Below are 143,612 nucleotides of genomic sequence, written 5' to 3' on the forward strand. Positions count from 1 at the left end.
CAACAGCGGGAGGGCGAGTTCTGGCCCTGCTGTTGGACCTCCTGATGGCACCTGGGTTTTGGCCACTGTGTGACACAGTATTGGACTGGATGGGCCATTGGCCTGATCCAACATGGCTTCTGTATCGATCTTATGGTCTGTTCAGTGTAAGGCAGTTTAATGTGTCCAAGACAGCTTCCTTTTTATTTATGCTCTGCTTTTCTCTTCAATGGTGACCCAAACCACCTGAAAAAACAATTCTCCTTCCCAGGGTTTTGTTTTGTTTTTTTGTAGCAGGAGCTCCTTTGCATATTAGGCCACACACCCCTGATGTAGCCAATCCTCCGAGAGCTGTTTGTTCAGGACCTACTGTAAGCTCCAGGAGGATTGGTTACATCATGGGGGTGTGGCCTAATATGCAAAGAAGTTCCTGCTACTAAAAAACCCTGCTCCTTCCGCCTCCATTTTATCTCCACGACAGTGGTCTCTGGACTTGCCCTCATGGTTGGAAGCTGTGGCAATCATCCCTCGAAGTCCCTCCTCTCTTTCATGACTCTGAACCAATCCTCAGGGAAATCGGAGCAGATGTCAGCCAATCAGAGCCCATGAAGCTTCTCCGGATGGGAGGGGGAGAACAATCCTCAGTTTAAAAGGGGGAGGGAAAAAAACGTCTTTCATTGGATAGTGACTTGAAGGCTCTAATTAAGAGTGTTAGATTAGCCAGGAAGATGCTCAGTGTGTGCCAGTCTGCCCTGCCTACTCTGTGGTTACTTGCTTCTGGAGTTCTGAGGCACCAGGTACTGCCAACAATGTAAGAGTTGCCATCCTCCAGGTGGGGCCTGGAGTTTTCCTGGAATTCCAGCTGATCTCCATATTACACAGGTCAGTTCCCAGCGGGGGAAATGGCAGGCTCTGGGGGTCCAGAGGAAGGCAACGAAGATGGTAAGGTGTCTGGAGATCAAGTCCTATGAAGAAAGGTTGAAGGAGCTGGGCATGTTTAGCCTGGAGAGGAGGTGGCTGAGAGGTGATCTGATCACTGTCTTCAAGTACTTGAAGGGCTGTCATATAGAGGAAGGTGTGGAATTGTTTTCTGTGGCCCCAGAAGGTAGGACCAGAACCAATGGGTTGAAATTAAATCAAAAGAGTTTCCGGCTCAACATTAGGAAGAACTTCCTGACCGTTAGAGCGGTTCCTCAGTGGAACAGGCTTCCTTGGGAGGTGGTGGGCTCTCCTTCCTTGGAGGTTTTTAAACAGAGGCTAGATGGCCATCTGACAGCAATGAAGATCCTGTGAATTTAGGGGGAGGTGTTTGTGAGTTTAGAGCGGTTCCTCAGTGGAACAGGCTTCCTCGGGAGGTGATGGGCTCTCCTTCCTTGGAGGTTTTTAAACAGAGGCTAGATGGCCATCTGATAGCAATAAAGATCCTGTGAATTTAGGGGGAGGTGTTTGTGAGTTTCCTGCATTGTACAGGGGGTTGGACTAGATGGCCCTGGAGGTCCCTTCCAACTCTATGATTCTAATTCATATCCCCCTTGACCTCCCTCCGCTCACTTTGCCTTCTCCAAGTCCCTTCCTCAAATCTCCAGGAACTTCCCAGCCTGGAGTTGGCAATGTCCGTGATATATTGCTAAACTGCAATTTTTGTCATCTTACATCCCCACGCCTGTTTAAGCACGAACTCTCAAAACCGGCTTCAGATTTCTCTTTAGGTGAACTTTGGAGAGATCTTAGGGGATTTGCAGAACCTTTTAAATTTTCCCCCTAGTCTTATCAAAACTCCTTAGGTTAGGCTGGCCAACCTCCAGGAAGGGTTTGGAGGTTTCCCAGAATTACAACTCATCTCCGGACTACGGAGGTCAGTTCCCCTGGAGAAAATGGCTCCTTTGCATGGTGGACTTGGTGGCGTTATACTCTGGCAAGTCCCGCATCTCTCCAGGCTCCATCCCCAAATCTCCAGGAATTTTACAGCCCCAGAAGGCAACCTTACTCTTAGGGTTTCCAGGTGGGGGCAGGAGATCCCTCAGTTTGGAGGCCCTCCGCCCCTTCAGGGTCATCAGAAAACAGGCAATGGGGGGAGGAAAATGTCTGCTGGGCACTCCATTATTCCCTAAAGAGACCAATTTGCATCGTGTATAATGGAGAATTGATCTGTGGGTATCTGGGGCTCTGGGGGGGCTGTTTTTTGAAGTAAAGGCACCAAATTTGCAGCATAGTATCCCAAAATACCCTCCAAGTTTCAAAAGGATTGGAGCAGGGGGTCCAGTTCTCTGAGCCCCCAAAGAAGGTGCCTCTGTCCTTCATTATTTCCAATGGAGGGAAGGCATTTAAAAAGTGTGCAGTCCCTTTAAGTGTGATGGCCAAAACGCACTTTGGAGTTCAGTTATGCTTGTCACAACATTGCTCCTGGCTCCACCCCCAAAGTCTCCTGGCTCCACCCTCAAAGTCTCCTGGCTCCACCCGCAAAGTCCCCAGATATTTCTTGAATTGGACTTGGCAACCCTACTTACTCTAGATCAGGGGTGGCCAAACTGTGGCTCAGGAGCCACATGCGGCTCTTTCATACATATTGTGTAGCTTTTGAAGCCCCCACTGCCCCATTGGCCAGCTTGGAGAAGGCATTTCTCTTTTTAAATCACTTCTCCAAGCCAAACCAGCTGGCAGCTTGGAGGCTGCATTTAAAGTTAAAGTTGCTTTCTTTCTACCTCTACCTCCCCCATCTATTTACTTCCCTCCCTCCCTCTCTTCCTTCCTATCTTGTGGCTCTCATGCATCTGACATTCATTTCCTGTGGCTCTCAGACATCCGATGTTCATGCCTTGCGGCTCTCAGACATCTGACATTTATTCGATGTGGCTCTTACATTAAGAAGAAGAACTGAATTGCAGATTTATACCCTGCCCTTCTCCCTGAATCAGAGACTCAGAGCGGCTTACAATCTCCTATGTCTTCATCCCCTGCAACAGGCACCCTGTGAGGTAGGTGGGGCTGAGAGGGCTCTCATAGCGGCTGCCCTTTCAAGGACAACCTCTGCCAGAGCTATAGCTGACCCAAGGCCATTTCAGCAGCTGCAAGTGGAGGAGTGGGGAATCAAACCCGGTTCTCCCAGATAAGAGTCTGCATACTTCACCACTACACCAAACAGGCCACCCCTGCTCTAGATACATTTGTAGAGGCAGCCATTCCAAATGGGCTTCCAATGGCATTTTCGATGAAATTTCTATAGCAAAACTCCCATCCTTCTCCCACCCTCTCCTTCTTACTGATCTCGTGGCCCAGCCAAGCGGTAATCAATTCTTCAAACCACCACACAACATTCCTGCCGCAGCTTTTTACCATAAACGTCGAAAGCCAGTGGCTCACGTGAGGCCCGTTTATGGCTGGATGTGTCTTCCAGGTGAAGACAGGTCACTGTTTCGTCTCGGAAAGCTGGCTTCCACGCTTTCGCTCCATCAGACCTTCAGCTGGTTCTAACAAATGCACGAGACTTGCCGATGCAGCAAGGGGAAAGATTTGACTCGGGAGAGAAAACCTCTTTGCAATCCATGCACTTTTGAAGGTTGCAAGTGCAGCAGTCTTGGATGCCTACCTTGACTGCTTTTCCTGCCAGCGGAATGACAAGGTGGTGGCTGGAGACCTTTTATGCAGTGGGGGCGAACAGGAAAACTTGAAATTTGGTCTTGGAGTCCCTCAACCAGAGCAAAAAGTCCGGTGGAAGGGTCACTCCATTCATGCAACACTACGAAAGAGAGCTGGGGTTGCGTTGGGATCATTAACATGTAGAAATAATAACAAAGCAATTGCTTCATGAACTAAAGACACACAGCAGGTGTAACAACAATGGTTTGGATTCATCCCTTGTCACGTAGCATATAAGGAGGAGGAGAAGTTGGTTTTATACCCCACCCTTCACTTGGAATCTCAAAGGGGAATTCCGGCAACAGACACCTTGTGAGGTAGGTGGGGCTGAGAGAGCTCTGACAGAACTGTGACTAACCCAAGGTCACCCAGCTGGCTGCATGTGGAGGAGGGAATTAAACCTGGTTCTCCAGATTATCCAAAAAGAAAGAAGAAATTGAGTTGAAGAAGAAGAAGGGAAGAAGAAGAAAGAAAGAAGGGAAGAAGAATAAGAAGGGAAGAGAAGAAGGGAAGAAGAATAAGAAGGAAAGATGAAGAAAGGAAGAAGAATAAGAAGGAAAGATGAAGAGAAGAAGAAGGGATGAAAAAGAAAGGAAGGAAGAAAAAGAAGAGGGAAGGAGAAGAAGAAGAAGATGATGATATTGGACATATCCTGTTAAGTAGTGAGTTCAGCCAGCATAATGATTCAGTATCTTTATTAAGTGACTATAAAACTACAACCTAGCAGTCAGAACATGCAGCCATATATCCAGTTGGGGCAGGGGGAACCCAGCCCCCACGAAGCAGAAACCGCCTTGTGATTGCACCCTTTTTGGATCCTTCATTAGAATATGCATCCTCATTGGCAGATCCCAGGATCCTCTGATACTGCCCCCCGATTGGCCAGTTTGAACTATGCAGCCAATCGGGATGCAGATCTTTGGATCCTCTCAGTGTGGTGTGACCTGGGGTCAGTCACAAGTTCTCTCAGAGTTATTCTTTCAAGAGCAGTCCTCTCCAAGCTCTCTCAGCCCCTCCTACCCTCACAGGGGATCTGTTCTGGGGAGAGGAAGGGAAGGAGATTATAACCCATTCTGAGACTCTTAAGTGAAGTGCAGGGTATAAATCCAGTCTCCTCTTCCTCCTCCTCCTCCTCCTTTGTAAGTCTGAGGTGCATAAATCTTAACCTTTTTTTTACAGTCAACTTAAATATTGATGCTTGAAACAGCAGGGCAAAATAAAAATCCCTAAAACACATGGCTACTCCAGATCTTAATTAACACCAGGTTTTTTTTGTAGCAGGAACTCTTTTGCATATTAGGACACACCCCCCCAATGCAGCCAATCCCCCAAGAGCTTTCAAGGCTCTTCTTACAGGGCCTACTGTAAGCTCTGGGAAGATTGGCTACATCAGAGGGTGTGGCCCAATATGCAAAGGAGTTCCTGCTACAAAAAAAGCCCAGATTAACGCTAAGAGCTTTCTACAATGCAAACAGCCTCTTGTCAATTACAACTAACAAGAATTTTCTTGTAGCAGGAATTCCTTTGCATATTAGGCCACACCCTCAGCTGTAGCCAATCCTCCAAGAGCTTCCAGGGTTCTTTGTACAGGGCCTACTGTAAGCTCCAGGAGGATTGGCTACATCAGGGGTACGTGGCCTAATAGGCAAAGGAGTTCCTGCTTCAAAAATAGCCCTGAGTGGTGAATCTCTCTCTCGGCTTGGCTTCGCGAACGAAGATTTAAGAAGGGTGCAATAGTCCACGTTTGCTGCAGGCTCGCTGGTGGCTGACAAGACCAATGTGGGACAGGCAGGTCCGGCCACAGCGGCTGCAGGGAAAAGTCTGATTTAGGGTTGGTCCTGTAGCAGTGCGATTCTTCCTCAATCTCCTTTTGTCCTCAAGACCAGCTATGCGTGTGTTCTCAAAGGAAGAGACAGCCTGGTGGATGGTGTGCCTCCATGCTTTGCGATCTGAGGCTAGGTCAGACCACTGGTGATGGTTGATGTGACAGGTGCTAAGGGATTTCTTCAAGGAATGTGAATCTACAGTCTACAGTAGAATGTGAATCTACAGTGAATCTTCAAGGTGAATCTACAGTCCACTTTTTAAACCAGAACTTGTGTGTTGCTTCCATTGTCACTGTTTATCAGCTCAGCTGCCTACCACGTAATCTGACAAGCAAGGACAGCAAATGCAGTTTGTTGTCCTTGATAACAGCCTGCAATAAAAAAAACTTTTAAAGCACAAGGATTTTAAAACAATCGAAGAAGAAGAAGATGATACTGGATTTATATCCCGCCCTCCACTCACAATTTCAGAGTCTCAGAGCGGCTCAAAAATCTCCTTTCCCTTCCTCCCTCTCTCAGGGTGGGGCTGAGAGCGTTCTAACAGAAGCTGCCCTTTCAAGCACAACTCAGTGAGAGCTCTGGCTGACCCAAGGCCATTCCAGCAGCTGCAAGTGGAGGAGTGGGGAATCAAACCCGGTTCTCCCAAATAAGAGTCCGCGCACTTAACCACTACACCAAACTGGCTCTCTTATCGTGTAAATTAATTAGTCGATTACTATACTTTGTCTAACATGCATTATCCAGGGGCATGGGTGGCCTGCTGAAAGGCTCATAAAAGAGCAGAGAAATTAGCATGGTACACGTTCCATTGTGCTAAAGAATAAATATGCTTCAAAAGAAAAGGAGACTGCAGTCAGGAGACTGAGACAAGGAATGGCAGGGCAGTCATGCAGTAGCTAGAAAAGATTCTGAACCAGATTCTTAACCATAAGAATGCGTCACTGGTGGCCAAGACAATCCATACTATAATACAGGGGTGGCCAGAGTGAGTGGCCCCACTTCTCCACTTGCACCTGCTGGAATGGCCTTTGGTCAGCCATAGCTCTCGCAGAGTTGTCCTGGAAAGGGCAGCTGCTGTCTGAGCTCTCTCAGCCCCACCCACCTCACAGGGTGTCTGTTGTGGGGGGAGAAGATACAGGAGATTTTAAGTCTCTGATTCAGAGAGAAGGGCAGGGTATAAATCTGCAGTCTTCTTCTTCATACCAGACAGAAAAATAGAATTGCATTTTCTGTGGATGAATAAGGTGAATAACAGCGACACCTGGTGTCACCTTTATGCATTGGCACGAAAGCTTCTCATTCGGAAGAATGGGGGGGTCCAAAGGGAATTTTAAAGTCTTGATCTATCACTGCTTTAGTAGGGTTGCCAACTGCCTGGAGGGGGAAAAGTCCCACCCCTTTAACAGAGGCTTAATGGGGCATTGTTTATCAGATTATGCTATTTTCCTCCCTGCTAAAGGGAGCCTCCGTTATGTATCTGATTGATTTATTTGTGTTCTTTGTGTTCTTTGTACTCCACCTTTCTCACAGGACTCAAGGCGGACCACACAGAGTGAGTTAATACAATCCTATGCAGCAGGATTAGGCTTGTAGAACCAACCAGAAGATTAAAATCAGAACTGAATAAAAGCCTAAGTGTCAACATGGCACATTAAATCAGGGGTGGCCAAACTTGCTTAAAGTAAGAGCCACGCAGAATAAATGTCAGATGTCTGAGAGCCACAAGACACGAACGTCAGCTGTAGGTAGGTAGGTAGGTAGGTAGGTAGGAAGAAAGAAAGAAAGAAAGAAAGAAAGAAAGAAAGAAAGAAAGAAAGAAAGAAAGAAAGAAAGAAAGAAAGAAAGAAAGAAAGAAGGAATGGGAGGGAGAGATAGAAAGAAGGCAACTTTAACTTCAAATGCATTCTCCAAGCTGCCAGCTAGCTTGGCTTGGAGAAGTGATTTAAAGAGACAAATGCCTTCTCCATGCCATCCAATGGGGCATCGGGGGCTTTTGAGAGCCACACAATATGCGTGAAAGAGCCACATGTGGCTCTGGAGCTGCAGTTTGGCCACCCCTGCATTAAATGATGCAAAATTCCATAGTAGACTCCTAGTTTCGGCAAGTATTCTCAGAAGTACAAACCACAGTTCCTACTAAATTTGTCCAAGTGATTCGGTGAATCATTTTGTCCAGAGCTACCCCCGTTGCCTGCATGGAAAAGCCCTCTTGGAAAAATTCATTGGGATTGGAGCCACCAGAAAGAAACAGAAGGATAGCATAAGAGGTACAGTAGAAAACAGCAAGAGTCCAGTGGCACTTTCAGTACCCTGAAGACGACAGCAGTGAGTCACGAAAGCCCCCCCCCCACAAATGTTTTTAGCAGGGTTTTTTTTATAGCAGGACTTCCTTTGCATATTAGGCCACACACCCCTGATGCAGCCAATCCTCCTGGAGCTTCCAGTAGGCCCTGTATGGAGAGCCCTGTAAGGAATTCTAGCAGGACCTCCTTTGCATATTAGGCCACACACCCCTGATGTAGCCAATCCTCCTGGAGCTTCCAGTAGGCCCTGTACTGAGAGCCCTGTAAGGAATTCTAGCAGGACCTCCTTTGCCTATTAGGCCACACCCCCTGATGTAGCCAATCTTCCTGGAGCTTACAGTAGGCCCTGTACTGAGAGCCCTGTAAGGAATTCTAGCAGGACCTCCTTTGCATATTAGGCCACACCCCCTGATGTAGCCAATCTTCCTGGAGCTTACAGTAGGCCCTGTACTAAGAGCCCTGTAAGGAATTCTAGCAGGACCTCCTTTGCATATTAGGCCACACCTCCTGATGTAGCCAATCCTTCAAGAGCTTCCAGTAGGCCCTGTACTGAGAGCCCTGTAAGGAATTCCAGCAGGACCTCCTTTGCATATTAGGCCACACCCCCTGATGTAGCCAATCTTCCTGGAGCTTACAGTAGGCCCTGTACTAAGAGCCCTGGTAAGCTCTTGGAGGATTGGCTACATCAGGGGCGTGTGGCCTAATATGCAGAGGAGTTCCTGTTCCAAAAAAGCCCTTGTTTTTAGTCTTTAAGGTGCTCCTGGACTCCTGCTCTTTTCTACTGCTACAGACAGACCAACACAGCTACCCATCTTGATTAAACGGTACAGAAATGACATAAATAGGATCCCACTCGTAATATGTGGAACACAGCAGTATCGACCACAAGTCCCAGACATTTATTCTAGTCAGTTTGTGAACCATTTTGTGTACTTCAACCCTATGCCTTGCACAGAAAAACCATCTCGAAGAGGTCAGCTTTGCATATTAAAGGAACAGTATCCCCCCCTCCATCAAATGTAGCCCTGCAGTCCAATCCTACCTATGCTTACTCAGAAACAGGGGTGGCGAAACTTGCTTAATATAAGAGCCATGCAGTACAAATGTCAGATATTTGAGAGCCGGAAGGAAGGAAAATAGATGGGGGAGGGAGGAGAGGAGAGGTGGAAAGAAAGCAACGTTGACTTTATATCCATTCTGCAAGCTGCCAGCTGGCTTGGCAAAATGATTTAAAGAGAGAAATGCCTTCCTTAAGCTGGCCAATAGGGCAGTGGGGGCTTCAAGAGCCACACAATATGTGTGAAAGAGCCACAGTTTGGCCACCCCTCCTCAGAAATAAGTCATAAGTCCCACAGCCTGAGTCCAGTGGCACTTTTAAGACCCACCTGGCTCTATCCCCAAATAAGTGTGTACAAAGCTTTGAAAACCCCCCATACGGACATTCATATTGTTATTAATAGGTCACTGGTATAACTTGTATATGCTGTGCTTATTTGAATAGGTTGCATACTCTTTCCTTTGTTGGAAAGACTATTTTACTCTTGATGTATCATAATTTTAATTATTCTGCATTACTGCAGTTCTTACAATAAACTAACATTTCTAAAGAAACAACCCCCCCCCCAAAAAAACCCCACTTCCTTAAAATCAGCAAGACTTACTTTAAAACCTTGAACTAGTAGTGGTGGGAAGAGTCTCTGGCTGTGATCATGCCCGCTAAATAATGCACTTTCAATCCACATCCAGTGCACTTTTCAACTGGATTTTACTGTGTGAATTGGCAGATTTTGCTCGGTTACGGTACTTTATGATATTTGAATGTAGATTGTAGAATGCAGAATTTTGTATACTAATACATTTAATCTGGGAAAAAAATCTGGCAGTTGGAAAGTGCATTGAAAGTGGATTGAAATTGAGTTTGCATTATTTAATGTATGTGATCACAGCCTCTACCTGACCAATTACACCTGTCAGTTCATAGTGACGCACCTTCCCCCGCCCTCCCCCGAAAAACCCTGGCAAAACCTATCAGGAAAGATGGAATGAATGAAAACTTCCGCCCTCCCCGTTCCAGCGCTTCCCCTCTGCGCAGAACCGGCGTCACGTGCCACACCACCGGGTTCTAATCGACGCTCATTGGCTGTTCTTCGGCCAGGGGCGCGGCCGGGAAGGTTTCCTAGGCGACGGCGTCTACACACACAGCCTGGCCTCGCTTGGTTCGATAGACTCCAGGTGGGTGAGTGGACTCCAGGGAGGAGGGGCTACCTGCCGTTGCCTAGCAACTGACTCCAGTTTCCCCCCCTTGCATATCTGGTACCCTTCAGCATCCCGACTCCTGTTTCAGGGGGAGAATAAACCCGCTGCGCGTTGACACTGCTTAAAAGAGGAGTGCTTCCTTTTGCAGGATCCCTGGGGCGGGTGCTGTGCATTCGAAAAGCCCTTCGTCCCTCTTTCGGAAAGGTGGGCAGTTTATTTTCATTTATTTCAGAGTTATATCTTTCTTCCCCATGGGGACGGGAGATGGCTTGCATCACTCGGCTCTCCTCCGTTTTATCCCCACGACAATTTAGCGTTGCCAATCCCCAGGTGGGTCGATACAAACAGGAAGCCACAGCGTGTACATATGAACCTATGAAGCTGCCTTCTACTGAATCAGACCCTGGGTCCATCAAAGTCAGTATTGTCTTCTCAGACTGGCAGCGGCTCTCCAGGGTCTTGAGCTGAGGTTTTTCACACCTATTTGCCTGGACCCTTTTTTGGAGATGCCGGGGATTGAACCTGGGACCTTCTGCTTCCCAAGCAGATGCTCTGCTACTGAGCCACCATCCCTCCCCTGCTCTCCAGGGTCTCAAGCTGAGTTTTTTCACACCTATTTGCCTGGACCCTTTTTTGGAGATGCCGGGGATTGAACCTGGGACCTTCTGCTTCCCAAGCAGATGCTCTGCTACTGAGCCACCGCCCCTCCCCTGCTCTCCAGGGTCTCAAGCTGAGGTTTTTCACACCTATTTGCCTGGACCCTTTTTTGGAGATGCCGGGGATTGAACCTGGGACCTTCTGCTTCCCAAGCAGATGCTCTACCACTGAGCCACCGTCCCTCCCCTAGATGACTATCAACAGCAATAACGCTGCACAGAAGCATTACAGACGATTATGCTGTGTTCATGAATAGATGTATAACTTCCACATATTTAGATTTCAATATCTTTTAGTCACTTCCAATATTTTAAAGTCCACAGTTCATAAACATAAATTGATATCAATTCTGATGCAGCTTTCTGTGCAGCATTATTGTTGTTGATAATAACCCCCAGGTTGGGGCAGGGGATGCCCCGGTTTGGAGGCCCTCCCTTAGCGTCAGAGTCATCAGAAGGGGGGGGGGATGTCTGCTGGGCACTCCATTATTCCCTATGGAGACCGATTCCCATGGGTATAATGGAGAACTGATCCGTGGGGCTCTGAGAGGAATGGTTTTTTTTTTTTTTTAGATAGAGGCACCAATTTTTCCAGCATAGCACCCAGTGCCTCTCCCCAAAACACCCTTCAGGTTTCAATAAGATTGGACCAGGGGGTCCAATTCTGTGAGCTCCCAAAGAAGGTGCCCCGATCCTTCATTATTTCCAATAGAGGGAAGGCATTTAAAAGGTGTCAAGTCCCTTTAAATGTGATGGCCAGAACTCCCTTTGGAGTCCTGTTATGCTTTTCACAACCTTGTTCCGGGCTCCACCCCCAAAGTCCCCAGATATTTATTGAATTTAACTAGGCAACCCTAACCCTGTGAGATAGGCAGGGGTGAGAGCCTATGACTGGCCCAAGGGGACATGGTAGAGAAGGGGATTCGAACCTGTGCATCACAGGCAGTGCAGTGATGGTCTATCTTCTTGGTGCTTGTGGGGGACAAGAGTGGGAGGGTTTCTGGAGTTTTGGCTCTGCTGTTGGACCTCCTGATGGCTCCTGGGTTTTGGCCACTGTGTGACACAGAGGGTTGGACTGGATGGGCCATTGGCCTGATCCAACATGGCTTGTCTTATGTTCTTATGTCTGAGGCGGTGATGCTGTGTCTTCTTGGTGCTTTGGGGGCAACAGCAGGAGGACTTCTGGAGTTCTGGCTCCACTGGTAGTCCTTTTAATGGCCCTTGCGTTTTGGCTACTGTGTGACATAGAGCAGGGGTGGCCAGCGGTAGCTCTCCAGATGTCTTTTTCCTACAACTCCCATCAGCCCCAGCCATTGGCCATGCTGGCTGGGGCTGATGGGAGTTGTAGGCAAAAAAAACACCTGGAGAGCTACCGTTGGGCACCCCTGACATAGAGTGTTGGACTGGACAAGCCATTGGCCTGATCCAACATGGCTTCTTTGATGTTCTTACGTTCTTAACACTCTAACCACTACACCATCCTGCCTAAAGGGTGCACATTCTAGATCACTTAGCTTGGATTAGTTAACTCACATTAGCTGCCGGTTTTGCATTTGAGATTTGGGGTAATAGGAGTTGGCTTGGGGTATATGTTTATGTATGTATGTAGGCACACACACACATAGGATTGACTTAGCATGTGTAGATGCACACTATACACTTGCTAAGTATATATACTACACACGCACACACACACTGTCTGGTTCCAGAATATATTATTATGATGTGCCTATGAGCCTGGACATAGGGAGAACAGATATAAATGTAATAAATCAAATTAACAAGTCTGTCTGTCTGACTTTAATTTGGTACTTGCTCTCAGCTGCTAGGACATTGTATGCGCAGCTGTGGAAACAAGGAAAAATACCAGAAAAATGGGATTGGATTGTGAAAGTTTTATCATGGAGTGAGATGGATAAATTAACTAGAACTTTAAGAGACTATGATTTGGATATATTCAAAAAGGAGTGGAAGAAATTTAAAGGATATATGGAGAAAGAGTGGAATGTAAAAAGACATTGGACAATTTTTTAGTATTAATGAAAAAAAAATATTGAACTTTGATTGGTTAGCGGTACCTTTAGTATTGAATTTAAACTTATAACTTCGGGGAAGTCAGATATTGGAAGGAGGGGGGTTGAAATATCATATGGGTTAGTATAGAAAATTTGCAATTAAGTTTTGTAACCATATGTTATCAATAAATTGTTAAAACACGAACAAGTCTGTCTGTCTATCTATCTAATCCAGGGGTGTCAAACTCATTTGTTTGACCATATCTGACATAAATGAGACCTTGGCTGATTCCTCATTCACTTTTCTCTGGGGCAGGCTTCCGTTTCTGGGCAGAGCAGACTGGCGATTTTGCACCAGATGCTCCGCGTCGGCATTTTGCGCAGGGCAAACCTGCTATTTGCTCCGCCGCAGTGTAAACCTGTTTTTTAAGGTTTACACTGCAGCGCGGCAAATCGTGAGTTTGCCCCATGCAAGATGCCAGTGTGGAGCAACTGGTGCGAAATCGCCAGTTTGCTCTGCCCAGAAATGGAAGCCTGCCCCGGAGAAAGGTGAGTGCGGAATCAGCCCTTGTCGGGTCGGGCCATGTTTGTACCTGTTTAAGATTAGGTAGCAGATATATAAACTTCATAAAGATTTTATTTGAAAAAAACTTAAAACATGCTTAAAACATTAGCACTTGTTGGTCTTAAAGGTACTTCCTTTGTATCTCTCCCATGTCATCCAGGGAACTGGGCAGAGGAAGTTCTGGCTCTTTCCTTTCTTCCCCAGGGAACCAGGAGGGGGAGGAACCTTAGCCAATGGAAAAAAATAAAGGTTTTGCTCTGTAGCTCCTGTGCAGTTGAGCAAGCCTGGCAAAGGGAGCTGTTATGCAGAAGGAAGTAAGAGAGAGGGAAATGGAAGCAGATAACCAGTTGCTCAGGGGCCTGATAGAAGCCCTCTGGGGGCCTGATTTGGCCCCCGGCTTCCATGTTTGACACCCCTGCACTATAATATGTGTTTATGCTTCCGTTCCATTTTAAATCTTCTTTTCTACAGCTGGGTTCCCAAACTAGAAGCAAAACCTGACTAGGAGAAAGTCAAGGGGTGATTTGCTAAGGAAAACTGGGCTATGTTTTATGTAGAAGTTTGTGGCTCGGATCATGCGAATGCATCCTAATGTATGCGAGATAGGCTCTGTCGCAGACACACAGAATGCTTTGTCCGCCATGAATTTGTGCAGGGGCCGCTGAAAGCCATGGGTTATGTGCGAACCAAAGTTTTAGCAGAAGACGAAGTGTGCTGTGTGACAGATAATGTTGGAGGCATACAGAACTCGTTCCTTGGATCCAGGCCATGGTTTTTAGAGTTCTTTTACCAGTTGATTCCAAGAGTGGTGATTAAAAAAAAAACAAAAAATGGTGTCGCTGGTTGCTTACCAGATTTCTTCTCTCTTTCTTCGCTCCTCTTTAGGTCTTCTGCTATGAGTGGTAGGCTGAAATGCTGAGAAAATGACCCAGGGTGATATCCAAAACCAGGTTGCTTCAGAGGAAATAATTAAAGAGCTGGTAAGGTTGGAAATGCCAGATGTTTTGCGTTTGATAGCTCAACGACTGAGTGATTTATACCAGAGAGCCATTTGGCTTTTTTGCATTATCATTTTCCTCAGACTTCATTTGGGGCAGGAGCTCAACAGGAGCGATACTCTGGAACCTCTAAATTTTATTGCGCTCTTTCTTTCCCTCCTAAATTGCTAGAGCATCCAGGAAAAACATAGAGTTTTCCCGGAAATGCCTAGAGCGGCTGGTGTGTGATGTCGCCGGCGCAATGACATTAAGTGCGGGGGCCGTCATTGTGCTGGAAATGTAGGGGGAGGTTCCCCTCGCTGGCCCAGGGAGAACCCCCGCCCAGACCGGGGGCTTGATAGCCCTATTTCTATCCCATCCCCCTTCTTGCTTCTGGGCTCCATTGTTCAAACCCCCTGTGAGAGTTTCGCTGAACTTTAAGATTTGACAGAAGAATAGATGCTTTTGAAAATAGATACTTTTGGCAGAAGAATAGATGCTTTTGAGAATAGATACTTTTGACAGAAGAATAGATGCTTTTGAGCTGTGGTGCTGGAGAAGACTCTTGAGAGTCCCCTTAGATTGCAAGAAGATCAAATCAGTCAGTCCTAAGGGAAATCAACCCAGACTGCTCCCTGGAAGGTCAGATGCTGAAGCTAAAACTCAGGTACCTTGGCCACCAAATGAGAAGGGAGCACTCACTGGAGAAGATCCTGATGCTGGGAAAGACAGAAGGCAAAAGAAGAAAGGGATGGCAAACGATGAGATGGCTGGACAGCGTTACTGATGTATGTAACAAACATGAATTTGAGCGGACTTCGGAGGATGGTGGAAGACAGGAGGGCCTGGCATGACTTGGTCCATTGGGTCACAATGAGTCGGACTCAACTGTGTGACTGAACAACAAGAAGATTTGACAAACTTTCTAATATTTCCCCCCACAAAAAATGGAGAAATAACCAAAACGTATAAAGCAGACAGATGGAAATCTTCATCATGCCACTGTGGCCACATAGAAGAAAGTAATTTAAAGAGTATGATCGGTTTTATTATGACAATTATAATTCAAGAAGCATTTTAAGGTAGACGCTGAGCTGATATAATTTAGTAGGCTTTCCGGCGTGTCACAGAAAAATTTAGAGTTAGCTCCTTTATGAAAGCAACCCATGAAATGTGTAAGCCATTCCAGGGCTTGAATTCAGTGGGAGCTCACAGGAGCACAGCTCCTGAACCTTTCTGACAGTTCCTCCTCCTCCTCACCTTGTCCATTGGTGGAACAGCCGCATAACAATCCCTGGATGAGCTCCACCACCTATTTTGCTACAAAATGACCCCCATTTGACCCCTATGCTGTTTGAAGCACTTAGAATCACTTGATGCCTATAAGCCTGTAGAAATAGCTGGCAGAAGAGAATCTAGGGCTGATTCCACACTCACCTTGCTCCGGGGCAGGCTTCTGTTTCTGGGATTTTGCACCAGCTGCTCTGCGCTGCCATTTTGCCCCCGATTTGCCGTGCAGCAGCGTAAACCTCATAAAAACTGTGTATGGGGCGTATGTAAATGAGTTATGAAAATGAGTTGTGTTAGTGAGTTCTGGCACTTCTTTTTCTATGAAATGACCCCTGATTTTCCTCATTCCCCCCCCCCTTTTGCAAACATTTTGCTCTGATTAGTGGTCACTTTGCTATTACACCATGTCATGATCTTGGGCCTAGTGAGGGCAGCAGGCCCCAGGAAAGCCTGCCTAGGAGTTACTGGGGAAAGACTACATTTCCCAGGACCCCCTCTGTCCCTCTGATTGGGTGGCCAGGTTTTGGAGGGAAACTGGCCCAGAGAGGGGTGGGGCCTGGAAGGAGAAGATAAAAGGGCCAATCCCAAAAAGGGGGTGTTTTTTCCCTGGAAGTCTGAGCTGGAGGCAGGTTGTGCCTGAAGAGCTTGAAGCAGGGGAAAAATCCTTACCCAAGGGGGCAAGTGTTAGTATTAGAATAGGGACTGTATAGATAGATGTGTTAGGGCATTTGTTTATTTTCCCTTCACCCTTTTACTGGTTACTGCACCCTGTAATTTATATTGCACTGAAATAAACCTTTTTGTGGTTGTTGTTCACTCTGCCTGGTCCTCATGCCTATTATTTGGCTTAAGCTACAGAAGACCTGAAGGGCTTGGGAGGGAACTCTGGGCCTTCTCAAGGGGAACCCTTATCCCAGAGTGGTGGCAGCAATTGATAAGACCCCCCCTGAGTCGTGACACACCAGTTTATTGCCAGCATATCTCCCTGCAGATTTAAACTGTAGGTTTTATGCTGGACATCAACTGGTGTACAATTGAATCAATCACTAGAGGGAAAGAAAACGTGTGTGGAGCAGACTCCACCCCCCAGGAAGTAACAAGAACTTACAAATGAGGAAAAGGAGAATGCAGAAAAGCTCAGATTTTTGGAAAGGGAAAAATAAAACAATTTTGGATCTCCAGCATAATTCTCAGCATCCTCCACCAACTAACTACAATTCCCAGAATTCTTTGGGGAAAGTAATGTTGTGCTTGATATAGTCATGGCTTTTTGGCTGAATGGACTACAGATCTTTGGGTAGTTCAAGACCCTGTTGTGACTCAGGAGGGGAGCACCTACTTATTTTTCCTTCCGAGCTCTTGTTTTATTTGTATGCATCGATTAAAACCCAAACCATCTCTCAGGGGTGTCAAACATGCGGCCCGTGGGCCAAATCAGCCTCCAAGAGGACTCCTATCAAGCCCCTGAGCAACTGGCTGTCATCTTCTTCCTTCTCCCTCTCTCTTGCTTCCTTCTGCATCACAGCTTGCTTTGCCAGGTTTGCTCAATAGCACAGGAGCTACAGAGCAAAACCTGTATTTTCTCTATTGGCTGAGGCTCCTCCCATGGGGAGGAAGAGCTTGCTTTGCCAGGCTCTCTCAATCATGCAGCAGAGCTAGTGAGTCAAGCCTCTCTTCCTTCTGTTGGCTGAGGCTCCTCCCATTCCTGGTCCCCTGGGGAAGGAAGGAAAGAGCCAGAGCTTCCTTTGCCCAGTTCCCTGGACCCCATGGGAGACATACAAAGAAAGCACCTTTAAGACTGAGTGTTGATATTTTAAAGGATGTTTTAAGGTTTTTTATTAAATGTTTGTTTATCTGTGTTCTTTATAAAGTTTATATTTCTGCTACCTAATCGTAAATAGGTACACACATGGCCCAGCCCAACCCAACACGGCTCGTCCCGACACATATATGTCAGATAACAAATGAGTTTGACACCCCTGATCGATCTACTAAAACCTCTTCCATACAGCAAGCCTGCTGTTTTCTGTCATACAGAGAAAGAAGGATAACCGTTCCCTTTTATTTCCTTCCAGTGCACCTGTAACGGGCTGTGCTATGAGCGACTTGAGCATGAAGGAGCTGAAACCAGAAGCCTGGAGATGTTTTTCTCAGGCTACCCCAGAATCGTAGGCCTGTCGTTTTTCCCCAACTTGACGAGGCTGACTCTTGTGAGGCAAAACATCCAGAAGATTTCCGACCTGGAGAACTGCCTGCTACTGAGAGAGCTTTGGCTGGCGGAGTGTTGCTTGACCGTAAGTTAACTTATTAGCGGTCAGATATTCCTTTTCTTCCCTGGGTGATCGGCAGGGCTTTTTGTGTAGCCGGAGCACCTTTGCATATTAGGCCACACCCCCTGGATGTAGACAGTCCTCCAAGAGTTTACAGTAGGCCCTGTACTAAGAGCCCTGTAAGCTCTTGGAGGATTGGCTACATCAGGGGTGTGTGGCCTAATATGCAAAGGAGTTCCTGCTACACCAAAAGCCCTGAACATAACTAATCACAGCCACCAGGGGCAGATAAAAACATAAGAGAAGCCATGTTGGATCAGGCCAATGGCTCCTCCAGTCCAACACTCTGTATCACACAGTGGCCAAAATACACACACGCGCACACACACACACAGTGGCTAATAGTCACTGATGGACCTCTGCTCCATATTTTTATCCAATCCCCTCTTAAAGCTGGCTATGCTTGTAGCCGCCACCACTTCCTGTGGCAGTGAATTCCACATGTTAATCACCCTTTGGGTAAAGAAGTACTTCCTTTTATCCATTTTAACCTGACTGCTCAGCAATTTCATTGAATGCCCATGAGTTCTTGTATTGTGAGAAAGGGAGAAAAGGACTTCTTTCTCTACTTTCTCCATCCCATCCCAGATAGATGGCCTTGTAAAATATGTTTAGGCCAGCAGTGTTCCCTCTAAGTTGAGTGGGTGTGAGCTAGCTCACAGATTTTTAGCCTCCAGCTCACATATTTTTTGTCTTAGCCCAGGAAAGATGACCCCAAAACACACTAATTTATGCAGTAGCTCACAACTTCAATGCCAGTAGCTCACAAAGTAGAATTTTTGCTCATAAGACTCTGCAGCTTAGAGGGAACATTGTAGGCCAGTAATGTTTTGGACTCATTGATCTCTGTCTCCCCCTTTTGGGGCTTGATTTTGTTCAAGGTATTTTGGCGGACTTTGACGAAGATGCGGCCGCGTCCCTTGATGCTCCAGAGATCGCTATTGGGGCGGGTGCTGCTTAAAAAATGCTACATGTTCTCTCTTTGACAGAAAATCGAAGGTCTGAAGCAATGCATTCATTTGCAAAAGCTTTACCTCTACTACAACAGGATATCGACCATTGAAAACCTGGAAAATCTGACCGAATTGGAGGTCATTTGGCTGAACGGGAACCAGATTAAAGAAATTAAGGTAAAACCCCCCAACAACCCTGTGGTTGGTTGGTGGATATCAATTCCTTTCTCTTGGGTGGGTGAGGAGGACAGAAAGAATGATTTTAAAACAGTATTGGGAGGGGTAATCAAATGGTGTTACTCAGCCCAGTGAGGTCATAGGTACCGTCCAATCAAGATCCTCAGCACTTAGGGCTTTTTTTTGTAGAAAAAGCCGAGCAGGAACTCATTTCCATTTTAGGCCACACCCTTGGTGTCACCATTGTTTCTCACAGGGCTTTTTCTACAAAAAAGCAGGAACTCATCTGTGTATTAGACCACACCCCCTGACGCCAAGCCAGCTGGAACTGCATTCCTTTTTTTAAAAAAGCCCTGTCGTTTATTTTACCTGCTTTAATGCCTTTATTTTTAATATTTATTTGCCACTCTTCAAAGCCGCTCACAAACAGAAATAAAAAATTGCCGTCCAAATCCAAAAATGAAAAATATCAAAATATAATAAAATTTGAGTCCAGTGGCACCTTTAAGATCAACGAAGGTTAATTGTGGGTGTAAGCTTTACATATTATATCACATATCTGTCTATTACATACAGAAAGTGGGGGTTAATTGCAGGAAAAGGCTATTTGGAGTCAAGATGCATAAGTAACTGAGCAATAAGTATAGCTAAGATTGGATTAAAGCAGTAGTAGGTAATACTGCTTTTTTTTTACCAACTGCTTTAATCCAATCTTAGATACACTTATCGCTTAGTTAAATAATCTTGATTCCAGTTAGCCCTTCCTAGCAGCTAACTCCCCCCTCCCTCTACCTTTATGCAGGGCTTTTTTTGTAGCAGGAACTCCTTTGCATATTAGGCCACAAACCCCTGATATAGCCAATCCTCCTAGAGCTTCCAGTAGGCCCTGTACGAAGAACCCTGTAAGGAATTCTAGCAGGACCTCCTTTGCATCTTAGGCCACACACCCCTGATGTAGCCAATCCTCCTGGAGCTTCCAGTAGGCCCTGTACGAAGAGCCCTGTAAGGAATTCTAGCAGGACCTCCTTTGCATATTAGGCCACACACCCCTGATATAGCCAATCCTCCAAGAGCTTACAGTAGGTCCAGGAAGGAAGGAAAGAAGGAAGGAAGGATAAAAATAGATGGGTGAAGGGGGAGGTGGAAAGAAAGCAACTAACTTTAAATGCATTCTCCAGGCTGCTGGCTGGCTTGGCTTGGAGAAGAGCTGTATTATTTTTTTTTTTATTATTACCTTTAATTTTTATCCTGCCCTCTCCACGAGCAGACTCAGGGCGGCTAACAATCAGTTCAAAACTTCAAACAAGAAATACAATTAAACAGTTCAAAACTTCAAACAGTAAATACAATTGAAACATTTTAAAACATTTTATGGTACTGTTAAGCAACAACCTAGGCGGGATCGTCTTTTACTGACAGTGAGCCGGTAGTGGATTTCAATTTCTCAGTAGTGTAGGGTGGCGTTTAAAGAGACAAATGCTTTCTCCAAGCCAGCCAACAAGGGCAGTGGGACTTTGAGAGCCACACACTATGTGTGAAAGGCTTGTTATTCCACTGAGCCTTTTGCTCAAACCTCTGAATCCTTGGCCATCTTTTTGGTTTGCTAAGTAGCTGCTGCTTACCCAGTTTGCCGCTTTTGCCCTTTTGTGGCTAATGCCTTTTGGGAATTTTATTCCTTTGGTGTTCATTGGCTATTAAGTATTGTTGCATCTTTATCAGCTGCTGGCTTGAGCGAAGAGAGAGAGATGGGATATACCGTATTTTTCGCACCATAAGGCGCTCCGGACCGTAGGACGCATCTTCCTCCTGGGGGGGGGGGGATCCGCTGCCTCCGCCTCCGATCCCGGCGCTTCCCCCGCGCCTGCCTGCCTGGCTCCAGCTTCTTCCAGCAAGCGCTGGGATCGCTCCACGCCGCCCTCTCCACAGCCGGCGCTCGCAAAGCGCTGGGTTTGCGGTGGGGGCGGGTTCTTCCGCCGTGCCTGTCTGCCTGGCTCCAGCTCTGATGCTTACAGCAAGCGCCGGGATCGGAGGGCAGAGGGAGCGATCCTGGCGCTTGCTGTAAGCGTCAGAGCTGGAGCCAGGCAGACAGGCACGGAGGAAGCACGCTGCCCCCTCCGCAGCCGGCGCTCGCGAAGCACTGGGTTTGCGGTGGGGCCACGTGGAGCCATCCCAGTGCTTGCTGGAAGAAGATGGAACCAGGCAGGCAGGCGCGGGGGAAGCGCCGGGATCGGAGGCAGCGGATCGCCCCCCCCCGGAAGGTACCTTCGCTCCATAAGACGCACACACTTCCCCCCCACACTTTTTTTGGAGGGAACGGTGTGTCTTATGGTGCGAAAAATACGGTAATTTTTTTAAAGGAAAAAAAATGAATTTGCCCAAGGATTTGGAGTATGATAGGACTTTTATCATCCTTATAGGGGCTCTCCACTTTGCAGAGGTTGAAGGAGCTCAACCTCGCCGGGAACTCCATTAGTAAAATTGGTAAGTGATGTTTATACACGGACAGGTAGTGGGAGTTGTGTCCTGCGTTGCTTCATAAGGATTTGTCTGTAAAAGAGAGTCTCTTCCCCCAGGGCTTTTCCGTTGTAGTCTGCTAAGCTGTTCTGATCCTGATCTGGATGGCCCAGGTGTAGAGTTGCCAAGTCCAAACCAAGAAATATCTGGGGACTTTGGGGGTGGAGCCAGGAGACATTGGGGGTGGAGCCAGGAGACATTGGGGGTGGAGCCAGGAGACATTGGGGGTGGAGCCAGGAGCAAGGATGTGACAAGCAGAACTGAACTCCAAAGGGAGTTCTGCTCATCCCATTTGAAGGGACCGCACACCTTCTAAATGCCTTCCCCTCCATTGAAAATAATGGAGGATAGGGGCACCTTCTTTGGGGGCTCATAGAACCGGACTCCCTGGTCCAACCTTTTTGAACCCTGGAGGGTATTTTTGGGTGGAGGCGCCAGATGCGATGCTGAGAATTTGGTGCCTCTACCTGAAAAAAACAGCCTCCTCAGAGCCCCGGGTACCTACAGATCAATTCTCCATTATACCCTATGGGAATCGGTCTTGATAGGGAATAATGGAGTGCCCAGCAGACATTTCCCTCTCCCCCCCCCCGCTTTCTGATGACCCTGAAACAGGGGGAGGACCTCCAAACCAGGGGATCCCCTGCCCCCACCTGGGGATTGGCAACCCCACCCAAGTGTCATGATCTTGATGGGGGTGCCACCCGACGCTGCCACCACTCTGGAATGAGGGTCCCTTGGGAAGACCCAGAATCCCCTCCCAAGCCTTTCAAATCTCCCTTGCTTTGGCCAAGAAAATAGACATGTCGACCAGGCAGAGTAACAAAGAACAACAAAAGGGTTTATTTTAAACAGGGAAAATCAACGAAGGGCAAGTGAACAGATAAGGTGCTTTAATACTATATAGCAGAGGTGGCCAAACTTGCTTAACGTACGAGCCACATAGGGTTGCCAAGTCCAATTTAAGAAATATCTGGGGACTTTGGGGGTGGAGCCAGGAGACATTAGGGGTGGAGCCAAGATCAAGGCTGTGACAAGCATCATTGAACTCCAAAGGGAGTTCTGGCCATCACATTGAAAGGGCCGGCACACCTTTTCAATGCCTTCCTTCCAAAGGAAATAGTGAAGGATAGGGGCACCTTCTTTTGGGGCTCATAGAATTGGACTCCCTGATCCAATCGTTTTGAAACTTGGGGGATATTTTGGGGAGAGGCACTAGATGCTGTATGGAAGATTTGGTGCCTCTACCTCAACAAACAGCCCCCCCCCCTGAGCCCCAGATACCCGCAGATCAATTCTCCATTATTTTCTATGGAAATAAAATTTTGTAGGGAATCATAGAGTTCCCAGCAGACATTTCCCTCCCCTCCCCTCCCCCCACTTTCTGACGACCCTGAAGCGGGGGGAGGGCCTCCAAACCGGGGGATCCCCTGCCCCCACCTGGGGATTGGCAACCCTAGAGCCACATAGAATAAACCTCAGAAGTTTGAGAGCCACAAGATGTGAACGTCAGATGTTTGAGAGCTGCAAGGAAGGGAGGGAGGGAGAGAGGGAGGGGAAGGAGAGGTGGAAAGAAAGCAACTTTAAACGCATTCTCCAAGCCACTGACTTGGTGAGAACTGGTTTAAGGATAGAAATGCCTTCTCCAAGCTGGCTGATGGGGTGGAAGAGCCACACGTAGCTCCTGAGCCGCAGTTCGGCCACCCTTGCTAACATAGTAAAACGGGTGAAGGAAAATAAACACAAAAACTCTAACATAACTAGACTGAACTGTCTCTCGTCTGTGAGGCCACTAGGCCTCGGCCTGCTCTCTGTGTCCTTCAGGGGGAGGGTCTTCGTCCTAAACAGCAGCCATCCTGCCTGCTTGACTTCTCAGGAGGAAAGAACAGCGTTCGTCTCCTGAGAGAGCTTTTTAGCCATTCACCTCAGAGCCTACTTGGATGCCAATTGCCTGAAACCAGCGCCGAGCATTCTGGGGATTTTAGGCTGTCTCTCTCTACTGTGACACGGGCCTCTGTCTCACAGCACAGCACAGATCACGACACCAGGCTAGCCTGATTGTGAAAGATCTCAGAAGCTAAGCAGGGTCAGCCCTGGTTAATATTTGGATGGGAGGCCAATGTGGAAGTCTGTGGTTGCTGTGCAGAGGCAGGCAATGGCAAGCCACCTCTGTTAGTCTCTTCCCTTGAAAACAGGAGGAGGAGGTTGGATTTATATGCCGCTATTCACTACCTGAAGGCATCTCAAAACAATTTACAACCTTCTTTCCCTTCCCCTCCCCACAACAGACCCCCTGTGAGGTAGGGCGGCTGAGAGAGCTCTGAGAGAACTGCTCTTGAAAGAACAGCCTTGAGAGAATTTGTGGCGAACCCGAGGTCACCCAGCGGTTGCATGTGGAGGAGTGGGGAATCAAACCCGGTTCTCCCAGATAAGAGTCCACGCTCTTTACCGCTACGCCAAACCGGCCGTCACCTGCGAGGTCCCCATAAGTTACTGCCGCTTGACAGCCCCTCTCACACAAGCTGTTCTGAGTCTTTGGAAAGGAACTAGGGTTGCCGGCTCTGGGTTAAGGAACTTTATGGAAATGTGGGGAGGGCAGGATTTGAGAAGGGGAGGGACATCACAAGATTATGCGTGGGACAGAGAAGATAAAGAAGGACTTTCCTCCCTTTCTCACAATACGAGAACTCGTGGGCACTCCGTGAAATTGCTGAGCAGTCGGGTTAGAATGGATAAAAGGAAGTCCTTCACCCAAAGGGTGATTAACATGTGGAATTCACTGCCACAGGAGGTGGTGGCGGCTGCAAACATAGCCAGCTTCAAGAGGGGATTGGATAAACATACGGAGCAGAGGTCCATCAGTGGCTATTAACCACAGCATATTGTTGGAACTCTCTGTCTGGGGCAGGGATGCTCTGTATTCTTGGTGCTTGGGAGGGGGGGCAACAGTGGAAGGGCTTCTAGTGTCCCGAGCCCACTTATGGACCTCCTGATGGCACCTGGGTTTTTTTGGCCACTGTGTGCCAGAGAGTGTTGGACTAGATGGGCCATTGGCCTGATCCAACATGGCTTCTCTTATGTTCTTATGTGACACAGTGTTGGACTGGATGGGCCACTGGCCTGATCCAACATGGCTTCTCTTATGTTCTTATGTGACACAGAGTGTTGGACTGGATGGGCCACTGGCCTGATCCAACATGGCTTCTCTTATGTTCTTATGTGTGACACAGAGTGTTGGACTAGATGGGCCATTGGCCTGATCCAACATGGCTTCTCTTATGTTCTTATGTGTGACACAGAGTGTTGGACTAGATGGGCCACTGGCCTGATCCAACATGGCTTCTCTTATGTTCTTATGTGACACAGAGTGTTGGACTGGATGGGCCACTGGCCTGATCCAACATGGCTTCTCTTATTTTATTTATTTATTTAGTGGACTTATATCCCGCCCTTCCCACCGAAGTGTCTCAGGGCGGCTTCTCTTATGTTCTTATGTGACACAGAGTGTTGGACTGGATGGGCCATTGGCCTGATCCAACATGGCTTCTCTTATGTGTAACACAGAGTGTTAGACTAGATGGGCCATTGGCCTGATCCAACATGGCGTCTCTTATGTTCTTATGTCAGCAGGGTACACTGCCATTGAGTCCACCCTCCTCCACTACACCCATTTTCCTCTGGAGATCAGTTGCAATTCTGGGAAATCTCCAGACTGTACCTGGAAGTTGAGCAAACACAGACAAATCACGAGCAATACAATTATGTATCTAATAATTTTCCAAGATTATCTTTACTGCATAATCTTGGGAAATTATCAGATATATCGTATTGCTCACCATTTGTCTGTAAGTGTTTGCTCAACCTAGACCGTGGTTTCCTATGTGTTGAGTGTACCTGAAAGTTGGCGACCCTAAACAGAGGCTGGGGAGGAAATAAAATGAAACCTAAATATCGTTCTGTGCTAACTTCCCTTCCGTCGTGTTTTAGGCCATTGCTTGGATCCCAATGAAGAAATAGAAAAACTAAACCTGTCTGGGAACAGGATCTGTTCCTTCAAGGTATGTGTGGAATTCTCAGTGTCCCTTTTTAGGTTTTCCATATTGTTGCGTCACTCCTTGCATTTGTCTTGCAGAGGAGAATACCTTCATCCACATATAGAAGATATTGAACTTATATCCTGTCCTATACTCTGAATCTCAGAGTCTCAGAGTGGTCACAATCTCCTTTACCTTCCTCCCCCACAACAGACACCCTGTGAGGTGGGTGGGGCTGAGAGAGCTCTTCCAGAAGCTGCCCTTTCAAGAACAACTCCTATGAGAGCTATGGCTGACCCAAGGCCATTACAGCAGCTGCAAGTGGAGGTATGGGGAATCAAACCCGGTTCTCCCAGATAAGAGTCTGTGCACTTAACCCCTACACCAAACTGGCTCTCTATATATACTGCAACTGGGAAGCTGAGCAAATAGTTGATAATAGGGGTAAGAATTGATAGCAGGGGTAAGATTTGATCATAAGATACACAGTTTTGGAAGTGAAGGATGGTGCAATGTCTCTGTGTACACAGCACACTAGTTTCCAGAGGTGGCAGTAGCAAGACTAGGTAGATCAGTTTCCTCTGTGTCTTTCCTCTCTTCTGCTCTGCTGCGCTTTGTTTACCCAGAATGCTACACTGAGGGAATGACTTCCATCCCCTGACTCCTCCTCTTCCTACTTTTTTTTGTCTCATCTCCATGACAAAGAAGTGCTTTCAGTCTCTCTCTGTATCTTACCTTAGATAGCAAGAATGTTTACTTTTCTTTTCCTGCCCTAGTATGGAGTTCCTTAACAATACAGGGCTTCTCTCTCAGCCCCACTTACCTCACAGGGCGTCTGTTGTGGGGGAGGAAGGGAAAGGAGATTGTGAGTCTATGAAGGTGCCAGGGTCAGCAAGCAAAGGGGACCGCTTTGTTTCCTGTCACACCTTTACCCTATACCTCAGGAGAACCAAAATTAACCTTGTCAGAAATAACGGATGGCACGGATAGCGTTTTAAGCTAAAAACTTAACCTTTAGAGCCCTATGTGGCCTAGGACCTATCTACCTTTGGAATTGCCTTTCCCCATACATACCCCAGAGAGCACTACATTCAGGGTCTCAAAATCTCCTTAAGATCCCTGGACCGAAAGAAGCTCGATTGACCAGCACTAGAGTCACAGCATTCTTGGTAATAGCCCCCACTTTGTGGATTGCCCTCCCTGAAAACATCAGGGACCTGCCACAGTTTCACAGGGCCTGTAAGACCAAACTATTCAAACTCGCCTTTAATGGTTAGGGGGAGGTGGCTATTACCTTCAGCACCGACATTCTCACTGAACTAATATAATGGAAATCAGAAGCTTGCCATCTTGGACTTTTAATATGTACGGAAATGTTTTTTATATAGCTAATTTTAATATGTTTGTAAATTGCTAATGTTTTTAAACTGTTGTTAGCCGCCCTGAGCCTGTCGGGGGAGGTTAGGATATAAATCTGATAACTAAATAAATAAATAAAACAAGAATAAGTTTTATTATTTACAGATAGGCTGGGAAGGGAGGAAATAATATCAGAGGACTGTATATTTAAAAACAGTTGGCAGGCATAAAATCAAATTACAGTGAGTGTCTCAACTTTCACTCACGCAGACTGTTCACCAGTCCATCCCAAAGCCGCTCTGAGATTCAGAGTGAAGGGCGGGGTATAAATCCAATGTCGTCGTCTTCTTCTATTTGTAGAGTGAGGACTAACCTTCGCAAACTTCTTTGTTGTCCTGTGCGGCTCCAAGCAGTGCAGGGGTGAAGGAGGGTCTTTGGGCTGCCTTTCTGTGCCATGGCATGAGAAGCCAGAAGAAAGGCCAAATAGCTCCCCCATGGCACAGTAGAGAAACATGAAGCCCTCCTTCTTCATCATGATGTTTGGAGTCATGTTTGGCAAGAAACACCTTTTCAGGCACCTGCATCCTGACACGTGTCAAATGTGACATGTATTTTGGCCCTTAATTTTCAAGGCCAAACCAGACATGGCTGGGAAGATCCACGATCAGTGTTCCCTCTAAGCAGAGTAAAGTGATACCACCACTTCACATGATCTGGACACTATGCTTCTGTTGATACAGCCGAAAATTGCATTTGCCTTTTTAGCCACCGAATCACACTGTTGGTTCATGTTCAGCATATGGTCTACTAAGACCCCTAGATCCTTCTCACACATACTACTGCCAAGAAAAGTCTCCCTCATCTTATAACCATGCATTGGATTTTTCCTACCTAAATGCAGAACTTTACATTAATCCCTGTTAAAATTAATTTATTGGTTTTAGCCCAGTTTTCCATGCTTTACAGCAGCGATCCCCAACCTTTTTGGCACCAGGGACTGGTTTTGTGAAAGACAATTTTTCCACAGACTGGGGGGAGGGGGGTGATGGTTTTGGGATGATACAATTGTGCACTTTATTTTTAAAGTGGTGTGGTGGCTAAATGTGTGGACCTCTTACCTGGGAGAACTGGGTTTGATTCCCCACACCTCCACTTGCAGCTGCTGGAGTGGCCTTGGGTCAGCCATAGCTTTCATAGGAGTTGTCCTTGAAAGGGCAGCTGCTGTGAGAGCCCTCTACAGCCCCACCCACCTCACAGGGTGTCTGTTGTGGGGGAGGAAGGGAAAGGAGATTGTGAGCCGCTCTGAGACTCTGTCCTTGAAAGGGCAGCTGCTGTGAGAGCCCTCTACAGCCCCACCCACCTCACAGGGTGTCTGTTGTGGGGGAGGAAGGTAAAGGAGATTGTAGGCCGCTCTGAGACGCTGTCCTTGAAAGGGCAGCTGCTGTGAGAGCCCTCTACAGCCCCACCCACCTCACAGGGTGTCTGTTGTGGGGGAGGAAGGTAAAGGAGATTGTAGGCTGCTCTGAGACTCTGTCCTTGAAAGGGCAGCTTCTGGGAGAACTCTCAGCCCCACTCATCTCACAGGGTGTCTGTTGTGGGGGAAGAAGAAGATGATATTGGATTTCTATCCCGCCCTCCACTCCGAAGAGTCTCAGAGCGGCTCACAATCTGCTTTCCCTTCCTCCCCCACAACAGACACCCTGTGAGGTGGGTGGGGCTGGAGAGGGTTCTCCCAGCAGCTGCCCTTTCAAGGACAACCTCTGCCAGAGCTATGGCTGACCCAAGGCCATGCTAGCAGGTGCAAGTGGAGGAGTGGGGAATCGAACCCGGTTCTCCCAGATAAGAGTCGGCACACTTAACCACTACACCAAAGTGGCTCTCTCTGGAAGAAGGTAAAGGTAAAGGAGATTGTGAGCTGCTCTGAGACGGAAATTCGGAGTGGAGGGCAAGATATAAATCCAATGTCGTCTTATTACTACACGGTAATATATAATGAAATAATTATCAGTGCTGGATTAAACCTTGTGAAGGCCCCACGGCAGTCAAAATCTTGGGGGGCCCCTCACAAATTACCTCAGAGTTGGTAGCACCCACCCCACTTCCCATGGTCCCCGGTGCAGCCTGCAGGCACCTTTTCAAAAGTCCTTTTGACAAAGCTGCAGGGGAGAGGCAGAGAGAGGCAAACTTGGGAAAAGCCAGCCAGAGGCCCCTAAAAGCATGGGGGCCCATAAGCCAGTGCCTACTTGACCTAATTTTTAATCCAGCCCTGATAATTATACAACTCAAGGCCCGGTTGCCAACAGGACCGGTACCGGTCCACAGCCCAGCAGTTGGGGATCCCTGCCTTAGAGGAAGCATTGTCCATGATTAGGGTTGCCCTGGTTTATTAAAAATGCTAACGGTCTGCTTTGAAGACATTTCCTTACTTAGAGCTTGCATTGCTGTTCAGCCCTGACTTGCCTTGGCTGCATGGGAACGTACGAAAGTTAGTACCCATGATGCAGTGCGACACACTGAACATTAGAGCTGGTGAAAGGGAAGGAGAGATATATTTTCCCCTGTACTTTTCTAAGTGGGGAAAACGCAGAGTTTCTTTTAAGTGTGTCGTGACAGTTGACTTTTTTTTTCTTTCCCTTGAAAGGAAATCACCAATTTGGCAAGACTATGCAACTTAAAAGACCTGTGTCTGAACGACCCCCAGTACGAGCCCAATCCGGTGTGCCACCTCTGCAATTATGCGACGCACGTCCTGTATCACATCCCTCAGCTTCAAAGGCTCGACACTTACGATGTCTCTTCGAAGCAGATCAAGGAGTTGGCAGAGGTGGGCTCAGAATATTAAAAGAAAAACCTGATATCAGCCCCATGGCCACGCCCAGTGGGGGGAGAGTGCCATGGAGGGGCAGAGCCACGGGGAGAAGAGCAGGAAACTGGAGAGGCTGGGAGACAACCCTCTTCACCCTCCCCTCCTGTGTGATTTACAGCCAGCTGATAAGATGATTGGTCCCCCTTTAAACAGCATGGAATGGGCAGCGGCTGCTCCTAGGTGTCCCTCCTACATATCCCAGGGAGAGGCCCTGGGATGGGGGTGAGGGGCCCCAAAAAACTGTCAGGCCCTGGCTAGCTATGGGCCTGCCTGACATGCTGGTTAAGCTGGGCACATGATGAGCCAACCACAGTTTCTTGATTTGGGTACTCTTTCAGGCTGATTTTACACTGGGCAAAAGATCCAGTAATGCTGCGCTTTCAAAAGTGATCATCGACATTACACTGTGCCTTGACTTCTGTCTTGCTCCAGTGTTTTGACTGTCATTTTCATTTTAATTCCTGAATTGGCTTTGACACCGTTTTCAGCACGGAGTTCCCCCTGACTTTCCAAGACTACTTTTGAATGAGGGTTTTCCAGGAAGCGCATTCCACAGGACCATAAAGATGATAACTTTCCTGGGAAACAGGGCAATAAACTCATTTCTCAAGAAAGAGCAAAGGAACTCTTAAACCTGCCCCCCTCCCCCAATAAAGCAAGCAAGTGTAGAGGGGAAGTCCAGGATTAACATTTTGAGTGTAGATGAAAAAATATACTCTGGATTTCTAGAAGGCGATTTCAGTGCTCAGAAAATCAGACCCAAACATGAATGTAGAATCAGCCCCAGTTGGGTGTAGTGGTTAAGTGTGCAGACTCTTATCTGGGAGAGCTGGGTTTGATTCCCCACTCCTCCACTTGCAGCTGCTGGAATGGCCTTGGGTCAGCCATAGTGGTTAAGTGTGCAGACTCTTATCTGGGAGAGCTGGGTTTGATTCCCCACTCCTCCACTTGCAGCTGTTGCAATGGCCTTAGGTCAGCCATAGTGGTTAAGTGTGCGGACTCTTATCTGGGAGACCCGGGTTTGATTCCCCACTCCTCCACTTGCAGCTGCTGGAATGGCCTTGGTTCAGCCATAGTGGTTAAGTGTGCGGACTCTTATCTGGGAGACCCTGGTTGATTCCCCACTCCTCCACTTGAAGCTGCTGGAATGGCCTTGGGTCCGCCATAGTTCTGGCAGAGGTTGTCCTTGAAAGGGCAGCCCTCTCAGCCCCACCCACCTCACAGGGTGTCTGTTGTGGGGGGAGAAGATGTAGGAGATTGTAAGCCGCTCTGATTCAGAGAGAAGGGTAGAGTATACATCTGCGGACTTCTTCTTTAATTGACTGAATTTTGCATGCAAATAAAACCATTGTTGGATATATATTTTAGGGCCCTCAGCCAAGACTGGGCCAGCTACCCATATGTTTTGTAAAGGTGTTGATTTTTAAAAATCTGCTGCATGATTATAATCAGGGGTCATTTCGTAGAAAAAGATGTGCCAGAACTCATTAGTGCAACCCATTTGCATATGTCACACACCCCTGATATCACCAGAAGGTGTACTCAATTATACCAGCTCAGCATCTACCTTAAAAGGCTTTTTGAATTATAAGTGTCATAATAAAACCTTGCTCCAATCATACTTTTTTTACATTACTTTCTCCTGTGTTGCCACAGTGGCATGAGGAAGATTTCCATCTGTCTACTTTATATGTTTTGGTTCTTTTCCCATTTTTGGTGGGGGGAAATATCAGAAAATTTGTCAGAGTTCTGCAGAATTCTCACAGGGGGGGTTGAACAATGGAACCCAGCAGCAAGTTTTGGGGGTTTTTTTGGGAGGGGGGGGGTGCAGTGTAAGAAAGAAAGAGCACAATAACATTTAGAGGTTCTGGAGCTCTGCTCCTTTGAGCTGCTGCCCAAAATGAGGCCTGATTGGGATGCTGTCGATCAGTTTAAAAATGCCCCCGATTAGCTGATTTGTTGTTGCAAATTACAGTGCAAATCCTAAAAACGCTTTCCCAGGAATAAGCTCCAATGAATAGACTTCATTAGGATTCCAAGTCAACCTGCTTGGACTGGCGCAATTTATCCTCTGATGATACGGTGCTATCCTCTTCTAAGTCCATTGAGGCCGGTGGGATTGGAAGGCTGCAAATGTGAGACTGGAGAGAACATAAGAGAAGCCATGTTGGATCAGGCCAATGGCCCATCCAGCCCAACACTCTGTGTCACATAAGAACATAAGAGAAGCCATGTTGGATCAGGCCAATGGCCCATCCAGTCCAATACTCTGTGTCACACATAAGAGAAGCCATGTTGGATCAGGCCAACAGCCCATCCAGTCTAACACTCTGTGTCACACATAAGAACATAAGAGAAGCCATGTTGGATCAGGCCAATGGCCCATCCAGTCCAACACTCTGTGTCTCATAAGAACATAAGAGAAGCCATGTTGGATCAGGCCAATGGCCCATGCAGCCCAACACTCTGTGTCACATAAGAACATAAGAGAAGCCATGTTGGATCAGGCCAATGGCCCATCCAGCCCAACACTCTGTGTCACATAAGAACATAAGAGAAGCCATGTTGGATCAGGCCAATGGCCCATCCAGCCCAACACTCTGTGTCACATAAGAACATAAGAGAAGCCATGTTGGATCAGGCCAACAGCCCATCCAGTCTAACACTTTGTGTCACACATAAGAACATAAGAGAAGCCATGTTGGATCAGGCCAACGGCCCATACAGTCCAACACTCTGTGTCACATAAGAACATAAGAGAAGCCATGTTGTATCAGGCCAACGGCCCATCCAGTCCAACACTCTGTGTCACATAAGAACATAAGAGAAGCCATGTTAGATCAGGCCAATGGCTCATCCAGTCCAACACTCTGTGTCACATAAGAACATAAGAGAAGCCATGCTGGATCAGGCCAAAGGCCCATCCAGTTCAACGCCAGAAGCCCTCCCACTGTGCCACCCCCAAGCACCAAGGATACAGAGCATCACTGCCCCAGACAGAGAGTTCCAACAATACACCTGTGGCTAATAGCCACTGATGGACCTCTGCTCCAGATGCTTATCCGATTCCCTCTTGAAGCTGTCTATGCTTGTAGCTGCCACCACCTCCTGTGGCAGTGAATTCCATGTGTTAATCACCCTTTGGGTGAAGAAGTGGTTTGGATGGCCCAGATTAGCCTGTTCTTGTCAGACCTTGGAAGCTAAGCAGGATGGAGATAACCAAGGAAGTGCAAGGAATGGCAAACCACCTCTGTTCACCTCCTGTCTTTAAGGCTGCAGATTTATACCCCACCCTTCTCTCTGAATCAGAGTCTCAGAGCGGCTTTACAATCTCCTTTATCTTCCTCCCCCACAACGGACATACTGTGAGATGGGTGAGCTCTGACAGAAGCTGCCCTTTCAAGGACAACTCTGCAAGAGCTATGACTGACCCAAGGCCATTCCAACAGCTGCAGGTGGAGGAGTGGGGGAATCAAACCTGGTTCTCCCAGATAAGAGTCCGCGCACTTAGCCACTACAACAAACTGCCTTTGAAAAGACTACAGGGTCACCATAAGGCAACTGAGACTTGACAAAGTGTGCCACCACCAGCTCTGTTTAGGACTGCACTCGGGGGCATATTTTGTTAGTTGTAAGGCTTCGTTTTGTTAGTTGTAAGGCGCCTTGAGCCGATCTCTGGACAAGTGGCATACAAATTTTCTAAATAAATAACAGAAAAAAGGTTAGAATTTAAGCAATTGGGGGAATTTTTTTTTAATTGTAGTAATATTTCTTAGTAGTAACAAAACCTCAAATAATTAATGTCAAAAAATTTGGCTCTCTTGACCTGGGAAACAATATTATCCCTCCTTTGGAACAAAGTTGGAGTCCAGTAGGACTTTTGAGACCAAATTTTTATTCAAAATACAAGCTTTCATGTGGTAAAAGCTGTATATAACTGCTCATTGTACCCCATGTCATCGTCTGAGGAAGTGTGCGTGCACACAAAAGCTTACATTCTGAATAAAACTTTTTTGGTCTTAAAGGTGCTACTGGACTGCAGCTTTGTTCTATAGCAGAGGTGGCCAAACTATGGTTTGGGAGCCACATGTGGCTCTTTCACACATATTCTGCAGCTCTCAAAGCCCCCACCACCCCCATCAACCAGCTTGGAGAAGGCATGTTTCTCTTTAAATCACTTGTCCAAGCCAAGCCAGCTGGAAGCTTGGCAAATGCATTTAAAGTTAAACTTGTTTTCTTTCCACCTCTCTCTCCCTCCTCCATCTATTTTCCTTCCTTCCTTCCTTCCTTCCTTCCTTCCTTCCTTCCTTCCTTCCTTCCTTCCTTCCTTCCTTCCTTCCTTCCTTCCTTCCTTCCTTCCTTCCTTCCTTCCTTCCTTCCTTCCTTCCTTCCTTCTTGCAGCTCTCAAACATCTGGTTTATTCTGTGTGTCTCTTAGGTTAAGCAAGTTTGGCCACCCCCGTTCTATTGCTTCAGACTAACACGGCTGCACACCAGGTTATCTCTCATTTGGTTTTCCTTTTGTCCCGGAAGACCACCGTGATGAAGAAGGTGATGTACTACAACATGCGTGTTAAGAGTGCCCAACGGCAGCTGGAGGAAGAGCTGGAGAAGCTCAGAGAAAGGAAATGCAAGCTGCAGAAGCTGCCCGAGGAGCGGATTAAGCATTTCCACTGCCACATCAAGCACGTGAGCCAAGTGGTCTTGAAGGCCATTGGGGGAATGTGGGTGGGGGCCTGGCCCTGGAGGTCCTTCTGAGCCACAAGTGGCTTGAGTTCTTATCTCCAGCTGGCCTTGGTGGGGCTGTGGTTACCAGAGAGTTTCTGGTAACTCCTAGAGTTAGCGGGCCTTTGGTTGAGGCAACTCCTAGAGTTGAGGCAACTCCTAGAGTTACCAGGCCTTTGGTTGAGGCAACTCTTAGAGTAGAGGTAACTTCTAGAGTTACCAGGCCTTTGGTTGAGGCAACTCTTAGAGTTGAGGTAACTCCTAGAGTTACCAGGCCTTTGGTTGAGGCAACTCCTAAAGTTGAGGTAACTCCTAGAGTTACCAGGCCTTTGGTTGAGGCAACTCCTAGAGCTGAGGTAACTCCTAGAGTTACCAGACCTTTGATTGAGGCCTTTGGTTGACACCAGGCCTTTGGTTGAGGCAGCAGGCATCCTACTGCATCGGCTGGCCCTGTGCTACGGTATCATCTCCGCTGTAATATGACTGTTACTCAATCTACCATTTTAGACTCTCCGTTCATATAACATGTGCCCAACTGAGCTGCTATTTATAACTTATTATGATCTATCAAACAGTATTGCTCCCATTGATTTGGTTTTTAACTGTTGTTTTATACTGTTTTTAGAATGTTGTGAGCCGCCCTGTGCCTGTTTTTTGGGAAAGGGCAGAATATAAATTGCCTAAATAAAATAAATGAATGAGTCAATAAATAAAATAGAGCCAGGCTACATTGCATTCAGGGGTCCCAGGTTCAATCCCTGGCATCTCCCACTGAAGAGTGCACAGATTGCAAGTTCTGAGCAAGGCCTTTCTCTGACTAAAATTTCAGACAGCAGCCACACATCAGAGAAGACATTCCTGGTCTGGGTTGTTGAATAAGACCAAAAATCTAATGGCACCTTAAAAGACAAACAACTTTTTTATTTCAGTACGAGCTTTTGTTAGTTTTTATTTACTGCTCCTATGAGCTTCTGCCCAAAACAAGGCATGTGTATAAGAACATAAGAGAAGACATGTTGGATCAGGCCAATGGCCCATCCAGTCCAACACTCTGTGGCATACAGTAGCCAAAAAACCCCAAGTGCCTTCAGGAGGTCCACCAGTGGGGCCAGGACACTAGAAGCCCTTTCACTGTGCCTCCCAAGCACCCAGAATACAGGACATCACTGCCCCAGACAGAGAGCTCCAATGATAAACTGTGGCTTATAACCACTGATGGACCTCTGTTCCATATGTTGATCCAATCCCCTCTTGAAGCTGTCTATGCTTGTAGCTGCTACCACCTCCTGTGGCACCGAACATCTAACAACCATAGTGAAAAGAGAGATTCTTTTTTTTCCCCCTACCTCTAATGCAGTCCACCAAAGAAACCTGGACAGATCTCAGAAAGGACTGTTTCACATCAGATATTGACTAACTTTATGGAATTTGCTATTGCAGGATGGCCACCGGCTGTAAAAATGGGATTAGACAAATTCTGGAAGTCTGGGTCCGTCGGTGGCTGTAGGACAGGATAGCTAAATGGAACCTCCTTATTCGGAGGCAGTATATCCCTGAATACCAGTGGCATTAGGAGAAAAGTGAGAGGACAGGGCGTTCTTTGTAGCAGGAACTGCTTTGCATATTAGGCCACACACACCCCCTGATGTAGCCAGTCATCCATAGGGCTGTTAAGCCTCCAGGCCGGGTGGGGGTTCTCCTGCCCTGGAGGTTCCCAACTCGCCTCCCCTAACGCTGCCGGTGCGATGATGTCACTCGGAAGTGACGTCATTGTGCCGGCGACGCCACTCACTGGCCGCTCTAGGCATTTCCGGGAAAACTCTATGGTTTTCCTGGACGCTCTAACAATTTATGAGGCAAAATTCTGTGGTACAAAAGGTGCCACGGGGAACTTGGGAACCCTAATCCTCTAAGAGCTTACAAGGCTCTTTTTTGTGAGCTCCAGGAGGATTGGCTACATCAGGGGTGTGTGGCCTAATATTCAAAGGAGTTCCTGCCACAAAAAAAGCCCTGTGAGAGGAGGTCTGTTCCCTTCAAAGCCTCCTTGCCATCTTCCCAGAGCTTGGGAGTCAGATATGGTACATGAGGAAGAAACCTTCTCTGCATGGTGGTTTGCAGGAGAGCGTGTTGTCTTCTTGGAACATCTCAGGGACATGGCTTCTCTCAGGGCTGCTTCTGGTCTTATCTTCTTGGAGACAGAAGTGCAGTTGCTGATCTGCAGGGTCTCCTCCAGCACCAGGGCTCTTCCTGCAAGCTGAACAGAGCCCTGTGCTTCTCTGCCGTTTACCACATCCGGCTCCTGACAGCCCCGCTCATTTTGCCTGACAGCTGGAGCGCGATCTGGAGGATCTTCAGGCGTCCGAGAAAGTACAGGCCAGCGCCCCCTGGCACCTCGACGGGGAAAATTCAAACAGGGACGATGAAAACACCAATGAGGCCTGTGAGGAAATCAGCCAGGAGAGGCAGTTCCTGCTCAAATTGGAGTGCCTCAAGAAAAGGATCGCCTTCTGGAACAAAAAGCTCGAGGAGTACGTTGGCTCGGCGAAAGGCGCAAGGGCTGCTGCTAACAATGGGCAAGCTTGGGACTTGAGGCTCTATTCAGGCCTTTTTTTGTAGCGGGAACTCCTTTGCATATTTAGGCCACGCCCCCCCCCCGATGTAGCTAATCCCCCAAGAGCTTACAAAGCTCTTCGTACAGGGCCGACTGTAAGCTCCAAGGGGATTGGCTACATCAGGGGGTGCGGCCTAATATGCAAAGGAGGTCCTGCTAGAATTCCTTACAGGGCTCTTAATACAGGGCCTACTGTAAGCTCCAAGGGGATTGGCTACATCAGGGGGTGCGGCCTAATATGCAAAGGAGGTCCTGCTAGAATTCCTTACAGGGCTCTTCGTACAGGGCTGACTGTAAGCTCCAAGGGGATTGGCTACATCAGGGGGTGCGGCCTAATATGCAAAGGAGCTCCTGCTAGAATTCCTTACAGGGCTCTTCGTACAGGGCCGACTGTAAGCTCCAAGGGGATTGTCTACATCAGGGGGTGTGGCCTAATATGCAAAGGAGGTCCTGCTAGAATTCCTTACAGGGCTCTTCGTACAGAGCTGACTGTAAGCTCCAAGGGGATTGGCTAAATCAGGGGGTGCGGCCTAATATGCAAAGGAGGTCCTGCTAGAATTCCTTACAGGGCTCTTCGTACAGGGCCGACTGTAAGCTCCAAGGGGATTGGCTACATCAGGGGGTGTGGCCTAATATGCAAAGGAGGTCCTGCTAGAATTCCTTACAGGGCTCTTCGTACAGGGCCGACTATAAGCTCCAAGGGGATTGGCTACATCAGGGGGTGTGGCCTAATATGCAAAGGAGGTCCTGCTAGAATTCCTTACAGGGCTCTTCGTACAGGGCCGACTGTAAGCTCCAAGGGGATTGGCTAAATCAGGGGGTGCGGCCTAATATGCAAAGGAGGTCCTGCTAGAATTCCTTACAGGGCTCTTCGTACAGGGCCGACTGTAAGCTCCAAGGGGATTGGCTACATCAGGGGGTGTGGCCTAATATGCAAAGGAGGTCCTGCTAGAATTCCTTACAGGGCTCTTCGTACAGGGCCTACTGGAAGCTCCAGGAGGATTGGCTACATCAGGGGTGTGTGGCCTAATATGCAAAGGAGGTCCTGCTAGAATTCCTTACAGGGCTCTCAGTACAGGGCCTACTGTAAGCTCCAGGAGGATTGGCTACATCAGGGGTGTGTGGCCTAATATGCAAAGGAGGTCCTGCTAGAATTCCTTACAGGGCTCTTCGTACAGGGCCGACTATAAGCTCCAAGGGGATTGGCTACATCAGGGGGTGTGGCCTAATATGCAAAGGAGGTCCTGCTAGAATTCCTTACAGGGCTCTTCGTACAGGGCCGACTGTAAGCTCCAAGGGGATTGGCTAAATCAGGGGGTGCGGCCTAATATGCAAAGGAGGTCCTGCTAGAATTCCTTACAGGGCTCTTCGTACAGGGCCGACTGTAAGCTCCAAGGGGATTGGCTACATCAGGGGGTGTGGCCTAATATGCAAAGGAGGTCCTGCTAGAATTCCTTACAGGGCTCTTCGTACAGGGCCTACTGGAAGCTCCAGGAGGATTGGCTACATCAGGGGTGTGTGGCCTAATATGCAAAGGAGGTCCTGCTAGAATTCCTTACAGGGCTCTCAGTACAGGGCCTACTGTAAGCTCCAGGAGGATTGGCTACATCAGGGGTGTGTGGCCTAATATGCAAAGGAGGTCCTGCTAGAATTCCTTACAGGGCTCTTCGTACAGGGCCGACTATAAGCTCCAAGGGGATTGGCTACATCAGAGGGTGCGGCCTAATATGCAAAGGAGGTCCTGCTAGAATTCCTTACAGGGCTCTTCGTACAGGGCCGACTATAAGCTCCAAGGGGATTGGCTACATCAGGGGGTGTGGCCTAATATGCAAAGGAGGTCCTGCTAGAATTCCTTACAGGGCTCTTCATACAGGGCCGACTATAAGCTCCAAGGGGATTGGCTAAATCAGGGGGTGCGGCCTAATATGCAAAGGAGGTCCTGCTAGAATTCCTTACAGGGCTCTTCGTACAGGGCCGACTGTAAGCTCCAATGGGATTGGCTACATCAGGGGGTGTGGCCTAATATGCAAAGGAGGTCCTGCTAGAATTCCTTACAGGGCTCTCAGTACAGGGCCTACTGGAAGCTCCAGGAGGATTGGCTACATCAGGGGTGTGTGGCCTAATATGCAAAGGAGGTCCTGCTAGAATTCCTTACAGGGCTCTTCGTACAGGGCCGACTGTAAGCTCCAAGGGGATTGGCTACATCAGAGGGTGCGGCCTAATATGCAAAGGAGCTCTTGCTACAAAAAAAGCCCTGGCTCTGTTGCTGAGGCGGAGGACTGTGCCAGGGCTGAAAGAGAGGGAGTCTCACAACACAGCCCTTGTGGTACTTGACAGCTCATGTCTCTTTTATGGCTCTGTCAGATTGGCGGGGAGAAAGTGTAAAAAATACATCTGGTGATTTCTGTAGGGGGTTAACTTCATTTAATAGTTTTAGACTCCCACGAAAAGTTTTCATTAAGACCAGGTCAAACTTTAAAGCCGTCCATCTTCCTCTGGACGATTATGGGTGCTGCAGCAGTGGCTAGAAGGGAGAGACAGCGTGGTGTAGTGGTTAGGAGTAGCAGACTCTAATCTGGAGAACCGGCTTGGATTCCCCACTCCTCCATGTGATGCCTGCTTGGGCGACCTTGGGTCTGTCACCGTTCTCTCAGAGCTCTTAGCCCCACCTACCTCACATCGTGCCTGTTGTGGGGAGAGGAAGGAAAGGTGATCGTAAGCCGCTCTGAGTCTCCTTTGGGTAGTTAGGTGTAGCGGTTTGGTGTAGCGGTTAAGTGTAACAGCCAGTTCGGTGTACTGTTTTAAGTGCATGGATTCTAGTCTGGGAGAACTGGGCTTGATTCCCCACTCCTCCTCCACATGTGGCCAGCTGGGTGACCTTGGGTCAGTCACAGCTCTCTCAGAGCTCTCTCAGCCCCACCCAGCTCACAGGGTGTCTGTTGTGGGGAGGGGAAGGGAAAAGAGATTGAATGCCGCTCTGAGACTCTGAGTGAAGGGCAGGGTACAAATCCAATCCAATCCTCCTCCTCCCTTTCCTCTATCTTCTCCTCCTCCTCCTTTGTCTTCTTCTCCTTCATCTCCTTCTCCTCTCTTTCCTCCTCCTCCTTCTTCTCCTTCATCTTCTCCTCCTTCTTCTCCTCCTCCTCCTCCTTCTGCTTCTTCTCCTTTTCCTCTTTCATCTTCTCCTCCTTGATCTCCTTCTCCTCCTCCCTTTCCTCCTTCATCTTCTCCTCCTCCTTTTCCTCCTTTGTCTTCTCCTCCTCCCCCTTCTTCTCCTTCTCCTCCCTTTCCTCCTTCATCTTCTCCTCCTGCTTCATCTTCTCTTCCTCTTCCTCTTCCTTCCCTCCTTCTCTTCCTTCTCCTCCTCTTCCTTCTTTCTTTCCTCCTTCATCTTCTCTTCCTTCTCCTCCTTCTCTTCTTTCTCCTCCTCCTCCTCTTCCTAATGATGATGATGTCCCCTCAACCATCAGCCTACACGTAGTTTTCCCCTGGGCCTTAGTGGCCCATCTGCTCCCGATAAAAGTGTGAACAGAGGAAGGGGCAAGAGCTCTAAGCATCTGACTGGCACGCTGAAGGCCCTGTGTGGCCCTCTGGATTGAGCACCATTGTCCTTGGAGGTCATACATTGCCGGCTTACCAGCTGAAATGAATCCTGTTTGTTCTTCCACAGAATCGAAGCAATTTATCAACAGGAAGTCAAGAAGAAGAAGAAAGCCAGCAATCTGGCTGTGCAGTTTCTGCTGACGGAATTGGAAACGGTGGGAAACACACGCTTCGAAGAAGGTTCGCCAAGCGATCCCTGGTAAAGCCATTTGAGAGGTTTCAGTAGGCAGCACATCGAGGCCTTGCAGTAGATCAAGCTGAGTAGCCGTGTTAGTCCATCTGTAGCAGAAGCAAAGCGCCAGAGGCCAGTTGCCATATTGTGTTGAGTTGCCTGTTCATAAAATGTTTTTTTATTGTATTTTATTGTTTTATTCTATGTTGTGCTCCGCCCTGAGCCCTCCGGGGAATGGGCGGAATAGAAATGTACTAAAAATAAATATATAAATTAAAATAAAATAAATAAAAATATGATATTTATTTAAATCATTTATGGACAGCCTTGCTCTCCGAGTCTCAAGGTGGATCAGAGGACAATATTTAAAACAGGCAAGGTGTGAACTCATATCTCCTCTTTTCCTGTACTTTGTATTACAAGATTGCCTTTATTGGAATTATCAAATTTAATATATGAACATATGAAGCTGCCTTATACTGTATCAGACCCTTGGTCCATCAAAGACAGTATTGTCTACTCAGACTGGCAGCGGCTCTCCAGGGTCTCAAGCTGAGGTTTTTCACACCTATTTGCCTGGACCCTTTTAGTTGGAGATGCCGGGGATTGAACCTGGGACCTTCTGCTTCCCAAGCAGATGCTCTCCCACTGAGCCACCGTCCCTCCCCATTAGATGCTTTAACAAAAAGATTTATAACATAAAATATCTAAAGGTTGATAATGCATAGTTTAGAGACTATAATATGTGACAATTTATGTATTTTAAGAAAGTATTGCAGATGTAGATCTATATTTTTGAAAGTATTTTTATAGGTGTGAACTTATACCTTCTTCTTTTTTCCTGTACTCTGTAACACAAAATCTCCTTTGTTGGAATTGTCAGATTCAATAGATACTTTAACAAAAAGATATATAACATAAAATATCCAAATGTTGACGATGCCTAGTTTAGAGACAATAATATGTGACAATTAATGTATTTTAAGAAAGTATTGCAGACGTAGACTTATGTTCTTTGAAAGTATTTCTTATGCAGAATAAGACTAATATGTACTCCTACCCCTTACCCCTTTTTATTTCCTATTCCTAAATCAATAAAACTTTTCAAAATGTTAAAAACAGGCAACACTGCTGTAAGAGGAAGGACAACTCTTGAGCATCTATTGCTGCCAGTGCTCCCTCTAAACCGCGTTAAGTGTGAGCTAACTCACAGTTTTTTAGCCTCTGGCTCACACATTTTTTGTCTTAGCTCAGGAAGGAAGGCTCCAGAGCAGACTAATTTACACAGCAGCCAAATTGCCTGCTCACCGCTTTAACGCCAGTAGCTCATGAAGTGGAATTTCTGCTCACGAGACTCCACAGCTTAGAGGGAACATTGACTGGTGCATGTGATTTCTTCTTTGCCTTCTTTGAAGACCCAAAAGGCCGCGATAACCACTGACTTGCCATCCTCCGTTTCTCGCGGCCCACAGGTTTAATTCCTGCTATGAATTAATCCTCTCCCGGTTTTGCGCCTGGGACTTCAAAGCGTACGGCATTACGGGCGTGAAAGTGAACCGTGTCGTCAGGGTGCACAACCGGGTTTTGAGGATGAAGTTTGAGGAGAAGTTCCAAAACTTCTTAGAGGAAGAAGATTTAAGCGATTCCACGTAAGTGAATCTTACGAAAGAGACTTTGTATGGCATTTAGAAGAAGATGATGCTGGAGTTATATCCCACACTATACCGTGGCACAGAGTGGTAAAGCAGCAGTACTGTGATCTGAACTCTCTGCTCACGACCTGAGTTTGATCCCAGCGAAAGCTGGTTCAGGTAGCCAGCCCAAGGTTGACTCAGCCTTCCATCCTTCCGAGGTCGGCAAAATGAGTCCCCAGCTTGCTGGGGGGGAAGTGTAAAAGACTGGGGAAGGCAATGGCAAACCACCCCATAAAAAGTCTGCCGTGAAAATGTGAAAGCAACGTCACCCCAGAGTTGGAAATGACTGGTGCTTGCACAGGGGACCTTTCCTTTCCTTTTCTGTACTCTGAATCTCAGAGTCTCAGAGCGGCTCACAATCTCCTTTACCTCCCCCCTCCCATAACAGACACCCTGTGAGGTGGGTGGGGCTGAGAGAACGCTGACAGAAGCTGCCCTTTGAAGGACAACTCCTGCAAGAGCTATGGCTGACCCAAGGCCATTCCAGCAGCTGCAAGTGGAAGAGTGGGGAATCAAACCTGGTTCTCCCAGATAAGAGTCCGCACACTTAACCCACTACACCAAACTGGCTCTCAGTTGAATTTTACCAGGACATGTCCATATTTGGAAAGAGCCCCATGGTGCAGAGTGTTAAAGCTGCAGTACTGCAGTCCTAAGCTCTGCTCACGACCTGAGTTCGATCCCCATGGAAGCTGGTTCAGGTAGCTGGCTCCAGGTTGACTCAGCCTTCCATCCTTCCGAGGTGGGTCAAATGAGGACCCAGCTTGCTGGGGGGGAAGCGTAGATGACTGGGGAAGGCAATGGCAAACCACCCCGTAAAAAGTCTGCCGTGAAAACGTTGTGAAAGCAACGTCACCCCAGAGTCAGAAACAACTGGTGCTTGCACAGGGGACCTTTCCTTTCCTGTCCATATTTATCCTAGTTTGAAACTGGGAGGGGCTGGCTGACAGGGTGAGGGGACTTTGAGAGTCACACAATTTCTGTGAAAGAGCCACACGTGGCTCCCAAGACAGTCTGGCCATCCCTGCTCAAGATGTACGTTTGGCCACCGTTGTGAACCAAATGCCGATCCGGCAAGACGGTTCTCACCATCTTCTTCTCTTGTAGGGAACCAGTTTTTATGCTTGCAGCTAAAGCAATTTCTCCTGTTCTTCTCCTCTTTTTCTTTCTCTCCTTCAGAATGCATAGGAAGATGTTAGAATATCTCTTCTATGTATCGAACCTGGAAGTACCCTTGAAGAAGAGACAATTGATCCAGATCCTGGAAGAAGGCTTTGCGGAAGCCCACAAGGTGACTGGGTGTTTCCATGCAATATCTCTCTCACCTCTGACCAATACTCTCTCTAAGGGCTCTTTTTCCAGCAGGGGCTCCTCTGCATATTAGGCCACGCCCCCCTGATGTAGCCAATCCTCCTGGAGCTTCCAGTAGGCCCCGTACTAAGAGCCCTCTAAGCTCTTGGAGGATTGGCTACACCAGGGGGGCGTGGCCAAATATGCAGAGGAGCTCCTGCTAGAATTCCGCCCCTGGGCCACACACACCTGATGTAGCCAATCCTCCTGGAGCTTCCAGCAGGCCCTGTACTAAGAGCCCTCTAAGCTCTTGGAGGGTTGGCTACATCAGGGGGTGTGGCCTAATATGCAGAGAAGCTCCTGCTAGAAAAAGAGCCTTGCCTCTCTAAGCTACGGAGTCTTGTGAGCTAAAATTCTACTTTGTGAGCTACTGGCATTACAGTTGTGAGCTACTACATCAATTAGTTTGCTCTGGGGCCATTTTACCTGAGCTAAGACAACAATGCGTGAGCCGGGGGCTAAAAAACTGAGCTGGCTCACACTAACTCAGCTTCGAGGGAACGCTGCCTGTGACCAGTCCTCAGTGCTTTGCCCCACATGCCATCTTTGAGCACTTTGTGTCAATGTTTGGAAATATTCCTGCTCCGCTTTACAGTGCAGGCAAGAGGATCTCTTGAGCTGTATGCCCCCTATGTTATATAGTCCTATATTAAAATAGCCCTGACCGATGCTCCCTATAAGCTGTGTTGTGAGCAAAAATTCTACTTTGTGAGCTCCTGGCATTCAAGTGGAGAGCTATTGCATCAATTAGAAGAAGAAGATGAAGAAGATATTGGATTTATATCCCACCCTCCACTCCGAATCTCAGAGCGGCTCACAATCTCCTTTATCTTCCTCTCCCACAACAGACACCCTGTGAGGTGGGTGGGGCTGGAGAGGGCTCTCACAGCAGCTGCCCTTTCAAGGACCACCTCTGCCAGAGCTATGGCTGACCCAAGGCCATTCCAGCAGTTGCAAGTGGAGGAGTGGGGAATCAAACCCGGTTCTCCCAGATAAGAGTCCAGGCACTACACCAAACTGGCTCTGGGGCCATTTTCCTGAACTAAAAAAGACAAAAAATGTGAGCCGATGGCCAAAAAACTGTGAGCTAGCTCACACTAACTCAGCTTAGAGGGAACAGTGGCCCTGACCTACCTGGATATGCCAGTCTCATCAGATCTTGGAAGCAAAGCAGGGTCAGCCCTGGTTAGTAGAATCATAGAGCTGGAAGGGACCTCCAGGGTCATGTAGTCCAACCCCCTTCACAATGCAAGAAACTCACAAATACCTCCCCCTAAATTCACAGGATCTTCATCGCTGTCAGATGGCCCTCTAGCCTCTGTTCAAAAACCTCCAAGGAAGGAGAGCCCACCACCTCCTGAGGAAGCCTGTTCCACTGAGGAACCCCTCTAAACTAACAAACACCTCTCCCTAAATTCACAGGATCCTCATTGCTGTCATATAGCCTCTGTTTAAAAACCTCCAAGGAAGGCGAGCCCACCACCTCCCGAGGAAGCCTGTTCCACTGAGGAACCGCTCTAAACTCACAAATACCTCCCCCTAAATTCACAGGATCTTTATCGCTGTCAGATGGCCCTCTAGCCTCTGTTTAAAAACCTCCAAGGAAGGAGAGCCCACCACCTCCCAAGGAAGCCTGTTCCACTGAGGAATCACTCTAACGGTCAAGAAGTTCTTCCTAATGTTGAGCTGGAAATTCTTTTGATTTAATTTCAACCCATTGGTTCTGGTCCTGCCTTCTGGGGCCACAGAAAACATTTCACCTCTCAATCGCTACCTGGAGAGGGGGCAGCTGAGAGCTGATATGATCACAATTTTCAAGTCCTTGAAGGTCTGTTGTATAGAGGAGGGTGTGGAATTGTTTTCTGTTATCCCAGAAGGTAGGACCAGAACCAATGGGTGGAAATTAAATCAAAAGTTGGAGGTTTTTAAAAAGCGGCTAGATGGCCATCTGATAGCAATGAAGATCCTGTGAATTTAGGGGGTGGTACTTGTGAGTTTAGAGCGCTCCTCAGTGGAACAGGCTTCCTCGGGAGGTGGTGGGCTCTCCTTCCTTGGAGGTTTTTAAACAGAGGCTAGAGGGCCATCTGACAGCAATGAAGATCCTGTGAATTTAGGGGGAGGTGTTTGTGAGTTTAGAGAGGTTCCTCAGTGGAACAGGCTTCCTTGGGAGGTGGTGGGCTCTCCTTCCTTGGATGTGTTTAAACAGAGGCTAGAGGGCCATCTGACAGCAATGAAGATCCTGTGAATTTAGGGGGAGGTGTTTGTGAGTTTAGAGGGGTTCCTCAGTGGAACAGGCTTCCTCGGGAGGTGGTGGGCTCTCCTTCCTTGGAGGTTTTGAAACAGAGGCTAGATGGCCATCTGATAGCAATGAAGATCCTGTGAATTTAGGGGGAGGTATTTGTAAGTTTCCTGCATTGTGCAGGGGGTTGGCCTAGTTGACCCTGGAGATCCCTTCCAACTCTATGATTCCTCTCCAGGCTAACATCCCCAGCTCCTTCAACCTTTCTTCATAGGACTTGGTCTCCAGATCAATACTCCCTGTAAGCTATGAAGTCTTGTGAGCAAAAATTCTACTTTGTGAGCTACTGACATTACAGCTGTGAGCTACAACATTAATGAGTTTGCTCTGGGGCCCTTTTTCCTGAGTGAAGACAAAAATGTGTGAACTGGAGGCTAAAAAACTGAGCCGGCTCACACCAATTCAGCTTAGAGGGAACACTACTCCTGTCCAGACCCCTCACCATCTTCATCGTCCTCCTCTGGACCCGTTCCAGCTTGTCTATATCCTTCTTAAAATGTGGTGCCCAAAACTGAACACAATACTCCAGGTGAGGTCTTCCCAGAGCAGAATAAAGCGATACCATCACATCACGTGATATGGACGCTAGACTTCTGTTGATACAACCCAAAATCACATTTGCCTTTTTAGCCGTTGCATCACACTGTGGTGCTTGGATGGGAGACCACTGAGAAAGTCTAGGTTTGCTACCCAGACTTCCTCTGGGTGCAGGTATGACTCCGCCTACCACGGCAGCCATTTTGTGGTTACGCCCACCGTCTTTCAGAATTCCAAATGTGAACACAGGCTTGAAAAACTTGGGGACTCCAGGAAAAGAGAAAGCGTTCTGGGAATGTAAAATGTATAAAATTACTCAGACTTGTGGTTTTTTAAAAAAAAAATTTAGGTGGCTGGCAGTGAAGAAGCCGTTTCCCTCTCCAACAGCCTAAGTATCTGCGAGTGCCCCAGAATTGAACACTTCCAGAAACAAACCAAAATCAAAGGGGACTTCGAGGAACCGCTCAGACCAGGTAATATTAGCAAAGGAGAAGATGATATTATATCCCACCACTCCAAATCTCAGAGTCTCAAAGCGGTTCACAATCCCTTTTACCTTCCTCCTCCACAACAACAAACACCCTTTGAGGTGGGTGGGGCTGAGAGAGCTCTGACAGAAGCTGCCCTTTCGGGGACAACTCCTGCGAGAGCTACGGCTGCCCCAAGGCCATTCCAGCAGCTGCAAGTGGAGGAGTGGGGAATCAAACCCGGTTCTCCTGGATAAGAGTCTGCGCACTTCACCACTACACCAAACTGGCTCTCTTAATTGGCCATGGATCAAATTTTTGGGTAGGCATTTATACTAATCTTGCAAAAAAACCCATTGTGAATAGAAATGCAATAGAGGCACTGTGTAGAACTAGAGTCCACAATGTGGTACCCGCAAGCTAGTGAACCAAGCCATACACCTCCAAGACAAGTAGAAAACCAACTAAATCCCCATTTACATGTACATAAGAACATAAGAGAAGCCATGTTGGATCAGGTCAGGGCCTTTTTGAGCAAGAACACACAGGGGCACAGTTCCAGTTGGCTTTGGCATCAGTATGCAAATGAGTTCCTGCTGGGCTTTTTCAACAAAAAAAACCCTATGCAAAACCATGGGGATGTCAGGGGGTGTGGCCTAATATGTAAAAGAGTTACTGCTGGGCTTTTTGTACAAAAAAAGACCCTGGATCAGGACAGTGGCCCATCCAGTCCAACACTCTATCTTACACAGCAGCCAAAACCCAGGTGCTTTCAGGAGGAGGAGTGGGGAATGAAACCTGGTTCTGCGGATCAGAGTCTGCCGCTTTTAACCACTGCACCACGCTTGTTCTCCGCACTGGCTCGAACTGGTTGGCCACTGTGTGAGACAGGATGCCGGACTAGATGGACCCCTGGTCTGATCCAGCAGGGCTCTTCTGATGTTCTTAGGAAAGCCTCAGCCTCTCTGCCCTGTGGTTGGCCCTCCAGAGGAACTGGTTGGCTTCTGTGTGAGGCTGGAGTAGATGGACCACTGGTCTGATCCAGCAGGGCTCTTCTAATGTTCTAATGAAGGCCTCGGCCTCTGTGCCCTGTTGTTGGCCCTCCAGAGGAACTGGTTGGCCACTGTGTGAGGCAGGATGCTGGACTAGATGGACCACTGGTCTGATCCAGCAGGGCTCTTCTTATGTTCTAATGAAGGCCTCAGCCTCTATGCCCTGCTGTTGACTCTCCAGAGGAACCGGTTGGCCTCTCTGTGAGACAAGATGGACCACTGCTCTGATCCAGCAGGGCTCTTCTTATGTTCTAATGAAGGCCTCGGCCTCTATGCTCTGTTGTTGGCCCTCCAGAGGAACCGGTTGGCCACCCTGTGAGACAAGATGGACCACCGGTCTGATCCAGCAGGGCTCTTCTTATGTTCTAATGAAGGCCTCAGCCTCTCTGCCCTGTTGTTGGCACTCCAGAGGAACTGGTTGCCCACTGTGTGAGGCAGGAGGCTGGACTAGATGGACCACTAGTCTGATCCAGCAGGGCTCGTCTGATGTTCTAATGTTCTAACTCTGAGTTAGGAAATTCCTGGAAGTTTGGAGGCAGAACCTCAGGAAGATAACATTTGGGGTGGGAGGGAGCTCAGTGGGGACGGAAAGCCATAGAGCCCATTCACCATCCAAAGCTGCCATTTTCTCCAGGGGAACTAATCCCTGTGGTCTCTGTAGTCAGTTCCCATTCTGGGAGATCTTCAGGCTCAGTTCCAGAGGTCGGCAGGCCTACTTGCAAGTTTCTAAAGACTTCCCAAAAAAACTGCCTGACGTACAACCCAACAGTGACTGGAGGCTACAAAGAACCAGAATGCAGGGGTGGCCAAACTGCAGCCCGGGAGTCACATGTTGCTCTTCCACACACATTATGTGGCTCTCAGAGCCCCCACTGTCCAATTGGCCAGCTTAGAGAAGGCATCTCTGTCTTGAAATCACTTCTCCAAGCCAAGCCACCTGGCGGCATTTAAAGTTGCTTTCTTTCTACCTCTCCTTCCTTCCTCCCTTTCCCCCTCCCTTTCTCCCTCCCTCCCTTCCTTTCTCCCTCCCTCCCTTTCTTTCTTCCTTCCTTCCTTTCTCCCTCCCTTTCTTCCTTCCTTCCTTCCTTCCTCCCTTCCTTTCTCCCTCCTTTCTCCCTTCCTTTCTCCCTTCCTTCCTTCCTTCCTTCCTTTCTCCCTTCCTTCCTTCCTTCCTTCCTTCCTTCCTTCCTTCCTTCCTTCCTTCCTTCCTTCCTTCCTTCCTTCCTTCCTTCCTTCCTTCCTCCCTCCCTCCCTCCCTCCCTCCCTCCCTCCCTCCCTTCCTTCCTTCCTTCCTTCCTTCCTCCCTTCCTCCCTCCCTCCCTCCCTCCCTCCCTCCCTTGCAGGTCTCTGACATTCATGTCTTGCAGCTCTCAAACATCTCATGTTTGTTCTACGTGGCTCTTAACATTAAGCAAGTTTGGCCACCCCTGCCCTAGATGATAAGGGGAAATACCAGGGCAACCCTACCTGGAACCATTTGCTGCAATTGAACTGGAACTTGCCACCCTGAACCCGCTTCGCTGGGGAGGGTGAGAGATAAGCCGAATATAAGCCGAATAAATAAACCATTGAATTACGATGCCACGACTCTTCTGCTTTCCTCTTTCTCAGGGAAGCTCATCATTTCGAAAGTTTTCCTCGGGAACAGCGTGCAGGCTTGCGAGACAGAGGCCATCGTCCAAGCCAACTTCCCTGGGGTCAATTCTGTGTACCGGCCTCGTGGCCTCCCTGCGCATGCCACCTCCGCAGCTGGCTATGGGACCGCGGCTTCACTGGAGAAACCAAAGGGTGAGCATGCCTCCAGCCCAAGCTGCGTGTTGTGCACAGAGGGCGTTTTTGCACTCACCTTCAGCCGGCGCGACCCCCCTCTTCACCGCGCAGGATCTGCGCGGATTTCGCACTAAATGCCGCGGAGCAGCCGGAAGAGCCGGAAGCTCCTGGTGCAAAAGCCGCTCAAACGTAAACCGCCAAAAAGCAGTTTCCGTTTGCGCGGCTTTTGCGACGGGAGTTTCCGGCTCTTCTGGCTGCTCTGCGGCATTTAGTGCGAAATCCGCGCAGATCCTGCGCAGTGAAGAGGGGGGTCGCGCCGGCTGAAGGTGAGTGCGAAAACGCCCTTATAGAACTGCAGCAAAGAAACGTGTCTCTAGGAACCGTTGCAAAAGAAAGTTGGTACTGTACATCTACCTGCAAGCACAGTCGCGTTTGAAATAAACACGTGAAGCTGGCTTGTAGTGAATCAGATCCTCAGTCCATCATGGTCAGGATTGTCCACTCCAAGGATGTTGAACTCATTTGTTATGAGGGCCGGAGCTGACAGGAGGTGATCGCGGCTGCAAGCATAGCCAGCTTCAAGAGGGGGTTGGATAAACATATGGGCAGAGGTCCCCCACCGCCCCATTGGCCAGCTTGGAGAAGGCATTTCTCCAGGGGTGGAATTCTAGCAGGAGCTCCTTTGCATATTAGGCCATACCTGTCAGGCGATGGAGACTCAAGGCAGTATTCATTGAAACAATGTATACTTTATTGGAAACTCATAGTTGGATACAAAAGTTGAGACTGATACCTGGGAATGGGTGTCTCTTAGTTTTAAGGAATCTACATCAAAGCAATATCTAAAGAAAGCCAGTATTCTCAAAACAACAGGGAGTGAAGGTGCAAACTTTCACACGAGAGCTTCCGCTTATCGTTGCCTCTGGGAAGATGCTGGCCGACCGCGGTATCTACTAACGGTCGCATTCCTTTGCTCCTTTACAACCTAAACGTCCCCCTCTTTGATATGCATGCTAGCTACAGTACAACAAAAGGCTTTGGGTTAGTATGAAGAGTCCATTTGGTTAGTATTTTACAATTTTAATATGATAGAATTACAGAGCCTGACAATACCCCCTTGATGTAGCCAATCCTCCAAGAGCTTTTAAGGCTTTTTTTTTGTAAGCTCTTGGAGGATTGGCTACATGAGGGGTGTGTGGCTATTAGCCACAGCTTATTGTTGGAACGCTCTGTCTGGGGCAGTGATGCTCTGTATTCTTGGTGCTTGGGGAGGCCACAGTGGGAGGGCTTCTGGTGTCCTGGCTCCACTGATGGACCTCCTGATGGCTCCTGGGGTTTTTTGGCCAATGTGTGACACAGAGCGTTGGACTGGATGGCCCATTGGCCTGATCCAACATGGCTTCTCTTATGTTCTTATGTGTGACACAGAGTGTTGGACTGGATGGGCCATTGGCGTGATCCAACATGACTTCTCTTATGTTCTTATGTGACACAGAGTGTTGGACTGGATGGGCCATTGGCCTGATCCAACATGGCTTCTCTTCTGTTCTTATGTGATACAGAGTGTTGCACTGGATGGGCCATTAGCCTGATCCAACATGGCTTCTCTTATGTTTTTATGTGACACAAAGTGTTGCACTGGATGGGCCATTGGCCTGATCCAACATGACTTCTCTTATGTTCTCATGTGTGACACAGAGTGTTGGACTGGAGGGGCCCTTGGCCTGATCCAACATGGCTTCCCTTATGTTCTTATGCGTGACACAGAGTGTTGGACTGGGTGGGCCATTGGCCTGATCCAACATGGCTTCCCTTATGTTCTTATGCGTGACACAGAGTGTTGGACTGGAGGGGCCACTGGCCTGATCCAACATGGCTTCTCTTATGTGTAACACAGAGTGTTGGACTGGAGGGGTCATTGGCCTGATCCAACATGGCTTCCCTTATGTTCTTATGCGTGACACAGAGTGTTGGACTGGGTGGGCCATTGGCCTGATCCAACATGGCTTCCCTTATGTTCTTATGCGTGACACAGAGTGTTGGACTGGAGGGGCCACTGGCTTGATCCAACATGGCTTCTCTTATTTTCTTATGTGTAACACAGAGTGTTGGACTGGAGGGGCCATTGGCCTGATCCAACATGGCTTCCCTTATGTTCTTATGTGTGGGACAGAGTGTTGGACTGGAGGGGCCAGTAGCCTGACCCAACATGGCTTCTCTTATGTTCTTATGTGTGGCACAGAGTGTTGGACTGGATGGGCCATTGGCCTGATCCAACATGGCTTCTCTTATGTTCTTAAGTGTGACACAGAGTGTTGGACTGGATGGGCCATTGACCTGATCCAACATGGCTTCTCTTATGTTCTTAAGTGTGACACAGAGTGTTGGACTGGATGGGCCATTGGCCTGATCCAACATGGCTTCTCTTATGTTCTTATGTGACACAAAGTGTTGGACTGGATGGGCCATTGGCCTGACCCAACATGGCTTCTCTTATGTTCTTATGTGTGGCACAGAGTGTTGGACTGGATGGGCCCTTGGCCTGACCCAACATGGCTTCTCTTATGTTCTTATGTATGACATAGAGTGTTGGACTGGATGGGCCCTTGGCCTGACCCAACATGGCTTCTCTTATGTTCTTATGTGTGGCACAGAGTGTTGGACTGGAGGCGCCATTGGCCTGACCCAACATGGCTTCTCTTATGTTCTTATGTGTGGCACAGAGTGTTGGACTGGAGGGGCCATTGGCCTGATCCAACATGGCTTCTCTTATGTTCTTATGTGACACAAAGTGTTGGACTGGATGGGCCATTGGCCTGACCCAACATGGCTTCTCTTATGTTCTTATGTGTGGCACAGAGTGTTGGACTGGATGGGCCCTTGGCCTGACCCAACATGGCTTCTCTTATGTTCTTATGTATGACATAGAGTGTTGGACTGGATGGGCCCTTGGCCTGACCCAACATGGCTTCTCTTATGTTCTTATGTGTGGCACAGAGTGTTGGACTGGAGGCGCCATTGGCCTGACCCAACATGGCTTCTCTTATGTTCTTATGTGTGGCACAGAGTGTTGGACTGGAGGGGCCATTGGCCTGATCCAACATGGCTTCTCTTATGTTCTTATGTGTGACACAGAGTGTTGGACTGGAGGGGCCATTGGCCTGATCCAACATGGCTTCTCTTATGTTCTTATGATATAAATGAGACCTTGTTGGGCTGGGTCATGCGTGTCATAAAATGTAATGCCTGGTAGCAAAAATATAAACTTTATAAAGGACACAAGCAAATACAATTTAAAAATTTTTTAAACCTCAAACATGCTTAAAGATTAGCACTCTTGCAAGGTTTTGTTTATTTAACAGTATACGATTACTGAATGATTGCATCAAAATCTGGAGACAGTGTCTGTGCTGTAGCAATCTTATGCTGTTCAGGCATTGTTCAGTGTGTGTCTTGTAAGTTGCAAACTTACTTTTGGTTTACTGACATTCATTACAGAAATCTAATGGTCAATGCTTTGAGTCTAAGACCCAGAGGAAAATATAAAATGGCTGGGCATTGTGAGCTTTTGTGCATAAGTTGCTTCATGTGCTGGTCAGCCAATGGAGGAAATAGAAGCTTGGCTCTGTAGCTTGACTGACCAATCCTAGCAAAGCAAGCTGCAATGCAGAAGGAAGCAAGAAAGGGAGAACGTAAGAGAAGCCATGTTGTATCAGACCATCAGGAGATCCATCAGTGAGACCAGAACACTAGAAGCCTTCACACTGTTGCCCCTCCCAGGCACCAAGAATATGGAGCATCACTGTCTCAGACAGAGTGTTCCATCAATACCCTGTGGCTAATAGCCACTGATGGACTTCTGCTCCATATGTTTATTCAATCCCCTCTTGAAGCTGGCTATGCTTGTAGCTGCCATCACCTCCTGTGGCAGTGAATTCCATGTGTTAATCACCCTTTGGCTGAAGAAGTACTTCTTTTTATCTGTTCTAACTGTTGCAATTTCATTGAGTGTCCATGAGTTCTTGTATTGTGAGAAAGGGAGAAAAGTACGTATTTCTCTGCTTTCTCTATCCCATCCATAATCTTGAAGAACCTCTATTATGTCACCCCTCAGTCGACGTTTCTCCAAGCTAAAGAGCCCCGAGTGCTTTAACCTTTCTTCATAGGGAAAGTGGTCCAACCCTTGAATAATTCTAGTTGCCCTTTTCTACACCTTTCCCAACACTATAATTTAATCTTTTTTGAGGTGTGGTGACCAGAACTGTACACAGTACTCCAAATGAGGCCGCACCATCGATTTATACAGGGGCATTATGATACTGGCGGATTTGTTTTCCATTTCCTTCCTAATAATTTCCAGCCAGGCATTGGCCTTTTTTATTGCAATCGCACACTGTCTTGACATTTTCAGTGAGCTGTCTACCATGACCTCAAGATCTCTCTCTTGGTCAGTCTCCGCCAGTTCACACCCCATCAACTTGTATTTGTAGCTGGGATTTTTGGCCCAATGTGCATTACTTTGCACTTGCCCACATTGAACCTTATCTGCCACGTTGACGCCCACTGGCCAAGCCTCAACAGATCCCTTTGGAGGTGCCTCACAATCCTCTCTGGTCCTCACCACCCTGAACAATTTAGCGTCATCTGCAAACTTGTCCACTTCACTGTTTACTCCCAACTCCCAAAAAAGGAAGCAGGGAACAATGAGTTGCTCGGGGGCCTGATAGAAGCCCTCCAAGGGCCTGAGCCGGCACATAGAATCATAAGAGTTGGAAGGGTCCTCCAGGGCCATCTAGTCCAACCCCCTGCACAATGCAGGAAACTCACAAACACCTCCCCCTAAATTCAAAGGATCTTCATTGCTGTCAGATGGTCACTTAGCCTCTGTTTGAAAACCTCCAAGGAAGGAGAGCCCACCACCTCCCGAAGAAGCCTGTTCCACTAAGGAACATATCATAATGAACATAAGGAACAGTATCATAATGCCCCTGTATAAATCGATGGTGCGGTCTCATTTGGAGTACTGTGTGCAGTTCTGGTCGCCGCACCTCAAAAAGGATATTATAGCATTGGAGAAAGTCCAGAGGAGGGTAACTAGAATGATTAAAGGGCTGGAGCACTTTCTCTATGAAGAAAGGTTGAAACGCTTGGGACTCTTTAGCTTGGAGAAACGTCGACTGCGGGGTGACATGATAGAGGTTTACAAGATAATGCATGGGATGGAGAAAGTAGAGAAAGAAGTACTTTTCTCCCTTTCTCACAATACAAGAACTCGTGGGCATTCGATGAAATTGCTGAGCAGACAGGTTAAAACGGATAAAAGGAAGTACTTCTTCACCCAAAGGGTGATTAACATGTGGAATTCACTGCCACAGGAGGTGGTGGCGGCCACAAGTATAGCCACCTTCAAGAAGGGTTTAGATAAAAATATGGAGCACAGGTCCATCAGTGGCTATTAGCCACAGTGTATGTGTGTATATAAAATTTTTTGCCACTGTGTGACACAGAGTGTTGGACTTGATGGGCCGTTGGCCTGATCCAACATGGCTTCTCTTATGTTCTTATGTTCTTATGAACCGCTCTAACGGTCAGGAAGTTTTTCCTACTGTTAAGCCAGAAACTCTTCTGATTGAATTTCAACCCATTGGTTCTGGTCCTACCTTCCGGAGGCCACAGAAAGCAATTCCACCCCATCCTCTATAGGACAGCCCTTTCTACTTTCCGCAGGGCCTGTAAGACCGAATTGTTCCAAAAGGCCTTTGATATCTTGCCGGGAGAGAACTGCCACCCCGCATCATTATAGAGTTACTAAGTGATCCCCATCAGAAAAGAAGAACCCGCTTAGATTGCAGTGGTGCAGCACCACAAAATGGTTTTAAATTGTAACTGTGTTTTTGTTAGTTTTTAACTTGTAAATATGAATGTTGTTAGCTGCTCTGAGTCCGCTTGTGGAGAGGGCGGGATAGAAATTTAAAGGGAAGAAAGGAAGAAAGAAAGAAAGAAAGAAAGAAAGAAAGAAAGAAAGAAAGAAAGAAAGAAAGAAAGAAAGAAAGAAAGAAAGAAAGAAAGAGAAAGAGAGAAAGAAAGAAAGAAAGAGAAAGAAAGAAAGAGAGAAAGAAAGAGAAAGAGAAAGAGAAAGAAAGAAAGAAAGAACTTGAAGATGGTGATCCTATCACCTCTCAGCCGCCTCCTCTCCAAGCTAAACATCCCCAGCTCCTTCAACCTTTCTTCATAGGACTTGGTCTCTAGACCCCTCCAAGGAAGGAGAGCCCACCACCTCCCGAGGGAGCCTGTTCCACTGAGGAACCACTCTAACGGTCAGGAAGTTCTTCCTAATGTTGAGCCGGAAACTCTTTTGATTTAATTTCAATCCGCTGGTTCTGGTCCTACCTTCTGGGGCCACAGAAAACAGTTCCACACCATCCTCTATAGGACAGCCCTTCAAGTACTTGAAGATGGTGATCATATCACCTCTCAGCCGCCTCCTCTCCAGGCTAAACATGCCCAGCTCCTTCAACCTTTCCTCATCGGACTTGGTCTCCAGACCTCTCACCATCTTCGTCACATGTCTGACACCCCTAGTCTACTCAAACTGGCAGCAGCTCGCCAGGGTCTCAGGCTGAGGTCTTTCACATCCTCTCCTTCCTCGGAGGTTTTAAAACAGAGGAAACAGAGGCTAGGTGACCATCTGACACCAATGCGGATCCTGTGAATTTAGGAGGAGGTATTTGTGAGTTAAAGAGCCCCACGGCGCAGAGTGGTAAAACTGCAGTACTGCGGTCTGCTCACAACCTGAGTTCGATCCTGGTGAAAGTTGGTTTCAGGTAGCCAGCTCAGGTTGACTCAGCCTTCCATCCTTCCGAGGTCGGTAAAATGAGTCCCCAGCTTGCTATGGGGAAAGAGTAGATGACTGGGGAAGGCAATGGCAAACCACCCTGTAAAAAGTCTGCCGTGAAAATGTTGTGAAAGAAACGTCACCCCAGAGTCAGAAATGACTGGTTCTCGCACAGGGGACTACCTTCACCTTTTTATTTGTGAGTTTCCTGCATTGTGCAAGGGGTTGGACTAGATGACCCCAGAGGTCTCTTCCAACTCTATGATGCTATCTGCCTGGTTCCTTTAACTAGAGATGCCGGGGACTGAACCTGAGACCTTCTGCATCCAAAGCAGGGGCTCTGCCACTGAGCCACAGTCCCTCCCTTAAGTTGCCTGGAGAAAACTCCTGTATTGTCCCCATTTTTCTCACTGAAGCCTTGCAGGAGAATTTCCCAGGGGAACGGTGCCCCCGTGGTTTAAATCTGCCTGTCTTCTGTACACACGAAGCTGCTTTATACTGAATCTGTCCATCGTGGTTAGTATGATTGTCTCAGAATGGGAGAGGCGCTCCAGGGTCTCAGGCAGGGCTCTTTCTTATCACCCGGTGCCTGTTCTTCTTGAACAGGAGATGCCGAGGATTGAACCTGGGACTTTCTGCACGCCAGACAGATGCTCTGTCACTGAGCCAGCTTGGTGTAGTGGTGAAGTGCGTGGACTCTTATCTGGGAGAATCAGGTTTGATTCCCCACTCCTCCTCCACTTGCAGCTGCTGGAATGGTCTTGAGTCAGCCATAGCTCTCATAGGAGTTGTCCTTGAAAGGTCAGCTGTTGTAAGAGCTCTCTCAGCCCCACCTACCTCACAGGGTGTCTGTTGTGGTGTGGGGGGGGGAGGTAAAGGAGATTGTGACCACTCTGAGATTCAGAGTTTAGGGCAGGATATAAATCCAATATCATCATATAATCTACTGCATCAGACCCTTGATCCATCAAAGTCAGTAGTGTCCACTCAGACTGGTAGCAGCTCTGTAGGGTCTCAGGCAGAGGTCTTTCCCATCTCCTCCTGCCTGGTTGTCCTTTAACTGGAGATGCCAGGGATCGAACCTGGGACCTTCCGCACGCCAAGCAGATGCCACTTCATCTGTCCTAGAATACAATCTGAGAGAAGTCACTATAATGGATAACACAACAAAAAATACAAGCTAGTGACCAGTTTACTGGAGCACTTTCCCTATGAAGAAAGGTTGAAACGTTTGGGACTCTTTAGCTTGGAGAAACGTCGACTGCGGGGTGACATGATAGAGGTTTACAAGATAATGCATGGGATGGAGAAAGTAGAGAAAGAAGTACTTTTCTCCCTTTCTCACAATACAAGAACTCGTGGGCATTCGATGAAATTGCTGAGCAGACAGGTTAAAACGGATAAAAGGAAGTACTTCTTCACCCAAAGGGTGATTAACATGTGGAATTCACTGCCACAGGAGGTGGTGGCGGCCACAAGTATAGCCACCTTCAAGAAGGGTTTAGATAAAAATATGGAGCACAGGTCCATCAGTGGCTATTAGCCACAGTGTATGTGTGTATATAAAATTTTTTGCCACTGTGTGACACAGAGTGTTGGACTTGATGGGCCGTTGGCCTGATCCAACATGGCTTCTCTTATGTTCTTATGTTCTTACTAAGAAATATATAGAAACCAGTCCAGATGTCCAAAACATGTACATTCAAGTCCCAAAGTAGTGTGGTGACAAGGCAATCGATTAAGTACTTGTTTCTTTCCAGTTTTCATCAGACCTGGGACCAATATTGATTCAATTATATTGATTCTTTACATAATTTTTAAAAAAGGGGAAACAGAGCGTCTCCAGCAGCAATTTCACATCGGCTACAGCGACTGAGCAAGAAGCCTTATACTGAGCTGTAGCCGATGTGAAATTGCTGTTGGAGACGCTCTGCATCCCCCTTTTTTAAAAATTATGTAAAGAATCTATATAATTGAATCAATATTGGTCCCAGATCTGATGAAGACTGGAAAGAAGAAGAAGATGAAGAAGATATTGGATTTCTATCCCACCCTCCACTCCTAAGAGTCTCAGAGCGGCTTACAATCTCCTATGTCTTCTCCCGCCGCAACAGGCACCCTGTGAGATAGGTGGGGCTGAGAGGGCTCTCATAGCAGCTGCCCTTCCAAGGACAACCTCTGCCAGAGCTATGGCTGACCCAAGGCCATTCCAGCAGGTGCAAGTGGAGGAGTGGGGAATCAAACCCGGTTCTCCCAGATAAGAGTCCGCACACTTCACCACTACACCAAACAAGTACTTAATCGATTGGCTTGTTACCACACTACTTTGGAACTTGAATGTACATGTTTTGGACATCTGGACTGGTTTCTATATATTTCTTAGTAAACTGGGCACTAGCTTGTATTCTTTTGTTGTGTACTTCATCTGTCCTAGCTGTTATCTGACAAATGGGAGCTTTATACTGCAAAAATCTTGCTGGCCTGTAAGGTGGTTCTGGGCTTGCATCTAAACTTTTCTCCGCAATCTCAATCACTCTTGCCCATCCCCTGTTACCTGACCTAACTGGAGAAACCTGCAGGAGGTAGAGAGAGCAGGTCTCCAGTTCACATATTGTAAGCATTGAAGAGTGGTGATGAAATGGGATTTTATAGCGTAGCCACCAGAGGGAGCTCCAGTCCCACACATAAGGCTGATGCGTTTATCACAAGCAAGCCACTTTGTCTCCTTGGGCGTGCAGAAGAAGAAGATATTGAATTTATATCCTGCCCTGTACTCAGAATCTCAGAGCGGTCACAATCTCCTTTACCTTCCTCTCCCACAACAGACACCTTATGAGGTAGGTGGGGCTGAGAGAGCTCTGACAGAAGCTGCCCTTTCAAGGACAACTCCTACGAGAGCTATGGCTGCCCCAAAGCCATCCCAGCAGGTGCAAGTGGAGGAGTGGGGAATGAAACCCGGTTCTCCCACATAAAGAGTCCACACACAACTACTACACCAAACTAATAGAAATAAAGTGCATCATTCCGAAACCATCCCCTCCCCCCTCTGGTCTGTGGAAAAATTGTCTTCCACAAACCTGGTCCCTGGTGCCAAAAAGGTTAAAGACTGCTGCCTTAGGGCATGGCTTGCTGGAAGCTGTGCAAAGCATTTCTCAGCAGCTTCCGTTGATTTCCAGCCGATTTCTGTTGATTTCCATTGGAATGAAATACTTGCTTTCTGCTGCCGTCTGTGCAGAGGGGTGAATGAAGAGTCGTGTCAATCAAAAAGGGGAGCTCCCAAAGTGTGTTGTGTGAATGAAAAAAGCGGCTCCAGCCAAGAGATCAGCAGAAAAGTTTTGTGTTCTTTCTTTACTTGTATTTCAGCCCAGTCCTGATCATTTTTGTCTCTCACTGCGTTCGGTGTGGCTTACTCTCCCCAAGCAGGAATACGTAGGATTGTGGCCTTCATCCAACAGCCCTTTTGAAAGTGAAAAATGTAGTCTCCATCAGGCAGTGTTGTATAGTCTCACTGTTAGAGTAATCATTATTATTATTACCATATGGCAGTGTGTGCCATATAGCCAGGAGATCTTAAGATTGTCTGGCAGCCAGAAGTTCTACCTCAGGGGTGTCAAATATGAAGCCCTGGGGCCGAATAAGGCCTCCGGAGGGCTCCTATCAGGCCCCCGAGTAACTGTCTCTTGTCTACTTCCTTCTCAAAATCTGAGAATACAGCGGTATTGTCTTGGAGGTTTGCCAACATCCCTTATCAGGATAGAGTCTGATGTAATGGAAGGCACCTTGAAACAGTCGCCCATGTCTTACTTTATTGTGATTTTTATGGGGAAGTGCAGGACTGTATAATCAAACTTATTCTGTCTAATGTTTATGGATTACCTGAAGCGAAGTTAGTTGTTTTCCTACTATCTGACCAATGTTCCCATATCACAAGACTGGTTGCAAAGTACCTTTTGGCTGCCATAACAATCAGGGAGCAAAAGACTAGCTCCCCTTCTTGATGTTTGACTGGTTTTTATAGCTGGAACTCCATGTAAATTTGCTATGCTGTACTTTTTATTTCTATGCCAATAAATGTATTTGGATTGGATACTTCCTTCTCCCTCTCGCTTCCTTCTGCACCTCAGCTTGCTTTGTAAGGCTTGCTCAATCGCACAGGATCTACAGAGCAAAGCCTCAATTTTCTCCATTGGCTGAGGCTCCTCCCCCTCCTGGTCCCTTGAGGAGGGAGGGAAAAAGCCAGAGCTTCCTTTGTCCAGTTCCCTGGATCCCAGGAGAGAAATACAAGGAAAGCACTTTTAAGACCAACAAGTGCTAATGTTATAAGTATGTTTTATTTTAAGGTTTATTTTATATATATTAAAAAAAATCTTTAGTTGTGTTTGTCTCTGTCCTTTAAAAAGTTTCTCTCTCTGCTACCTAATCTTAAATTGGTACAAATATGGCCCGGCCCAACTAGGTCTTATTTATGTCAGATCCATCCCGCCTAACAAATGAGTTCGACACCCCGAACCTCTTTTAGTGTTATGCACCACTAGGTGGCGAGCTAGATTTCTTTTCTAGACAAGAGACATTCCAGAGATGTTTTGCCGCTGCCCGCCTCTACATTATGTGCCCAGTATCCCTTGGAGATTGCCTTTCCAAATTCTAGCCAAGACCAACTCTGCTTAGCTTCCGAGATCTGATGAGATGGGGCTAGCCAGTTTGGTGTAGTGGTTAAGTGTGCGGACTCTTATCTGGGAGAACCCCACTCCTCCACTTGCAGCTGCTGGAATGGCCTTGGGTCAGCCATAGCTCTGGCAGAGGTTGTCCTTGAAAGGGCAGCTGCTGTGAAATCCCCCTCAGCTCCACCTACCTCACAGGGTGCCTGTTGTGGGGGAGGAAGGTAAAGGAGCCACTCTGAGACTCTTCGGAGTGGAGGGCGGGAAATAAATCCAATATCTTCATCTACCTCACAGGGTGTCTGTTGTGGGGGAGGAAGGGAAAGGAGATTGTGAGCCACTCTGAGACTCCTGAGTGGAGGGCGGAATATAAATCCAATATCTTCATCTACCTCACAGGGTGTCTGTTGTGGGAGAGGAAGGGAAAGGAGATTGTGAGCCGCTCTGAGACTCTTCTGGAGTGGAGGGCTGGATATAAATCCAATATCTTCATCTACCTCACAGGGTGTCTGTTGTGGGAGAGGAAGGGAAAGGAGATTGTGAGCCGCTCTGAGACTCTTCAGAGTGGAGGGTGGGATATAAATCCAATATCTTCATCTACCTCACAGGGCGTCTGTTGTGGGAGAGGAAGGGAAAGGAGATTGTGAGCCACTCTGAGACTCTTCTGGAGTGGAGGGCTGGATATAAATCCAATATCTTCATCTACCTCACAGGGTGTCTGTTGTGGGAGAGGAAGGGAAAGGAGATTGTGAGCCGCTCTGAGACTCTTCAGAGTGGAGGGTGGGATATAAATCCAATATCTTCATCTACCTCACAGGGCGTCTGTTGTGGGAGAGGGGAAGGTAAAGGAGATTGTGAGCCGCTCTGAGACTTTTCAGAGTGGAGGGCGGGATATAAATCCAATATCTTCATCTACCTCACAGGGTGTCTGTTGTGGGGGAGGAAGGCAAAGGAGATTGTGAGCCGCTCTGAGACTCTTTGGAGTGGAGGGCGGGATATAAATCCAATATCTTCTTCTTCTTCTAGCCTGGACTATCCAGGTCAGGGTGTGGTGGTTAATAGGAGTTTTTTTTTATAGCAGGAACTCCTTTGCATATTAGGCCACACGCCTCTTATGTAGCCAATCCTCCTGGAGCTTACAGGGCTCTTACAGGGCCTGCTGGAAGCTGTTGGAGGATTGGCTACATCAGGGGTATGTGGCCTAATGTGCAAAGGTGTTCCTGCTACCAAAAAATGTCCTGGTGGTTAGAGTGTCAGTCTAGGATGTGAGAGGCCTGGGTTCAGATCCTTCACACTGACACAAAATCACTCTCTCTTAGTGGTAGAGCATCTGCTCTACAATCCCCGGCATCTCCAAAAAAGGGTCCAGGCAAATAGGTGTGAAAAACCTCAGCTTGAGACCCTGGAGAGCCGCTGCCAGTCTGAGAAGACAATACTGACTTTGATGGACCAAAGGTCTGATTCAGTATAAGGCAGCTTCATATATGTTCATATATATATATATATACCTTAACCTACTGCCTAGGGTTGTGAGAATTAGAACAACCCATTTATGCCACCCTGAGCTCCTTGGAGGAAAGGCAAAGTGAGACGGATCAGAGAATTCACCCCCTTCTCCTTTCTCCTAAGCGCCAGAAGTCTGTTCTTCTGCGGAATTCAAGAACTGTGACTGCAGCCTCCGGCAATGCGAGTGGTTTGTGTTCGATCATGACTTGGTTTTGCCAGAATACGTCGTTGAGTTCGAGTTCGTCACGTTGGTACGGATTTCTTCTTTCCTAGCGGCATGTTTGGTGCTGAGGGCTGTAGACCAGGGATGGCAACCTTTTTCAGCCTGTGGGGCGCTGTTAGAATTCTGGCACAGGGTGGTGGGGGTGACCACAAAATGGCCACCATGGGAGGCAGAGCAAACCACAAAATGGCTGCCATAGGAGGCAGAGCCACATCTACAGGAGGTGGAGCCACAAAGAAGCCCAATTGCAGGGCGAAAGGGCCTAGTGTAAGCTCCAGGAGGATTGGCTACATCTGGGATGTGTGGCCCAATATGCAAGGGAGTTCCTGCTACAAAAAATTGGCATCTTCTGGGCACGGAGCAGGTGTCACTGGGGGTTTTGTGGTGGGGAGGTACTTGTGAGTTTCCAGCCTTGCGTAGGGGGTTGGACTCGATGACCCTGGAGGTCCCTTCCAACTCTATGATTCTATCAAGGCCTTTGGAATTCACCCCCCTGTTTTACTTATACAAACGGGCTGTATGACAGGGTTGCTTATATTTAAGGTCACCCCCTCTGGTTTGGAAAATTCTTGGGGATTTGAGGGTGGTACCTGGGAAAAGCATGTTTTGGGGAGGGTAGGAGTTCAGCAGGGAGGTGGCGTCATAGAATCCACCTCCCAAAAGCTGCCATTTTCTCCAGGGAAAGTGATCTCTGTAGCATGGAAATCAGTTTTTTCCCCTGGAGAATGAGGTTGGCAACACCAGGGGTGGAATTCTAGGAAGAGCGCCTTTGCATATTAGGCCACACCCCCTTGATGTAGCCAATCATCCAAGAGCTTACAAAAAAGAGCCTTGTAAGCTTTTTGAGGATTGGCTACATCAGGGGTGTGTGGTCTAATATGCAAAGGAGCCCCTACTAGAATTCTGCCCCGGGCAACACTACATACTTCTGACTTTGCTGACTTGTAAAGGATTTGTCTCATTGGCAGTATTCCCAGAATTTTGACCCCAGGGCTTTTTTTGCAGCAGGAACTCCGTTGCGTATTAGGCCACACCCCCGATGTAGCCAATCCTCCAAGAACTTGCAGGGCTCTTCGTACAGGGCCTACTATAAGTTCCAGGAGCATTGGCTACATCAGAGGAGTGTGGCCTAATATGCAAAGGAGCTCCTGCTACAAAAAAGCCCTGTTTGATCCTACGGCAGGGTGTACTGTTGAGGAGTTTGGAATCTTTGTGCTTTTCTTAACATTTAAAAACTAAAAAGCGTAACAAACTGTCGACAAGCAATCGACTGGGTCTCTCGCCTAGGTCAAAGTGGAGACTCTGTTCTCTTCGCTCAGCAACGTGGTTTCGGAGGAAGGAAAGAGGAATTCGGCGGGCTTCATTTTGTCTCAGGACCTGCAGTCCGATGACCGGGTTTTGAACATGGAGCCTGTTGTGAAGCCGAAGCCCAAAATAATTTGCCTGGATGAGAAGACCATCTTGGGGGTGGCCAAAGCCAACGTCTACAGCCGGGTGACGGTGAGCATGGAGATATGCACTCTCAGTCGCACCTACCAACCCCTTGTTGGGGAGAAGGATGTGGCAGAACAGCCCCCCCGCTGCTGTTTTTTCTGCGGGGGGAGGGAACCCTTGTGCCTTGAATGTGTTTTGTCGGAAACACCTAGAGTGGCCACCACATGATGTCACCGGTGCAATGGCATCACTTCCGGGTGACATCATCACGCCGGTGATGTAGGGGGAGGTACCTCTCGCTGTCTCGGAAGTAACGTCGTCGCGCACGGCCGCTCTAGCTGTTTCCGGGAAAACTCTATGGTTTTCCCGGATGCTTTAGCCATTTGGGAGGGAAAACTCTATGGTACAATAGGTACCAGAGAGTTTTTTCCCTCCCAGATGGCTAGAGCATCTGGGAAAACCATAGTGTTTTCCCGGAAACACCTAGAGTGGCCATCACACAATGTCACCAGTGTGATGATGTCACTTCCGGGTGACATCATCGCGCTGGCGATGTAGGGGGAGGTTCCCCTAGCCAACCCAATGTGGGCCGGCGGGTTGGGAACTTCCTGGGCGGGGGAATCCCCACCTGGACTGTGGGCTTGGCAGCCTAGATGACCCATAAAGACTTTCAAGAACAAAACAATCCCTTCTTCGCGCGCGGTGATTTGGCAACTGTGATCCATGCTACAGTCACCTCAGGATTAGACTACTGCATTGCCGTCTACATGGGGCTGCCCTTGTCCCGAATCCGGAAACTGCAGCTGGTGCAGAATGTGGCAGCCAGGCTGCTCTTGGGGCTCTCCATTCTGGAGCTCAAACAACCTGGGCTGTGGACGCTGCACTGGCTGCCAGTGCTATACCGGATCCGCTACAAGGTGCTGGTTATTACCTTTAAAGCCCTATAGTGCCAAGGACCTCCTTACCTTAGGGACCGTCTCTCCCCACATGTTCCCCAGAGGGTACTTAGATCAGGAACACAAAACTTGTTATCGGTCCCCGGGCTGAGGGAGGCAAGACTGAAAACAACGCAAGAACGAGCCTTCTCAGTTGTCGCCCCTCATTGGTGGAACCAACTATCTGAGGAGGTCAGAGCCTTGCGGGACCCTGCCCAGTTCCGCAAGGCATGTAAGACAGCGTTGTTTCAGTTAGCATTTAACTGAGATGCTGACCACCACCACCACCAAGACGCTAGATCCAACTGGATAAGCATATGGAGCAGAGGTCCATCAGTGGCTTAGTAGCCACAGCGTATTGTTGGAACTCTCTGTCTGGGGCAGTGATGCTCTGTATTCCTGTGCTGCGGGGGGCACAGTGGGAGGGCTTCTGGTATCCTGGCCCCACTAATGGGCCTCCTGATGGCACCTGGGTTTTTTGGCCATTGTGTGACACAGAGTGTTGGACTGGATGGGCCATTGGCCTGATCCAGCATGGCTTCTCTTATGTTCTTATGTGACACAGAGTGTTGGACTGGATGGGCCACTGGCCTGATCCAACAGGGCTTCTCTTATGTTCTTACGTGTGACACAGAGTGTTGGACTGGATGGGCCATTGGCTTGATCCAACGTGGCTTCTCTTATGTTCTTATGTGTGACACAGAGTGTTGGACTGGATGGGCCATAGGCCTGATCCAACATGGCTTCTCTTATGTTCTTATGTGACACAGAGTGTTGGACTGGATGGGCCATTGGCCTGATCCAGCATGGCTTCTCTTAGGTATGCTTAAGATCATTGAACGCCATCTTAAATTTGTACTGAAATTAGCACCAAATTATTTTAAACTGTTTAATGCTTTTACTGTAAATGTTTTTATTGTAAGTTATGTGTTGTAAGCCGCCCTGAGCGTGCTTCGGCAGAGAGGGCGAGATATAAATCCAATAAAATAAAAATAAATAAATACATACATAAATACTTTTGACATTAGGTTCTGAATTTGCACGGAAACCGACTGAGCAAGCTACGAGACATTTCCAGGCTCACCGCACTGCGGAAGCTGATCGTCAGTTTTAATGAGTTCACTTGTCTGGATGATGTTTATCACATGGTAAGAGAACTGTGTCTGTATCTGCTCTTAATTGTGGAAAGTCATCCTTGTTTCTCTCTAGAATAGGGGTCCCCAACCTTTTTGAGCCTATGGGCACATTTGGAATTCTGGCATAGGGGCATCCACAAAATGGCAGCCTGGGGAGGCGGGACCAGCCACAAAATGGCAGGCTGGGGAGGCGGGGCCAGCCACAAAATGGCGGGCTGGGGAGGCAGGGCCAGCCACAAAATGGCAGGCTGGGGAGGCAGGGCCAGCCACAAAATGGCAGGGTGTGAGGTTATGCATAATGCTAACAGTAACTCTTCAGCATTCCAGGCAGGGCCAGCCCTGCCACTACGCAAACTAGGCGATTGCCTAGGGCGCTGGGTGACATTATCAGCATGGGGGGAGGGTGCCAGAAGTTAGCCTTGCCTGATTTCAGGTGGCAACTCAGTTTAACAGATGCCTTTTAAAAATGCTGTTTGTTTGGTCTGGATTAAGGACTGGATAACTTTACTTAACAGGAACTTATTGGCATTAGAAGGCCATGGGAACGTTTTTGGTTGGCATGCTTATATGTATTACGGGAAGGAGAAGATGGATGTTTTTTTCTCACATCATTACATAAGAAGAAACTTGTTGAGTACTTGGAAAAAATATAATAAATATGGTGATGAGAGAAAACTACTATGGATTGTGCCAACAGAAGTCATAATGTTATTGTCAGATCCACAGGAAGATAAATGGTTATCATATAAACAACTGCTAAAAATACAGGGAGGCAAGGTGGAACTAAAACCGGTGGAAGAATTGCAGGACAAACTTAATTGGTATCAACTGCAACAAATGAAAAGCTTGGTGGAGCAGGATATTAGGAATACAGGAATAAGACAAGACCAAACAGAATTGGAAAAAATGCTGTTGGGTGAGAATGAAAAATTGATTTCAAGGATGTATAAGTTACTATTGAAATGGTCTACAGAAGATGAAGTAGTGAAACCGCAAATGATAAAATGGGCAATAAATATGAACAAAGAAATACAAATGGAGACATGGGAACACCTATGGAAGAACTCTATGAAAATATCGATGTGTTACAATATTAAAGAGAACTGTTTTAAAATGTTGTACAGATGGTATATGATACCTAAGAAATGAGCAAAAATGAATAATCAAATATCAGACAGGTGTTGGAAATGTAAAAAACATGAAGGCTCTTTCTACCATATGTGGTGGACTTGTGATAAAGCGAAACAGTTTTGGCAAATGATTCAACAAGAGACCTCGAAAATTTTGGGTTATGACATTAAGAGAGCACCAGATATCTTTCTGGTGGGATTACAAATGGAAAGTTTTCCGAAACAAGATAGGACATGGTTGTGGTACTTGCTTTCAGCTGCAAGGACACTATATGCGCAAATGTGGAAGCAAGATAAAATACCAGAGAAATGGGACTGGATCTTAAAAGTGTTACACTGGAGTGAAATGGATAAACTTACTAGAATCTTAGAAGACTGTAATTCAGAAAAATTTAAGGATGATTGGAAGAAATTTCAAAAATATGTTGAAAAACAATGGAAAGTGAAGAGAACACTTAGTGGTCTTTGATATTATTACATGCACTTTTGATGGGAAGATAAAGTTGTTAACATGGTTTTCTGACCTGATATGCAATTTTATAGGTGGTTGGATTATGAGAAAAATAGAAGGTTAATTTTAATAATTATGAACGCATAGTCTTGGTTTATTTTGTGTTAAGATAACTGGACGCGTAAGCGAAGATTCTATAATTGTGAATTTTACCTTTTCATCTTTTTTAATCACTTTAAGCACCGGCGGAGGTCAAGAAACCGAGGGTTGGGGTGGGGGGGGGAGGAAATTTGTAATGTATTGGTTAGCATCTGAAAGTATATGTTTAAATGTATTTCAATAGGTTGCAAAAATTAAAAAAAAATTGTTTGAATCAACAGACGCCTTTTAAAACGAACGTGAAGTTTAAAAATATTTCCACGCGTGCGCACGGCTTACGTTCAGCTGCACAGAGATTGTCCTTGTGCTGTGGTGGCAGCTGCTGCCCCAAAGAATTTGTTTTAAATCCGCACAGCCAATCAGATCTCCAGTGGCCAATGAGAAGCCCTGTTGGGCAAAAGCCTCACCTCCCTCTGCCCATTTTCTACAAATGTTTGACAGGTTCCGGAAGATACTGATGGGCAGGGCTTTTTTTTTGAGCAGGGACGCAGTTCTGGCTGGTTGGTGTTAGGGGTGGGTGGCCTGATATGCAAATGAGCTCCTGCTGTGCTTTTTCTACAAAAAAGCCCAGTGTGAAACAGCGGTGATGTCAGGGGGTGTGGCCTAATATGCACATGAGTTACTGCTGGGCTTTTTCTACAAAAAAAGCCCTGGTGGGGGATACCCTGGTTTCTGCAAGCATCGTTTTGGGGATCCCTGCTCTAAAACTGGTATTCCTTATTGCTCTTTGGAGTGCATGTCAAAGAAGTGTCCTGATACCCTTCTGGTCCTTACAGAGGCCCCAGGCTAAGAGCCACTTTGGAAGGTGTTAAATAGTGAGTTTGATGCAGCGGAGTTCAACACAGAAGATGATTTATTGCCGCTGCATGCTAAAGACAAAATGACGGGGCCTGAGACCCCGCCTATAAACATGCAAGTTGATAGTCAAGTTTTGCGCCAAGACCGCTCATTGGCTTCTGTTCCTTGTTCTGTTCCTTGTTCTTCTGTTCATTGGCTTCTGTTCAGAGTTCAAATCCACCCAGGTGTCCCGTGGTTTCTGGCCAATAGACAGGCGCAATGACATCTCACCCCTTCATAAGTTGATGCTTCTATTCGCTACTGCCTTGCAGCCAAACCTGGAATATTTCGATGCCAGCCATAACCACGTGATCACCCTGGAAGGCATTAGAGGTCTAATCAAACTGAAGCATCTGGATCTGAGCTGGAATCAGCTGAAAAAGACAGGGGAAGAAATCCACGTTTTACGGAGACACACGCCCGTCGTGCTCAGTCTGAATATCAGGCATAACCCATGGCATAAGGTATGTTTCGGCCAGGTTTCGGTGTGTTCCCTTTAAACTGAGTTACGGTGAGCTAGCTCATAGTTTTTTAGCCTCTGGCTCACACATTTTTGTCTTAGCTCAGGAAAAATGTCCTCGAGAGCAAACTAATTGATGCAGCATAAGAACATAAGAGAAGCCATGTTGGATCAGGCCAATGGCCCATCCAGTCCAACACTCTGTGTCACAGTGGCCAAAAAACCCAGGTGCCATCTGGAGGTCCACCAGTGGGGCCAGGACACTAGAAGCCCTCCCACTGTGCCCCCCCCCAAGCACCAAACATACAGAGCATCACTGTCCCAGACAGAGAGTTCCAACGATAAGCTGTGGCTAATAGAATTCCAAGGGGTGTCCAGAGGCTCAAAAAGGCTGAGGAGCTCTTTTTAAAATAAATAAATAAATACTAAAACCTCTGTTAGCTGGGTCAGGAGCAGTTACAGCATTCCTTGAGCTCACCGTGAAACCCCCCCCCAAAACCCTGAACTTTTTGGTGTAACAATGTTCAGGCCAAAACCAATATTCCCTCTAAGCCATGAAGTCTTGCAAGCAAAAATTCCACTTCGTGAGCTACTGGCATCAAAGTTGTGAGCAAAGTTAGAACACTTTCGCTATGAAGAAAGGTTAAAACGCTTGGGGCTCTTTAGCTTGGAGAAACGTCGACTGCGGGGTGACATGATAGAGGTTTACAAGATTATGCATGGGATGGAGAAAGCAGAGAAAGAAGTACTTTTCTCCCTTTCTCACAACACGAGAACTTGTGGGCATTCAATGAAATTGCTGAGAAGTCAGGTTAAAACGGATAAAAGGAAGTCCTTCTTCACCCAAAGGGTGATTAACATGTGGAATTCACTGCCACAGGAGGTAGTGGTGGCTACAAGCATAGCCAGCTTTAAGAGGGGATTGGATAAACATCTAGAGCAGAGATCCATCAGTGGCTATTAGCCACAGTGCATTGGTGGAACTCTCTGTCTGGGGCACGTGATGCTCTGTTTTCTTGGTGCTTAGGAGGGGCAACAGTGGGAGGGCTTCTAGTGTCCTGGCCCCACTGATGGACCTCCTGATGGGACCTGGTTTTTTGGCCACTGTGTGATACAGAGTGTTGGACTGGATGGGTCATTGGCCTGCTCTAATATGGATTCCCTTATGTTCTTATGTAGTATCCTGTCTCACGCAGTGGACGAAGCCCAGCAATAGGGCAGAGAGGCCGAGGCCTTCATTTGAGCATCAGAAGAGCCTTGCTGGATCAGACCAGGGGTCCATCTAATCCAGCCTCCTGTCTCACACAGAGGCCAACCAGTTCCTCTGAAGGGCTAACAACAGGACATAGAGGTTGAGGCCTTCCCCTGAGAAGAACATCAGAAGAACATCAGAAGAACATCAGAAGAGCCCTGCTGGATCAGACCACTGGTGCATCTAGTCCAGCATTCTGTCTCATACAGCAGCCAACCAGTTCCTCTGGAGGGCTAACAACAGGGCATAGAGGCTGAGGCCTTCATTAGAACATCAGGAGAGCCCTGCTGGATCAGACCAGGGAGGGCCCTTCTAGTCCAGCATCCTGTCTCACCCAGTGGCCAGCCAGTTCCTCTGGGGGCCAACAGCAGGGCAATAGAGGCTGAGGCCTTCATAAGAACATCAGAAGAGTCTTGATGGATCAGACCAGTGGTCCATCTAGTCCAGCCTCCTGTCTCACACAGTGGCCAACCAGTTCCTCTGAAGGGCTAACAACAGGGCATAGAGGTTGAGGCCTTCCCCTGAGAAGAACATCAGAAGAGCCTACTGGATCAGACCAGTGGTGCATCTAGTCCAGCCTCCTGTTTCACACAGTGGCCAACCAGTTCCTCTGGAGGGCCAACAACAGGGCATAGAGGCTGAAGCCTTCATAAGAACATCGGGAGAGCCCTGCTGGATTAGACCAGTGGTCCATCTAGTCCAGCATCCTGCCTCACACAAAGGTCAACCAGTTCCTCTGGAGGGCCAACAACAGGGCAGAGAAGCCGAGGCCTTCATAAGAACATCAGGAGAGCCCTGCTGGATCAGACCAATAGTCCATCTAGTCCAGCATCCTGCCTCACACAGTGGCCAGCCAGTTCCTCTGGAGGGCCAACAACAGGGCATAGAGGCTGAAGCCTTCATAAGAACATCAGGAGAGCCCTGCTGGATCAGACCAATAGTCCATCTAGTCCAGCATCCTGTCTCACACAGTGGCCAGCCAGTTCCTCTGGAGGGCCAACAACAGGGCATAGAGGCTGAAGCCTTCATAAGAACATCAGGAGAGCCCTGCTGGATCAGACCAATAGTCCATCTAGTCCAGCATCCTGCCTCACACAGTGGCCAGCCAGTTCCTCTGGAGGGCCAACAACAGGGCATAGAGGCTGAAGCCTTCATAAGAACATCAGGAGAGCCCTGCTGGATCAGACCAATAGTCCATCTAGTCCAGCCTCCTGTCTCACACAATGGCCAGCCAGTTCCTCTGGAGGGCCAATAACAGGGCATAGAGGCTGAGGCCTTTCCCTGAGGTTGCCTCCTGGCTCAGGGATTTAGAAGCTTTGTGCCTCTGAGTGTGGAGGCTCCCCTCACACGCCTCATTTATGTTTTCAGAGGGCGGCCATGTTGGTCTGCTGTAGAACAGCTAGTAGCAGCTTAAAAACTAACTACGTTTTCAGCTTATGGCGTTTTTACATGTTGAGAGATGAGTTCTCGTCAGCATGATTCTTCTTCAAAGTTAGCAGCCCCGTGACGCAGAGTGGTAAAGCAGCAGTACTGTGGTCTGAACTCTCTGCTCACGACCTGAGTTCGATTCTGGCAGAAGCTGGGTTCAGGTAGCCGGCTCGAGGTTGACTCAGCCTTCCATCCTTCCGAAGTCGGTCAAATGAGGACCCAGCTTGCTGGGGGGAGAGTGTAGATGACTGGGGAAGGCAACGGCAAACCACCCCTTAAAAAGTCTGCCGTGAAAACATTGTGAAAGCAACGTCACCCCAGAGTCGGAAATGACTGGTGCTTGCACAGGGGGCCTTTCCTTTCCTCTTCAAAGTTAGGTCAGAGGATTCTGAAGCATAGGGGAAAACGTCTTCTCCCTTTAATCAAGGGTAGATGTATTTTGAATGGGCAGGTGAAACTTTTCATGGAATTGGTTATAGATAGGACCACCTAGACAAGGGGTGGCCAAACTGTGACTCGGGAGCCATGTGTGGCTCTTTCACACTTATTTTGCGAACTCCTGAAGCCCCCACTGCCCCTTTGGCAGGCTTGGAGAAGGCATTTCTCTCTTTAAATCATTTCTCCAAGTAGAGCTAGCTGGCAGCTCGGAGAATGCATTTGAAGTTGCTTTCTTTCCACCTCTCCCTCCCCCAATCTATTTGCCTGCCTGCCTTGTGTTGCGGCTCTCAAACGTCTGATGTTTATTCTCTGTGGCTCTTACATTAAGCAAGTTTGGCCACCCCTGACCTCGAACTTGCTGCTGATCGAAGTGATATTAAAGGGACAGCTAGAGGCAGGGATCGTTTTGTAGAAAAATTGGTAGCGGAGCTCATTAGCATAACTCATTAGCATATGCCACCACCGCCCCCAACTAAAAGCAACCTGATGCAAGAAAGGAGAGCCCTGGGCAAGTGAAGCGTGCTTGGGTTGGCTAGAGATCCATCATCCAGCCACCCAAGCAGGCCTCGCTCTCCTTGGCTGCCCCTTCCCATAGTCCAGGGGTGGGGAGCCTTTTTTCTGCCAAGGGCCATATGGATATTTATAACATCATCCGCGGGCCATTAAAAATTATCAACTTAAAAAACAGTGCTCCACCGAGGGAGATTGATTCAGGCCAGCAAAATTATTGCAAATAGTTGTTTTTCTATTTGAAGTCATGTGGGGAGAGCCTAATCTGCCCCCCCTCCGACACACACACGGCCTGCCGCCCTAGGCAAATGCATAGGTCCAGGCCTTTTTTGTAGAAAAAGCCCAGCAGGAACTCAGTAGCATATTAGACCACATCCCCTAATATTAGCATATTAGGTCACACACTTATTAGCATTTTAGGCCACACCATCTGGGATAATCAAGTGCAAACAGAACTGTGACAGTAACTTTTCCAGGCCCTGCAGCAATTCTGGCCGGCCAGCCAGGCTGCCACACAGTACATCTGGGCTGTGTGATCCCTGCCTGGCCCTGGGGAGGCTTCTGCCCAACGTGGCTGGGCCCCACGATCCTTGCTGGCCAGCCAGGCCCCAGGGAGGCTGCCACATGGCTCAGTTTGGTTCAGCAATCCCCGAGGGCCACATCAAGTAACCTCGAGGGCTGTATACGGCTCTTGGAACGGAGGTTTCCCCACCCCTGACATAGTCAAAAGGCCAGCAAGCCACCTGCCACCCAAAATCACATCAGAAGTGGAGAAAGGGTGGCGTGGGCTTCTCCAGGGGTTAATGAGGGCTGCTGGGGGTGTGGCAAAGCCCCTGGTGGCTGGCTGGCTGCCCTCTCTCCTAATCCAGGGATTGTTATGCAGCTCCATTGTTCCCTCTAAGCTGTAGAGTCTTGTGAGCAAAAATTCTACATTGTGAGCTACCGGCATTAAAGTTAGTGAGCTCCTGCATAAATTATTGTGCTCTGGGGTTATTTTTTCCTGAGCTAAAACAAAAATGTGTGAGCTGGAGGCTAAAAATCTGTGAGCTAGCTCATGCTAACTCAGCTTAGAGGGAACACTGGCTGCACCTACTATTCAACTGACAAGGTAGGTAGGTGGGGAGGAAGAGGGGGAACCCTCAGAAAGGTTCAGGAGCTGCGCTCCTGTGAGCTTCCTGCTGAATCTGTGGTCTGAGGAATCTATGAAAATGCTGGCAACCCTACTGATGGCAACATGTCAACATGGGAGGTTTGGCCTTCAATCTTCCACCAATGAAGGGGCCTCGTGGAATTTGTTGGGAAACCCACATTGTAAAGTCAATGTTCCCCCCACTCGGATCGTTCATTACCTCAGGAAAATGATGCTGTTCTGTTTTTTTCTCTTCCTCCTCTCCCCAGCCAGCTTCTGTGCGGTTAAGCGTGATTGGCCAGCTGAAGACTCTGACCCATCTGGATGAGGTCTTGATTACTGAGGATGAGGCAGCTGCGGCCGTCAAGTTCATAACGGACTCCAAAATTTCTCAGGTTTGACATTTGGGGCAGGTTAGAACCTAAGAACATAAGAGAAGCCTTGCTGGATCAGGCCAATGGCCCATCCAGTCCAACACTCTGTGTCACACAGTGGCCAACAAACCCAGATGCCATCAGGAGGTCCATCAGTGGGGCCAGGACACTAGAAGCCCTCCCACTGTTCCCCCCTGGGACAGAACGGCCCTGGTTTGTCTACCAGACCCCGTTCCCCTTTTTGGAGGGAGCTATTTTTCCTCCGGCCACTTGGGCTCGCTGCCACCACCTGCTCAGTCTAGGGGTTCGGATTGAGAGGAACAGGACTCCCAATCCCCCTCTCCAGCTCTGAGCCCAGGCCTCAAGGTCCTCTGCCACCCTGTACTTGGGTATCACAGAGACCACAGCACTTCTTTGGGGAACCCCTGGAGGATTGGCACCTTATCCAACTACATGCCTTCCCCCTTTCCCCAGGGCCCCCTTCATAAAGCAGCGTGGTCTAAAGCGGTTGGGGATCTATGTGGTACAAAGTTTGACTGAAAGCATTCAAAACAGTAAAAATATTTAATTAGAAGAGAAAAAGAAAAAAACAAAACAAAAGCAGATGCATGTAAAAGTTTAGCACAACACCCGAACAGCAACCAGAAGCACAAATAAAAGGTGGATTTAAACGTATCCTCCCATCCCTGGTCTAACCTTGCCCTGCCTTGTGGATGACTTCCTCGTTCTGACTGCCTGGAGTCCTCCTCTCCCTCAGGAGAAGGCCTCTCCCCCATTCAGGAGCCCACAGACTGACAACCTCTCTCCTTGAGGGCCAGCCAAGAACTGATCTTTTCCCGCCTCCCTCCAATAAAAAAAAAAAGAACTTCCTGCCCCTCTAGGAGGCTTTTCCCCTAGAGTTGATGGTTTAACTCCGGAAGGGAGGAGGGAGTGAAGGGAAGGCTAGGCCACAAAGCCTGCCTTAGCAGTTTCATGTTCCCTCCTAACCAAGCACCACCATTAACTAAGATGGTGTTTCTCCACACACCCCAAGCACCAAGAATACAGAGCACCACTGCCTCAGATATAAGAACATAAGAGAAGCCATGCTGGATCAGGCCAGTGGCCCATCCAGTGCAATGCTGTGTGTCACACAGAGGCCAAATAAACCAAGTGCCCTCAGGAGGTCCATTGGTGGGGCCAGAACTCCAGAAGCCCTCCCACTGTGCCCCCCGCAAGCAGGGCACAGGGCTCTTTTTTGTAAGCTCATGGAGGATTGGCTATATCACGGGTGTGTGGCCTAATATGCAAAGGAGCTCCTGCTAGAATTCCACCCCTGGTTGTGTGAACTAGCAGCAAAGCGGGGGTTAGGTTTGAAGTTCCTGACGATTTGGAGCTTGAGAAGGGCAGGGTTTTGAGGAAGGACTTCTGCAGAGTATAATGCCTTAGACTCCATCTTCCAAAGCAGCCATTTTCTCCAGGGGAACTCTGTAGTCTGGAGATCAGTAATAATTCTGGAAGGTAAGAACAACGGCCCATCCAGTCCAACACTCTGTGTCACACATAAGAACATAAGAGAAGCCATGTTGAATCAGGCCAATGGCCCATCCAGTCCAACACTGTGTCACACATAAGAACATAAGAGAAGCCATGTTGGATCAGACCAATGGCCCATCCAGTCCAACACCCTGTGTCACACATAAGAACATAAGAGAAGCCATGTTGGATCAGGCCAATAGCCCATCCAGTCCAACCCTCTGTGTCACACATGAGAACATAAGAGAAGCCATGTTGGATCAGGCCATTGGCCCATCCAGTTCAATACTCTGTGTCACACATAAGAACATAAAAGAAGCTATGTTGGATCAGGCCAATGGCCCATCCAGTCCAACACTCTGTGTCACACAGTTGCCAAAAAAAAAAAAGGTTCTGTGGGCCCCTTTTGGAGGTCGAGAACCCCAGCAGAGGGCCCGTAGAACCATACCACGTTCTTTTCTGTTGCGGCTTCCATCGCTGTGGAAGAACTCCAGGAGTTCATAGCTGAAAGAGAGCTTAAGAAGCGTTTCTGCATTTTTCTGCTGCAGAAGACCAGGAACGAACAGCAGATCTGAGGCAAGGGTCGGGGAGAGCGAGGACCCCGATGCTAAGGGGGGGGGGGGCTGATAGCAGTGAGATTTTGGCTTCACCGTTTGAATGTGGTGATTTCGTTTTCTCAGGCGTCTCTGCTGGAGCATTCGAGGACGGATACAGAGAAGATCCGTATCCTCAGCGTGGTCCCGCAGGCCAGAATCCTGAGCCAGATGAGCAAGAATAAGCTAGACGTATTTCAGAACAACTGGTTTACAGCGGTAAGCGGGAGCGTTACGGAATATCGGGTGTTCTTCTTAAAATGGGACCTCTCCTCGCTACCTTTCTCCTTCGTTGTGATGGTCTTGTGGTTGGTGTCTTTTGCTGCTTTTAGGATTCCTCTGGCGTTCCCCATGTGGGAATGCTTCGACCATTCTCACCCGCTGCAAAATACACAGCCAACGACGCCAAGGAAACTGCTTCATACCACTCAAATAGCCAAAGTTGCTGTAGTATAGGAGTCTCCAACCATTTTGAGCCTGTGAGCACCTTTGGAATTCTGATACTGCGTAGTGGGCATGGATATAAAAACGGCTGCTGCGGGAGGTGGAGCCATCCACAAAATGGCTGCCGTGCCTGACTTTCAGTCACTGGTTTGACATGGTTTGAGAGAACATAAGAACAAAAGAGAAGCCATTTTGGATCAGGCCAATGGCCCATCCAGTCCAACACTCTGTGTCACACATAAGAACATAAGAGAAGCCATCTTGGATCAGGCCAATGGCCCATCCAGTCCAACATTCTGTGTCACATAAGAACATAAGAGAAGCCATGTTGGATCAGGCCAGTGGCCCATCCAGTCCAACACTCTGTGTCACACATAAGAACATAAGAGAAGCCATGTTGGGTCAGGCCAATGGCCCATCCAGTCCAACACTCTGTGTCACACATAAGAACATAAGAGAAGCCATGTTGGATCAGGCCAATGGCCCATCCAGTCCAACACTCTGTGTCACACATAAGAACATAAGAGAAGCCATCTTGGATCAGGCCAATGGCCCATCCAGTCCAACACTCTGTGTCACACATAAGAACATAAGAGAAGCCATGTTGGATCAGGCCAGAGGCCCATCCAGTCCAACTTTCTGAGTCACACATAAGAACATAAGAGAAGCCATGTTGGATCAGGCCAGTGGCCCATCCAGTCCAACACTCTGTGTCACACAGTAGCCAAAAGAACCCAGGTGCCATCAGGAGGTCCACCAGTAGGGCCAGGCTACTAGAAGCCCTCCCACTGTTGCCCCCCCCCCCCCAAAGCACCAAGAAGACAGAGCATCACTGCCTCAGACAGAGTTCCATCTATACACTGTGGCTAATAGCCACTGATGAACCTCTGCTCCATACATTTATCCAGTCCCCTCTTGAAGCTGGCTGTGCTGGCAGCTGTCATCACCTCATGTGGCAGTGAATTCCGTGTGTTAATCACCCTTTGGGTGAAGGACTTCCTTTTATCTGCTCTAACCCAACTGATCAGCAATTTAGGATGCAATTTTGGCACAAGCGGTGGGCTGATATTCTGCAAAACTGGTGATCCATTTAGCTGGAACAGCTGGATAACTTGTCCCGTTTCTCAGGACCAAACGAGTGCAGCTAATTTTGATGCAAAATGCACAGTCAGTCTTCCTTCAGACCAGGGGTGGCTCTTTCACACATATTGTGTGGCTCTTGAAGCTCCCACCACCCTCCTGGCCAGCTTGGAGAAGGCATCTTTAAATCACTTCTCCAAGGTCTCTTTAAATCAATTCTCCAAGCCAAGCCAGTCAGCGGCTTGGAGAATGCATTTAAAGTTAAAGCTGCTTTATTTCCACCTCTCCCTCCCTCTCTATTTGCCTTCCTTCCTTCCTTCCTTCCTTCCTTCCTTCCTTCCTTCCTTCCTTCCTTCCTTCCTTCCTTCCTTCCTTCCTTCCTTCCTTCCTTCCTTCCTTCCTTCCTTCCTTCCTTCCTTCCTTCCTTCCTTCCTTCCTTCCTTCTCTCAAACTTCTGGCGTTCACGTCTTGCGGCTGTCACACATCTGACATTTATTCTCTGTGGCTCTTACGTTAAGCAAGTTTGGCCACCCCTGCTTCAGACTCCACTGTTGTCTTGAATGGCCACCTGCCATTCCAAGCGCATTTCTGTCAGAGAATCCCAGCGCAGGACGCAGTCCACGGAGATCCTCGGGCGCCCGGACCCATCTTAACCTATGTCGTGACCCATCTTCCAGAATCGTGTTAATCTGGCGAGCCGAAAAGGTTAAAAGCTCCCCTGTCAGTTCAATTTGTAGCGTGGCAGGCAGCATAGCTGGAGGAGGACACATTTGCACAGAGGAGCATCGCGTTCTTGCTCTTTGCGCAACGAGGGGAGAGCGTTTGCAAAAACTGCCCCGAGAAGCCGCGCCGAGGCCAGCGGTGTCAACATTACACTGTGCGACATCAGTGCCAAAGGTGGTTCGCGCTGGGACAGGCTGCATTTGCATAGAAAGGAAACAGCCTCTCATGAAAAGGCGCAAAGAGGGGCCTTTGAGCGATTCTCGGATTGGTTTCAAATCGTTTTTTTGCTGGGTGATTGGGTTCAGATAGCTTGTTCACTGGATTCTCTCTGATACTCGCGCACGTTGCGTATTCACTACATAGTCTTTGGCAAGTCTCTCTTGTCTCAGCTTCAATTCTGCAGCTTTGCAAAGTAGGAATCGTAAAAGAAGAAGATTAGATTTATATCCTGCCCTCCACTCCGAATCTCAGAGTCTCAGAGCGGCTCACGATCCCCTTTATCTTCTTCCCCCACAACAAACACCCTGTGAGGTAGGTGGGGCTGAGAGGACTCTCACAGCAACTGCCCTTTCAAGGACAACTCTGCCAGAGCTATGTCTAACTCAAGGCCATTCCAGCAGGTGCAAGTGGAAGAGTGGGGAATCAAACCCAGTTCTCCCAGATAAGAGTCTTCACACTTAACCACTACACCAAACTGGCTCTCTCTACACCAAACTAGCTACCTAGGGAGTAGGTAGACCACCAGAGTTTTGTCAATGTAAGGAAGGAAACAATGGTCTCCATCTTAAGTTGGGCCAGTCCTCCAGCTAGGCAGTCAATTTGGGTATCACAATGAGGAGGGTGCCCAGAGGTCATTTTGTAAAAAAAAAAAAAAAAAAGGTGGTGGGACTCATTAGCATAACTCAATAGCATATACTGCCCCCCCCAGTCAAAAGCAACCCGGTGCAAGAAAGGAGACCCCAGGGTGAGCGAGGTCTGCTTGGGCTGACTAGAGATCCAGCCAGCCCAAGCAGGCCTTGCTTGCCTGGGGCTCTCCTGAGCTGCCCCCCCCCCAGTCAAAAGACCAGCAAGCCACCCAGCGCCCCAAATCAGCCTTGCAGCGTTTAGCATCAGTGTGTGCTTGTGGTGTGATCTGTGTGTGTGTGTGGTTTTTTTGGCCTGGCATGGTTGTGTTATAGATTATACTCCTCAAGGTGGCCATTTTTTATAGGGAAATTGATCTGACTTCAGCTTTCCATGTCCCCCCATGCATCCTCTACCTAGGAAAAGTACAGCCTTTCTCCACAATGTGGACAAAAGCAGGAGGGAAGTGACCTCAGCAGGGTATAATGACACAGTCCACACTGCAAAGCAGCCATTTTCTGCAGGGGAATTGATCTTTGCCGTCTGGAGAGCGGTTGTTATTCTGAGCGATCGCCATCCCTCACCTGAATATTGGCCACAGTGGTTTCCCAGGAGGAAATGGCTGGTTTGTAGGGTGGCATCTATGGCATTGTACCTGTCTGAGATCCCACCCCTCCTCAAGCCCCAGTCTCTCCAGGCTTCACCCCGCAATCTCCAGGAATTTCCCAATCTGCAGTTGGCAACCCTGTCTCCTTCCCAGACAACCATCAACCTACTTTTATCTGCCCCTCTGACTTCATCTTTCTGTCTGCTCCTCCCTTGCAGCCACTACCTAGAAAAAGTACAGTCTTTTTCCACAGAGGGAACCGAAGCAGCTTACAATCAGGGGTGGCCAACGGTAGCTCTCCAGATGTTTTTTACCTACAACTCCCATCAGCCCCAGCCATCAGCCATGCTTTTGTTGTAGGCAAAAAACATCTGGAGAACTACCGTTGGCCACCCCGGCTTACATCATTCTCCTATTCCCCTTTTGATCTACACAACAACCCTACGAAGTACATTAGGCTGAAAGTCTATGACTGGCCCGAAATCACCCATTCAGCTTCCACAGCAAGAACATGGGTCTGGCAGACCTATTTTGAAGTGCTGACTGCTATGTCACACTGACTGTCACAGGTGGGCTGCTACTGAACAGGAGCAAGCAGCCAGGCCTAGTAAGTCATACCAGTCAGTCAGGGGGCATCAAGTCACTCAGAGGGTGGTGCCAGGCCTAGGGTAGCCAATCTCCAGGTGGAGCCAAAAGATCTCCTGGTATCTGCTTTGGAGGGTGGAGTCTGTGGCATTCTGTTCAGCTGAGGCCTCTCCACTCCCCAAACTCTGGCCTCCTTAGACTCCACCACAAAATCTCTTAAGAATTTTTCACCCTGAAGTTGTCAACCCTAGCCAGGACTGGCTCCAGTGAGGCCAAAATAGGCCTGGAAAGGGCCTCCTCCCCCTGTCTTTTACTGACAGAACCAAGCTTGGTTTCCTAGCAACAGCCACTGCCTAGCAACTTCCCCAGTGGCCCAGTCCTTGTCTGTCCTCGGGCTGCTCTTTGAGCAAAAGAGCCGATACAGTTATAATTTAAACAGGGCTGTAGCACATGGGTGGCTCACCAAGCCAAATGCGGTCTCCCTGTGTTTGATGATGGTTTGGTCTGCCAGGTACTAACTACTGCTGCCTCCCTGGCTTTCAAAGGCCCAGGCATGCAAGAAATCGGAAGGGTTGACTCCTTTGATGGGTTAATACGTGCGACTCAGTAGATCTCAAACTTGTTTTTGTTAGACCCTTCCAATGGCTCTATGGAGTATCCTGGTCCAGTTATAGGGCTTCCCAGGGCTTTTTTTTGGTAGCAGAAACTCCTTTGCATATTACACCACACACCCCTGATGTAGCCAGTCCTCTTGGAGCTTACATCGGGAGGTGTGGCCTAATATGTAAACGAGTTCCTGCTACAAAAAAGCCCTGAGGCTGCCAATCCCAGTTTGGAGGCCCTCCCCCCGCATCAGGGTCATCAGAAAGTGGGGGGGGGCAGGATTCCCATAGAGTATAAAGGAGAATTGATCCACAGGTATCTGGGGCTGGGGGGCGTTTTTTGAGGTAGAGGCACCAAATTTGCAGCATAGCATCCAATGCCTCTCCTCAAAATATCCTCCAAGTTTCAAAAAGATTGGACCAGGGGGGTCAAATTCTAGGAGCCCCCAAAGAAAGTGCCCCTATCCTTCATTATTTCCAATGGAAGAAAGGCATTTAAACGGTGTGCAGTCTCTTTAAATGTGAGGGCCAGAGATAACCCTGTGGAGTTCAGTTATGCTTGTCACACCCTTGCTCCTTGCTCCACCCCAATGTCTCCTGGCTCCACCCCCAAAATCCCCATATATTTCTTGAATTGAACTTGGCAACCCTACTGCCCTCGTATCTCCAGGAATTTTTCAAGCCAGAATTGGCATCCCTACCTGATTAGGTTGACCCTACACATGGGCAGAAATGTGAGGAGTCAGTGCACTAGACTGTCTGCAATATGGCAACACTGGAACTCTGCGCCAAGGTGTTTTTGTCTTTATTTTATTCTTCCAGATAACCGCATTAGATCTCGACGGGCAGCATCTCAGCAAAATTAGCCATTTGGAAAAACTGGAGAATTTGCGGTGGGTGTCGTTTAGCAATAATAATCTTACAAGAATAGAAGGGCTGGATTCTTGTCACAACTTGGAGGAGCTCACATTGGACGGAAACTGCATCTCGAACCTCGAGGGTAATGTGTTTGTTCTCTCTGTTTTAGACATGCATGATGAGTTACCTCTTCGGCAATGCTGCTTTAAATTCTTGGTGCTTATGGGGTAACAGTGGGAGGGCTTCTAGAGTTCTGGCCCCACTGCTGAACCTCCTGATGGCACCTGGGTTTTAGCCACTGTATGATACAGAGTGTTGGCCTGGATGGGCCATTGGCCTGATCCAACATGGATTCTCTCATGTTCTTAAGAACAGAGGTCCATGAGTGGCTGTTGGCTATAAAATATAGCTGGAACACTGTCTGGGGCAATGATGCTCTGTATTCTTGATGCTTGAAAGTCAACAGTGGGAGGGCTTCTGGAGTTCTGGCCCTGCTGGTGGACCTCCTGATGACACCTGAGTTTTGGCCACTGTATGACACAGAGTGTGGGACTGGATGGGCCATTGATCCGATCCAACATGGCTTCTCTTATGTTCTTATGTCTGAGACAGTGATGCTCTGTATTTTTGGTGCTTGGGGGGACAACAGTGGGAGGGCTTCTGGAGTTCTGGCCCTGCTGGTGGATCACATGACCACCTGCTGGTGGTTTCACACAATCACCGGTGAAACTCCAGGGCTGGTGACCCACCTGTAAAACTTAGGAATGCACTGGTTGTATGCAGGGGTGGAATTCTAGCTGGAGCTTCTTTGCATATTAGGCCACACCCCCTGATGTAGCCAATCCTCCAAGAGCTTACAGGCCTGATCCAACATGGCTTCTCTTATTTTCTTATGTCCAAGACAGTGATGCTCTGTATTCTTGATGCTTGGGGAGACAACAGTGGGAGGGCTTGTGGAGTTCTGGCCCTGCTGGTGGACCTCCTGATGGCCCCTGGGTTTTGACCACTATGTGACACAGAGATTTGGATTAGGTGGGCCATTGTCCTGATCCAACATGGTCTCTCTGATGTTCTTACCTGCAGTGCTAAAGAGGTCTGGTGACCAGATGTGGCCTCTCTGCCACAGTAGGTTCCGCTGGCCCCTCTAGATCTCCTCTTGAGCAGTGTTCCTCTTCCTCAGGTATTTCAAAACTCTCCAAACTGATGCGATTGAGTGCCAACAACAACCACCTCACCAGCCTAGAGAGGAACATTTTTGACAACTTGGTGCACCTTCACTATCTCTCGCTTGAGAACAACCGGATCACGTCGCTGGTGGGTTTGCAAAAATCCTATGCGCTCATTGAACTCTACATAAGCAACAACTACGTGTCCTCCAACCAAGACATCTACCATCTCAAGGTAAATATCTTTGGGGGGTTCCAGATATGGAATACTTAACTCCTACATGCTCAAAGACATGGAGCCCCCAATTCTCCAAAGACCTTGAGGACATGTACACTTTCCTTTATTCTATACTTTGTGCTCACAGACCAACGGGTCATAATAAAATAAATTCAGTAATTCATAGAATAATACAATCCAGGGGACATGTATAGATCAAGATGGGTAGCTGTGCTAGGCTGCCCTTAGCAGCAGAAAAGAGCAAGTAGCACCTTAAAGATTAACAGAATTTGTGACCAGACTATGAGCTTTCATGAGTTACTGCTCACTCAATGAAATTGATGACACCTGGGTTTGGGCCACTGTGTGACACAGAATGTTGGACTGGATGGGACATTGGTCTGATCCAAGATGGCTTCTCTTATGTTCTTATGTGTGACACAGAGTGTTGGACTGGATGGGCCATTGGCCTGATCCAACATGGCTTCTCTTATGTTCTTATGTGTGACACAGAGTGTTGGACTGGATGGGCCACTGGCCTGATCCAACATGGCTTCTCTTATGTTCTTATGTGACACAGAGTGTTGGACTAGATGGGCCATTGGCCTGATCCAACAAGGCTTCTCTTATGTTCTTATGTGACACAGAGTGTTGGACTGGATGGGCCATTGGCCTGATCCAAGATGGCTTCTCATGTTCTTAAGTGTGACACAGAATGTTGGACTGGATGGGCCATTGGCCTGATCCAACATGGCTTCTCTCATGTTCTTAACTGTGACACAGAATGTTGGACTGGATGGGCCGTTGGCCTGAACCAAGATGGCTTCTCTTATGTCTGAGGCAGTGATGCTCAGTCTACTTGGTATTGGGGGGAACAGTGGAAGAGCTCTTGGAGTGCTGGCCCCGCTGGTAGACCTCCTGATGGCACCTGGGGTTTAGCCAGTGTGTAATATAGAGTGTTGGACTGGATGGGCAATGGGCTGAATCCAACATGACTTCTCTTGTGTTCTTATGCCTGGGGCAGTGATGCTCTGTATTGTTGTTGCTTTGTGGGGAGGGCACAGTGGGAGGGCTTCTAGTGTCCTGGTCCTACTGATGGACCTCCTGATGGCACCTGGTTTTCCTGGGCACTGTGGGACACAGAGTGTTGGACTTGATTGGCCATTGGCCTGATCCAAAATGGCTTCTCTTATATTCTTAAGCACAGAAAGAAGGCCTTTTCTCCCTTTCTCATCATACAAGAACTTGTGGACACTCAATGAAATTGCTGAGTGGTTGGGTTTGAAGGGGTAAAAGGAAATACTTCTTCACCCAAAGAGTGATTAACACATGGAATTCCTTTCCACAGGAGGTGGCAGCAGCTACAAGCATAGAAGGCTTCAAGAGGGGATTGGATAAAAATCTGTAGCAGAGGTCCATCAGTGGCTATTAGCCACAGCTTATCGTTGGAACTCTCTGTGTGGGGCAGTATTCTTGGTGCTTGGGGAGGGGGCAACAGCGGGAGGGCTTCTAATGTCCTGGCCCCACTGATGGACCTCCTGATGACACCTGGGTTTTTTGGCCACTGTGTGACCCAGAGTGTTGGACTGGATGGGCCATTGGCCTGATCCAACATGGCTTCTCTTATGTTCTTATGTCTGGGGAGTGATGCTCTGTATTCTTGGTGCTTGGGGGGGGGGCAACAGTAGGAGGGCTTCTAGTGTCCTGTCCCCACTGGTGGACTTCCTGATGACACCTGGTTTTTTTGGCCACTGTGTGACTCAGAGTGTTGGACTGGGTGGGCCATTGGCCTGATCCAAGATGGCTTCTCTTATGTTCTCTTAAATTCTTAAGCTCCTTTCCTGCCACAAATTTTGTTAGCCTTTAAGGTGCTACTGCTCTTTTCTACCATTAGAGTATATGTGTAATGGCTTGGGCAGATAACTACAGGAACCGTGGAAGAAAGCACAAAGTCATGTCGAGGAACATTCATATAATTTAATGAGGATATTAGCAAATATTGTGATAGATAGATAATTAACTCAATAGGTGGCATCAGAGTCGCCCTCAACCCAGCCTGCTAGCTGTCGTGTGTGGATAGCAATATCGAACCTACCTCTGGGGTTTGTCGTATGGGGATTGCAGGGATAAAGAAGCACTTAAAACAATCAAAAGTGCAATATAAAGTTTGGTTGCCATCCTGGATTTAGGGAAGTTTCTGGAAATTTGGCAGGGTTCGGGGGAGTGAAGTGAAGGGGCCTCAGTGGGGTGCAGCCACATTCAGACCAGCCTCCAAAGCAGTCATTTATTTTAGAAGAAGAAGGTATTGGATTTATATCCCGCCCTCCACTTCAAATCTCAGAGTCTCAGAGCGCCTCACAATCTCGTTTCCCTTCCTCCCCCACAACAGACACCCTGTGAGGTAGATGAAGATATTGGATTTATATCCCGCCCTCCACTACAAGAGTCTCAGAGCGGCTCACAATCTCCTTTCCCTTCCTCCCCCACAACAGATACCCTGTGAGGTAGATGAAGATATTGGATTTATATCCTGCCCTCCACTCCAAGAGTCTCAGAGCGGCTCACAATCTCCTTTCCCTTCCTTCCCCACAACAGACACCCTGTGAGGTAGATGAAGATATTGGATTTATATCCCGCCCTCCACTCCGAAGAGTCTCAGAGCGGCTCACAATCTCCTTTCCCTTCCTCCCCCACAACGCCCGCCCCCTCCAAAAAAAACACTTGCTCCTGGGCTCCATGGTTCAAACCCCCTGTGAGAATTTTGCTGATCTTGAAGATTTGATCCATTTTCTAATGTTCCCCTCCCACACACACACACACCAAGAAAAATGGGAAATAACCCAAACATAAAAAGCGGACAGATGGAAAACTTCCTCATTCCACTGTGGCCACATAGGAGAAAGTCATTTCAAAAGTATGATGGGAGTCAGGTTTTTTGATGACCGTTCTAATTCCAGAAGCATTTTAAGGGAGATGCTGAGCTGACAGAATTGAGTATACCTTCCCGTGATGTCGGGGGGGGTGGGGGGTGGCATAGGCAATTGTGTTGCGCTAATGAGCTCTAGCACCTCTTTTTCTTTTCTTTTTTGGTATTTTTTCCCTCACTTTATTAAAGGAAGAATTTAAAAATTAAGAACTCCAACAAAATCTTTTACACTATACGAACTTAATATCGCTTAAACATTATATCTTCACGTTTTCTTCATCTTCCTTCCTTCGTTCTTCTTTCAGAGATTAAATAATAAGATTTATAAAATTCACTAGTTAGTCTTAATTCATTATATTAAAAAAGGTAAAGGTAGTCCCCGGTGCAACCGCCAGTCGTTTCCGACTCTGGGGTGACGTTGCTTTCACGTTTTCATGACAGACTTTTTCCGGGGTGGTTTGCCATTGCCTTCCCCAGTCCTCTACACTTTCCACCCCCCAGCAAGCTGGGGACTCATTGTACTGACCTCAGAAGGATGGAAGGCTGAGTCAACCTTGAACTGGCTACCTGAAACCAGCTTCTGCCGGGATCGAACTCAGGTCGTGAGCAGAGGGCTCCGACTGCAGTACTGCAGCTTTACCACTTCATTATATTAGCTTTACATTTTATATTTCAAATCAAGTTTGAGCTAAGTTATTCTACAAATGCACCTCTTTTTCTACAAAATGACCCCTGCTGTTGCTGCAGGATTCCCCTTGTCTCTGATGCGGCATGCTTCATTAAAGTGTCGACCCTCTCGTTCCTTCCTAGGGGCTGAACAACCTGGTCATCCTCGACATGTATGGAAACCTGATCGTATGGAAGCAAGACAATTACCGGCTCTTTGTCATCTTCCACATCCCATCGATAAAGGCCTTAGACGGTGTCGCAGTGGTAAGAGAGTCCTCCCCTCCTCCCCCCCCTTTTTTTGCTTAATTTTAGGAAGCAGGGCTCTTTTTCTAGCAGGAGCGTCTTTGCATATTAGGCCATGTGCCCCTGATGTAGCCAATCCTCCTGGAGCTTCCAGTAGGCCCTGTACGAAGAGCCCTGTAAGGAATTCTAGCAGGACCTCCTTTGCATATTAGGCCATGCCCCCCTGATGTAGCCAATCCTCCTGGAGCTTCCAGTAGGCCCTGTACGAAGAGCCCTGTAAGGAATTCTAGCAGGACTTCCTTTGCCTATTAGGCCACACCCCCCTGATGTAGCCAATCCTCGTGGAGCTTGCAGTAGGCCCTGTACTTAGAGCCCTGTAAGGAATTCTAGCAGGAACTCCTTTGCATATTAGGCCATGCCCCCCTGATGTAGCCAATCCTCCTGGAGCTTCCAGTAGGCCCTGTACGAAGAGCCCTGTAAGGAATTCTAGCAGGACCTCCTTTGCATATTAGGCCATGCCCCCCTGATGTAGCCAATCCTCCTGGAGCTTCCAGTAGGCCCTGTACGAAGAGCCCTGTAAGGAATTCTAGCAGGACTTCCTTTGCCTATTAGGCCACACCCCCCTGATGTAGCCAATCCTCCTGGAGCTTGCAGTAGGCCCTGTACGAAGAGCCCTGTAAGGAATTCTAGCAGGACCTCCTTTGCATATTAGGCCATCCCCCCTGATGTAGCCAATCCTCCTGGAGCTTCCAGTAGGCCCTGTACTTAGAGCCCTGTAAGAAATTCTACCAGGACCTCCTTTGCATATTAGGCCACGCCCCCCTGATGTAGCCAATCCTCCTGAAGCTTCCAGTAGGCCCTGTATTAAGAGCTCTCTAAGCTCTTGGAAGATTGGCTACATCAGTGGGTGTGGCTTAATATGCAGAGGTGCTCCTGCTAGAAAAAGAGCCCTGTATTAGGAAGTTAGATGATGTCACATGCACAGCAGGAAGTACAGAGATAGCACCAGATCCCCCAAACGCCATTGGTTCATCCGCCCCCCCCCCCCCCCCCCCCAAATCTGTAACTATAGCCAGGCCTCATTTTGGGCAGGAGCTCACAGGAACAGAGCTATGGAACCTCTACATCAGGGGTGTCAAACTCATTTGTTATGAGGGCCGGATCTGACATAAATGAGACCTTGAGGGGCCAGGCCATGTCGGGATGGGCCGAATCGGGGCGGGCTGGGCTGGGTCATGTGTGCACCTATTTAAGATTAGGTAGCAGAGATATAAATTTTATGAAGAACACAGACACAAATATCTTAAACTTAAAACATGCTTAAACTTAAAACATGCTTAAAACATTAGCACTCATTGGTCTTAAAGATGCTATCTTTGTATTTCTCCCATGGGATCCAGGGAACTGGGCAAAGGAAGCTCTGACTCTTTCCTTCCTTCCCCAGGGGACAAGGAGGGCAAGGAGCCTCAGCCAATAGAAGAAAGAGAGGCTTGGCTCAGTAGCTCTGCTGTGCGATTGAGAAAGCTTGGCAAAGCAAGCTATTCCTCCCCCCTTCCTCCCCAAAGGAGGAGCCTCAGCCAATGGAGAAAATAGAGGTTTTGCTCTGTAGCTCCTGTGCAATTGAGCAAGCCTTGAAAAGCAAGCTGTGATGCAGAAGTCAGCAAGAGAGAGGGAGAAGGAGTCAGATGACAGCCAGTTGCTTGGGGGCCCGATAGGAGCCCTCTGGGGGTCTGATTCAGCCCCTGAACTACATGTTTGACACCTGCTCTACATTTCATTGTGCTCTTTCTTTCTTACCCGCCCGCTCCCCCCCCCCAAATACTTGCTTCTGGACTCCATTGTTCAAACCCCCTGTGAGAATTTTGCTGAACTCTAAGATCTGACAAAAGAGAGCCCCTTGGCGCAGAGTGTTAAAGCTGCAGTACTGCAGTTCTAAGCTCAGCTCTCGACCTGAGTTCAATCCTGGCAGAAATTGGGTTTTCAGGTAGCCGGCTCGAGGTCGACTCAGCCTTCCATCCTTCCGAGGTTGGAGAAATGAACGCCCAGCTTGCTGGGGGGAAAGTGTAGATGACTGGGGAAGGCAATGACAACCCCCACCCCCCCCCGTAACCAAAAGTCTGCCGTGAAAATGCCACGATGCGATGTCACCCCAGAGTCGGACACGACTGGTGCATGCACAGGGGACTACCTTTATCCTTTTTTTTAACTTCTAAAACATCTTCCTTTCAGGAACCACTTGAGATGGAAAATGCGAAAGATTTATTTGGTGGCAAACTTACCTCCGATATGATCGCTGAAAGACTGGGGCACTCTGACTTCAGCACGATGCAAGAGTTAAACTGGACGGCCTCTATGATCAGGTTAGTTTTATCCCATTCCCTGTTTTTATTATACTGCCCAGGTTCGCCATAGCTGTCCTCCCAAGGAACAAATGTCTTTTAATTTAATTAAACTGCAAGAAATAAACCTGTTTTACATCCAATCAGCCACTGGAGGGCGCAAAACACACGAGGAACAAGGAAGAAACCTGGAACTTAACAGGCAAAAATGAGAATGCAGAAAAGGCCTTGGTTTTGTGTTCGGTTACCTCCCCTTAAATTCACAGGATCTTCATTGTTGTCAGATGGCCATCTAGCCTCTGTTTAAAAACCTCCAAGGAAGGAGAGCCCACCACCTCCTGAGGAAGCCTGTTCCACTGAGCAACCGCTCTAAACTCACAAATACCTCCTCCTAAATTCATAGGATCTTCATTGCTGTCAGATGGCCCTCTAGCCTCTGTTTTAAAATCCCCAAGGAAGGAGAGCCCACCACCTCCCGAGGAAGCCCGTTCCACTGAGCAACCGCTCTAAACTCACAAATACCTCCCCTTAAATTCATAGGATCTTCATTGCTGTCAGATGGCCCTCTAGCCTCTGTTTTAAAATCCCCAAGGAAGGAGAGCCCACCACCTCCCGAGGAAGCCCGTTCCACTGAGGAACTGCTCTAAACTCACAAATACCTCCCCCTAAATTCACAGGATCTTCATTGCTGTCAGAGGGCCCTCTAGCCTCTGTTTAAAAACCTCCAAGGAAGGAGAGCCCACCACCTCCTGAGGAAGCCTGTTCCACTGAGGAACCGCTCTAATGCTTCAGAAAGTTCTTCCTAATGTTGAGCCGGAAACCTTTTTGATTTAGTTTCAACCCACTGGTTCTGGTCCTACCTTCTGGGGTCACAGAAAACAATCCAAGACCATCCTCTATAGGACAGCCCTTCAAGTCCTTGAAGATGGTGATCCTATCACCTCCCAGCCGCCTCCTCTCCAGGCTAAACGTGCCCAGCTCCTTCAGCCTTTCTTCATAGGACTTCGTCTCCAGACCCCTCACCATCTTCATCGCCCTCCTCTGGACCCGTTCCAGCTTGTCTATACCCTTCTTAAAATGTGGTGCCCAGAAGTGAACACAATACTCCAGATGAGGTCTTACCAATATCATCCCCCTCCTCATTATTTATTGGGCAGGTGTCCCTGCTGCTCTGGTGATTTTTGTTTTCCGTAGCTTTTGGCTGGCTTCTTTTGTTCGAATGCAAACCTTGGCCTCTGTGCCCTGCGGTTGGCCCTCTGGAGGAAGTGGTTGGCCACTGTGTGAGGCAGGATGCTGGACTGGATGGGCCCCTGGGCTGATGAAGGAAAGCTCTTGTTCTTACGGCTGCGTGAGACAGGATGTTGGACTAGATTAGGGGTGGCCAAACTTGCCTAACGTAAGAGCCACCCAAAATAAACGTCAGATGTTTGAGAGCCACAAGACGCGAACATCAAACGTTTGAGAGCAGGAAGGAGGGAAGGCAAATGGATGGGGGAGGGAGAGGTGGAAAGAAAGCAGCTTTAAATTTAAAATGCATTCCCCAAACTGCCATCTGGCTTGGTTTGGAGAAGTGATTTAAAGAGAGAAATGCTTTCTCCGCAGGATGGTAGGGGCTTCAAGAGCCGCACAATATGTATGAAAGAGCCACACGTGGCTCCCGAGCTACAGTTTGGCCACCCATGGACTAGATGGACCACTCGTCTGATCCAACCAGGGATCTTCTTAGGTTTTTAACAGCATTGCAGAAGGAGCAAGAGTTCCTGCCTTTGCCTCCCACACACCCAGCGGTTTTCTCCCATGAAGAGAACACATCAGAGTGGAGCTGTTTCACTAGTTTTGTCACTTCACGTGCACAGATACTTCACATAATACAAGATGTAAATACTACAAGATTTTGCATGGGATAGAGGAGGTAGAGAAAGAAGTATTTTTCTCCCTTTCTCACAAGACAAGAACTCGTGGGCCCTCAATGAAATTGCTGAGCCGCCGGGTTAGAAAAGATAAAAAGAAGTACTTCTTCACTCAGGGTGATTAACACATGGAACTCACTGCCACAGGGGGGGGGGTGGCTACAAGCATAGCCAGCTTCAAGAGGAGATTGGATCAACATCTGGAGCAGAGGTCCATCAGTGGCTCTTAGCCACACCGTATCATTGGAACTCTTTCTGGGGCAAGTGATGCTCTGTGTTCTTGGTGCTTGGGAGGGGCAACAGTGGGAGGACTTCTAGTGTCCTGGCCCCACTGGTGGACCTCTTGATGGCACCTGGGTTTTTTGGCCACTGTGTGTACAGAGTGTTGGACTGGATGGGCCATTGGCCTGATACAACATGGCTTTCCTTATGTTCTTATATAGCATCCTGTCTAACAGAGTGGCCAACAGTCGGGTTAGAACAGATAAAAGGAAGTACTTCTTCACCCAAAGGGTGATTAACACATGGAACTCACTGCCACAGGGGGTGGCGGCGGCTGCAAGCATAGCCAGCTTCAAGAGGGGATTGGATCAACATATGGATCAGAAGTCCATCGGTGGCTATTAGCCACAGCGTATCGTTGGAACTCTCTGTCTGGGGCAAGTGATGCTCTGTATTCTTCGTGCTTGGGAGGGGCAACAGTGTGAGGACTTCTAGTGTCCTGGCCCCACTAGTGGACCTCCTGATGGCACCTAGTTTTTTGGCCACTGTGTGACAGAGTGTTGGACTCGATGGGCCATTGGCCTGATCCAACATTGGTTTCTCTTATGTTCTTATGTCCATCAGTGGCTATTAGCCACAAGGTATAGATGGAGCTCTCTGTCTGTGGCAGTGATGCTCTGTATTTTTTATGCTTGGGGGGTGGGAGCAACAGTGGGAGGGCTTCTAGTGTCCTGGCCCCATGGATGGACCTCCTGATGGCACCTAGTTTTTTGGCCACTGTGTGACACAGAGTGTTGGACTGGATGAGCCATTGGCCTCATCCAGCATGGTTTCTCTTATGTTCTTATGTCCATCACTGGCTATTAGCCACAGGGTGTTGATGGAGCTCTCTGTCTGGGGCAGTGATGCTCTGTATTCTTGATGCTTGGAGGCAACAGTGGGAGGGGTTCTAGTGTCCTGGCCCCACTGATGGACCTCTTGATGGCACCTGGGTTTTTTGGCCACTGTATGTACAGAGTGTTGGATTGGATGGGCCATTGGCCTGATCCAACACCACTTCTCTTACATGGGAAGCCCTGGAGGCTCCCCCTACCCCTAAGACGGGCTCAAAAGGAGCATGATGTATGCGGACACTCCCCCAAACACCGAGGGCATCCCACTCTCTGCATGCGGAGGAAATACCCCTGGAAATGGTCCAGAACCTCTTCTTTGTCATCTTATGAGAAAAAGATCCGCTTCAAGTACCGGATCCGCTTCAAGGTTCTAGTGCTAACATTTAAAGCCTCATGCGGCCTGGGACCAACATACCTGCGGGACCGTCTCTTTCCATACATGCCCAGGGGGTCGTTACGTTCGGCCTCCCAACATCTGTTGGCCATCCCCGGCCCAAGAGACGCCTGCCTTGCCTCAACTAGGGCCAGGGCTTTTTCGGTCCTGGCACCGACCTGGTGGAATCAGCTCCCTACAGAGATCCGGGTCCTACCTGGCTTCTTAGCCTTCCGTAGGGCCTGTAAAACGGAGCTGTTCCGCCAGGCTTTTAGCTGAGGCTGCGGGCGTCTATTCTTGATCTGGTTGGCCTCCCCGTCCAGCACTGTCATCTGTGCTAGGAATTGGAATAAAAACTGCCATCCCTATGAGATATCATGATGTGAGATGGTTAGGCTGGGCAATATGGGATGTCATGGTAATCTGAGTGCTGTTGAGTCGTCTGTTTTAAAATGTTTTTTATTGTTTTATTATATGTTGTACTCCGCCCCGAGCCCTACGCGGAATGGGTGGAATAGAAATTTACTAAAATAAAGAAAGAAAGATTGTAATCCCTTGGTTCCCAATAGTTACCTTTTTAACTCAGCAGCAGATTATACCAAGTAATCGTATGTACCAATCTTTAATATACTTTTAGGAAATATGTATCTTTTTAGTTACTTTACTATTTTCTAGGTAGATTTTAAGCTAAGTTAAGCAGTTCAAAATTATTTTCACCCTACTGTTTACACATACCGCAAATTTTAATGGTTAAATTCCGTACATTAGACATGCATACCTGTTACTATACTAAATCCTCTGTTCTGTAACTTTCAAGGTTTAAAGGACTGTTGTATCATGGTTAAAGAAAGTTTAATAAAAACTGTTAATTTGGAAATGGTCCAGAAACGGGCAACCATAGAGTGTGTTGTATTTGCACTGACTGCTCTTTCCCCTCCCGCTTCTCAAAACCTGACGCAGAACGATAGACCTCACGCCGCCAGCCCAGTTCAGGAACATCTCCAGCGTGAACCTGCAGAACAACAACCTCACAAATTTCAGCAGTTTGATCTTCCTTCCGAACATCAAGGTGTGAGCCGCTTGCAGGTTCCCTCCTCTTTCGAGAGCTGATCTGGGTTGGGGCCCCGGTTAGGACTGGAAGGTCTAGAACAGGGGTGGCCAAACTGTGGCTTGGGAGCCCATGTGGCTCTTTCACACCCATTGTGTGGCTCTTAAAGCCCCCACCACTCTATGGGACCACTTAGAGAAGGCATTTGTCTCTCTAAATCACTTCTTCAAGCCAAGCCAGCCAGAGTCTTGGTGAGCGGTTCCTCAGTGGAACAGGCTTCCTCGGGAGGTGATGAGCTCTCCTTCCTTGGGGGTTTTGAAACAGAGGCTAGAGGGCCATCTAACAATGAAGATCCTATGAATTTAGGGGGAGGCGTTTTTGAGTTAAGAGAGGTTCTTCAGTTGAACAGGCTTCCTCGGGAGGTGATGGGCTCTCCTTCCTTGGGGGTTTTGAAACAGAGGCTAGATGGCCATCTAACAATGAAGATCCTATGAATTTAGGGGGAGGCGTTTTTGAGTTAAGAGAGGTTCTTCAGTTGAACAGGCTTCCTCGGGAGGTGATGGGCTCTCCTTCCTTGGGGGTTTTGAAACAGAGGCTAGAGGGCCATCTAACAATGAAGATCCTATGAATTTAGGGGGAGGCGTTTTTGAGTTAAGAGAGGTTCTTCAGTTGAACAGGCTTCCTCGGGAGGTGATGGGCTCTCCTTCCTTGGGGGTTTTGAAACAGAGGCTAGATGACCATCTAACAATGAAGATCCTATGAATTTAGGGGGAGGCGTTTTTGAGTTAAGAGAGGTTCCTCAGTGGAACAGGCTTCCTCGGGAGGTGATGGGCTCTCCTTCCTTGGGGGTTTTGAAACAGAGGCTAGAGGGCCATCTAACAATGAAGATCCTATGAATTTAGGGGGAGGCGTTTTTGAGTTAAGAGAGGTTCTTCAGTTGAACAGGCTTCCTCGGGAGGTGATGGGCTCTCCTTCCTTGGGGGTTTTGAAACAGAGGCTAGATGGCCATCTAACAATGAAGATCCTATGAATTTAGGGGGAGGCGTTTTTGAGTTAAGAGAGGTTCTTCAGTTGAACAGGCTTCCTCGGGAGGTGACGGGCTCTCCTTCCTTGGGGGTTTTGAAACAGAGGCTAGAGGGCCATCTAACAATGAAGATCCTATGAATTTAGGGGGAGGCGTTTTTGAGTTAAGAGAGGTTCTTCAGTTGAACAGGCTTCCTCGGGAGGTGATGGGCTCTCCTTCCTTGGGATTTTTGAAACAGAGGCTAGATGGCCATCTAACAATGAAGATCCTATGAATTTAGGGGGAGGCGTTTTTGAGTAAGAGAGGTTCTTCAGTTGAACAGGCTTCCTCGGGAGGTGATGGGCTCTCCTTCCTTGGAGGTTTTGAAACAGAGGCTAGATGGCCATCTAACAATGAAGATCCTATGAATTTAGGGGGAGGCGTTTTTGAGTTAAAAGAGGTTCTCCAGTTGAACAGGCTTCCTCGGGAGGTGATGGGCTCTCCTTCCTTGGGGGTTTTGAAACAGAGGCTAGATGGCCATCTAACAATGAAGATCCTATGAATTTAGGGGGAGGCGTTTTTGAGTTAAGAGAGGTTCTTCAGTTGAACAGGCTTCCTCGGGAGGTGATGGGCTCTCCTTCCTTGGGGGTTTTGAAACAGAGGCTAGAGGGCCATCTAACAATGAAGATCCTATGAATTTAGGGGGAGGCGTTTTTGAGTTAAGAGAGGTTCTTCAGTTGAACAGGCTTCCTCGGGAGGTGATGGGCTCTCCTTCCTTGGGGGTTTTGAAACAGAGGCTAGATGGCCATCTAACAATGAAGATCCTATGAATTTAGGGGGAGGCGTTTTTGAGTTAAGAGAGGTTCTTCAGTTGAACAGGCTTCCTCGGGAGGTGATGGGCTCTCCTTCCTTGGGGGTTTTGAAACAGAGGCTAGATGGCCATCTAACAATGAAGATCCTATGAATTTAGGGGGAGGCGTTTTTGAGTTAAGAGAGGTTCTTCAGTTGAACAGGCTTCCTCGGGAGGTGATGGGCTCTCCTTCCTTGGAGGTTTTGAAACAGAGGCTAGATGGCCATCTAATAATGAAGATCCTATGAATTTAGGGGGAGGCGTTTTTGAGTTAAGAGAGGTTCTTCAGTTGAACAGGCTTCCTCGGGAGGTGATGGGCTCTCCTTCCTTGGGGGTTTTGGAACAGAGGCTAGATGGCCATCTAACAATGAAGATCCTATGAATTTAGGGGGAGGCGTTTTTGAGTTAAGAGAGGTTCTTCAGTTGAACAGGCTTCCTCGGGAGGTGATGGGCTCTCCTTCCTTGGGGGTTTTGAAACAGAGGCTAGATGGCCATCTAACAATGAAGATCCTATGAATTTAGGGGGAGGCGTTTTTGAGTTTAGAGCGGTTCCTCAGTGGAACAGGCTTCCTCGGGAGGTGATGGGCTCTCCTTCCTTGGAGGTTTTGAAACAGAGGCTAGATGGCCATCTAATAATGAAGATCCTATGAATTTAGGGGGAGGCGTTTTTGAGTTAAAAGAGGTTCTCCAGTTGAACAGGCTTCCTCGGGAGGTGGTGGGCTCTCCTTCCTTGGGGGTTTTGAAACAGAGGCTCGATGGCCATCTGACACCAATGAAGATCCTGTGAATTTAGGGGGAGGTGTTTGTGAGTTTTGAGCGGTTCCTCAGTGGAACAGGCTTCCTCAGGAGGTGGTGGGCTCTCCTTCCTTGGGGGTTTTTAAACAGAGGCTAGATGGCCATCTGACAACAATGAAGATCCTATGAATTTAGGGGGAGGCGTTTGTGAGTTTAGAGCGGTTCCTCAGTGGAACAGGCTTCCTCGGGAGGTGGTGGGCTCTCCTTCCTTGGAGGTTTTGAAACAGAGGCTGGATGGCCATCTGACAACAATGAGGATCCTGTGAATTTGGGGTAGGTATTTGCAGGTTTCCTGCATTGTGCAGGGGGTTGGACTAGATGACCCTGGAGGCACCCTTCCAACTCTATGATTCTATGATAAATACATTTAAAGTTAAAAGTTGCTTTCTTTCCACCTACCTACTTTCCTTCCTTCCTTCCTGTCTTGTGGCTCTCAAACATCTGACATTCATGTCTTGCAGCTCTCAAACATTTTTTCTCCCCCCCCAAAAAAAGTATTTTTATTAAACCATTTATAAAATAACAAAATAAAATATAAATGTACCTTATCCAAAATTAAGATACAGTAAAATACAGAGTTTAGTTAAGAGGATATACATACCAAATAAAATAAAATAATGCTTTCTAGCTTATGTAGTTTACTGCTTTTACGTATATTCCTCACTCTGACCTATAAGCGGTAGGCAGGGTTAACATTAAAAATAAATCAGTTTTTCATACACAGCATTTCTTGGAAGGATTTTTTTTCTTCTAATAAATATGAAACCACTGAGTGCCATTGTTCAATCACCTTATTTTCACGTGTTCTTCGTGATACGTTCGAATTCCCATGGGCTATCTTAGTAAGAATGAAATATTCCCCGATTTTTTCTTTCCAAGCTTGTGTAAGCTGTCAAACATTTGATGTTCATTCTATGTGGCTCTTGCATTAAGCATGTTTGGCCAGCCTTGGTATAGAAGCAACCCAGCTGTAGACAAATATGTCAGTGCCAGCGTGGGAGACCTTGGGAGGATTTCAGGGACAAATTGGCCTGGCATACAGCTCCCTTGACACATTTCATTGTATGTGACTCTAAGGCCCCTCCCTCCACTTCTACCCGGGCCATCGTCTCCATGGCCACCGCCAGGGGTGGAATTCTAGCAGGAGCTTCTTTGCATATTAGGCCACACACCCCTGATGTAGCCAATCTTCCAAGAGCTTTCAAGGCTCTTTTTTGTAAGCTCTTGGAGGATCAGGGAGGTGTGGCCTAATATGCAAAGGAGCTCCTGCTAGAATTCCACCCCTGCTCACAAGACTCCATGGCTTAGAGGGAGTGCTCGGCCCTACTTAGTTTCCAAGTTCTGATGAGACAGGGCTTGCTAGGCTGTCCAGGCTGGGCCACAAGAAAAGATTTTAAAGTGTGTTAATTTCAAAAGGGCAAGCTGTTCAATGAGCTCCTGCCGAAAACGCTGGAGAGTCAGGTAGGCTTGACCTCACTCATTTTGTGGCAGGCTGCACCTCCTGCAACTCTTTGTCACAAACTGGCCAAAACCCAGGTGGCATCAGGAGGTCCATCAGTGGGGCCAGAACTCCAGAAGCCCTCCCACTGCTGCCCCTCCTAAGCACCAAGAATACAGAGTATATCATCTATACCTTAGGGCCAACAGCCACTCGTGGACCTCTGTTCTTAAGAACATGAGAGAAGCCATGTTGGATCAGGCCAATGGCCCATCCAGGCCAACACTCTTTGTCACATAGTGGCCAAAAACCCAGGTGCCATCAGGAGGTCCATCAGTGGGGCCAGAACTCCAGAAGCCCTCCCGTTGTTGCCCCCCCACCCCCCAGCACCAAGAATACAGAGCATCACTGCCCCAGACAGAGTGTTCCATCTAAACTCAGCCACCCTGAACCTGCTTTGGCGAGGAGGGCGGGATATAAATCCAATAAAATAAATAAATAAACTTTGTAGCTAATAGCCACTGCTGGACCTCTGCTCCAGATGTTTATCCAGTCCCCTCATAGGAACGTGAGAGAAGCCATGTTGGACCAGGCCAATGGCCCATCCAGTCCATCACGCTGTGTCACACAGTAGCCAAAACCCAGGTGTCTTCAGGAAGTCCACCAGTGGGGCCAGAACTCCAGAAGCTCCCCAAACTGTGGCCCTTCAAGCACCATTCATACACATAAACACACGTGAAACTGCCTTATACTGAATCAGACCCTTGGTCCATCGAAGTAAATATTTTCTACTCAAACTGTCAGCAGCTCCCCAGATTCTAAGGCTGAGGTCTTTCACATCACCTACTGCCTGGTCTTTTAACTGGAGATGCCGGGGACTGAACCTGGGGCCTTCCGCATGCTGGGCAGATCGTCTGCCACTGGGCCACTGCCCCTCCCCTGTGCTTAATGTCTCTCCGCTTCCTTCTATGCAGGTGCTGTGCCTGAACTACAATCACATCGAGTCAATCCTCCCCAGGCCGAAGCTCTCAAACCACTTAACAAACAGGCAGCTGCTGCATCAGAAAGTGACGTCCAGCGGCTACGGACAGCAAGGAGCTTCCAAGGCCAGCAGGTATCATCTGGATTCCAACAAGGGTGTTGAGTTTCAATCAGCAAAACAGCCTTCCCTCGATGCGGTTCACATTAGCCCCCCCCCCCAACCCCTAACCTGATGGTTTTTGTGGCTAAACCGCATGGTAGGAGATCTGATCACAAATTCCCCCCAAGTTACATGGAGCCAGTGACATGCTTTGCTGGATGTTACAGGAGGAGGGAAACTGAGGACTTCCGTTTTTGACAAAAGCCAGGGCTTTTTTTGAGCAGGAATGCAGTTCCGGATGGCTTAGCATCAGGGAGTGTGGCCTGATATGCAAATGAGTTCCTGCTGGGCTTTCTCCTGCAAAAAAAGCGCCACGCGGAACCATGGTGCTGTCAGGGGGTGTGGCCTAATATGCAAATAAGTTCCTGCTGGGCTTTTTCGTTTAAAAAAATTCACGTGAAACAATTGTGCTGTCGGGGTGTGGCCTAATATGCAAATGAGTTCCTGCTGGGCTTTTCCCTGCAGAAGCCATGCATGCACTATTTAATTTAATTTTTAGATTTATATCCCGCCCTATGCTGCCTTATCACCGCATCATCCAGCTCCACCCTTTTGTGTCTACCTTTTCCAGCCTGTCCTCCACTTATGAATCTGCTTGAACTTCTACCATTAAAATTCATCTCTTGGACCTGGGGAAACATGTTCAGGCATAGCATAGCCTCGTGCCTTGCACTAAAAGAATCTAAATGAGCCTGCCTGCGTGAAAGGGCGGGATACAAATATACTAAAAGAAACAAATTTATTTATTTATGTAACTTGAGTTAGAGCCCCCTGGTGCAGAGTGCTAAAGCTGCAGTACTGCAGTCCTAAGCTATGCTCATGACCCGAGTTTGATCCTCGGCGGAAGCTGGGTGTTCAGGCAGCTGGCTCGAGGTTGACTCAGCCTTCCAGCCTTCTGAGGTTGGTAGAAGGAGTACCCAGCTTCCTGGGGGGGGGGGGAGTGTAGATGACTGGGGAAGGCAATGGCAAACAACCCCGTGAAAAAAAAGTCAGCTGTAAAAACGTTGTGAGAGCAACGTCACCTCCCAGAGTCAGAAACGACTGGTGCTTGCACAGGGGATTTTTCCTTTTCCGTAACTTAAGTTAAAGTATTTGTTATTCACGAAAGAGAAAATAGCTACCATGTGGGAAATTCCACATTTTCCAAAGCACATGGCAGTCATTATACAATCTTTCCCAAACCTTCACAGCCAAGCAACTTGGAGAAAGATCAGAGAAAAGTCAGGGAAACCCCAGGAAGTGCATGAATACAGCACAGTGACATGGAGAAGAAGAAGAAGAAGACATTGGATTCATATCCTGCCCTCCACTCCGAATCTCAGAGTGCCTCACAATCTCCTTTACCTTCCTCCCCCACAACAGACACCCTGTGAGGTGGGTGGGGCTGAGAGGGCTCTCACAGCAGCTGCCCTTTCAAGGACAACCTCTGCCAGAGTTATGGCTATCCCAAGGCTATTTAAGCAGGTGTGAGTGGAGGAGTGGGGAATCAAACTCGGTTCTCCCAGATAAGAGTCCACACACTTAACCACTGCACCAAACTGGCTCTCACCGCCAAAGTGACTGTTGCTCTGCAGGTACAGGAAAACAAAAATCTCAGGATAGGAACAAATTTTTAAAAAGCTTCCCTAGGGTTGCCAACCTTCAGGCGCTACCTGAGCACCCCCACAGTTAAGGGGCCATGGGAGAAGAGGGCCACAGGGGTGAAAGCAGGAAGCTGGAGAGGCTGCGGGCCGCCCCAGTTTGGTGTAGTGGTTAAGTGTGCAGACTCTTATCTGGGAGAACCGGGTTTGATTCCCCACTCCTCCACTTGCACCTGCTGAGATGGCCTTGGGTCAGCCATTGCTCTGGCAGAAGTTGTCCTTGAAAGGGCAGCTGCTGTGAGAGCCCTCTCCAGCCCCACCCACCTCACAGGGTGTCTGTTGTGAGGGAGGAAGGTAAAGGAGATTGTGAGCCGCTCTGAGACTCTTCGGAGTGGAGGGCGGGATATAAATCCAATATCTTCTATCTTCTTCTTCTTCTTCCCGTGCAATTTATATGAGGGAGGGGCTTGCAGGAGCAGCTTTAAAATGCACGGGAGGCCAGCGGCTGCTCCCCCCCCCACGTGATTTAAAGAGTCCACCGAACAGCTGATCTCCACGCCACTCCAGCAGCCACCCCCCCCCCCCCGCACGCACCTCAGGACATTCAGCTTTTCGGCGTGCTCAGGAGGACATTCAGCGCTGGGGCGGCCAGTGCTGAATTACTGAGCGTGCCAGAAAACCGGCTTAGGAACCAGCAACCTTGGAGAACTTTTCCTGCCGAACACGTGATGGGCGGGGAACTGCCCCACTTGTGAACCTCCTGATGGCACTTGGGTTGGGGTTTTTTTGGCCACTGTGTGACACAGAGTGTTGGACTGGATGGGCCATTGGCCTGATCCAACATGGCTTCTCTTATGTTCTTATGTGTGACAGAGTGTTGGACTGGATGGGCCACTGGCCTGATCCAACATGGCTTCTCTTATGTTCTTATGTGTGACACAGAGTGTTGGACTGGATGGGCCATTGGCCTGATCCAACATGGCTTCTCTTATGTTCTTATGTGTGACACAGAGTGTTGGACTGGATGGGCCACTGGCCTGATCCAACATGGCTTCTCTTATGTTCTTAAGTGTGATACAGAGTGTTGGACTGGATGGGCCATGGGCCTAATCCAAAATGGCTTCTCTTATGTTCTTATGTGTGACAGAGTGTTGGACTGGATGGGCCATTGGCCTGATCCAACATGGCTTCTCTTATGTTCTTATGTGTGACAGAGTGTTGGACTGGATGGGCCACTGGCCTGATCCAACATGGCTTCTCTTATGTTCTTAAGTGTGATACAGAGTGTTGGACTGGATGGGCCATGGGCCTAATCCAAAATGGCTTCTCTTATGTTCTTAAGTGTGACACAGAGTGTTGGACTGGATGGGCCATGGGCCTGATCCAACATGGCTTCTCTTATGTTCTTATGTGTGACACAAGAGTGTTGAACTGGATGGGCCATGGGCCTGATCCAACATGGCTTCTCTTATGTTCTTATGTGACCCAGAGTGTTGAACTGGATGGGCCATGGGCCTGATCCAAAATGGCTTCTCTTATGTTCTTAGATTAGATTAGATTAGATAATTTTATTTATATCCCGCCCTCCCCGCCGGGGCAGGCTCAGGGCGGCTAACAGTAACAGTAACATTCCATTGTATAAAAACAAGGTTACATTCAACATTAAAATTCTAATAGATTTAAAATTAATTACAGTTATAAAAGTGCTAATGCTATTGCTATTTGTTCTTTATTATGATGGCGGTATCATTAGTACTTAATTTTCTACATCATCGAAAGCCAGTCGGAAGAGGAAAGTCTTGCAGGCCCTGCGGAATTGTTCAAGATCCCGCAGGGCCCGCATTTCCTCTGGAAGTTGGTTCCATAAGCTCGGGGCCACAGAGGAGAAGGCCCGATTGCGGGTGCATTGCAACTTCACCTCTCTTGGTCCGGGGATAGTCAGCAAGTTTTTTCCAGCTGACCTCAGTGCTCTCTGGGGTTCATATAGGGAGAGACGGTCCCTGAGGTAGACAGGTCCTCGACCATATAGGGCTTTAAAGGTAATGACCAGCACTTTGTGACGAACCCGGTATATAATGTGTGACACAAGAGTGTTGAACTGGATGGGCCATGGGCCTGATCCAACATGGCTTCTCTTATGTTCTTATGTGACCCAGAGTGTTGAACTGGATGGGCCATGGGCCTGATCCAACATGGCTTCTCTTATGTTCTTAAGTGTGACAGAGTGTTGGACTGGATGGGCCATTGGCCTGATCCAACATGGCTTCTCTTATGTTCTTAAAGCTAGGAAAGCGATGAGGGCCATCTGGAATATATTTCACAGAGTATCTCATGTGCCCCTGCCTGCCGGGCACGTGGAAGATGGGCCTGCTTCGTGCAATGAACTCTTGGCTCTCCAAAAATGATTTTTTTACACTTCAGGCTAGGATTGCTGACCGATAAAAGCCGAGAGGTATGTAAATATGACATTTGTAGCATATCTCTGAAAGTCCCACAGTGACAGTTTCTCGGCAGTGATGGGAAAACAAACATCTCAGGATAGGAGTCTTTTAGGATGAGAGTAGGGGAAAATGATCTTTCATAGGAACAAAACAAGAGCCCTGCAGGATCAGACCAGCTTGTCCCTCTGGTCCTGTGTCCTGTTTGTTGCTCTCAAAGTCCCCACTACTCCATCAACCGGCTTGGAGAAAGCATTCCGTCTTTAAATCACTTCTTCAAGGCAAGCCAGCCAGCGGCTTGAAGAATGCATTTAAAATTAAAGTTGCTTTCTTTCCAGCTCTCCCTCCCTCCTCCATCTATTTTCCTCCCTCCCTCCCTTCCGTGTCTTGCAGCTCTCAAACATCTGACGTTCAAGTCTTGGGCTCTCAAACATCTGATGTTTATTCCATGTGGCTCTTACGTTAATCGAGTTTGGAGGGATTATCGTTGCCAGTGACCGAGCCTCCATTTTGCTTTAGGGACGTGGGATTCAACGAGAGCCTCCCGCCAATAATGGAGAGCTTGGAAGTCCTTCATTTGGGCTACAACGGAATTGCCAACTTGGCCCAGTTGCAGATCAGCAGGCTCAAAAACCTGAAGTTCCTCTTTTTACAGGGTAAGTGAAGAAGGAACCAAACCCTGACCTGGATGGCCCCGGCTAGCCCGATGTTGACCGATTTCCCACTCACCTTACGCCGCTCTCACGTTCCTCTTCTCAGCGGGGTTTCCTTCCAGTTTCACACACCTCTAAAAACCAGTTTCCGTTTGCTGCGTGAAAACGCCGACGTTACTTGCAGCCCTGGGGCAGATAGTGTGAAACCAGAAGGAAGCCCCGCTGCGAAGAGCAGCTTGAGAGCGGCGGAAGGTGAGTGGGAAATCGATCCTTGTCAGATCTCAGAAGCTAAGCCGGGTCGGCCCTGGCTAGTCCTTGGACGGGAGACCACCAAGGAAGATCCTGCGCTACAGGGTCGCCACAGCTCCGCTGTAACTTCCTGGGAAAAGGAAGCAAAGAACCAAAGACTTTGTTATCACTCCCCGGGGGGGGGGGCGGTTTGCATGCATTTTGATATGCCACCGGCAGCAGTCATTTTGTAGAAAAATAGGTGGTGGAGCTCATCCAGGGATTGTTATGCAGCTGCACCTACTAGTCAAGGGACAAGGAGGTGGAACTCTCAGAACGGTGCAGGAGCTGCACGCCTGTGAGCTCCCACTGAATCTGAGGCCTGGCCACCGGCATTCCGTTTCATCCCCCACCCCCTGCCCCACACACACACACACACGGCCGGCTATATGGGGCATAGCGACCCAGGAAGCCTTGCTGTCTGCCACCCCCCAACGGTGCCACACCGCATCCACACACACCCCATAACGCCGCCGCCTCCTTCCCTCCCTCTCTATTTTAATGCCCGGAACTGCAGTAAAGCGCCCCGCTCCAGGGCTCTTGAAAGGCCTCTTCCCCCGCTCGCTCGTCCTTCCCGCTGCCGCTGCCCCTGCGCTGTTCGTGAATGCGCTGGAGGGGCGGCATAGGAGCCGCCAGCCTCTGGTGCAGTTTTACCCACCGATCAGGTGATCGGCGGGAGGGGAGTGGCCTTTCAAGAGCCCCAGAACATGGCGCTTTACCGTGGTTCCGGGCATTAGAATAGAGAGAGAGGGAGGAGGAGGCTGGGGAGGCAAATAGGCATTTGCCTAGGGAGGGAGGCCAAATGTGGCGCCCCCGCCCTGCCGGCGCCCTAGGCAATTGCCTAGTTTGCCTAGTGGGTGAGCTGGCCCTGCACGCAGACACACACACACACACGTTTGCTACATTCAAGCCCTATATGGCCGAGGACCTGTCTATCTAAGGGACCGCCTTTCCCCATATATGCCCCAGAGAGCACTGCGTTCAGGAAGTCAACAGCTGTTATCCATCCCCGGACCAAGGGAGGCCAGATTATGCTCTACTTGGGCGAGGGCCTTCTCTGTGGCAGCCCCTAATTTATGGAACGCACTTCCAGAGGCCACGAGAGCCCTGCGGGATCTCTCCCAATTTCGCAGGGCCTGCAAAGCTGACCGTTTCCGGCAGGCCTACAGTAACTAATGCGGGAGGAGCTGCCACTAGTATGTCTCTGAATACTACCATCCATCTATAAGACACCTAATAGAGCAATACAGAAAATTAAGAGCTATAATGAAGCTGGACCGCCTATGTAAGAAATTTTATAGCACCATTTTAAATTTTTAATAATAATAATAATAATAATAATAATAATAATATTTAATTTATATCCCGCCCTCCCCACCGAAGCAGGCTCAGGGGTGGCTCACAGCATAAAAACACTTCAACAATAAAACAATACATATAATAGGTCATACATACATGTTATAATTCACATGTTAAAATAATACATTAGAAATCAACATTAAAACCATCTAAATTAGTTTGGAGTTAGAGCTTGATGTTTTACAGTTTTTCCGTGGCGACGGTGTTTTTTTCTACAATAGATTCCTCTTAAGTATAGGCCAGCTGGGAAAGAGTAGTCTTGCAGGCCCTGCGGAACTGGGCAAGGCTCCGCAAGGCCCGCACCTCCTCTGGCAGTTGGTTCCACCAGTGGGGGGCTACAATCGAGAAGGCCCTTTCTCGGGTGGCTTTCAGTTTGACCTCCCTTGGCCCGGGGATTACCAATAGATTTTGCGAGCCGGATTGCAGTACCCTCTGGGGAACATATGGGGAGAGACGGTCTCTAAGGTAGGCAGGTCCTTGGCCATATAGGGCTTTAAAGGTAATAACCAGCACCTTGTAGCGAATCTGGTACACTATCGGTAGCCAGTGCAGTTCCCGCAGCCTCGGCTGTATGTGCTCCCATCTAGGGAGCCCCAATAATAGCTTAGCCGCTGCATTCTGCACTAGCTGTAGTTTCTGGGTTTGGCACAGGGACAGCACCACATGCCGAATTTTTTAAATTATAAATGGTTATATGTTTTTTGATTTTATAAATTTGTTATTATGGTATTGTGGACTGTGAGCTGCCCAGAATCCATACGGAGTGGGCAGCATACAAATGTAAGGTAAATAAATAAATAAACAAACACACACACATCTTTGTTCCTGGTCCAACAGGCAACGAAATCAGCCATATCGAAGGGCTGGAGGGGCTCCACCTTCTGCAGGAGCTGGTGCTGGATCACAACCGGGTCAAGACGATCGGCGAGAACTCCTTCACCAAGCAGAACTCCCTGCTGGCTCTCCACTTGGAGGAGAACCGCCTACGAGAAGTGAACCATTTGCAGCCTCTGGCGAAGCTGCAGAAGCTTTTCCTCGGGCTTAATAAAATCCAGGTATGGTGGATCTGAAGCAGCCCCATGGCGCAGAGTGGTAAAGCTACGGTACTGCAGTCCGAGCTCCCTGCTCACGACCTGAGTTCGATCCCAGTGGAAGCTGGTTCAGGTAGTCAGCGCCAGGTTGACTCAGCCTTCCATCCTTCCGAGGTCGGTAAAATGAGTCCCCAGCTTGCTGGGGAAAAAGTGGAGATGACTGGGGAAGGCAATGGCAAACCACCCCGTAAAACAGGGATGTCAAACATCTGGCTCAGGGGCCGAATCAGGCCCCTAGAGGGCTCCTATCAGGCCCTCAAGCAACTGGCTGTCATCTGCTTATTTCTCCTTCTCTCTTGGTTCCTTCTGTATTACAGCTTGCTTTGCAAGGCTTGCTCAATCGCACAGGAGCTTATTTTTATTTTTATTTTATTTATTTAGAATTTATATCCCGCCCTTCCCACAAGTGGCTCAGGGCGGCTTCCAGCATTAGATCCAACATAAATTAAACAATATTTAAACATGTAAGGGAATAACTTTAAAACAGATAAAACCATAAAAATTAATAAATATTCCAATATATACAGCTGCAGATCAAAACCTCTATTTTCTCCATTGGCTGAGGCTCCTCCCTTGGGGAGGAAGAGCTTGCTTTGCCAGGCTATCACAATTGCACAGCGGAGCTACTGAGCCAAGCCTTCTATTGGCTGAGGCTCCTCCCTCTCGTGGTCTCCTGGGGAAGGAAGGCAAGAGCCAGAGCTTCCTTTGCCCAGTTCCCTGGATCCCATGGGAGAAATACAAAGAAAGCATCTTTAAAACCAATGAATGCTAATGTTTTAAGTATGTTAGAAATTTTTTTAAAACAAAATCTTTAATTGTGTTTGTCTGTCTCCTTTATAAAGTTTATTTCTCTGCTACCTAATCTTAAACAGGAACACACATGGCCCAGTCCAACATGGCCTGACCCGACAAAGTCTCATTTATGTTTGATCCGGCCCCTCATAGCAAATGAGTTTGACACCCCTGCCATAAAAAGTCTGCCATGAAAACGTTGTGATGCGACCCCAGAGTTGGAAACGACTGGTGCTTGCACAGGGGACTACCTTGACCTTTATGGTGAATCTAGAACTCTGGATGCAGAAAACCTCCTATTCTTCATTCTGGTCTTCTTGATGTTCTTGCAAATGGATCTTGTTTCAAGTGCCAGGAGATTTGGGGGACAGTGCCTGGAAAGGGCAGAATTTGTGTGGGGGGAGATATGGGTCAAGAAATAATGGAACCAATGGAGCGCTTGGGCTCTTTAGCTTGGGGAAATGATGACTGAGGGGTGACATGATAGAGGTTGACAAGATTAGGCATGGGATAGGGAAGGTAGAGAAAGAAGTCCTTTTCTCCCTTTCTCACAATACGAGAACCTGTGGGCACTCCATGAAACTGCTGAGCAGTCGGGTGAGAACTGATAAAAGGAAGTCCTTCTTCACCCAAAGGGTGATTCACACGTAGTAGTTTTGCTGGCAAATGTCGCCAAGTTCATGTATATGTGTTGCTGTTTGTTTTTATCTTGGGACAGGAGCTGTCAGAACTTGAAAAACTTGACTGTCTTCCTTGTCTTAAAGAGCTGTCGATATACGGGAATCCAGTGAGTATCCTTTTCCTTGAGAGAGTATCCTTGAGAGAGCCAGCTTGGTGCGGGACCGGATCTACATGTTTTTTGAGGGAGGGCAAAATTAAAAAATGGCGCCCCCTTATGGGCCATTCTATCTTATGGTCCCATAGAATACAATGGACTTCATACCCAATTTAGCGCCCCCCCTTCCGTCGGCGCCTGGGGCAAGCACCCCCCTCTGCCCCGCCCCTAGATCCGGCCCTGGCTTGGTGTAGTGGTGAAGTGTGCAGACTCTTATCTGGGAGAACCAGGTTTGATTCCCCACTCCTCCACATGCAGCTGCCGGAATGGCCTTGGGTCAGCCATAGCTCCTTTAGCAGTTGTCCTTTAAAGGGCAGCTGTTGTAAGAGCTCTCTCAGCCCCACCCACCTCACAGGGTGTCTGTTGTGAGCGGGGGGAGGTAAAGGAGATTGTGAGCCGCTCTGAGATTCAGAGTGAAGGGTGGGATATACATCCAATATTTTCTTATATTTTATCTTTTTCCTCCAAGTCTACTATGAAGAACAGAAGTCTTGTGGTAGCCACTTCTGCTTTCAGGGATCATTTTAGCCTGTATTTATCCCTGAAACTTGTCCTCAGCTCAGCAATATATCAAATATCTGTTTTAATCACCTACTTTTAATTGAAAACAAATCAGCCAGTATCATAACGCCCCTGTATAAATCGATGGTGCGGTCTCATTTGGAGTACTGTGTGCAGTTCTGGTCACTGCACCTCAAAAAGGATATTATAGCATTGGAGAAAGTCCAGAGAAGGGCAACTAGAATGATTAAAGGTTTGGAACGCTTTCCCTATGAAGAAAGGTTAAAACGCTTGGGGCTCTTTAGCTTGGAGAAACGTCGACTGCAGGGTGACATGATAGAGGTTTACAAGATTATGGGATGGAGAAAGTGGAGAAAGAAGTACTTTTCTCCCTTTCCCACAATACAAGAACTTGTGGGCATTCAATGAAATTGCTGAGCAGTTGGGTTAGAACAGATAAAAGGAAGTCCTTCTTTACCCAAAGGATGATTAACACATGGAATTCACTGCCATAGGAGGTGGTGGTGGCGGCTACAAGCATAGCCAGCTTCAAGAGGGGATTGGATAAAAATATGGAGGCTAGGTCCATCGGTGGCTGTTAGCCACAGCGTATTGTTAGAACTCTCTGTCTGGGGCAGTGATGCTCTGTATTCTTGGTGTTTGGGGGGGGGGGCAAAGCGGAAGGGCTTCTAGCCCCAATTGTGAACCTCCTGATGGCACTTGGGTTTGTTTCTTTTTTGGCCACTGTGTGACACAGAGTGTTGGACTGGATGAGCCATTCACCTGATCCAACATGGCTTCTCTTAAGTTCTTATTTTAATGGATGATCATTTTTTTGTCATACAGAGGGCTTTCAGGAATCCAGGCGTCCTGCTGTTGCAGGAAACCTGTCACTGGCAACACTTCTCGCCCACTGCTTCTTAGATTCTTTTAAGAGCCAGTTTGGTGTAGTGATTAAGTGCGCGGACTATTATCTGGGAGAACCAGGTTTGATTCTCCACTCCTCCACTTGCACCTGCTGGAATGGCCTTGGGTCAGCCATAGCTCTGGCAGAGGTTGTCCTTGAAAGGGCAGCTTCTGTGAGAGCCCTCTCAGCCCCACCCACCTCACAGGGTGTCTGTTGTGGGGGGAGAAGATATGGGAGATTGTAAGCCGCTCTGAGTCTCTGATTCAGGGAGAAGGGTGGGGTATAAATCTGCAATTCTTCTTTAAAAAAATTAAAAGATTGTGTAATGCAGAGTGACATCACTTTCGGGGAAAATACAGAAGTGATGTCACATCGGTATAGGCATTACTGGAAGCTCTACAATTTTACCATAGAGTTTTTGGCAATTCCTACAGCAATGTGACATCACTTCCGGGCTTCCCTGGAAATGACTTCATAGCACATGCTATGCTGGTGCCCCCTATGTCCCTGTTGATGGTTCTCACCCATCTTGGGCCCTTACTGTGTCTGGGAAAAGGCAGGGGTGCATAAGTATTCTAAACAAATAAGAGGAGAGGAAGCAGGGTTCCACGAGCAGGGATGGGATTTTCACCTCCCCTTCTTGTGATGTCACAGTGGATGAGAGTGCCTACTAGCATGTACAGAGTGCCTTTCCCCCATGTCCCCCATAATCTAAACCAACTAAGAATGACTGAAAACGTGGCCATCTGAGGGAGTAGCTGAAACCTTGTTCTTTGCCCTCTCAGTTTTCTCTCACTGGTCCTCCCACAAAGCCAGTTTGGTGTAGTGGTTAAGTGCGTGGACTCTTTGTCTGGGAGAACCGGGTTCGATTCTCCATTCCTCCACTTGCAGCTGCTGGAATGGCCTTGGGTCAGCGATAGTTCTTGCAGAGTTGTCCTTGAAAGGGCAACTTCTGTCAGAGCTCTCTGAGCCCCACCCACCTCACAGGATGTGGGCGGGGGCGGGGAGGTAAAGGAGACTGTGGCCGCTCTGAGATTCAGAGTGAAGGACGGGATATAAATCCAATATCTTCTCCTTCTTCTTCAAATTCATTTGCCCTCAGACCTGTTCCACCTTCTCCTTGATTGACTGCTGTCTTTTGTAGAGTCTGAACTTGAACCGCCAGAAGGGATATGGAGAAAAAGGGCTCAATAATTCACTCTGAAACTCCCCCATGATTCTCTTTCTCTCTCTCCCTCCCTGCCTTCCAGGTGACACGCAAGATTTGCCACCGCCCCCTACTGCTGTTCCGCCTGCCCAGCCTTCAGGTCTTGGATGGAACAACAATCAGCTCAGAAGAGAGGGCCAGAGCCGAAATCACTTTATTAGAACAGCAAGTAAAGCTCACGTATTACGGTTAACAGCTGTACAGGCCTCGTCCCATTGTGGGCAGGGGGCGGGGAGAGAGATCCCGACGATCCTGCCCGCATGCGTTCTTTTCTGTTTCTACCTCCTTGGAATCCAACATGCTCTTCAACGTGCACTTTAGGAGCAGCCTGGTTTGTCATTAACAATGATATAAACCAGGGGTGGGGAAAAGTGGCTCTCCAGGTGGTTTTTTGCCTACAACTCCCATCAGCCCCAGCCATTGGCCATGCTGGCTGGGGCTGATGGGAGTTGTAGGCAAAAAAAAAGTCTGAAGAGCCACCGTTCCCCACCCCTGATATAAACAAAGATACAAACAACCACTAGTTATAGTGACCAAATTACTATGCTGTAATAAGCGCATGCTTTTTTTGGTAACAAAAATTCGTAACAAAAATTTCTCAATGAAGGAGTCCCGATGTGCAGGCAGTAGATTTGGAGAGCCAGTTTGGTGTAGTGGTTAAGTGTGCGGACTCTTATCTGGGAGAACCGGGTTTGATTCCCCACTCCTCCACTTGCACCTGCTGGAATGGCCTTGGGTCAGCCATAGCTCTGGCAGAGGTTGTCCTTGAAAGGGCAGCTGCTGTGAGAGCCCTCTCAGCCCCACCCACCTCACAGGGTGTCTGTTGTGGGGGAGGAAGGGAAAGGAGATTGTGAGCCACTCTGAGACTCTTTGGAGGGGAGGGCGGGATATAAATCCAATATCTTCATCTTCAATTAAGGCAACTCTTACCTGGATAGCCAAGGCTATCATCAGATCTCGGAAGCTAAGCAGGCAGTCTACTTGGATTGGAGGCCACCGAGGATCACGTCACGGGGGTGGGGGGGGGCAATAGCGAACCACTTCTTTTTGTCTCTGGCCTTGGAAACCTACCAGGGTCACAATCAGAGCCCCATGGCTCAGAGTGTTAAAGCTGCAGTACTGCAGTCCTAAGCTCTGCTCACGACCCGAGTGCGATCCCTGGCGGAAACTGAGTTTTCAGGTAGCCGGCTCCAGGTCGACTCAGCCTTCCATCCTTCCGAGGTGGGTAAAATGAGTACCCAGCTTGCTGGGGGTGGGGGCGGGGGAGGAAGTGTAGATGACTGGGGAAGGCAACGGCAAACCACCCCGTAACAAAGTCTGCCGGGAAAACGTTGTGAAAGCAACGTCACCCCAGAGTCGGAAACGACTGGTGCTTGCACAGGGGACCTTTCCTTTCCTAAGCTGCAGAGTCTTGGGAGCGAAAATTCTGCTTTGGGAGCTACTGGCATTAAAGTTGTGAGCGAGCCATTTGGCTAGTGTATCAATTAGTTCGCTCCGGGACCATCCTTCCTGGGCTAAGATAAAAATGTGAGCCGGAGGCTGAAAATCTGTGAGGTACCTCACACTAACTCAGCTTAGAGGGAACACTGGTCACAATAAGTCAGCTGTGACTTGATGTCACTTTCCACGACCTCTCTCGAGACGACATGCAAAACAAAGGCAACCCGTTTGCCTTTGCGGAATTTCCAGACGAATCGGGGCGGCTGAACCTAAGTCAATTCACTCTTTTTCATGCCCGTTGCTCTGAGGCATATGTTTGTGATTGGCCTTTTATTCTGTGTCACACATAAGAACATAAGAGAAGCCATGTTGGTTCAGGCCAGTGGCCCATCCAGTCCAACATTCTGTGTCACACATAAGAACATAAGAGAAGCCATGTTGGTTCAGGCCAGTGGCCCATCCAGTCCAACACTCTGTGTCACATAAGAACATAAGAGAAGCCATGTTGGATCAGGCCAATGGCCCATCCAGTCCAACACTCTGTGTCACACATAAGAACATAAGAGAAGCCATGTTGGATCAGGCCAATGGCCCATCCAGTCCAACACTCTGTGTCACACATAAGAACATAAGAGAAGCCATATTGGTTCAGGCCAATGGCCCATCCAGTCCAACACTCTGTGTCACACAGTGGCCAAAACCCAGGGGCCATCAGGAGATCCACCAGCAGGGCCAGCACTTCGAAAGCCCTCCCACTGTTGCCCCCCCCAGCACCAAGAATACAGAGCATCCCTGCCCCTGACAGAGACTTCCATCTATACCTTGTGACTAATAGCCACTGATGGACATAAGAACATAAGAGAAGCCATGTTGGATCAGGCCAGTGGCCCATCCAGTCCAACACTCTGCATCACACAGTGGGTAAAACCCAGGTGCCATCAGGAGTTCCATCAGTGGGGCCAGAACTCCAGAAGCCCTCCCACTGTTGCCCCCCAAGGACCAAGGATACAGAACATCGCTGCCGTGGACAGAATATTCCATCTGTACCTCGAGGCTCCATACATATGTTTACTGATGGAACTCCATACATATATTTATCCAGTCCCTTTGCGAAGCTGTTTGTGCTTGTAGCTGCCACCACTTCCTGCAGCAGTGTATTGATGTGGTTCTCCTTCCCCCAGGATGCTGGACTAGGTCAACCACTGGTTCTATCCAACAGGGCTCTCCTTATGTTCTGTTGAAGGCCTCGGCCTCTATGCTCTGTTGTTGGCCCTCCAGAGGAACTGATCGGCCACTTTGTGAGACAAAACGTTGGACTACATGGACTACTGGTCTGATCCAGCAGGGCTCTTCTTATATTCCCATTCAGCCACAAAGCTTGCTGGGGATTCAGCCCCCCCCCTCTCTTAGCCTGATTCTCCTCACAGGGTGGTTGTGAGAATAAAACGGGGAAAGCAGAATCACATCAACTCCTTGGAGGAAGGGGGGGAAAGTACCAGTTTGTGATGTGCTTGAAGCAGACACGCATTTAGTAGAAAGTCTTGCCATGTTTACATCAGCTGAGACAGCCCTTCGTGTCAACCCCTCAGCGGGTTGCCACACAAAATGGATGCCTTCCCCCCCACACACACACACCACCTGAAACTGCAGTGCTTTGTATACAAGGCTCCTGAGTGCTTGCGGATTTCGCATCTGCGTGTCGTCAGCGCTTTATTTCCAAACTGACCTGTGATTTCGTACGTTGGACATCACTTAAAAAATAAAAGACACTGCCGCGTGAGCGCTGCCACGGGGAAGGGAGCATGCGAAGGGCTCTCTCAGCATCGGGGGTCGGTGTTTCAGAAAGAGGGCCTCGTTCGAGTTGTTCTACCTCGTTGGGCAGAACAGAACTGAGGCATTATCACGTTAGGCCACTGAAGTGGAACGACAGGAGGGCCCCCCTCTGTTTTCCTCCCCGACATCTAAGCCAGTCTTCCTTAAGTGCCTTTTTGGGAAAGATAATGCTTTGAGGCATTAAACCGCACAAGAACTTTCCCACAGAAGAAACTGATTGAATTGGCACCTTATTTGCTTCCAGTATCAAGAGAGATCCTGGAGCTGCGAGAAGGCCTCAGCCCTCTATGCCCTGTCCTTGGCCCTCCAGAGGAATTGGTTGCCCACTGTGTGAAACAGGATGCTGGACTAGATGGACCCTCACTGGTCTGATCCAGCAGGGTTCATCTGATGCTCTTTTGAAGCCCTCAGCCTCTCTGCCCTGCTGTTGGCCCTTCAGAGGAACTGGCTGGCCACAGTGTGAGACAGGAGGCTGGACTAGATGGACCCCCTGGTATGATCCAGCAGGGCTCTTATGAAGGCCTCCGCCCCTTTGCCCTGCTGTTGGCCCTTCAGAGGACATGGTTGGCCTTGGTGTGAGACAGGTCACTGGGCTAGATGGACCACTGGTCTAATCCAGTAGGGCTCGTCTGATGTTCTAACTGGCCCTTAAGAGAAACTGGTTGGCCACTGTGTGAGACAGGATGCTGAGCTGAATGGTTCTGATGAAGAACATAAGAGAAGCCATGTTGGGTCAGGCCAATGGCCCATCCAGTCCAACACTCTGTGTCACACAGTGGCCAATATATGTGTGTGTGTGTATACACACACACACACATATATATACCCACACACACACATATATTGGCCACTGTGTGACCCAGAGTGTTGGCCTTTGGCCTCTATGCCTGAGCCTGTTTTTGGGAAAGATGGGATAGTAATCAATAATAATAATAATAATAATAATATTTCCCTGTTGTTGGCTCTGCAGAGGAACTGGTTGGCCGTTCTGTGAGGCAGGATGCTGGACTAGATGGAGCACTGGTCTGATCCAGCAGGGCTCTTCTTATGTTCTTATGAAGGCTTTAGCCTCTATGCCCCGTTGTGGGTTGTCCAGAGGAACTGGTTGGCCACTGTGTGAGATAGGATGCTAGACTAGGTGGACCACTGGTCTGATCCAGCAGGGCTCTTCTGATGTTCAGTGCATTCGGGGGACCGGAGGTGGAAAATCCATATATTACTCACCCCACCCCTTCCTGTGGGAATAGGCAGATTCTAATAAATTAAATAATTTCCAGTCTGCTGCTGTTTCCCTCCATATTAGAAGGCCTGACCCCCATAGACTCTCTTTCCCTGGAAGTCAGACTACCTCAGGATGCATCTGGGATTAGAGCCAAAGGAAAGCCAAGTCACATTCCTCTTAAGGAATAGATCTTTCCTGCTTCCCTTCCGGCACCACCCAGAGAGCCTCTTTTTTTTGGGGGGGGGGTATGCAACAACAGCAAGGGATATCCATGAAGGCTGCGATTTGCATGTGGACTCTGCCCAAATCTAGGTCTGCCAATCACAGGGGATCCCCTGGTTTGGAGGCCCTCCCCCTGCTTCAGGGTCATCAGAAAGCAGGTGAGGGGGGAGGGAAATGTCTGCTGGGTACTTACTCCCTATGGAGACCAATTCACGGATATCTTGGGCTCTGGGCAGGTTTTTTTTTTTAAAGTTAGAGGCACCAACTTTGCAGCATAGCATCCGCTACCTCTCCTCAAATCATCCTCCAAGTTTCAAAAGGATTGGACCAGGGGGTCCAGTACTATGAGCTCCAAAAGAAGATGCCCCTATCCTTCATTATTTCCTATGGAAGGAAGGTATTTAAAAGGTGTGTGGTTCCTTTAAATGTGATGGCCAGAGCTCCCTTTGGAGTCCAATCATGCTTGTCACGCCCCTGCTCCTGGCTCCACCCCAATGCCCCTGGCTCCACCCCCAAAGTCCCCAGATAGTTCTTGAATTGGACTTGGCAACCCTGCCCAAACCCCTTCCGTTTGCACTGGTGGACATGTCTTCTACTTGAACCCGAGCGTCTTAGGAAATGCCGCTCTCCGCAGGTTGAGTCTGGAGTTTTGCTTCTGGGGTTCCTTCTTCCTTCCGTCCATAGGATGTAGACACCCCTCGTTCCTAGAGACGCAAAGACACACTAACGCAAGGGGCCCGGCAATGCCCCACGGCGGGCTATCGCGCTGCCACGTTACTTTCCATGCGCACCCCTCCTCTTCTCAAGGAGAGCCCCAAACCCAGTTCGAGTGTTATTTCGGGCTTCGCTCCCGAATTTTCCGACCGTGCCAATCTGCTCCTATAAAACCAAGGCTTACAGACGAAGCCCTTCCCCCCGCCCCAGTTGGCCTGCCATGTTTTTACCAGGTCCGGGTTGCCAGCCTCCAGGTGGGAAACTAAGAAAAAAAACCTTTAACGAATACAATTTAATAATTTTTGACATTTTTTTTCTGTATTAGGATAACCAGTCTACAATACCAATACTAGGCAGCTGCTGTATGATTGGTTGGATGTAGTATGAGCTTGGCATTTGAAGCAATGTATTTGTATATAAGAACTTAGGAAAAGGGATTAATACCGCATATTGCATTGACTAAAACATTTGAGAGGTGCAGTTATAAGAAATGTGTACTTGCAAGCAAAAAAACCCCCTATAAAGCGATGGAATTATATGAGAGATAAAATGGAAGATGTAAATTGTAAATGATATATAGATTGTGAATTAATTGAATTAGAAAGAAAGGAAATGTAAATGTAAGAGCTCTTTGCTCTCCGCCTCCAACCCTAATTTTCCCATATCCCCTTAATTGTTCTATCCTTCCCCTTTCCCTTTATATGAAACTTAATACAACTTTTAATTGGAAAAAATACAATACCGATAAGAAATATTACGACGTCACTTCTGGGTGACGCAAGGTTACAATACTCAATTGTCACATTAGCGCTTGATACGAATACAATAAATCCATCGGCGTGAAATTCCATGTTTCCTATTACATAATATGAAAAAAATAAGTCAAAAATGATCCAATTGTATTCGTTAATTTATCACATTTTTTCCCTTAGCTTTCAGCCTTTTCGTGATTCTCCTTGTACGCATTGTGTAGCCTCCAGGTGAGGCCTGGAGATCTCCCGCTTTTACAAGTGATCTCCAGCTGGCAGAGATCAGCTCCCCTGGAGAAAATGGCTGCTTGGAAGGGTGGGCTCCAGGGCATTGGGCCATGCTAAGGCCCCTCCCCCCCAAACCACGCCCTCTCCTGGCTCCACCCCCAAAGTCTCCAGGTATTTTCTGGCACAGACCTGGCAACCCTACTGCTGATGGGACCAATGGGTAAAAGTTCTAAAGGGACATAAGCAAGATTTGCTTCAGTGAGGAATTTCAAACAGAGTCACAATCAAGAAGAATGGGAACCGTTTTTGTTTTTTTTAAAGAAAAATCTGTTGCTGAAGAGGGCAAGAACGAACCCATATATACTCAAAGTGGCATAGATTTAAAAGGGGTTAGGGGTGCTGTAGTTTGGAAACCATGGTTTTTGCAGACTTCTAAACTGGGTTCAAGGCCTAGATTCAAGTCCAGGAGCCCCTGAGAGGCTTAACAAGATTTTGAGGGATAAACTTTCAAGGCTTAAAAGCTCCCTTCATCAACTACTTCATGTTGTTGGGCCAATTCCACAATAGACTTTTAATTCTGGTTCAGCCCTGTCCCCAAACTGACATTCTAGATTAGAAGAAGATATTGGATTTATACCCCGCCCTCCACGTTGAATCTCAGAGTGGTTCACAATCGCCTTTCCCTTCTTCCCTCACAACAGACACATTGGGAGGTAGGTGGGGCTGAGAGAGCTCTCCCAGCAGCTGCCTTTTCAAGGACAGCTCTGTGAGAGCTAGGACTGACCCAAGGCCATTCCAGCAGCTGCAAGTAGAGGAGTGGGGAAACAAACCCAGTTCTCTCAGATAAGAGTCCGCACCCTTAACCACTACACGAAACTGGCCAGACAAGTCAATGGAATCATAGAAACCAACTCTAAGAGTTTATTATTCTAGTGTCAAAAATCAGTTTGGGGACAGGGCTGAACCAGGATTACAGGTCTAGGGTGGAATTGGCCTTGGTCTCTAAGAAGCTACTGGACTCAAATCTAGATCTTATACTGCAGACCAACACATTTTCCCTGGAACAAAACTGGGTTCCCTTATGTTAAAACATAAAGGCCAGGGTCCTGGCTGTGTGGGACTGCACCAGATGTAGCAAAGCATGATGGGGATTCTAGTTTTTGTGGCTAGTGGTGGCGAAGAAACCAAAGACCCATCCCAAGCACAAGGAAGTCTCACATGATGGAGGTACAACCTGGTGGGAAGTGCAGCTTCACAGTGAGCAGCGAAGAGAGCCAGAGCCCTGGGGTCTCCCGCTTGACTATTTTGCGGGAAAGAAGAGGACAAAGACTGATGGGAGTTGTAGTTTCCAGCCTATTCTGAACCACAGAGGAAAACGGTGCCAAGTCAGATTTCATCCAACCTCAGAAATGTGGGTGAGTGTCCTCCTCAAAACACCCTCCAAGTTTCAAAAAGATTGGACAAGGGAGTCCAATTCTATGAGCCCCAAAAGAAGGTGCCCCTATGCATTATTTCCAGTGAAGGGAAAGCATTTAAAAGGTGTGCTGTCCCTTCAGATGTGATGGCCAGAACTCCCCTTGGAGTTCAATTGTGCTTGTCACAACCTTGCTACAGGCTCCACCCCCAATGTCTCCTAGCTCCACCCCCAAAGTCCCCAGATATTTCTTGAATTGGACCTGGCAACTCTAGTTCTCAGTGTGCTGGCAGAGTTACAGAGTTACACAGAACAAAGTTGGAGTCCAATAGCACCTTTAAGACCAACAAAGTTTTATTCACAATGCAAGTTTTCGTGTGCTAGAAGCACACTTCATCAGACAACAGGATGGAAGACTAGTAATAGTCCTTTTATTTAGGAACTACATTCTAGATAGTGAAGTGTAGAGAAAGAGACAGAACTAACCTAAAAGTACCTTGGATGGGTCCAGATGCAGAGAGGTATCCTGCATCTTCTGTGGTAAAGAAGAGAGAAGGGAGGAAATGTGAGAAGGAAGGAAGGAAATTTTCCTACCACTCTACATCAAAGGGATAGTGACAGGAGAGTAAACAGGAAGAAAAATCCACAGTCTGCCTGTCTGTCTCACTGACTTGTTTGCAAACCCCGTAGAGGCATGAAACAGTGTCTAAATCGGGGGTGTCAAACATGTGGCCCAGAGTGGGGGGGGCAAATCAGGTCCCCGTAGGCCTCTATCAGGCCTTTGAGCAACTGGCTGTCGTCTGCTTCCTTCTTCCTATCTGTTGCTTCCTTCTGCATAACAGCTTGCTTGGCAAGGCTTGTTCAATCACACCGGAGCTAGAGCAAAACCTCTACTTTCTCCATTGGCTGAGGCTCCTCCCTTGGGAAGAAGCGGGGAGGGAGAGCTTGCTTTGCCAGGTGCTCTCAATTGCACAGCAGAGCTGCGCCATTTTTGCCTCTTCTACTGGCTGAGGCTCCCCCCTGCAGTCCCCTTGGTAAGGAAGGAAAGAGCCAGAGCTTCCTTTGCCCGGTTCCCTGGATCCCACGGGAGAAACACGAAGAAAGCATCTTTAAGACCAATGGGTGCGAACGTTTTAAGTATGTTTTAATTTTTTAAAAAATATATATTTGTGTTTGTGTTATTTATAAAATGTATCTCTCTGCTACCTAATCTTAAATAGGTACACACATGGCCTGGCTCGACACAACCCAGCCCAACAAAGTCTCATTTATGTCAGATCTGGCCCTCATAACAAATGAATTTAACACCCCAGGTCTACCCCAGGGAGGGACGGAGGCTCAGTGGTAGAGCATCTGCTTGGGAAGCAGAAGGTCCCAGGCTCAATCCCCGGCATCTCCAAAAAAGGGTCCAGGCAAATAGGTGTGAAAAACCTCCGCTTGAGACCCTGGAGAGCCGCTGCCAGTCTGAGAAGACAATACTGACTTTGATGGACCAAGTGTCTGATTCGGTATAAGGCAGCTTCATATGTTCATATGTACGCCTCCTCTTCCAACACAAGTTAAGCCCCCTAGATAAGCAGGATTTTGCTTTCGTCCGTTTTATGTGACATCTCCGTACCCAAATAACAAACCTTGCTTATTTTTGACTCTTCGCCACATATAGGCCCTACCTCCGGCTACCTCGCCAATCGATGGTGTGTTTCCCGGACTGCCGAGTATGGTGCCAAAGCCTTGTACCCTGAGCATAACCAGCTTGGGTTTGATGGGCAGCAGCGTCAGCCATGTATATAGACCGGAGTCTGCCATTTCTCGGGCGGTTGACGAAGCCACAGGGAACGAGACTAACAAAAGTGAGTGATCCAACCTTTGTGTCATATAGACCACTGCTTTCCCGGAGATCTAGAGATTTCTAGGGGTCTTAGTGGATCATAAGGATCTAGGGGTCTTAGTGGATCATACGCTTAGCATGAGTCAACAGTGTGATGCGGTGGCTAAAAAGGCAAATGCAATTTTGGGCTGTATCAACAGAAGTATAGTTTCCAGATCACGCTTTACTCTGCTCTGGTAAGACCTCACTTGGAGTATTGTGTTCAGTTTTGGGCACCACATTTTAAGAAGGAGATAGACAAGCTGGAACGGGTCCAGAGGAGGGCGACGAAGATGGCGAGGGGTCTGAAGACCAAGGCCTATGAAGAAAGGTTGAAGGAGCTGGGCATGTTTAGCCTGGAGAGGAGGTGGCTGAGAGGTGATACGATCACCATCTTCAAGTACTTGAAGGGCTGCTGTATAGAGGATGGGGTGGAATTGTTTTATGTGGCCCTGGAAGGTAGGACCAGAATCAATGGGTTGAAATTAAATCAAGAGTTTCCGGCTCAACATTAGGAAGAACTTCCTGACCGTTAGAGCGGTTCCTCAGTGGAAAAGGCTTCCTCGGGAGGTGGTGGGCTCTCCTTCTTTGGAGGTTTTTAACAGAGGCTAGATGGCCATCTGACAGTGATGAAGATCCTGTGAACTTAGGGGGAAGCATTTGTGAGTTTCCTGCATTGTGCAGGGGGTTGGACTAGATGACCCTGGAGGGCCCTTCCAACTCTATGATTCTCAGGGATGTGGGGGAATCCCTTATGATGCTGTCAAATTGCCTCTGGTTGGCCCATCTGCCGACAACGTTTGTTGTGGGGGAGGAAGGTAAAGGATATTGTGGGCTGCTCTGAGATTCAGGGAGAAGGGTGGGATATAAATCCAATATCATTGTCTTCGTCTTCTAATGAGGGGAGGTTAGAGACAAGGGAACATGTGCTTTTAAAGCGCCAACTTTACCCGAACATTTGAGTGATTTATATAACTCCGATCTGTAGCCAGTTTCTGGGGAGAGACGTCAGATTTTATTGAGATAAATAAATCTAGATATTGAAATTTTGCCATAGAATACAAACCAACAAAGAAAGAAAATATAAATAAATATATAAACAAAATTAAATAAAATGAAATCCTAAGCAGAACCAGGTAGCCTTTCATTCGAGGTAAACTATATACAATATAAAGAAGATAGAAGAAGATGACATTGGATTTATATCCCACCCTCCACTCTGAAGAGTCTCAGAGCGGCTCACAGTCTCCTTTACCTTCCTCCCCCACAACAGACACCCTGTGAGGTAGGTGGGGCTGAGAGGGCTCTTCAAGCAGCTGCCCTTTCAAGGACAATTCTTGCAAAAGCCATGGCTGACCCAAGGCCATTCTAGCAGGTGCAAGGGGAGGAGTGGGGAATCAAATCCGGTTCTCCCAGATAAGAGTCCGCACACCTAACCACTACACCAAACTGGCTCTCCATAAGCTGTCCAAAATACATTAATATAATTCAAATAATTCAGCATATTTGAGTGGTATCTTACAGTCTTCTGGACAATTAGAATTAACATAAAAAATACAAACCGTTTTTCTACAAAATTATTTCCCATTTCAGGATTCTGCATCAGTAATACCTGAGTAGCCAGCTTGTCTTTGACCACTAAGTCCCATACCTTTGAAAACCAAGTTTTAATACTAGGAGTTTTATTGGATTTCCAAACCTGAGCTAGCACCATTTTCCCAGGAAGCAATAATAAAGATAAGCTTTTAGCATAAGAACATAGGAGAACATAAGAGAAGCCATGTTGGATCAGGCCAATGGCCCATCCAGTCCAACACTCTGTGTCACACAGTGGCGAAAAAACTTATATATATATATATATATATATACACACACACACACACATACACACTGTGGCTAATAGCCACTGATGGACCTCTGCTCCATATTTTTATCTAAACCCCGCTTGAAGGTGGCCATGCTTGTGGCCGCCACCACCTCCTGTGGCAGTGAATTCCACATGTTAATCACCCTTTGGGTGAAGAAGTACTTCCTAGTTGAGTATGTGGACTCTAGCAGATAGAGACCAGGAGATTACGTTAAAGGTGGCGTCATTTACAGGGCAGCCCATAAGATACCAGAAACAGCTGATACGTGGAAATACTTAAATTATTTTAAGCCTAATATTTTAGACTTGAAAATCTTAGAAATTATATGCCCAATTTTAAATTGTGTTCATTTTTGAGCTGTGCATTTTGTTATAAGGATGTTACGTCACTGTTTGTTGTTGTTATTTGATGGGTCTTTGACCATATTAAACATTGATGATCAGGGGTTCTTTTGCAGCAGGAGCTCCTTTGCATATTAGACCACACACTCCTGATGTAGCCAATCCTCCAGGAGCTTACAGTAGGCCCTGTAAGCTCTTGGAGGACTGGCTACATCAGGGAGGTGAGGCCTAATATGCAAAGGAGCTCCTGCTACAAAAAAACCCGTTCATGATGATGATGACTACCAGTGGCAAATTTCAGAGGGCGGCTGTTGTGTATGTGGACTCTAGTGAAGACTTAAAAGGTTGTTCCTGCCCGGCTCATTGGAGCCATATGAACGGAGCTTGGAGACTTGGGAACAATGGGCAGCAGGGTCCAAATCCCTGCTCTCCTGCTCCAATCATGGGCCCCCTGCTGGTTTGAATGATCCAATCACGTGCTTGCACAGGAACCCTGAGTTGTATATAGTTGGCCCCGTTCTCCAGTCTTTGAGTGTAGCCCTATACTATGCTGTACCTAATAAAAGAGCTACGATCACTACCACTTTGCCTCTTCCTTGCATTGAACCAACTGTATTATAGCAACATTGTTGGGTCTGCAGTAGAACAACTGGACTCGAAGTTCAGTAGCACCTTAGATACTGATAAGATTTTCGGGGTATGAATGTCAAGACTCCTATCCCAAAAATCTCAACACACCCCAAATCTTGTTGGTCTCAAAGCTGCTCTGGGACTTAAATCTAGCTGGTCTGTCTGTGGCACATGACCTTTCCATAAATCGACTTCCTTCTCCTAATCTAGAAGGTTAAAATTGGTCAATGCCAGTGACGCAATTTTGCTTTCAGCTAGGAAATCTAAGAATGCAGGACCGGGAGCCAGCAATCCACGGAGCGCCCATGCAGAAGTAGCCATCGGGCAAGCCAAAGGGGCCTCGACGACTCTTCCGAGACACAGGATGTCACGGAGCAGTCCTTCCCGAACCATCTAAGGCCTTCTGAACAAGAAAAATAATGGTATGTGAGACTTTAGGCAGCAGTGTCTATGAGCCGCTTTTTCCACCCTATGCACTGATCATAAGAACATAAGAGAAGCCATGTTGGATCAGGCCAATGGCCCATCCAGTCCAACACTCTGTGTCACACATAAGAACATTAGAGAAGCCATGTTAGATCAGGCCAATGGCCCATCTAGTCCAACACTGTGTCACACATAAGAACATAAGAGAAGCCATGTTGGATCAGGCCAATGGCCCATCCAGTCCAACACTTCGTTGGACTGGATGGGCCATTGTTTGGTGTAGAGGTTAAGTGTAGTGGTTAAGTGTGCGGACTCTTATCTGGGAGAACCGGGTTTGATTCCCCACTCCTCCACTTGCACCTGCTAGCATGGCCTTGGGTCAGCCATCGCTCTGGCAGAGGTTGTCCTTGAAAGGGCAGCTGCTGTGTGAGCCCTCTCCAGCCCCACCCACCTCACATGGTGTTTGTTGTGGGGGAGGAAGGTAAAGGAGATTGTGAGCTGCTCCGAGACTCTTCGGAGTGGAGGGCGGGATATAAATCCAATATCTTCTTCTTCTTCTTCTTCTTCTTCTATCTTACCTGTCTCTAAGGTGCTACTGGACTTGAATCAAGCTGTTCTATCGCAGACCAACATGGCTGCCCTCTGAAATTTGCCATAGACGAGCCAGAATTTGTGGCTGCCAGACAATCTTAGGATCTACACACAATGTCATATGAGAAATAACAACAGCAATAATTGCTGTTCTTTGCAATAGAGAGCCAGCTGTGGTGTAGTGGGTTAAGAGCAACAGACTCAGATCTGGAGAACCAGGTTTGATTCCCCACTTCTCCTCCACATGCAGCCAACTGGGTGACTTTCGGTCAGTCACAATTCTTTCAGAGCTTTCTCAGCCCCACCAGTTTGGTGTCGTGGTTAGGAGCATGATTCCCCACTCCTCCACATGCACCTGCTGAGTGACCTGCTGAGTCAGCCACCGTTCTCTCAGAGCTCTCTCTGCCCCTAAAAATAAGTCTAGCTCTCCACTAGCATAATGTAAAGAGCCAGAATTTATGGCTGCCAGACAATCTTAGGATCTTCTGGCTATTCTATATACAATGTCATACAAGCAGGGCTCTTTTTCTAGCAGGAGCTCCTCTGCATATTAGGCCACGCCCCCCTGATGTAGCCAATCCTCCAAGAGCTTAGAGGGCTCTTAGTACAGGGCCTACTGTAAGCTCCAGGAGGATTGACTACATAGGGGGCATGGCCTAATATGCAGAGGAGCTCTTGCTAGAAAACGAGCCCTGCATACAAGAATTATTATTAATTATTATCTTTGTAATATCTTTCCCACCTTCTTACTGGGAGACAAGAGTTCAGAGATCTCCGTTTCTACTTGAATATGAGCTCTGGCTCTTGAAACCTTGTATCTGGACAATCTGGCTGGTCTGGACAATCTGTGCAGGCCAACATAGTTACCCCACAGAAATGTTCTTGACATGATAGAGGTTGACAAGATAATGCATGGGATGGAGAAAGTAGAGAAAGAAGTCCTTTTCTCCTTTTCTCACAATACAAGAACTTGTGGGCATTCAATGAAATTGCTGAGCAGTCAGGTTAGAACGGATAAAAGGAGGTACTTCTTCACCCAAAGGGTGATTAACATGTGGAATTCACTGCCACAGGAGGTGGTGGTGGCTACAAGCATAGCCAGTTTCAAGAGGGGGTTAGATAAAAATATGGAGCAGAGGTCCATCAGTGGCTATTAGCCACAGTGTGCATATATGTATGTGTGTGTGTGTGTGTATATATAATTTTTTTGCCACTGTGTGACACAGAGTGTTGGACCAGATGGGCCATTGGCCTGATCCAACATGGCTTCTCTTATGTTCTTATGTTTCCCTCAGTATGGTAATTTTACATTTGAAAGCTTCTCAAAACCAGAGATTTTGGAGATTCCTAGAGCTGCCCTATACACTTATTGGCTTTTAACAAAGGTGACAACACCACATCTGGGATTTTGCCCCCTCCCCCCAATTCCCTCACATCCCTCCCACCAGTTGCAACCCTAGCAAGAGATTCCTAAGAGAGGAGGAAGAAGAATTAGTTTTATGTCCTGCCATCCACCACCCAAAGGAGTCTCAGAGCAGCTTACAATTTCCTTCCCCTCTTCTCGCCACAACCGACACCCTGTGAGGTGGGTGAGGCTGCGAGAGCTCTAAGAGAACTGTAGCTGCTAGGCTGCTATTGGGGCGGCCCAAGTGGGAGCACATACAGCCAGCGCTGCAGGAACTGCACTGGCTACCAATAGTGTACCGGATTCGTTACAAGGTGCTGGTTATTACCTTGAAAGCCCTATATGGCCGAGGACCCGTTTACCTGAGGGACCGTCTGTCCCCACACATTCCCCAGAGAGTACTAAGATCTAGATCTCAACATTTCCTAGTGATTCCCCAGGCTGAAAGAGGCGAAACTGTTGACCACCAGGGATCGGGCCTTTTCAGTGGCAGCCCCCTCATGGTGGAATCAATTGCCGGAAGAGGTTAGGGCCTTGCAGGACCTCGCTCAGTTCCGCAAGGCCTGTAAGACCACTCTCTTCTGTCAAGCCTTCAGTCGACCGTAGGAGAATTCTGGAACAACTGTCGTCCTGAGAATACGAGTAACATCTGATTTGTTAGTACCAACTGTAGATTGTTTTAACTTGTACCGTTTAATGGTCTTATTGATTTTATGATTGCAATCATAGTGTACTATGATTTGATGTAAGCCGCCCTGAGCCCGCCTCGGTGGGGAGGGCAGGTTATAAATCGAATTAAACATAAACTGACCCAAGGTCATTCAGCAGGTACGTGTGGAGGAGGAAGGGTGAATCAAACCTGGTTCTCTCAGATTTAGAGTCTGCTGCTCTTAACTGCTGCACGAAACTGGCTTTCAACAGGTATGACTGGAAATTCAGAATGGAGCTCATTTAATCTTTCATTCTGCGCAGTGTCCGGCAAGGCTGCAGTTGCCCCGGTCGTTGGGGTAGAGCAGCCATTTGTTAACAGATGGGCTTACCCACACGGGAAAATCCAGTTGTGAATGGTTGCTACAGCACAACGGTAGTACAGTAGTCAACGATATGCAGATGCATCCAGTGATGGAATTCTAGCAGGAGCTCCTTTATGTATGAGGCCCCACCCCCTTGATGTAGCCAATCCTGCAAGAGCTTACAAGGCTCTTTTTTGTAAGCTCTTGGAGGATTGGCTACATCAGTGGGGTGTGGCCTAATATGCAAAGGAGTTCCTGCTAGAATTCAATCCCTGGATGCAGCTCAGGTTTGAACTAATAATTCGTGACTGTTCTGAGACTGACTGTTCATCTGTTTTTTTTCAGGGAACTGGGCGACACTTCCAGCCTCAACGATCCTGTAACTCCTGGGAGAGCAACAAGACTGTAATTTGACATGGAATTTCTCCGGGATGAACGCACCACACGTTTGAGTTACGCCACAGAACTATTCCCCACCCCCACCCCCAATTTCACATTTTTATATTGCCGATCACAGCCTTAAAACATTAGGTTTCTTAAAGTTGATGAAACATCCCTAGTTTTTATGATCAGAATATTTTGGAGGGAATTCTGCTCAAATAATGCGAGGCAATCAATTGTGTGATTCTTTCTCCTAATCATTCAAGAGTGTTTTTATTGTATTGCAAGGCAGTCTTCGCCAGGATCCAAATTCACACGATATCGAAATTCGTATTCCCCGTGCCCAACCTTTCAAGCCATTTCCCTGCCCATGAGATGGAAGGGGTAAGATTTATGGAGAGAAAAGAAGATACTGGATTTATATCCTGCCCTATACTCTGAATCTCAGAGCTGCTCACAATCTCCTTTCCCTTACTCCCCCACAACAGACACCCTGCGAGGTGGGTGGGGCTGAGAGAGCTCTCCCAGAAGCTGCCCTTTCAAGGACAACTCCTACGAAAGCTATGGCTGACCCAAGGCCATTCCAGCAGGTGCAAGTAGAGGAGTGGGGAATCAAACCCAGTGCTCCCAGATAAGAGTCCGCGCATTTAACCACTACACCAAACTGGCTTTCCCCAGCAGCTGAGAGGATGACCAGTTTCACACTAGACCTTTAATCCCGGTTTAATTTAACTGAATTTAATTTTTGGATTTATATCTTGCCCTATCCCGCAAGCGGGCTCAGGGCGGCTTACAACAGTAAAACAACAGAATTAAAATAATATCCTAAAAATAGACATTACAAAAACAAGGGCAGCACAGTAAACAATCCTGGTTAACCCTGTTCCCAAACTGACATTCTGCACTAAAACCATACAATCATAAAAGTTGGTTTCTCTAATTCTAGTGTAGAATGTCAGTGTGGGGGCAGGGCTAAACCAGGATTGAAGGTCTAGTGCGAAATTGGAGCTGAAAAATCACTGGAAGAGCAAGGGTTAACCTCCCCTTCCTCTCCCCGCCCTTCCTCTCTTCAGATTGGCTGAAGACTACCTGGGGAGAGGAAGGGGAGGACTACCTGGCGAATAAAAACATAGCAGAATTGCATCGTTGATCCTTCTCTTAAGAAGTTCTAACCATGCTATGGTGTACTAGTGGCTTGTTTACCAATGGATCTGGAAATAAATCATTCAGGGAAGTGAGCGTTATGCTATATGTTGTTGCTAATGAGATTATCTGGATTTCTCCATTTTTACTAGGTTTATATTTTTTATTTCTCGACACAGCCTTCTGCCGCTGTTCCTGGTTTTCATGGTTCTAGGAGAATCATCAGTAACCTTCATTCAGTATATGTTGAAGAGGCTTGATGTAAAGGGAAAATACTAATAAAATACTATTTGTTTAAGAAGACCAAAGGCTTTTCTGGAATCCGGGGGAAAGGGGCATTTGAGAAGCCATGTTGGATTAGGCCAATGGCCCAATCAGTCCAACACCATCACGTTCTCAGGGTGCAGGCAGGCAGGAGTCCAAAGCCAGTCCAAGGTCTAAGTCCAGGAAATCAAGCAGGAGCCAAGTCACCAATGCAGAATCACAAGCCGGAATCAGAAGTCAAGGTCCAAAAGCCAAAAGGTCAGGGTGCCAAGGAAATCAAGCAGGTCAGGATCAGGAAGGCGCGTGGATGCAAGCCAGCGAATAGACTTGTTGCTTCCACAAGGTTACCAGGTCCTGGGTGGGAGCTATATAGGAGTCTCAATCAGCCTGCTCTCTGGGTGGCAGTGACTCTGCTAGAACTCAGGGCTGAGAGATCTGAAGCCTTGGCATGCCTCATGTCTTTGCTCTGAAAGTTCTTTCCAGAGCCTGCTTCGAACTCTTGAGATGGGAGGAGAGCTTGGAGGAGATTGATTGTCAACAGCTGACACGGGTGCCTGGAGAGTGATTGATGGGCCAGCTGCTGTTTGTTCAGCTGAGGAACTGGCTGGCAACTCTTCCAGGTCTGTTAACCCTTCCAGCTTCTCGTCAGGACAGTCACACTGTGGGCCAAAACCCTCAGGTGCCACCAGGAGGTCCACCAGTGGGGCCAGGACACTAGAAGACCTCTCACTGTTGCCCCCCCCCAAAAAAACACCAAGAATCCCTTGTTCTTGTGGGTTATTTTGTTACTGATAGTTCTTATGCTGATGCTTTTTGGTTTTACTGCATTATTTTTACCCTTTGAGCTGCTTTGAGTAGGATAGGCAGCATACAAATTATCTAATTTCAGTAAAACTATCTCCACCTATGCATGCTGTTTAACATGCTTTTGAATACCTTTGATGAGATCACATCTAGTTTTTGCTTGGCCATGAACAAATGCTCTCTGTGCTCCTCATATAGTCAGTTTTCTCAATTTCTTTGTGTCGTGCATCCACATAGTCTTTGACTGGTAGATTGATTTGATTTACTTAATTTATAGTCCTCCTTTTTATCACCAAGGCAGACTACACAATTAAAAGCAACACAATAGAAGCATTATTCTCTTATGTGTAGACAAAATGCTGTGGAAAAGCTGTATAACATGGTAAAATATAGAATTACACGTATTATGTAAGTATCATGCTGTTTCCTCTATGCACGAAAAACACCGAAAAAATGTATATGGTTTATGAGAAAATTCATGCACGAAGGACGAATTGCAGGATTTGCACAAAGGAGAATTGAAATTGACATGGCAAAGCTTCCAATGGAAACTGTACGAAAGAGACATTTGATATCACCTCTAGTTCCCTGGAAGGTCAGGTGCTGAAGCTGAAGCTCAAATACTTTGGCCACCCAATGAGAAGGGAGCATTCCCTGGAGAAGACCCTGATGCTGGGAAAGACAGAAAGGGACGACAAAAGATGCGATGGCTGGACAGAGTTACTGATGTAACTAACACGAATTTGAGCAGACTTTGGAGGATGGTGGAGGACAGGAGGGCCTGGCATGACTTTGTCCATGGGGTCGCAGAGTCGGACTCGACTGTGCAACTGAACAACAACAACTAGTTCTTGCCTTCTGTCTCATAGCAAGACAGGGACTACAAATCCCAGGGGAAAGAGGAAATGTATGGAAAAGAAGCTCACAATGAACCATTCCTTCTCCTAGTTCAGGCGTAGGGAACCTCTGTCCTCGAGGTCATTTGGTGTGGCCCTCGGGGATTGCTGGACTGAACTGAGCCATGTGGTAGCCTCCCCGGGGTCTGGCTGACCAGCGAGGATCGTGAGGCCCAGCTGCGCTGTGCAGCAGCCTCCCCAGGGCCAGGCAGGGATCACAGGGCCCGGATGTACTGTGCGGCAGCCTCCCTGGAATTGCTGCAGGGCCCGGAAAAGTGACTGTCACCGTTCAGAGTGCACTTGATTATCCCAGAGGGTGTGGCCTAATATGCTAATGAGTGTGTGATGTAATATTAGGGGATGTGGTCTAATATGCTACTGAGTTTCTGCTGGGCTTTTTCTACAAAAAAGCCCTGGACCTAGGCATTTGCCTAGGGTGGCGGGCCGGGTGTGCGTGTGCCAAATTAGGCTCTCCCCACATGACTTCAAATAACAGAAACAATTGTTTGCATTAATTTTGCTGGCCGGAATCATTCTCCCTCAGCAGAGCACTATTTTTTAAGTTGATAATTTTTTATGGCCCACGAATGATGTTATAAATATTCATATGGCCCTTGGCACGAAAAAGGTTCCCCACCCCTGTCCTAATTGATAACGATTCCTTGCATGTTAAACTGATTTTGCTTGATCCAATTCCAGGAGAATGTAGCCTATTATTTCCGTCAACTAACACGTCCCTTATACTAAAGAAAGGTGCCCCCATGAACTGTAGGGCAGAAAAATGCATCCCTCGATATTTTTACGTTTGAGATAGTGTGTTTTAAATAGTATTATTCTTTCTGTTCATTTTTTTTTAAATACAGCTTTGAAAACACTCTTAGTTGGAAAAATAACTGATAATTTTTTCAGTTCAGTTTATTATTAGTCATTGACCAGAACATTTTAGTCATCTAGAACCTTAGAAGTACCTTATAAAAAGTCCCACAAAGAATCTGCATGTTAAAATTTGATGACTTGAGGGTTATAGCAGTAAAAAAAGAATATAAAAGAACTGATAATTTATATAACGATGCTAATAGAACAGTCACAGTTTTGTTCTTCCAATGCGCTTCTACTAAGAATTTCAGAAAATGGTGCATTCAGTTTTTACCATTTCCCATCATCTATGTCATCCAACCTTTCTACAATCAAATACAGACCTTTTTTAAAAAAAAACAAAAACCCATGCTTTGTTTCCAGCACAAAATAAATCTGGCAACCTGCTGTGGATCTTTTAAAATCTGGGCCTCTTTGGAATAGCCTTTTTCTTTGGAGATCCGGTTTCAGGAGAAAAGAAGACCCCGAATTTTGTACAGGTGGCAGAGTTTTCAAACCACCAATTTTGTACACGTTCCAGAAGCTTTCGCCTCTAAAAAATTTCTGCACGTCTCACCTGGCATTTAAATCCTTCTAAATGCATGTTACTTCCCCCTGTTATGAAAGATTCCCTGTTGCTTCCTTAAAACACGATTTGCATAAAAGGCACTGAATAATTGATCTTTCGCAGGCGCTTGTGTGTCGCTGCATAGAGATTTGCCTACGGTCGCGTCGAGTCTAACACATGGCTCATAGCTTGTTTAATGGGATGGAAGCTGACAGGTTTTTCTTATACCACTGCTATGGAACTCATGGCTTTCAAATGATCTCCATGTACTTAGGTTCTTTTCTCGTCGATCTCTTGTTGCTCTTTTCCTTCCATTAATGGGAAGGTTCAATGTGAACTTTCCGGTATTCCATCAGAGAATAGACAGTCTGGACTGGGGGGAAAAACCTGCCTGGATTCTATTAAAATTATATTACAGAATAGATTCTTGACAATACAAGCAGAATGAGCAGGGTCGGATTAACAGTTAGGCTGCAGTGGGGGCTACAATTCTAAGGTAATTCTCAAGGGGGCCCCCCAAGATTTTAACTGCCTAGGGTTCCCCCCACTCCAAACTTTAATTCTTCTGTTCCAGTTGCTTCTGAAAGACTTACTGGACTTAGACAAACACAGGAGGGTTTTTGTAGAAAAAGCCCAGAAGGAACTCATTTGCATATTAGGCCATACTCCCTGACATCACCATGGTTTCACAACTGGAACTTATTTGCATATTAGGCCACACCCCCTGGCAACCAAGCCAGCCAGAACTGCGTTCCTGCTCAAAAAAAAGCCCTAGGAAAACAATTTGGGTAACTGAGACCATTTTAGCTTTCCAACTAATTTTTCGAAAACGTTCACATCCCACTTTAACCCACACAGATTGAGAGCCAGTTTGGTGTAATGGTTAAGTGTGCGGACTCTTATCTGGGAGAACTGGGGTTGATTCCTCATTCCTCCGCTTGCACCTACTGGAATGGCCTTGGGTTAGCCATAGCTCTCGCAGGAGTTGTCCTTGAAAGGGCAGCTGCTGTGAGAGCCCTTTCAGCCCCACTCACCTCACAGGGTGTTTGTTGTGGGGGGAGAAAATATAGGAGATTGTAAGCCGCTCTGAGTCTCTGAGAAAAGGGCAGGGTATAAACCTGCAGTAGTCTTCTTCTTGCAGTCGACAGGTTGAGAGAGTGCATTGTGGATTGTGGCCATTCTGTGTTACTAAGGTTCCAGAAGAAAAAGAGACAACATGCTGATAACAAGACATACAGTGATTTTGAATTTAAGATTATTACTAAGCTTCCAGAAGGAAAAAAAAATATACAACGCTGATAACAAGACATACAACAATTTTGAAGTTAAGATTATTACGACTGTGCCTGAAATTCATGCAAAGCGAGATCTATTGTGCAAGCACTTAATTACGTTCCACTGCCAAAACATCAGCAATTCACCAAGTCTGAAATTGGATTTTGGAAAATAATGGTTGCACATTAATCGTAATAATAGTAGAGCAGCACAGTAGTTAACAGCCTGGGCATGGGTCCAGGACACTGCTCATTCAGTTCTCTTCTCAGTCTTAGTTAAAACCCTCCCCTAGCCTCAGTTATCTGCCATTTGGTGATAATCAGGGCCTTTTTTTGTAGCAGGAACTTCCTTTGCATATTAGGCCACACATCCCTGTTGTAGCCAATCCTCCTGGAGCTTACAGTAGGCCTTGTAATAAAAGCCCTGTAAGCTCTTGGAGGATTGGCTACATTAGGGGGTATGTGGCCTAATATGCAAAGGAGTTTCTGCTACAAAAAAAGCCCTGGTGATAATAATAGCAACCTATCTTACAGAGCTGTTTTTTCGTTTACCAAGAGCCAGTGTGGTTTAGTGGTTAGTGTACTATCGGACTAGACTCTGAGAGACTCAAACTCCCACTCCACCATAAAAGTCTGTTTGTTGTTGTCACACAGCCGGGCCTAGAAGGGCCTTGCCTTCTAATGGCTGCCAGCACTCCAATAAGGGTCTGTATGGAATAGGGTTGCCAAGTCCAATTCAAGAAATATCTGGGGACTTTGGGGGTGGACCAGGAGACATTGGGGCGGAGCCAGGAACAAGAGTGTGACAAGCATAACTGAACTCCAAGAGAGTTCTGGCCATCACATTTAAAGGGACGGCACACCTTTTTAAATGTCTTCCTTCCATAGGAAATAATGAAGGATAAGGGCACCTTCTTTTGGGGCTCATAGAATTGGACCCCCTGGTCCAATCGTTTTGAAATTTGGGGGATACTTTGGGGAGAGGCACTAGATACTATATTGAAAATTTGGTGCCTCTACCTCAAAAAACAGCTCCCCCAGAGCCCCCGAAACCTCCAGATCAATTCCCCATTATACCCTATGAGAAGACGTTTCCCTCTCCCCCCCACCCCCGTTTCTGGGAAATCTGATGCAGGGGACAGAACTCACTCACCTCCGGAGGTGCAAAGGCACATGGTCCTTTGGGGGCGTGGCTGGGCTCCCCTCCCTTCACCAGCCAGCTGACTGGGGGCGGGAAGCAGCCTGAGAAAACGGAAGAGCTCTGGCTGCCGTTCGCCTCCCTCCCCTCCCCCCGCTTTCCCTTTTATGGCCAGCGGGGGGAGGAGGCTCCAAATCTGGAGTCTCCAGGCCTAGCGGGGGATTTGGGAACCCTAGTATGGAAGGCCCAGAGCACCCAACCGTCTTTGTCTTCCTTATTAAGAAATACCTCCTAATTGTGACCAAGGAGACGTGAGAACCCAGGCAGTATAACAACAAAAAGAAGTTTATTATTAGTGCTCTAAAACTAGGGTTGCCAATCCCCGGGGGGGGGGGGGGCAGGGGATCCCCTGGATTGGAGGCCCTCCCCCCGCTTCAGGATCATCAGAAAGCGGGGGGAGGGGAGAGAAATGGCTTCTGGGAACTCCATTATTCCCTATGAAGACTTATTCCCATAGGAAATAATGGAGAATCGATCCGCGGGTATCTGCGGCGGCTGTTTTTTTGAGATAGAGGCACCAGATTTTCAGCATAGCATCCAGTGCCTCTCCTCAAAATACCCCCCAAGTTTCAAAAAGATTGAACCAGGGAGTCCAATTCTATGAGCCCCAAAAGAAGGTGCCCTTATCCATTATTTCCTATGGAAGGAAGGCATTAAAAAGGTGTGCTGTCCCTTTAAATGTGATGGCCAGAACTCCCTTGGAGTTCAATTATGCTTGTCACACCCTTGCTCCTGGCTCCGTCCCCAAAGTCTCCTGGCTCCACCCCCAAAGACCCCAGATATTTCTTGAATTGGACTTGGCAACCCTATCTAAAACAGTAAGTGGGTGACAAAGATTTAGTGCTCAAGTGAATATGAAACAGTAAAGATTGGTACAAAGAAACAAAAACCCTGACACATTTAGCTATACAGTCCCTACTCTAATACCAACACTCACCCTCTTGGGTAAGAAATCTCTCCCGCTACCTTCTCTCCTGCAGCCTTTTCCAGAGAGAACGCACCCTGTCTGGGCTTGGCCCTTTTATGCTTTCCTCCCAGATCTCACCCCTCTCTGGGCTAGTTTCCCTCCAAAACCTTGCCACCCAATTAGAGGGACAGAGGGGATCTTGGGAAATGTAGGCTTCCAGTAATAACTCTGAGGCAGGCTTCTCTGGAGCCTGTAGGCCTCACTAGGTCCAGGATCATGACAGGTGTAGTGGTTAGGAGCACAGCCTACTGGGCTTGATTTCCCCGCTCCTCCACAAGCAGGTGCTGGTGTGACTTTGGGTCAGTCACAAGTTCTCTCAAGAGCAGTTCTCAAAAGACCTCTGTCAGCCTCACCCTACCGCACAAGGTGTCTGTTGTGGGGAGGGGAAGGGAAGGAGGTTGTAAGCTGCTCTGAGACTCTAAGTAAAGGATAGGGTATAAATCCAATGCTTCTCTTCTTATTCTCACTTGGTTTATTTGGGCCTATCCAGAATTCCCTATTTCCGGATATCGCCAAAAGAGCAGGTATCAGGTAAATATCTGGTAAACCCTTTACCAAATGCACAGCCCTAGCTGTCACCTTTGGCATGACAACTTCCTAGAGATTTGGTGGGAGTGTCCAAGGAGAGCAGAGAACTGCAGTGTGACGTTGATACCAGAGAGCTACTTCCTCCAGTGGAACCAGTCTCTGTAGTCCAGAGATCAGTTGTATTTCTGGGAACACACCAAGCCTACTTGGAAGAAGAAGAAGAAGATGATGATGATATTGGACTTATATCCCGCCCTCCACTCCGAATAGGGTTGCCAAGTCCAATTTAAGAAATATCTGGGGACTTTGGGGGTGGAGCCAGGAGACTTTGGGGGTGGAGCCAGGAGCAAGGAAGTGACATCACTTCCAAGTCAAAGGTCAAGTGATGTCACTTCCTGAACTTCACTCCTCTATATCACTTCCAGCACACTGCATCAAACCCCACCTCTAAAACCCTTCATGGGGGTTTAGGAATCCTAATTTCTACATCACTTAAATTGAATGTGTCCATCTAAAAAATTCAAACCCATGGCCAATGGCTATCCTCCTACACTTCAAAATGGGGTCTCTTCTAATACTAAATATATATATCCCTCCCCAGCAAAAATAATCAGATATAGCAAGGTGCTGTAATTAATCTGAATTTTTTTATTGAAGAACTTTTATTAGATACTCCAGCACACCTGATTCTAAAGGGGGGGGGGGGAAGAGACTTTAGTGCTAGACTCAATTCAAATGATGAGATTCTAATTGACAAATTTGGATGAAAGCTTGCTAAATAATGTCACTTAATTCAAAACAGATATGGGCTTCCCTCTTAAACAGTGGAAGCCATTCCCAACCTAGTAAGACTTAGTTACTGCTGTCTTCTCAGGTCAAACACAATTACAAGCCTAAGTAGCTCTATCATACCTCTGGTAATTCTGTGGTCAGGTATTTCTCAGTTGCATTCTCTTTGCCACAAAAAAGAATTTGTAGCTCTTTATGCTTCAGGAACTTGGCAATTTGGAAGCTTAAGATAATTCACACCAGAGAAAACTCTTATATGCACACTAGAGCATATTATGTCCTCCTCTATGTCTAGCAATTGGGAGTGGAGGTTTGCATATATCACCCCTACCAAAAATCCTAATAAGCAGCTCTGGTTACCATCATGTAATAGAATAGCTCTAGGGTTGCCAGGACCTGTCACTGACCAGAGGCAGGAGTAGGGTTGCCAGCTCCAGGTTGGGGTATTCCTGGAGACTTGGAGGTGGAGCCTGGGGAGGACACGGAACTCAGTGGATTACAATGCTCCCAAAGTCCACCCTCCAAAGCATCCATTTTCTCCAGCAGAAATTGACTTTGTAATCTGGAGATATGCCATAATTCCAGGAAATACTTTCAAGTATCAGTTATTCATCTTTTTCATTTAGTGGGATTAGAAAAGAACACAATATCAAAACAATATCTGCAGTACTGCATTTAGAACACCTGAGACTCAGAAGCAATGTTCCCTCTAAGCTGTGGGGTCATGTGAGCAAAAAATCTACTTTGTGAGCTATTGGCATTGAAGTCATGAGCTCCTGCATAAATTAGTTTCATGTGGGGCCATTTTTCCTGAGCTAAGACCAAAATGTGTGAGCTGGAGACTAAAAACTGAACTAGCTCACACTAACTCAGCTTAGAGGAAACATTGCTCAAAAATATGTTTAAAAGTCATCTAGAACCAACATATTCATAATGCAATAAACTATATTGCTTCCTTTTCACAAAAAATACAATTCCTGTCAAACTATCTGATCTTTACCTGGAAAATCCCTCCCCCCAGTCGTTATAGGAATGGTTTGTTTGGTGTGTTTGTTGTGATAAAAAACCTGCTATATCTTAAGGGGGGAGGAAGGAGAGCAGGATAATTAACTCAGCAAAACAATGCTAGCAAATAAAAATAGGTTAGTTTTAACACCCATTTTCTCAAGTGAAAATGACTTCTGTAATCTGCAAATCAGTTGAATAAATATGCTTGCATATGAAAAAATATACCTTGAATTAAACTTTGTTGGTCTTAAAGGTGCCACTGGGTTCAAAGTTTTAGCAAGGTTTTAAAAATTAAGACAAATTTCTTCAGAATGTTCCAGACACCCAGGCCAGCATATACCAAAGTTAAGCTGAACATGGGGTAGCCAAAGGCAATAAAAGCAGAGGAGGCAATAAATCAGATAAGACAGTGAAAAAATAAACAGTCTCCACAAGAACACAAGGCTGGGACTGCGCTTAGCCCAGCCCGGCTGAGAAGCACATAAAATGAAAACTTAAGCACTCTAAACCGATACCTTAAATCATTTAAAATCAAGCTTTAGAAAGCACCTTAGTCGCAGAGCAAAACAGCGTCAGAAGACTACTCCTTGCCTGCACTTCCTGTTCTGGAAGAGAGGCTTTTCTTCTTAAAGGCAAAACAACCCCAAAAGTTCTCAATAAGTATTCTACTGCAAAGTTCTGCAGAAGTTGCTGCTGACAGGTTGAGGGCAAGGCAGTTTATCAGTTCATGCATCATTCAAAATCTCATCAAGAACACCTCATGCCTTTCTGTTCTGCAGTGAAGGCACAGAGCAGGTTTGTGTGACGAGAAAATGTTTGCTAGATCTCCCTCTCTCTGTGCCTGGAAGGAATGTTTATTTACACACCAACCACCTCTACAAATCTTCTTTACTAACAGGACAGGACACACACACACACACCCTCCCTTCCCTTCTTTTTCGGCTCTTGCTTAGCATGCCTGGGTGAGGACTGGAGTCCAGTGCCGAGCCTTCGGTGGGTGCAGGGAATCAGGCAGGCTCTCTCCGGAGAGTGGCATGAAGTTCCCCCCCTCCCCCCGCTTCTGGACTTTTGGAGACCGGGGGAGGAGGCTATAAATTCTGGAGTCCCCCGCCAGGGCGGGGGGGTTGGGAAGCCTAACTCCGAAGAGTCTCAGAGCGGCTCACAATCTCCTTTCCCTTCCTCCCCCACAACAGACACCCTGTGAGGTGGGTGGGGCTGAGAGGGCTCTCACAGCAGCTGCCCTTTCAAGAACAACCTCTGCCAGAGCTATGGCTGACCCAAGACCATGCTAGCAGGTGCAAGTGGAGGAGTGGGGAATCAAACCTGGTTCTCCCAGATAAGCCTAACTCTCACCTACTTCACACAGTTGTTATGAGAATTCAAGTGAGGGGAAGGGAGAACTCTTTTGGCCACCATGAGGGTGGAGAGTGGAGTTTGGGGAGGGGAGGGGTCTCAGCAGGGCTTTTTTTGTAGCAGGAACTCCTTTGCATATTAGGCCACACCCTGCTGATATAGTCTATCTTCCTGGAGCTTACAGTAGGCCTTGTAATAAGAGCCCTGTAAGCTCTTGGAGGATTGGCTACATCAGCAGGGTGTGGCCTAATATGCAAAGGAGTTCCTGTTACAAACAAACCCCGCTGGATCTTAGCAGGGTATAGGGCAGCCAAGTCCCCGGTCTGGGAGGGGGTTCTCCCACCTGGGATGTTCCCAACCCACCGGCCCACAATGGGCTGGCGGGGGAACCTCCCCTGACATCGTCAGCGCAATGACATCACCTGGAAGTGATGTCATCGCACTGGCGATGTCACTCGCGGCCGCTTTCGGCATTTCTGGGAAAACTGTATGGTTTTCCCGGATGCTGTAGCCATTTGGGAGGGAAAACTCTATGGTACAAGAGGCACCATAGAGTTTTCCCCTCCCAAATGGCTAGAGCGTCTGGGAAAACCATAGAGTTTTCCTGGAAATGCCTAGAGCAGCTGCGAGCAACGTCACCGGCACAATGACATCACTTTCGGGTGACGTCATTGCGTAGCACATGCACTTAGTGCATGCATGGAAGTTCCCTGCTGGGGAAGGCTGGGCACTTGGCAACCCTAGCCATAATGCCATAGAGTCCACCCTCCAAAGCAGCTGTTTTCTCCAGGGGAACTCTGTAGTCTGGAGATCAGCCATAATTCTGGTAAAACCTTCAGGTTCCCACTGAACTTTATATGGCACTCAAGTCCTGTTGAGGCAGACGAGATCTGTTTTCGGGATATACTGTGGTTGAAGTTATTGTTCTCTAGCAGGGCAATCAGCCATCCCATGAATCTCAATCCGATCAAGTTTCCATTGACTAGTGGCAGAGGTGGAAACGACGGCACAATGGTCCCTTTCACATTTCCATTCTAAACCTGACGTTATCCATTGTTCGCCTGGTTCCGAGTAAAGCAATACAGGCTCAGAGGGTTCATACAGCAAATTTCACTCCATTAGTGATCCGTCTCTAAAAACGATCTGGCCATTTAAACAGTGCCACGCTTTCTCCCCTGCCTTTTTCTGTCGTGTGATCTTCCTCAAACTTTTTTTTAATGCTCTGAGTTGAGCGCTATAGCACTAGACTGATATAGCACTTCTCAGTCTATCTCAATGGTGTAGACTGGCCAATCCCCAGGTCCCAGTGGGGGCTCTCCCGCTTTTCCAGGCTCCTTCCCAGCCCCAGTCAGCTGGTCAGCGGGGGAAGCCCCGCCCCCACAGCCACCATGTGCCTTCAACCCTCAGAAGGCTTAGAAGACTTCGGAAGGGCTTGGGTTTGTTTGTTTTTTGTAAAGGTGTGTGTGCCTTTAAAACTTTGGAGCTAGGCTGAATGGGGGCGGGGTGAGTCTACAGAACAACGTGGCTGTTGGGAGGACGTTCCCTCTGTTTCTTTTACAGCCCTCCAGAACTCCTTTGCACAGTAAAATAGAGCCTCATGTTCCTCTGTGTTAGTCTGATGAATTGGGTTGAGTGTACACTGGCATTCAGCAACTCCCATGGTTAGTAAAGTGTGTGTTTTCAAACTGTGTTTATTTTGGCTGGGGTGTGTGTGTGTGAGAGAGAGAGCACCAGCTGCTGGGAATGACGGGATGAAGACTGTATTCAGGGGGACTGCACTACTGTTTTGTGGAAGAGCACCTCATTTCGTTGCTCTCTTTTTGTTGAGAACAATGACAATAAATTTATCTATCTATCTATCTATCTGTCTGTCTGTCTGTCTGTCTGTCTGTCTGTCTGTCTGTCTGTCTGTCTGTCTGTCTGTCTGTCTGTCTGTCTGTCTGTCTGTCTGTCTGTCTGTCTATCTATCTATCTATCTATCTATCTATCTATCTATCTACCTACCTACCTACCTACCTACCTACCTACTGTATTTTTATTAATATATTTTAGGGAAAGTCTCCTGGCTCCACCCCCAAAGTCTCCTGGCCCCACCCCCCAAAGTCCCCAAGTATTTTCTGAATTAGACTTGGCAACCCTACAGCGGTGCCTCTGTAGCACTGAAGCGCTTTATTGGTCAAACATTATAGTGCTCAACTTTTTTAAAAAAGTTCAAGGATGGTCACATAGTGGAAAGGGGGGGGGGGACACAGCGCTACAGGAAGCACTGCAGACATTTTAAACAGCACACTGCAGTGATTCAGAAGCATGAAGAAGAGGTGAAAATGGAAGAAAGACGTTTACCTCAAGAACAGCTCAACCACTCCTTGCTTATCGGACGCAAGCATTGTATGAAAAGGTCAATGAAATTCATTAGCTGAGGTTGCTGTGTCATTGCTGAGGAAAACCCGTAAGCGATGTCCAACATCTTCAAGAATTGCTGGAAACTCTGTGGTTGATTCCTAGAGTTACTCTACATCACTGAGTTTTCTTGGCAATGGTGTAGGCATATCAGTGAAATCACTATTTTATGTGGAGGGGGGGCGGTTCTCCCACCACCTCTTGGAGATGGCTGCAAATAGGAGGTTTCTTGCTACAGCTGGAGACCTGGGAGCCCTAATTACAGGCAGCGTCAGGGCTGCTGCTAAGAATTTTGTTGCCCCCTGGCCAGTGAATCCTGGTTAGTGGCAGTTCACACTCCATGAGGTGATGCCTGCTGCCTGAAGTGAGTGAATCTGTGCACCTGTGTTCTCCCTGTACTGCCCCGCACAGTTGTTTGAGGGGTTCAGTTGGAGAATTGGCACTGCATAACTGCCTTGGTCCAAGTGGGACTGACCCAAAGTGGGAGCCACTGCCAAGAAGGCACTGTTCCTAGCAGATGTGAATCGGACCTCCCTCAGAGGTGGAACCTAAAGAGAAATACTAAGCCTCGGTTTTTCAGGAAAGGGGGAGCCCTCATATGGTAGAAGGGGGTTTCGTAAATACCCTAAATCTTTACTGTTGAGGCCTTTAAAGGTCAAAGCCAGCTCCGTGAAGTAATTAGAAACGGAGGTCAGCAAATAAGTGTTGTTGTTTTGGCAAATGAAAGTTACTTTGAACCGAATCTTGATGGCGGTTGTCCTCCAGAGGAGCCCCCTCAAGATGAATGAACATGACCTTGTGCAGGAAAGATGGCCGGATGAAGTCTTTATCCCCAGCCCTTTATAGTTTATATAACGTATCCTTTTGACAACGCCACAGAGGCGCAGAGGGAGGGAAAAATAATAATAATTTCTTGTTTAGGCTTTTGTGTGGATTTTTTATGTGGACGCCAAAAAAAGACTTCTGCCAGAGCCACATTACCTAATATAATTCTGTGGCTTTAAAGCGCTGCGGGAGGAAACGGGTGGCCTTCAAAAGAGGATGATTTCTTCCAGAGGTGTTATGAAAAGGAATTATTCCAAATAATGCCTTGGTATCGTCTTTTTTAAAAAAACCCAACCAAAACAAAACCGAAAGGGTGGAGCCAATTCTTTAAGAGGTGCATTAAACCGCAAAATATGCCAATTTTGATTTCTAGCTCTGTCAGCTCCCCGCATTCATTCAGCACCTACTTTAAGCCCCCTTCCATTCTGAGGTTTTCGAGTCCTCTTTACAGAGCGCCCGTCTTTTCTACCTACCTCCTCACAGTTTAACACAGATGTCTAAGCTCAGTCTATTGTTCCAATTGTCTGTAGTTTATAAAGCTCTGCGGTGTTTTACTCTTTCTATTGTATGGCGGGCTTTCCATGAGTGTGTTGTTCACGGCACATCGCTTGTCTTGGCTCCCTTTTCTAAACCCATTTATGTCTTTCTCTCCTCCTCCCCCTCCCCTCTTCTGTAGACACTTGTTCTTTGGGGAGCTTCAAATTGACTTCTCTCCCATTCTGTTTCCTTAACTAAAAATGTGCCATTAAGGC

The 143,612-nt window shown here is 47.8% G+C and overlaps 1 protein-coding gene across 1 annotated transcript; it reads left to right on the forward strand.

Moving 5' to 3' along the window:
- Nucleotides 1-14,119: 14,119 nt before the first annotated feature.
- LRRC9 (leucine rich repeat containing 9) lies at nucleotides 14,120-111,837 on the forward strand. The gene is made up of 29 exons (XM_060261514.1): nucleotides 14,120-14,216; nucleotides 17,579-17,797; nucleotides 18,823-18,963; nucleotides 21,381-21,444; nucleotides 25,465-25,535; nucleotides 29,512-29,694; nucleotides 34,269-34,424; nucleotides 36,789-36,988; nucleotides 40,742-40,873; nucleotides 42,319-42,495; nucleotides 43,720-43,831; nucleotides 47,076-47,199; nucleotides 49,857-50,033; nucleotides 63,138-63,265; nucleotides 64,525-64,737; nucleotides 66,635-66,754; nucleotides 69,592-69,783; nucleotides 74,806-74,931; nucleotides 77,106-77,237; nucleotides 82,725-82,902; nucleotides 83,941-84,161; nucleotides 87,880-88,002; nucleotides 90,211-90,341; nucleotides 94,679-94,787; nucleotides 99,827-99,966; nucleotides 104,531-104,667; nucleotides 107,149-107,366; nucleotides 108,913-108,981; nucleotides 111,688-111,837. Exons 1-29 carry the CDS (start codon nucleotides 14,160-14,162, stop codon nucleotides 111,835-111,837), a joined length of 4,200 nt encoding a protein of 1,399 aa, XP_060117497.1. The 5' UTR covers nucleotides 14,120-14,159.
- Nucleotides 111,838-143,612: the final 31,775 nt, after the last annotated feature.

Source organism: Heteronotia binoei, chromosome 21, assembly GCF_032191835.1.
Source record: "Heteronotia binoei isolate CCM8104 ecotype False Entrance Well chromosome 21, APGP_CSIRO_Hbin_v1, whole genome shotgun sequence".
Taxonomy (NCBI): Eukaryota; Metazoa; Chordata; class Lepidosauria; order Squamata; family Gekkonidae; genus Heteronotia; species Heteronotia binoei.

What these genes read in the sequence shown, in the direction of transcription:
- LRRC9 (XM_060261514.1), top strand. Translation starts at nt 14,160, where the DNA reads ATGACCCAGGGTGATATCCAAAACCAGGTTGCTTCAGAGGAAATAATT. An exon ending in AGTTCGAGTTCGTCACGTTG is followed by an intron (nt 63,266 to 64,524) that starts GTACGGATTTCT and finishes TCTCTCGCCTAG; the next exon opens with GTCAAAGTGGAGACTCTGTT. An exon ending in CCTTAGACGGTGTCGCAGTG is followed by an intron (nt 88,003 to 90,210) that starts GTAAGAGAGTCC and finishes TCTTCCTTTCAG; the next exon opens with GAACCACTTGAGATGGAAAA.